The sequence below is a fragment of the Phasianus colchicus genome, unplaced genomic scaffold, assembly GCF_987193195.1.
Source record: "Phasianus colchicus unplaced genomic scaffold, bPhaCol1.hap1.1 HAP1_SCAFFOLD_53, whole genome shotgun sequence".
Classification (NCBI taxonomy): Eukaryota; Metazoa; Chordata; class Aves; order Galliformes; family Phasianidae; genus Phasianus; species Phasianus colchicus.
Window position 1 is genome coordinate 190,558 of NW_028325230.1, and position 139,748 is coordinate 330,305.

At 48.6% G+C, this 139,748-nt stretch overlaps 6 protein-coding genes, 3 long non-coding RNA genes and 3 pseudogenes across 30 annotated transcripts; 5 read left to right on the forward strand and 7 right to left on the reverse strand.

Moving 5' to 3' along the window:
* Positions 1-8,272: 8,272 nt before the first annotated feature.
* On the forward strand, positions 8,273-25,904 carry LOC149911885 (uncharacterized). 2 transcript variants are annotated; one of them, XR_016462741.1, is made up of 5 exons: positions 8,273-9,149; positions 11,218-11,512; positions 14,467-16,457; positions 17,103-17,226; positions 25,391-25,904. It is a non-coding gene; the product is annotated as an uncharacterized LOC149911885 (long non-coding RNA). The 2 variants fall into 2 exon arrangements; XR_016462740.1 differs by lacking the exon at positions 25,391-25,904 and adding an exon at positions 23,963-25,094.
* On the reverse strand, positions 17,339-20,582 carry LOC149911886 (olfactory receptor 4M1-like; annotated as a pseudogene).
* Positions 25,905-25,992: 88 nt separating the features above from the next.
* Positions 25,993-32,084, reverse strand: LOC149911887 (uncharacterized). Of its 3 annotated transcripts, none has more exons than XR_016462737.1 (3): positions 31,802-32,084; positions 26,378-26,467; positions 25,993-26,124 (listed from the first exon to the last, which is right to left on the reverse strand). It is a non-coding gene; the product is annotated as an uncharacterized LOC149911887 (long non-coding RNA). The 3 variants fall into 3 exon arrangements; XR_016462738.1 differs by lacking the exon at positions 31,802-32,084 and adding an exon at positions 29,599-30,098; XR_016462739.1 differs by lacking the exon at positions 31,802-32,084 and adding an exon at positions 26,582-26,897.
* On the forward strand, positions 31,969-39,838 carry LOC149911888 (uncharacterized; annotated as a pseudogene).
* On the forward strand, positions 33,221-43,150 carry LOC149911889 (zinc finger CCCH domain-containing protein 11A-like). Of its 7 annotated transcripts, none has more exons than XM_090133126.1 (10): positions 33,221-34,377; positions 34,846-35,154; positions 37,422-39,137; positions 39,715-39,905; positions 40,194-40,317; positions 40,740-40,802; positions 41,049-41,135; positions 41,427-41,741; positions 42,072-42,145; positions 42,603-43,148. In XM_090133126.1, exons 4-10 carry the CDS (start codon positions 39,852-39,854, stop codon positions 42,657-42,659), a joined length of 774 nt encoding a protein of 257 aa, XP_089989252.1. In that variant the 5' UTR covers positions 33,221-34,377; positions 34,846-35,154; positions 37,422-39,137; positions 39,715-39,851; the 3' UTR covers positions 42,660-43,148. The 7 variants fall into 7 exon arrangements, with proteins under 7 accessions (XP_089989252.1, XP_089989253.1, XP_089989256.1 ...); XM_090133127.1 differs by having other exon boundaries at positions 33,221-33,747; XM_090133130.1 differs by lacking the exons at positions 33,221-34,377; positions 34,846-35,154 and having other exon boundaries at positions 35,164-39,137; positions 42,072-42,156; positions 42,603-43,150.
* A 17,006-nt stretch (positions 43,151-60,156) lies between these two features.
* On the reverse strand, positions 60,157-69,479 carry LOC149911890 (zinc finger CCCH domain-containing protein 11A-like). 6 transcript variants are annotated; one of them, XM_090133120.1, is made up of 10 exons: positions 68,934-69,479; positions 68,157-68,465; positions 64,174-65,889; positions 63,406-63,596; positions 62,994-63,117; positions 62,509-62,571; positions 62,176-62,262; positions 61,570-61,884; positions 61,166-61,239; positions 60,160-60,708 (listed from the first exon to the last, which is right to left on the reverse strand). In XM_090133120.1, exons 4-10 carry the CDS (start codon positions 63,457-63,459, stop codon positions 60,652-60,654), a joined length of 774 nt encoding a protein of 257 aa, XP_089989246.1. In that variant the 5' UTR covers positions 63,460-63,596; positions 64,174-65,889; positions 68,157-68,465; positions 68,934-69,479; the 3' UTR covers positions 60,160-60,651. The 6 variants fall into 6 exon arrangements, 5 of the variants coding, with proteins under 5 accessions (XP_089989249.1, XP_089989246.1, XP_089989247.1 ...); XR_016462736.1 differs by lacking the exons at positions 68,157-68,465; positions 68,934-69,479 and adding an exon at positions 61,420-61,469 and having other exon boundaries at positions 60,669-60,708; positions 64,174-68,147; XM_090133123.1 differs by lacking the exons at positions 68,157-68,465; positions 68,934-69,479 and having other exon boundaries at positions 60,157-60,708; positions 61,155-61,239; positions 64,174-68,147.
* Positions 69,480-75,864: 6,385 nt separating this feature from the next.
* LOC149911891 (olfactory receptor 14J1-like) lies at positions 75,865-78,053 on the forward strand. The gene has a single exon (XM_090133134.1). It carries the CDS (start codon positions 76,986-76,988, stop codon positions 78,051-78,053), a length of 1,068 nt encoding a protein of 355 aa, XP_089989260.1. The 5' UTR covers positions 75,865-76,985.
* Positions 78,054-88,037: 9,984 nt separating this feature from the next.
* LOC149911892 (olfactory receptor 14J1-like) lies at positions 88,038-88,652 on the reverse strand. The gene has a single exon (XM_090133135.1). The coding sequence runs from the start codon at positions 88,650-88,652 to the stop codon at positions 88,038-88,040; it is 615 nt and encodes a 204-aa protein (XP_089989261.1).
* Positions 88,653-96,809: 8,157 nt separating this feature from the next.
* On the forward strand, positions 96,810-97,769 carry LOC149911893 (olfactory receptor 14J1-like). Its single transcript, XM_090133136.1, has one exon. It carries the CDS (start codon positions 96,810-96,812, stop codon positions 97,767-97,769), a length of 960 nt encoding a protein of 319 aa, XP_089989262.1.
* Positions 97,770-105,187: 7,418 nt separating this feature from the next.
* LOC149911894 (olfactory receptor 14J1-like) lies at positions 105,188-107,756 on the reverse strand (annotated as a pseudogene).
* Positions 107,757-107,820: 64 nt separating this feature from the next.
* Positions 107,821-110,028, reverse strand: LOC149911895 (uncharacterized). Its single transcript, XM_090133118.1, has 2 exons — positions 109,636-110,028; positions 107,821-108,963 (listed from the first exon to the last, which is right to left on the reverse strand). The coding sequence occupies exon 2, from the start codon at positions 108,956-108,958 to the stop codon at positions 108,152-108,154; it is 807 nt and encodes a 268-aa protein (XP_089989244.1). The 5' UTR covers positions 108,959-108,963; positions 109,636-110,028; the 3' UTR covers positions 107,821-108,151.
* A 3,703-nt stretch (positions 110,029-113,731) lies between these two features.
* Positions 113,732-131,806, reverse strand: LOC149911896 (uncharacterized). Of its 8 annotated transcripts, none has more exons than XR_016462748.1 (9): positions 131,556-131,806; positions 130,873-131,455; positions 129,936-130,081; positions 128,219-129,431; positions 124,085-125,202; positions 123,855-123,990; positions 123,691-123,782; positions 115,895-115,989; positions 113,732-115,323 (listed from the first exon to the last, which is right to left on the reverse strand). It is a non-coding gene; the product is annotated as an uncharacterized LOC149911896 (long non-coding RNA). The 8 variants fall into 8 exon arrangements; XR_016462743.1 differs by having other exon boundaries at positions 113,732-115,152; positions 115,253-115,323; positions 123,855-125,202; XR_016462747.1 differs by having other exon boundaries at positions 113,732-114,261; positions 123,855-125,202.
* Between the last annotated feature and the right edge of the window lie 7,942 nt (positions 131,807-139,748).

Sequence of the window (139,748 nt, forward strand, 5' to 3'; positions counted from 1 at the left end):
CTCCTGGGTGTCCTTGCCTCATGCCTCGACATGGACTGGAGGCTTTCATCAGATGGCCGGCACATCCGTGCCCGGTAGCTACCCTTACCTCCTCCTCGGCATGACCACGAGCGCCTTCCCTTCCTCCAGAGAGATGGTTTGTCCTCATTAGCAGCCGCGGACTCCTGCACGGGCGCTAGCTGAGAAAGTGCATCTCTGGTGGAGGTCGCAGCATGCCCAGTAGCTACCCTTTCCTCCTCCCAGGCACGGATGGTTTGCTTCTGGCTGCACCACAGTCTCTTGTCATCTTTGCCCTGCCATCCAATTGAGGAGCAGATTTCTTTGCTCTTCTGTTGGTTGCTGTGGGTTCTTTTTGTTTCCGTTTCTTGTCTCTTTTTCCGCTGGGTCGCATTGGTTTGCTCTCGTTTGTTCACTTGATTTCGTTTTCTTTACTGCTTCTTTGCTTAGGTTTCCAAAGTTTATTTCATTTTTATTTTTATTTTTATTTTTATTTTTACTTTTATTTTTATTTTATTTTTATTTTTTCCTTTGGTTTGCTTTCCGTTTTGTTGTTCTTTCTTTTCCTTGGCTTTTTGGTTTTCTTGTTTTGCTTTGCTTTTCCTACTTTCTACTTTGCTTCTTCCCTTTTATTCTCTTTGCTCCCCTTTTTAATGTATTTGGCTTTTTTTTTTTTTTTTTTGCGTTCTCATTTAGCTGTTGTTTGCTGGCATTTTTTTTTCCCCGTCTTTGTCTGTATAAATCCTTTCATTCGCCATTGTATATTGTTGTCTTTGCTTTTTTTTTGTTTTTCCCTTTTTGGGTTTGCTTTGGATATTTTTGTTTCTTTTTTTGTTGTTGGATTTTTCTTTTTTATTATTGTTTTTCCTTTTTATCTTTTTTTCTCTTTACTGTGTCATTTTTGCCCATTTCTTTTTGCATTTCTTTTTTTTATGCTTAGTTCTTTTTTTTCCTGTTTGTTTTTTCATTTTGGTTTTTTTTTCTTCATTTTGTGTGTGTGTTCTATGGTAATTTTTGCATTGTGTGTTTTATTGTAACTTTTGTATTTGTGGTGTGCATTGTTGGTATTTGTATTCTGTTTTTTTTTGGTTTTGGTTTTTGATTTGTGATTTGTGCTCATTCTGGTTTCTTATTTTCTGTATTTGTGGTTTTTGTTTCGTTCCTTTTTGCTTTTTTGTTTCTATTTTATGCTTGTTTATTTTTTGCTTTTTTCTTTTTTCGTTTTTACATCTTTTTGGTTTTTTGTGCTTGTGTGTTTTTTGTGCTTTTGCTTTTTGCTTTTCTGTTTTTTATGATTAATTTTTGCTTTTCTTTTTAATTTTTTTCTGTTTATTTGTGGTTTTTGTTTTATGCTTGTGTGTTTTTGTTGCAATTTTTGTATGTTTGGTGTTTAGTTTGGGGTTTTTTTAATTTATGTTGGTTTTGCTTTTTATTTTCTTGGGTTTTTTTGTTTTTGTGTGTGTTTTTCTTTTCGTGCTTTTTTTGTTGTTGTTGTTGTTGTTTTTTTTTAATATATCATTGTGTGTGTGTGTGTGTGTTTTCATTTTTTGTCCTTTTGTTCTTTTACATGTTTTGCCTGTTTTGTCTCTTTTTGTATTCTGGGTTTTTTTTTTTGAACCGTTGTTTGTTCTTTTTTTTTTTAGGTTTTCTGTTTTCTTCCCTTTTTCTTTTTTCTTTGCCTTTTTATTTAGTTTTTACTTTTCTGTTTTGGTTTGCTTTCTTTTGTTGTTGCTTAGTTTTCTTACCTGTTGTTTTTTTTCCTTTGCTTTCCACTGTTCTCTTCACTTGGGTTGGATTTTCATGGCAGTTTCTTCCTTTCCATTTCTTTTCTCTTTTTCCTGAATATTCCTTTTCATTTTATTCTTTTTTCCATTGCTTTGCTCTCCTTTGCTCTTGGTTTTCCTTCCTACCTTTCCTTTGCATGGCCTTTCATTCTGCTTGCTTTACTTAGTTCTCTTTTATTCCCTTTCTTTTTCTTTTCTGTTTCTTTTTCCGTTTACTTCCTCTTGCATTAGTTTGCTTATTTTTTTTTGTTTGAATCCTTTGCTTTGCCATGATACAGCATTGTATGTCTTTGCCTTTTCTTTCCATTCCCTTTCGTAGTTTTGCTTTGATTTTTCTTAGTCTTTTTTTTCTCCTGCCTGTTTTTCTTTCGTTTTGTTAGTTATTATTTATTTTCTGTTGGGTATTTTGTTCCCTTGGATGTCATAGGCTTTGTTTGCTTTTTTTTCCCTCAGTTTTTCCTACTGCTTTCCAATGTTTTCTCTACTTTTGTTGATTTCTTCCTTGCAGTTTCTTTCTTTCCATCGTTTTTTTTCCTATGAATATTGCTACGAATTTCTGTGGATCTGGTAACTCTTATACATGCCAGAAATGTGTCACCCTTAACACTTATCACTAACACAAAATGGCAACCACTAGCCACATCCAAAAAAGGTAGATCTTGTGCCTAATGCAAAAGGGTATCCCTGAATCCTAAACCCCAATCCAAACCTCGAAGGGCAACCATTAAACCAAACCAAAAATGGGTACCCATCACTCTTACCGCTTCTCCAACACGGTAACCCTTTACCCTTCCGTAACGGCACAACCCCGAACCCAAACTGATAACAAGCCTAACCCCAGAGAGAAACCGGTAACACAAACCCCAAACTGTTTGCCTTAACGCTTCGCCCTCAGCCAAAAGGGTGACCTTTAAAGCTGACCCGAATGCAGAACGCTTGACACGTAACCCTGAAGCAGAACCCCATCTGGGAAGCCCTAAGCCGAAAGCCGAACCCAAGAGGGTAACTCAGCACTCACCAATCACACAAACGGTAACACTTCGCCACAACCCAGAGCGGGATGAGGCTGAGCTTCTCTGCTGCCGGGGCTGCTCTGAGGCACAGGGCACGGCGAGCGGCTGCGGGCAGCGCAGCTCACAGAGGAGGTGCCTGCACCCAGCTGCCTTGGGCAGGGCCCTCCGTCCTCATGGAAACGCACTGTGACAGCATAAAGGCTCCAGGGGCCCGGCTGATGTCATCTGTGCTGTGACGTGCTCTGTGCTGGTGCTCTGCCTGGCCTGGAGCCAATGCCTCCAGCTTGTAGTTTCATGGTGTCTTAGTGTTTCTTGTGTGTTATTTTCTGTTTGCTTTTTGTTTTTTCTTTTTTTTTTTCTTTTTTTTTTTTTTTTTTTTGTCAGTTGTCATCTCTGCTTTGCCATGACATTAAATCCTGTTTCTTTGCTGTTCTGTTGGTTGTTTCTTTATATTTTGGGATATGGATATGGGATCAATTTGGGATAGGATACGGGGGTATGGACTTGGGATTAGATGTGCACATGGAATGAATATGGTCTGGGATATGGATAGAGGATGAGATACGGGATGGGAAAAGGGGAGATGGTTATGGGATGGGCTGTAGATATGGGATGGATTTGGGATATGGGTATGGGATGGAGATGAGGGTCTGTATATGTGTTATACATATGTATATGTATAAAACATATATATATTGCCCCCACCCCATGGGAACAGTGTGGTCTGTGGTGGGGGACACACAGAAGGGCCCCCCCAGCTTTGGAATGTGACACCATGGGGGGATGTGGGGGCGCCCCCAGCTGTGGGACTGTCCCCAACTCTGGGGTGTGACACTGTCAAGGTGACATAAAAGTGTCCCCAACTTTGGGGTTCAACACTGTGGCAGTGTCCCCAATGCTGGGGTGTGACACCATTGGAGTGACAGAGAGGTGTCCCCAGCTACATGGTGTGACACTGTGGGGGTGTCCTCAACTTTGGGGTGTGACACCATTGGGGTGACACAGATTTGTTCGCAGCTTTGGGGTGTGACACTGTGGGGATGACATAGGGGAGTCCCCAACTTCAGGGCGTCACACTCTGGAGGCATCCCCAACTTTGGGGATGTGACACCGTGATGCGGTGTCCCCACTTCCCCTGGAAAGTCTTCAAGCTGCTCATGCTGTCCCCGACTTCGACAGAATGTCCCCAGGGGGGTCCTTTTGTCCCCTCTTCATGAGGATGACACCCAATGACAATGACACCCCGTCAGAGCTGTTCCACACTGATGTCACCCCTGGTCCCCTCTGGTGGTGGCACAGAGTTCACCACTGTGTGCATCCCTGTCCTCGTGACAGACGATGGTGACAGCACCAGAGGGCGCCGGTGTCACTGGGTCCGGCTGTAGGCAGGCCTGGAGGGGTGACAAAGGACAGTGTGAGGCTCAGTGACAGCACGGTGACTGTGTGGGGCCACCTGTGCCTGCCCCCATGTGGTGGTCAGAGCACAGGGAATGCTGTCACCCGAGAGATGGTGACACACAAGTGATGGTGATACAAAAGTGATGGTGACAAAAGTGACAGCCAGTGATGGGGACACTGTGCCACAGCTGTTCCACACTGAGGTCACATGCAGTCACCTTTTTAACAGTGTCACCAGAGTGATGGTAACACCCAATGACAGAGACAACAGTGACACCCAATGATGGTGACACCCCAAGGACAGTGACACTCAGTGGTACCCAGCGATGGTGACAACAGAGACACCCAAAAGCAGTGACACCCAATGATAGCGACACCTGAAGACAGTCACAATGGTGACACCCAGTGATGGTGACAGCTGTTGACGGTGAGACCCAATGACACCTGGAGGCACCCAATGACGGTGACATTCAAAGATGGTGGTAACGGTGACACCCAAGTGATGCCCACACCCAATGACACCCAATGACGGTGACAGCAGTCACCCTGTGCCCCTCTGGGTCATCTCCAGACCCTTCCAGTAGACAACAGGTCCCTTGGAACCCACCTAAGGACCCCCCAGACCCTACAAGTCCTCTCAGGGACATCCTCAGACCCTTCTGAATCCCTCTGAGGATGTCCTGGACACACCTGGGACTCCCTGGACCCCACAGGATCCTTCTGGGACATCTCCAGACCCTTCTGGATGAACCCACAGACCCCATGGATCAACATGAGGACCCCCCGGACCCGCCAAGTCCTCTCTGGAACATCCCCAAACCATTCTGGATGACTCCAGGACCATTCAGACCCTCATGAGGACTCCCTGCACCGTACCAGACTCTACTGGGACATCTTCAGATCAGACCAGTGTCTCACTCCGATTTATAGGAGGGAGAGGAGGTTCTTTTAATATCTGTATACCCGGCGTGAGATTAAGAAACAACGGTTCAAATGTTGGTCCGAACAGTTTATTACAGATCTTAATTAGGGAGATGGGGAAGGGGAGGACGGACGCTATTATGAATTATGGTAATGGGGAAGGAAAGGAGGGCGATAGAAAAGGTAGGAAAGAAGAAGCAAGGAGTCTTTATAGGAAGAAAGAGGGACATAGTCACCACCATGGATCCAGCGTGGTTCGTAGTTCAGCCTTTGATCTTCAGTAGTGGTGGGTCATCGGGCATTGTTGTTGATGGCGACGACGATGACGGTGACCATGGTGATGATGGCCCTTTTCCAATGCTTTCAAAGTGGTCGAGTCAGCTGTCTTTGGAGTGACAGCTCAAATCCAAAGTGGTTGAGTCAGCTCTCCTTGGAGTGGCAGTTTCTGGCTCTGGGATCTTAGCAGAAATTCCTTTGTTCCCACCTTCCGGGCCTTGCCAGCAGATAAGAGGGAGCAGAGATGCCCATCTGCATCCTGTTTTTCACAGGACACGATGGTATCGTTCCCCATTTTTCCCATACAAGGCTGGAGCTATTTAGTCACAGGCCAGATCTTCCGCCAGTAAGCACTTCTGAGCACTCTCTTCCAGAGGTAAGCAACTCTGGAGGAAGGGGCTTTCAAATGTTCCCAGAGGGATATCAATTGTCACACGGTAGCACCCATCTCTTGCCTCCTCAACAAATCAATCAGAGTCTTATCACAAGAAATACCTCAGGAAGCAAGCTTTGAGCCAAAAAACAAAGAAAGATTCTCACAACCAGAGACTTCTCAGTGCTCCTGGACTCCTAGTGGGAGCTTACAGATCTTTCCAGGGGCCCACGGGATCAACCTGGGGACTCTCTGGATGCCCCAGTACCACTCTGGGATAACTCCAGACCCTTCTGGATGAGTCTGGAACCCCCTGGATGCCCCCAGACCTCTCCAGGACTTCTCCTGCAGATCCTTTTGCATGATTCCAACGGGGGATAAGGGGGGTTCAGAAGGGGGTGGGAGGGGGAGAAATGAGCTAGTGAGGCTTCTGTGGGGTGGAAAGGAGGTCTGGGGATGGAGGGAGGGGTGGAGGAGGGAAACTGGAGAGTTGTGTGGAGCTTCTGTGGGGTGTAAAGGGAGTCTGGGAGGAGAGAGTGCCAGTTGGGGAGGGGGGGTAAAGAGGAGAGGCAGACCACATGAGTGGAAAGGGGTTCTGGGGGTGGAGGGAGGGGTGGGAGGGGAGAACTGGAGGTCGTGGGGGGGCTTCTATGGGACATGAAGGGGGTCCAGTTGGGGGAAATTGGGGGCCAACATAGGGGAATGCACTCCAGAGGGCAGGGAGGAGGGCATGGGGGTACAGGGGACTGTAGGGGTCAGAAAATGGGGTCAGAAGCAGGGGGAGGAAGGGAAGACAGGGGACCCTGGGGGTGCAAACAGAGGGGACTGGGGAATGGTAGGAGATTCTATGATGTGAATGGGGGAATTGGAGCAGGGGAACTTGAGGGGACAGGGAATTCTGGGGGTCAGACAGAACGGACGGGGGAGGGGGATGAATCTAGGGGAGAAAATGCGAAGACTTGGGGGGGTCGGGGGAGAGAATGGGGACACAACGGATCAGTGAGAGACAGACACGGAAGCCTGGGGGTCAGAATGGGGAACAGGGACAGACAGTGACGGAGGAACTGAGGGGACGGGTGGAAGAGGACTCCAGCGATGAGAATGGGGGAAGTGGAGGCGGGGAACGGGGGGGGAGAGCGTAAGCCCAGCGGTCAGACTGAGGGACTCGGGAGGTTGTGGGCGACCCGCGGCGGGGGGGTGGGGGGAAGGCAGTGAAACACCGTGGGTGGGGGGGAAGGGCGGGGGGCACAGGGCACCTCCCGCCGCCGAGCAGAGACCCTGAGCAGCAGAGGACCCACGAGGCCAAGACAGGACGGCCCCAGCCCCGGTGCCCCCGGTGCCCCCGCCGCCCCCGAACACCCACTCGTAGAAGCTGAGGTGGCGCTCGGAGTCCCGGGGCTGCGCCGCGGCGCTGGAGCAGCGCGGGGCCCGCTCCGCTTCCGCGTGGCCGCGTCCTCGCGTCGCCGCGTGATGACGTCACTCCGCGGGGAGCGGGGACGGCGCGTCGCTCGAGCAACGGCCGCGCCGGGGCGCTGTCGCTATGGAGACGCCGCCGCGCATGCGCTGTCGCCGCGGGGACGGCTTCCCGCGCCGCAAGGAGGGAGGGCGCGCTGTCGCCGTGGCAGCGCGGCCTGCACGCACGGCCTGAAGCCCGAGTGGGGCTCGAGGGGCAGCGGGGGGCGAAGAAGGGTGGGGGGGGAACGGAGAGCCCTCAGGGATCTCCTGGGGAGGTGGGGGAGCGACTGGGGGAGGGCAGAGCTCCGGGGATGGCGGCTGTGAGTGGGGCTGTGGGGTGGGACATCCGCAGGGAGATGCAGCCAAACAGGGGGATGTGGGCAGAGCATGGAGGTGTGGGAAAAGGAAGACGGGCATCTGGACAACAGCGTGAGAGCCAGGCTGATAGGGAGGGAGGGAGGAATGGGAAGAAAGGGAGGGAGGGAGGGAGGAATGGGAAGAAAGGGAGGGAGGGAGGGAGGAATGGGAAGAGAGGGAGGGAGGGAGGGAGGGAGGGAGGGAGGGAGGGAGGAATGGGAAGAGAGGGAGGGAGGGAGGGAGGGAGGGAGGGAGGGAGGGAGGAATGGGAAGAGAGGGAGGGAGGGAGGGAGGGAGGGAGGAATGGGAAGAGAGGGAGGGAGGGAGGGAGGGAGGGAAATGGAAAAAGGGGAAAAAAAGGGGACAAGGGAAAAGAAGGAAAGGAAAGGAAGAAGGAGAGAGGGGAAGAGGGGCAGAAAGGAAGAAGAAAAGGGAAAAAGTCCAGAGCTTGGCCTGGGTGGTATTGCAATGTAGAAGGGCTTCAGGTATCTTGTTAGGTGCACAAGAAGGAGTTCATGCAGCAATAAATGATATTGTGTTCATGTAGGTCAGAGTGGTAGAATTGAAGCAGATGGAGAGAAGATATGGCACCAAAGTGAAATACTGCACAACATAAGACGATGTGAGCTGAAACCAACGTGACTTCCTGGCTTCCCAAATTGCACTGGTTAAAGAAGTTATCTGTGGGGATGGTGTGTGTAATCGCTGTATGTATGCATCCTTCCTTGTAGTGTGATTGGACTGTGGAGATGTATCTCTAAGTATGAAAGGTCAAAGGTGGTGAGGATTAGGATGTGAACATCGTAATCCTCAAAGGAAAAGGGGGGATTGATGTGGGGTGCTCTGTTCAGCAGTAGGGATTAGCACATCAGTTTAAGAACCAGCGCATGAGTTTAGCAAAAGGAATCCATGAGTGATCGTTCTGAAACTTTCAGCTTTAGTGGGAGAACAGCCTTGTTCCTCCTCAATAACTTTGCATGGGGACACAAATGAATACTTCTACCTTCTGCCTCCATGACTGTGCCTCACGAGAAGCACCAGAGTCCCAGTAGAATACTTTTATCTTTTGCCTCAACACGCGCGAGGACATTTTCCTCAGGTCCCACATACACTGCTAGGAAAAAGTGGCTCACTATGGCCTTATCAGCCGCTCCGCTCGGCAGCCAGTAACGTCTGAGTGCGAAAACACAATGCGCTGATGGAACTGCATGTTAAGCTCTGCAAATTGCCACAGCGCTGCGTTCCTGCCAGGGCTGCTGTCTGTGTGCAGGGATAGGATTAGGAAAGCCAAGGCACAGGTGGAGCTGAACTTGGTGTGGGATGTGAAAAATAACAAGAAGGGGTTCTACAGGTACGCAGGCAGAAGACAGGCCAAGGAGAGCGTTCCCCCTCTGATAAATGAGGACAGAGAACTGGCTTCCTCAGACATGGAAAAAGCTGAGCTGAGGTGCTCAATAAGTGTCTTGCTTCGGTCTTCATTGGTGGTCAGGCTCCTCCCCATGCCTGCCAGGACCTGAAGAGAGGAAAGTGGGACTAAAGAAGGCTTCTCTGAGAGCTGCCGCTGCACGTGCAGAGGTGAGTCCTTGGTGAACACAGACACGGCTCTTGTTCTTCTCAGCGCCTCCGTCTGTCAGAAGTGAAAGAGATTGCAGAGTCCCAAGGGAAATGGTGTCCTGTTACTACGCTCACTTTGTTTCTTTCCAGTCCTCACACCTTCTTCTACTGTCCTCTTCTGCAGTTCCTTCTTCACTGTCCTCTCTCCTCTTTCTTCATGTGCTCTTCTTTTACTGTTCTCTTCATATCACGATCTGCTCTTCTTTACTGCTCTTTTCGTTTTCTGCTCTTCTGTACTCACTTCTCTTCTGCTCTTCTCATTTGCCACTTTCCTCTCTTACCGTCTCTTGTACTTCTGCCAGACTTCCTTTCTCGCTTTTCCTCTTCAGCTTCTCTCCAACTTCTGCTTTTGTCTTCTCTGTATACGCTCTGTATACGCTAATACCTCTTTTGCTTTTCTCCTTGTCTGCTTGTTTTTCTTACCTACATCCTTTTTCTTCTTCTCTGCTCTTCTTTCTTTCTTGTCTGTTCTCCTTCTGCTCTTATCTTTCTCAGCGTCTCTTCCCTTTATTCTCTCCGCTACTGCTCATCTCTTTTGCTGTCTTGCCTGTATCCTATTGTGCTTTTCATCTTCTGCGCTTCTTCCTTACCGGTATCCTTAATTTTATCCTCTCTTCTGTTCTTTTTCTCTTCTTCTCCGTGTCCAATGCCTGCATCGCAACTCTGTCAGAATTAGTTTTGGGGTGGAAAAAGGTACCCAGATACATAGGTTTGTACAGTGGAACCTCTTACACTTTGCCTGAAAGGTGATCCAAAGGAGCCCTCAGGAACCAAGACCACAAAGGAGCTGCTTTTGAATGGAGAATTTTCCAGAGTTCCTTCCAGTCGTTGCTCAGAGGAACTGAGGTTTTTATCCTTGTATCTCTGCAGAAAAGCAGGGTGGAGGGAACACATATGGTGAGGTGCTCGGGTGAAATTGCCCTCCTTGCACAAACAGCCTGTTTGTGTCCATGTGATGCACGGTGAAGAGAAGCCTGCTGTTCTGTGAGTAAGCCTGCCAAAAGGGAGTTCTGGCCTTTTTGGCAAGTCTCTGAGGTGAGGTCTTTAGACAGGCTGGTTGTTTTGCAGGGGAAATGCCATTTCAGCTGTTTGTTGCCACGCTTGGTTGGTGCTTGTATGAAAAACATTCATCATCTAGACAAGCAGTGCTCTAGCACCAGGGAAGGGAAAAACCTCATGTACATCCAGTCTTCTCCATGAGCCTTATGTTGCCTTTCCACAGAGTCTCTAAATGCCTGTGGAAATCACGGGGGGGTGGGGGGGGCAAGGGGATGGGGAAGAGATGAGGGGCAGTTTGTGCGCATCCTGTGCCCACGGAGCAGGTATTACCTACAAAGAGCTAGGAACCCTTCACGGCATCCTGGACTTGTTTACTTTCCTTGTTTGAGCGTGATGGTTTTGTAGGTACTTTGTGCATTTTAAGTAACTGTCAACTCTGCTGAGACAACAGGCGTCCTAGAGAGAGCCTCGCCGTTCCCTTTTTGTTCGGGCTGTTTTATTCCCTCCTGAGATTAAAAGGGACTGTGGTCTTGCTTAGCAAAGGGAAGCGTGTGCATGCTTCCAAAGCAAAGGCAGGTAGGTGCGTGCTTGCTTAGCAAAGGCAGGTAGAGGCATGTGATGCGAAGGCAGATGGTTGCTTGTGAAGCCATGTCAGGTGGTGTGTGCGCTTCAGTGCTGGTGGGTCAGAGTTGAAGATGCACGAGCTGTGTGACAGCTCTGAGAGTGGGATGGCCAAGGAAGAAGCCTATGGTCCTAGCCCCCTGGGGAGAGAGTGAGATCACTAAAGGGAGGGAGGATTCTTAGACTCTGAGGGGTCTAGAAAGGGAGCTGAAAGGTTTGGGGCTCCCTTGCTGTGCTCTGCGCAGGCTGTGGCAGTGCTGGGGTTTATTTTGGAGTCAGTCTGAAAACAAAATGAGACAAGGGGGTTTTCTGTGCAGTTTGAAGCCCTGCAACTCTGCTGCCGGGGCTGCAGCCCAGGGTAGGCACCCTGTCCCCACAACTGCTGACCACGTTCTTTCCTTCTCTGCAGTGACCACGTCCAGCCCTACGAAGACACTTTACATCATGTCGGACACCAAAGTGTCTGCGCTGACCACGTCTGTGATGGGTGAGGCTACCTCAGTCCCTCTCAAACTGCCAGGCATCCAACCTTCCTCCTCCGCCAGCTCTCCTCCTAGCCCTGTCACCTTTGCCACCTCCCCATGTTGTGTCGTGTCATGGAGATCTGTGGTGCTGGGGCAGGCCTGAACTCCCCTCCCTGACAGCAGACGCGTTTCTGAAATCTGCTCATTTCCTCATCCTGCTGGCTCATTCTGTATTTACAGGTTTGTGTCCTTTACTTTTCTTGGATAATTTAGGACTGGTTTAAAGCAGCTGTATTTGCTATTGCCTTTGTCTGCAGTTACCCTTGTGGATGATGGTGATGGGATATACCCTTTTGGGTTAGGTTTTTATGGAAGGGGAAATGGTGGAATCACCATCCCCAGAGGTGTTCAAGGAGTGTTTAGGTGTTGTACCGAGGGATGTGATTTAGTGGGAAATGTTGGACTAGATGATCTTAGATGCTGTTTCCAACCGTGGTGATCCTATGATCCTAAGGTTTACACTTGTGGATTGTGATGAAGTGTTAGTGTTTAGTGCTAGAGCTAAGTGCTGAGGGTAACCCTTTGGGGTTAGGGTTTCATGTTACTGTTTTCTGTTAGGTTTAAAGGTTAAGGCTTAACACTTGATGTTAGTGATGGTGGGGGTGTGCCCACCTGGTTGGGGGTTTATGGCTTGTCCTTTTTGTTAGGGACAACAGCAGCACTTTTGAGATGGGAATGAGGGTTAAGCGTTAGCATTTTGGATTAGGGCTGAGGAGTATCTTTTGGGGTGAGTGTTAAGGATTAGCCTTTTAGGTTAAGGTAAAGGGTTAAGGGTTGTCCTGTGGAGTTAATGCTAAGGGATGCTGTAGTGTAAATGCTGAGACATGGCTTGAAACCTGATTTTTCACCTGGTAGAAAGGCAGGGCCAACCCAGAGCATGCAATGTTCCAGAATGACAGAAGGGGTGGAGCCAGGATCCACCCCTTCCCAGCCCTCATTGAAGGGTTGGCAGTGTAGGCAAAGGAGATCCCTGCCTACCTGAATCCTTCTGAAGATAAGCAGCTTCTTGCCTTGATTTCTGTGCCCACGGCTGTTGCCTTTGAGCAAATTCTCCCTTGCTGCAGCCTTGGACCTTGCTCCTCTGCTGTCATGGCATGAGGCCTGGCCTCATGGGGCGCAACCCTGCTGACTGATAGATGTGTTGGTTTGGTTGGGGGTGGATGCCGTAGCTAATGGCAAAACCATTTCCTTAGTGCAACTAAGGAGGTAAGTGAGAAAACAAGAGAGTCTTGAGAGGAAAGAGTGACTGATGGCAGCGCTGTACTGGAAGCAATAGAGAGGCTGACAGTGGCTGTCGGTGGCAGTAGAGCAATCCGAGTCTGTGTCTAAATGGTTCTTAGAGCTGTGTCTGTTCCTTGGAGAGGCCAAACAGTGTGGAGGTACTTGTACTCACAGTTGTTTGACTTAGGAATGAAGTGTTTCTCAGCTCATGCACCTGACAGCGTTGTGTTTACTTGTGCAGCTTTGCTTTGTGCATTGTAGAGCTGTCAGACAGATGTGGATTCATTTGCCACTCACTCAGCAGGAATGAGACTAGTAATACTTTCTGTAAATGCATTTCAGTTGAAAAAATGAGTTTGTTTTGGCTGTAGAAATGGTGTATTGGAGGGATTTTGGTGGATGTGGGCTAACAGGATAAGGATTCTATTGGCAACTGCTTTCTGTGACATGGAAAGGCTGTACTTTATTTTAGGGATGGAGCATGGGATTCTATTGACTCTTATTGAGAAAGGGGGAAATGGAAAGCCTCTGTGGGTAAGAATGTTTTGTGAGCTGTATTTTGGGTACTTTCATCTAAATAGGACTGTGTGAAAGGGTGTGTGTGATGGAGGAGAGAGAAAAGTGCCTCGTGTTGACTGTAAGGAAGGCATAACGTTAGAGCAGTGGAAAGGCAAATTTAAGAAACTGTGCTTGAAAACTTGAAGTTAGTGGCTGGCTGTGCTAAAATCTTCTTCCAAAGAGTTGCTCTTCAAGTATTTCCTGCTTTCTCTCTGTGAGAAACTGACGCCAGTGGCCTTCCACTGCAGCATGGCCATGCGGAAAGGCTGGGGAAGAAGACAGAGCTGGAGAAAGCACCAAAGAGAGGTACAGATACATAACAGGCATCTGGACTTGATGCACTGTCTTTCTGCCCAGGCTTTCTGTTTCTTCATTGCTGGGACAGTTCTCTGCAGTTTGCATCCCAGCTTTCTCCCAAGTCCTGGCTGCACAAAAATGCAAGCATTCAGAGGAAAAGGAAAAAGCAGAGGAGTGGGCTTCTGAGAAAAGAGTTGAGGGGGAGCGTGAGGAGCTTGAGGCAGAGTTTCAGAAAAGTGGTGCTTTCACTTAGGATTGCTCTGAGATTTCCTTGCCCTGGGTTATGATTGAGTGTAGCTATTGGTTTCTTGGTTCCTGTGTATGCATTGTTGGTAGACAGATTAGTGTGTGGAAAACACAGCTGAGAATCCGGGACATGGTAATGTACCAAATGGACTGAACTACTGGAAGGATTGTGGGAATGAGAAGAGAACCTGGATTTCTCTTGCACAACAAGCCTGTATCAGTTGTGTCTCCTTTCACTGAGCTGAACGCACGGTGTGTGTGAAGTCTTCTGATGGGAAACCCACAGTCCCACAAAGTGGGCGTGGAAATGAAATGGAGCTGAGGTGCATCTGTGTGCTGAGTCATACTGCTGAGGACAGAGAGGAGCCCCAGCTGAAAAAGCAGCTTTGGTAAGAATAGTGGTGAAAGTAGGAGTGGGTATGGAAGGTTTAGACTGCTCTTGGAGGAAAGGTGAAAGTTTCAAATGTTCTGCAGATTCAGTATGCCTTGGTGTGCCACATCTGCCTGCCCTGTCAGCACTATGTCAGGCTTTTTTTCCTTTCCTTTTTAAGGTAGGAAAAACAGTTTCTGGCTAGGAGAAGAAGAAATGCAAGTCTTCCCTGCATTGCTCCTTGGGCAGTGGGTGCTGATGAGCAGTCCTTGTATGAGAATAATGTATTGTCATTTGATCTGTCTTTCCATTCCTTCAGCAACTGGGGTGTTGATGCAGCTGCACGTATCTCCTGTTTTGTCCTGCTTTGTGTAAAAGAATAGTATAGTATGCAATCTCTGTGTGAAATTTTCTTAAAGTATTTTACTTTATTTGCCCCTAGGAAGCAATGGCTTGGAAATGATGGCAGTGTCACCCAGCAGCCCACACAGTGACCTGATGTCTCATTGCTTGCATCTGTTAAAAACCACCACGATGAGAAAAGAACGTTTGCATGGATTCTGTGCTGACTGTGTCAGTACAGCCCTTAGGAGTGGTGTGGACATGGCATGGCAGGGAGAAGGGAATTCCCTTCTGATGGGAAAGTGCCCGAGGAGTGTTGACATCCTGTGTGTTGGTGCCCCATGCCCACCCCATGCCCCACGCACTTCTGAATGAGCAGCACAGCTTTTGTGTCATTCAGCCACCTGTGGCAGAGCAGATCAGGCTTTCTGCAGGCGTCAGCAATCATCCCATCGCTTTCTGCCTTATAAGGAGTTGAAAACCTTTTCATTTTGGAATCCTACTTCCAAGCTTAACCACCTCCAGTGAAGCAGATGTCATTTTTCTTGTATCCTTCAATTCTGAGTCCATATTCTCCCAAAAGCAAAAGAGTTTGGAGGTAACCACCAATAGTTAAGTGAGTGATTTCAGTATGTATTTCTGATCGTGACAATTACTTCAGTTTAGAGGTCACAGTTAATGTACTGTGCCTGTTTTAATTCTGACCAAGGTTGTAGTTGTAGCTGACTTCCCAAGGCTGCAGTACGTGGTGGTGACACAGCCGTGGGCTTCTGCATTTGCATTAATCCCACATTTCCTTGCAGGTCAGCTTGTGCTGGAAGTGGACGGTATCAGAGTGTGAGTGAAGGTCAGTGCAGGAGCAGCTGTTGATGGGAGTCCAGGCTAATGAACTCTGGAGCATCTCCCAGTACGGTACCGGAGGAGGCAGGAATGATGTTAAGGAGCTCCTCAGCAGGAAGGTGGCTCATCCAAATGCTTGCTGACAGTTTGAAAGCCCAGACCCTTCCAGCCTCCACCTCAGAGGCAACATCTCCTTTGTCCGATCATGCAGCACCTGAGCAAGAGGGGGACCTGAGCTGGCTACACAAGAGTCATCTTAACTTCTTTGTTATTTTACTTCAGATAACTCCATTGGGTGACCCTGCTGTTGGTTTCTTAAAATTTGGATTACGTCTGATGGAGGCCCAGAAGTGATGTGGGCACTCACAGAGGTCACAACTGTTGCTGGGGTGGGAGCGTTTGTCCCACAGCTGGTGAGCAGAGCTGGTGCTGCACGCAGAGACTGGGCTCTGGGCCTTCCTTGAGAGAGATCGCCCTGTGAGAACCCGTCAGAAGCACTGCTGCAGCATGTGCATGAGCTGGGCACAGCTCAGGCTGAGCAGGCCGAGTGGGTGAACTGGGTTTGGTGCTGGGTGGTTGCTGGGAGGTGTCTCAGAAGAAAAGCTGGGCTGGGGTGGGCCCGCTGTGTCAGCCCTTGTCCCAGCTGGTGGTGAGAGCAGGGTGGAGGCTGATGGGTGCTGCCCACTGTCACTGCTGCTCTTACCATGTGGCACAGCAGTGCTCTGGTGTGTGAGCTGGGAGGGAGAAGGACAGCCACTGTGCCTGGCTAAGGCAGAGCTGAGGTCTGTTGAACACGTGGATCGTACCAGTGCAGCTATTGTGGCTGCAGTAGGGGTGGAAGACAAAGGGAGTTTTCTTCATGACAGCAACACCAGCCACTTGCTTCAAGGTGTGTAAATGTTGAGGAGATGGAGAACACTTGCTGTCAGAAATCATGGCAGCTGTACAGAATCTAGTTGTATTTTGGGGATGGTTCTTGTAACCAGTTGATTTTAAGACACTGTGCTACTCAAGAGTCTAAAGTGCATGATAGAAGAAAGCTGGGAAAATGCTTCTCCTTACTATTTTTCACTTGCAGATTCTTTCTTTAGGGATTCTTTCCAAAAGGAGATTTTGGGGATTGAGGCAGTTGAAGAAAGAGTGAAGCCAGGGGGCAGTCCCTGTGGAGAGGACCCCAGGAACTGAGCTTCCCCACCACTGTCTCAACGAGAAGACAGACGCAGTTCCCATTCCTGCTCTGCATATGGAAAAGTATGGCTGGATTTATTTGTTTGGGTTTTCTTCCCTTCTCTCATTTTGAAGGGGAAAAGCTGGAGCAGGGGGAGCACTACTGGTCCTTTGTTACCTCCATAACCGGTTGGATTCTGCATGTGCTGCAACAGGACAGCATTGCCAGGCTCCTTAACCTGCTGGGGCAGGGTGGGAGCAAAGAGCGTGAACTGCCCTCCTGCCAGCTGCACCTAGTTATAGTTTGCCAGGTCCCTGCTGCCCTGAATTTCACCTGAAAGGTTTGTTCTAGCTGCTTGCAGTAGTAAAATTTAGGGAAGAAATGGAAGTCAAGAGCTAAGGCTCTGCACAATAACTTTGCGTGGATTGAACTGTGGCACCTGAAGACTGTTTCCTGAATAATGCTGGCATTTTGCAGGTGTGTTGGTTTAACCCACTGAACTGATGTCTGTGAGCGCCAGTCTTCTCCACCTGAACAGTAAGAAAGCTGGGATATGCCCAGAAATTGCAGCAGTTGCTGTGAATACTCTCCCAAATGTTTGTTTCCTTTAGTGGTAGCTAATGACTCAGCACTGTGATATCCTGTCTCTGGCACGATCTGGAACGCTGCATCTCTTTGCAGATGTTGGGTGCCCATTTCCATGGACCCTCCTTTCTTTCTCTCCTCAGAAGCAGCACAGTGCGGTTCCCTGCGTTAGGGAGCAGCAGCCAGCAGGCTGCCAGAATGCCAGCTGGGCCTTGCAGCGCGCAAAGGGACGTGTTGGGGATGGACCATCCTTAGCACCACGCAAAAGTGAGTCTCTTCAGTCCTCTGTCATGAAGTATGGAAGAATGCATTTTAAGTATTACTTCTGAGCGGGTGCAGGACTGTAGGGATGTCAGGTAACCATGGTGGAAGCACTGGGGAGGCCGACAGCAGCAGCTGATGGCAGCAGTGTGACAGAAGGCCGTGTATAAGTGGTGGTGCTCAGAGCTGAGTGCATTCCTGAGAAAGGCACTCTTGACTTTATGGCGTTTTCTTTCACCTAGTGATATGTAGAAAGTTAGTGAAGAAAGGAACAACAAGAACAAAAATACCCTACTGCAAGGGCAACTGCATTTGGATATTTACAGCATGCTAGAGCGTTATGTGAGAACCAAGAACTCCGTGACCTGTAGGATGCAATGTCTTCTGAGAGATTATTGGAGGACTTTGTGGACGGAGACGTGTTTAGCTCACTCTGCATCATCTACACTGCCTAAGGAAGTTACACTGCAGTAAGAAAACCATGCTCTCTGAAAGCACAGTTTCCCATTGAGAAGAATTATTTGGCTGACCACCTTGGGGTCAAACTATAAAGCGGATTACAGGGCAAGTACAAGGGGCGAGACAAAAACGCCTAAGGCATGGTTTATTACTTCTCAAAGTAGAAATTAAGAAAGGGTTAGCTGAACTTCTCCCTAGAAATGCCTGTTAGTTTTGCTGGAATCCTTAGTGACTAATTCAGACAGACATCTGTGCTGCAAATGTCTGTAACTGTATGGATAAAGTTTATGATCTGCACGTCCTGTAAAGCTATAGCTACATTGTCTTTGATTTTTACTTAACAGATTGCAATGTCTTGCCTATGCTATATGAATTGCAAAGCTTGCCTGCAAGCTGGATCATCCAGCAGCTTTCACACTCTCCCTTTGTGGAAATGTAATCAACTCATTCAATGGTGGGATCATGAATGAGTCCAACGAGAAGGCAGCATCAACAGTGAAAGTTTGACTATAAACTGAAATAATGAATTACCATGGTTGAAGCTGAACCAGTAGTCCAGTAATAGTTCTATGAAGTCTCAACACCTACCAGATACTTTCTAATGAATTTAAAAGATTCTTAATGATAACTTCATAGTGCATGAGTTGGTTCCTTTACACAGGTTGGTTCTTCCTTAACTTATTCCATACAGGTTTTAGTATCACTCTAGGGATTTTTTTGATAGAAAAGGACTTCTTGAAGGTTATCACTTGTACATTATGCTTTTACATAACGTACAGTGTGGATTTGTTCCTAAGAAAATTGCATGAACAAAACGAGGAACAAATAAACTTTCATTTATTTCTTTCAAAAATTTTTTTTTAAATATGTATTTGCTGACCAACTTCCACACGGAGCTTTTGATCTCCTTGTTACAGCATGTAGATCATGGGATTAGTCAAGGGAAGACAACCGTATGGAAAAGAAAGGTTTCCCAATGGAAACCTTTTCCATTGGGACAGCCTCAGAGGGTAGGACATATATGTAGACAGCTGGGCCAAGCATGACAAAAACTACGATGATGTGGGAAGTGCAGGTGGAGGTTATTTTGTTCTTTGTTTTGGTGTGTCTGGAGCTTCAGCAAGAGGATTATGTAGGAGATGAGGAGAAGTGCAAAGCACATGACAATGACAACTCCATTGTTGAGGAACATCAGAAGTTCCGCCGTGTAAGGTCAGCACAGGCCAAGTTCGCCAACTGACGCACATCACAGACAAAGTCGTCCAGGACGTTGGGGCCACAGAAGGGGAGCTTGATGGTGAGAGCAAATAGAATGATGCCATGAATGAAGCCACCGCCCCACGAAGCTCCAGCCAGGGCACAGCATACAGTCCTGTTCACAAGCATGGTGTAGTGGAGAGGCTTGCAAATAGCAACGTAATGGTCACAGGCTATGGCCAACAGCAGGAAAGCTGCTGCTGCTCCCAGGAAGTGAAGAAACAAAGGCTGGGTCAATCAGGCCTTGTAGGAGTTGATCTTAGGATTTGAGAAAAAGTCAGCCAGCATTTTGGGTGGGGTCACAGAACAGTAGCAGATATCCAAGAATGCCAGATTAGCCAGGAAAAAATGCATGGGTGATCCCAGCTGGGAATCCCCCTGAATTGTGAGAATGATAAGGATGTTGCTTGGGAGAATTATGATGTAGAACAGGAGGAAGAAGAAGAAGGGAATTGACTGGACTTTGTGGGATTGAGACAATCCTAGCAGAATAAACTCTCTAACTACAGTTTTCATGCTCCATTTTGACTCTTGCAAGCCCTGAAAAACAGACAGCAATAAACACACAATGCCAATATGTTGCAATATTTAAGCAACTTGGGCTACGCTTAGGCTACTGAAAATGCACATCCTGTGACCGTTACCTGGTTTTATGGAGGACCACATCCCTGTATGTAAAGGAACATCAGATTTATTGGGCCATACCATACGGCAGGCCGCCATTAACCATTCTATTATTGAATGGTTTTCATCATTATATTGATTACCTGCATATAATCTCTGTCTAAGAGCAGGATGGACGGTCATTGTGGCCAATTTGGCTATTTCCAGGCCATTCACCAGAACACTTTCTGCCCCAGAATCCCATAGTCTTAATAACCAAGCCGGCACACTTTCTCTAGGTTTCTGCCTGAATCGTTGGACTAAGTCCATCAGTTCTGTTGCCGTGTACGGTTGGGCTGTTACGTGCAAGTGGGTTTGAGTGGGGGGCCACTGATCAGGCGGCACCCCTGCTGGTCTGTCCTGTACCTTTTTTGTTTTTTGAGATATAACAGGACGGACTTCTAGTGCGTCCGTCAAAATTGGGGATTCAAGATCCGATTTAGATGGTTTATTTTCCTGATCAACACAGTCCGTTGATTCAGGAGCCTGGTCATTGTTTGTTGAAATACTACGAACTTGACCTATTGGAAGACGTAGAATTGGGTTTTTTTCCTGTTAATAGGCCAAGTTCCTGTTCTAACTTTTCAATACGATCTTTTAAAAGTTCATTTTCATTCACTGAAGTATTATTCCTTATTTTGGCATTGTTTAAAGCATTTAATAGCAGCCATGCCACTGTAGAAGCAGCTAATTGTCTTTCTCTAGTGACTAATATATCTTTGCCTAGTCCCTGAAAGTAATCCGCTAGGCGATATGGGGAAACGTTTCCCACAACACTTAGGGGACCCCATTTTTCAATGATAGTTGCCAATTCATAATAAGGGGATCCCGCAAATCCTGGGATCTGCCCTGGAATTATCTTATCTAGGGGGGTAGTGTTCTCCCCCTTGAACCATTTACAGAAATTCCAAAGAAAGGACATAGTGTAAGTTTCAGTATATTCGGCTTGCCTGCCTGGCTCGCCAAGTGTATAATCAATGAAAATTATATAAAGGAATATTATAGGAATATATATATATATATATATATATATATATATATATATTAAGGAATATTAATAATATTAAGATGTTATAGTAATGAAATAAGCAAGAGAGTTAGGCACAGTGAGACAAAGAGAATAAATAGAAGGCTCACCCGTGTCGTGGGCTCGCTCAGGAAAGACCAGTGGAGTGGATCTTCCGAAGAGAGAGAGAGAGATCCTTCCCCACTGGTAGTCAGCTCTTAAATGGGTCTAGGAGAGGTGCAGCCAGGCTCCACCCCTTCCTGCAGCACAGGCGAATTGCTTTCACCTGTGTTCCCAGGGCTGCCTCATTACTCGCCTCAGGTGACTAATCAGAGGTTCAGGCCGTGACTCAGCAGTTCCCATACACTGAAGTAATCTACCTGGACTTGTGCAAGGCTTTGATATGGTCTCACTCCACATCCTTATCTCTGATTTGGAGATACGTGGATTTGAAAAGTGGATTAGTAGCTGGCTGTATGATTGCAGCCTGAGGGTTGTGGTCAGCAGCTCTGTGTCCAGGTGGAGGCTAACAATAAGTGGTTATATTAAGGAATCCCTCAGGGTTCCATCTTGGGACTGCTGTTTTTAATATCTTTGTTGGTGATCAAATAAATTCTTCACTGTGGGGGCTGTCAGGCACAGGAAGAGGTCCCCCAGAAAGGTTTTGGATTGCCCCATCCTATGAGGCATTCAGGGCCAGGGTGGATGTGGCTCTGGGCAACCTGATCTACTGCATGACAACCCTTCCCATGGCAGAGGGGTTGGAACTGTATGATCTTTAATATCGCTCCAACCTAAACCAGTCTATGATTCTCTGAATCTAACTCGGTTCAGTTGGTCAATCTGGGACCCAAATAAATATCTGTATAAACATGCCAAGGCACCCTAACAGCCTAACACAAGTGCACGTGGCTGGCACAGGATGGATCCCCTTCCACCCCAGTGCAAGGAGAAAGGATGAGGAAAAGCAGACAGGTTCTCAATGCCTTTTTTACATCTGTCTTTAATAGTCAGGCCCGTTATTCTCAGGGTACTCAGCCCCCTGAACTGGAAGACAGGGTGGGGAGCAGAATAAACTCTCCACAATTCAGAATAAAACAGCACGTGACCTGCTGCTCCACCCGGGCTGTCACACATCCGTGGGATTGGACTGGATCCACCTGAGGGTACTGAGGCAGTTGGTGGACGTGGCATCCTAGCAGCCCTAATCAATCAGGGAGTTCCCAGGTGACCAAATACTTGCTAATGTGGTGCCCATCTACAATAAGGATCATCCTGATGTCCTCCTATGACTACATGCCCACCTGGTGGATGAGATGCTGTGGGTGGAAGCTACCTGGACTGGAGCAAAGCCTCTGACACCGCCTCCTGTAGCATTCTCCTGGAGAAGCTGGCAGTCCATGGCTGGGATGGGTACACTCTTTGCTGAGTAAAAAACTGCTAGGAGGGCCAGGCCCAGAGAGATCCAGATGGAGTCCAGTTCTGAGAGGCGTTCCTCAGGGGTCGGCGCTGCAGCCTGTCCTGTTCAGTGTACTCACTGACGAGTCGGATGAGGGAATTGGGTGCACCCTCAGTAAGTTTGCAGATGACACCAAGTTAGGAGGAAGCGTCCCACAGACGGACTGAGATAGGCTGAATGACTGCGCTGACTGCAACTGCATGAGCTTTAAGAACGTCAAGAGCTGAGTGCTGCTTTTCGGCTACAGAAACCCCAGGCACCGTCACTACAGGCTTGGGGCAGAGCGGCTGTAAGGCTGCACGGACGAAAAGGGTCTGGGGTGCTGGTGACAGCCGGCAGTGCCCTCCAGTGGCCAAGGAGCCCAATGGCAGCCTGAAATGGGGCAGTCAGGAGCGGGGATGCGATCGTCGCTGTGATTTGCCAGTGGCCCCAGGGGATCTAAATTGCTAGCGGTTGTCCTTGTCCCATCAACTGCAGCCCAGCCCAGCCCAGCCGCTCCCTACAAGAAGACATGGCGGCCCTGGAGTGTATCCACAGAGGGGCACCAAAGCTGGGAGGGGTCTGGAGCGCAAGACTTAACGGGGAGTGGGAGAGGGAGCTGGGATGGTTCCGTGTGGAGAAGAGGAGGCTCAGGGCAGACCTTATCGCTCCGTCCAGCTACCTGGAGGGAGGTTACAGTGAGATGGGACCTCTTCTCCCAGGTAAATAGCAATAGGACTACGGGGAATGGCCTCACATTGCACCATGGGAGGTTCAGATTGGATAGTAAGAAAAGTTTCTCCCAGAAGGGGTGGCGAGGCATTGGCACAGGCTGCCCAGGGAAGCGGTGGAGTCTCTGGAGGTGTGTAAGGAAAGGGTAGCTGTGGTACTTCAGGACAGGGTTTGTTGGGCAGTGTTGGTGGCAGGTGGATGGTTAGACTGGATGAGCTTTCCAACCTTAATGATTCCGTGATTCTCCTCTCAGTACCTTACGTTCGCAGAAGTAGCACTAAATATACCATGGATCTTTCTAAAGTGCAGAAGGTTACAGTGAGCTGTGTCTGTTCCATAATGTTCTTTCATTGGCTCTGGAGCATCGTTCTCCAATTGATGTGGATCCAGGGTGGATCCAGGGTGTCCCTTAAGGAGACCTGCATAGGCAGGAAGAGCAGTTGCTTAATCTGACACTGCATGGACAACGTGACTGCCCATCTCCCCAGCCCTGTCTGCTTAATGCCACCTGGCACTTGCCTTGCTTTTCCTTACATCAGACTTCTCTTCTAAAGTCTGCACTGAATGTTTCAGATCCTTTGTAGCAGCTGCCACCTGCTCTCCTCAGAGGACACGGGTGCAGAAGGGTTTCTCTTACCTTTAAACAAAGAACAGTAAGCGTAACAAAGCGTAACACAGGTTACCAAGAAATAGAACGTACTCCTCAGCTGTATGCCTCCACTGAAGTTCTCTTTCCCAAAAGATGACTGTACAAGAAATACATAGATAGGAAATGATAAATATTAATATGAAAGGCATATTAATTAAACAGTAAGCTGGCTAAGGACACAGTGAGACAAACTGCTAAGGAGGGACAAACATTAGCTCCCTGAAACTCAAAGAACTGCACTCATTAAAAGGGCTATAAATGATCAGAGATTAAGGGGAGAGGAAATTGGGATAACAATAGAAACTGCAAAGGTTGAGACAGGCAGCTGGAAAGGTGGCTTCCAACGTGGTCAGCCTAATCAGGGCAGGTGGAAATACCTGTAAAATGAGGGCAGTTACATGCACAGAATGAGAGAGAGTTGTCAGTGCAAGAACAGCGGAAGATTGGTATTTCTTTCCATACAGTGAATATCCATCCTGAAAGGTCATGTTTTCTCATGATAGAAATTCCACTTATTGTGTGCGTGTTTCACTGACAGGATTGAACCAGGGCAGCTCATGAGGAGGTGCTGAGTGTTTGAAAAACACTGAAGATGACTTCAGGTTTTCAAGCAGAGCTCCACCGTGTGACCACAAGCAGCCGGTGCCATCTCGAGAGGCCCTGGTGTTCCTGAGGTACCTGCCTGGGACTAACAGTTGTCAGAGAGAACCTGCAGGAGACCAGAGCCCTTTGGGACTGCAGATGGAGCCTGGAAGGAGAGCCCCAAGGGATCTGATTGCTAGCAGTTGTCTTTGTCCCTGTACTGCAGCCCAGCCCGGCACTAAATCCTCCCCCCCACAATAAGACAGTGGATCGTTGGGGATGATCCACAGTTGAAGTGGCCACTGGAATCCAAGAAACTCTTCCTGGTTCTTAGTAGATATCCAGATATCCACGAAACATGCTGGATTATCTGTGGCAAACTCAGACTGAAAGAGTCGAGTGCAGGTCACGCCAAGTAACTGTGGTAGAATCCATTATTTGGGGAGAACATCTCCTTCCAGCTAGGGAAGTTAAGTGGAACAGTGTGAAAAGATCCATCCGGCCAATCCTCTGAGTAAGGGAAAATCAAATGTATTGTGCTATAGTGGCAGAAGGCAAACATTATTGGACTGTGCCTCAATTTACTAAAAGCTGTCTAATCCACTTAACCCATGAGCAAAAACAAATGGTCTAAGCGGAGTGAAGGACACTGATTTGTGACGTAACATGAGGAAGACAGTAGATTGCTGATGTAAGAACTGTCATGCTTGTGCCCTGACCAGTGCTGATTATGCTGGAGTAAAAGCCTCAGGCCAGCACCAGTGTACCGAAGGCCCAGGGGAATGACTGCAGATTGACTTTGCAGGACTCCAGCCCACGACAGCTCAGAGCAACAAATGCATCTTGGTATTAGTAGTTCCTTTTTGCAACGGGGCAGTAGCCATTTATCCCTTCACAAATGCCAGTGCTGAGAAACCAAAGGCTCTACAATATCGTTCATATAACTCTATGTGTAGAGAAAATGGCTTTGATCCAAAAAGCTAATAGTATAGACAGATAACAGAGAAGGCAGAATACCAGAAGGCATGCCACAACAGCAAAACGACACATCAGTGACAATGAGCTTGTCTTTCTCTGTTTATTTCAAATGTGTTTTTTTCTCTCTTCTGCATTGATTGCCATATTGTAGAAAGGATTGAAGGGAATAAAAAGCTAAATATATTAGAATATATAGAATATATAGATAGATAGATAATATATAGATATAGATAGATAATATAGATAATATAGATAGATAATATAGATAGATAATATAGATAGATAATATAGATAATATATAGAATATATATATTAGTCGGGAAGAAAATGAATGTAAGCAACCTCAAAAACACTTCTTTATTTTTTGCATAAGCTTGACTTAGTAAAAGGTGCTCCTTTTCTGTAGGTATGAAACAACTGATACACCAGGAAATTTTGGCTGACCTCCCCAGATCACAGCCTTTAAAGGGATCATTAATTGCAATGGAGAAAGATTTTGGTGGGCTACGTCAAGGGGAAAATGAAAAAGCTTTGTTAGGATTATAAAGCACCAGGACTACAGCACCCTCTTATGGCTTCAATTCAAATGCACTGGGTGCCCTGCCACTGGCTGGGAGAGCGGGTAGAAGGCAAGGCCAAGTGAGGAGGAATTGAAGGAAGAATGGAGGGAGGGATGGAGGGAAGAAGAGATGGAGGGAGAGGGAAGCAGAGGGCAGGGGCTGCAGCTGCCCCACAGGGAGAGTGCAGGAGGGACAGAATGCATCCAAACGGCACCAAAAGGAGTCAGAAATTGTGCTGAGGGCTCCAGAGGACACTGGGTGCTACCTCTGGTGGGCTGTCCCCCCCAGCGTCACTCAGTGCCATCTCCTCGACTTCAGTACTGTGTTCAACCCACTGGATATCACAGAATCGTGGAATAATGGAGTTACTGCAGGGATAATGGGTACACATGGACAAAAGGACAAAGGGACTGATGGATGCAAGAATAGAGGGACACACAGACGCAGGAGCTTTGCTGGCGGTGTTTATTGGTGTTTCTTTATGGGAAAACAGACTGTGTTCTTTCAAAGATCTGGTGGCGATATGCAGGGATGATCAAGTCCTTATGGAACATGGTGGGGACAGCACCAGTGTTTCATCCTGAAAGTCAAAGTGCAGGCGGTGACCTTATGGTCACTTTATTTGGTCTGTATGGCACCAGAACCCTTTGTGTTCTTTGGGTGACCTTATGGGGTCCTTATGGTACCACGACGATCACCTGCACCTTACAGGGATGACACTGTTCTTCTTGGATCCTTTTTGATCTCCTCCACACCTCCCAGTCCAGAGGGATTTGGGGTCCCCCCACAGCCCAGGACCCTGCAGGATACAGGGGTCCCCCAGTGTCACTCACCTTGATAGGAAGATTCACAACCACGGGATCTGGGAGCACCAGCAGAGGGGGAAGGGAATGGGAGTTCCGTTTTCCTCGTAGCAACTTAAGCTGCAGTGGGAGAAATGAGGAGATCCCAGTGGGCACCAGAACCTCCTCAAAAACCACTGAGGACCTGGGGCTCCCCAAATGGGAGGCACCTCCTGAGGGCACCGTAGTACTCACTCCTAAATCAAAAGCTCCGCTTGCTCCCACCAGGAGCTGAGGAAGGAGGATGAGAGACAGTTTGGGTTGGAGTTAATAGGAAAGCATATGGCAGCGGGTGATGCCTTCGCAACAACCCCATATGGCCTCCCCTTGGTCTTAAAGGGAAAATCCCTACTGGTTCCCACAGACCCAATTGCTTCCACATGTCATCTGGAGTCCCTGGAATGTGGGGATCGGCTGGGGGTGGAGACCAGAAGGTGGAGATCCAAAGAAGGAAACAAGGGGACCCAAGAAGGGGGGCCGAGAGGATCCAAGGAGAGGGGACAGAGGGGACCTAAAGAGGAAACCCAAAGAGAAGAAACCAAGAAGACCCAAAGAAAGGGAATCAATAGGACTCACAAAGAGGAAACCAAGTGAACCCAGGGACCCAAAGAGAAGGAACCAAAGGAACCCAAAGCGAGGAAACCAAGGGGACAGAGGGGACCCAAAGAGCAGGAAGCAAGGGAACCCAAGGAGAAAGTGGTTGCGAGCCAGCCCGTTACCAAGAACCCGTCTGCACACCCTAGCCTGTGCCTGGAGGCACATGGAGGCGAGGAGCAGGAGCACGATGACAGCAACTGCTTTCATCTTCCACTGTACGCTGGGAGCTGGGTGAGGCTGCAAGAAGCCAGGGCTGCATTTATTCTCTTGGGACCCCCCTCATGTTCCCAAATGCCCCTGGGCTTGGCAGAGTCCCCTGGCACAGGCTGAGCCTGGCATGCAGCCAGCCCCTACCTTGGCTCCAGGGCATGGGAAGGAGCCAGGGATCAGGGGAAGGGCACTAAGTGCTGGGAACCCAATGGCACCGAGCCCCAAAGGGGGGAATCCTAATATCATGCCCGAATCCCAGAGTCCTATTGTCCTAGAATCCCGGAAGAACTAAGTTGGAGAAGACCTCTAAGAACATCAAGCCCAACCAAGGATGTGCCATGCCATTGTCCCCGCACCTACTCCCCAGCACCACAAGCCCGGGGCCCAGCAGGGTGACATGATGCAGATATGGTGACATGTCACAGGCTGTGGGTTTAGCGGTGGAATTGGCAGCACTGAGTTAATGGTTGGATGACCTGAGAGGTCTTTTCCAAGTTAAAAGAAGCCATGATTCCATGCTCAGCTGCTGGCTGAGCAGCCTGAGAACCTCGGACCCCATCACACTTTACGTTTCAGCATTGTACAGTCACAAAGAACTTAGGATTCCTTTTTAGATATCATCAAACCAGCAAAGAGGGTTTTCCTGAGTGGAACCTTTAATGTGAAGTTACTACCAAGTATCACCCACCTGCTTTGCCTTTATCTTAAAAACAGTCTTCACCTCACCTAAGTGTGATGTCAGTCTGTATTTAAATACAGCAAATAACACAGCACTGATAAGCTCCCTGACAAACGCTGCAGAGCAGAAGCAGCCCAAAGGAAACTCTTCCAGCTGACTGCTCTCTGGGCAATTTCCAAAGCAGACATTCAAGTGATCTTTTCAGAGCACAGCAGCTCTCTTATCTATGGGAAACGTCCCACAAGGCCGTGACCAGCTATCCATTCTGCCAGACATAACACTTAAAATTAGCACACCGCTTTTCCTTGAGGAACCGTTGAGCCATTTACAGTTCTGAGCCATTTATCAGTATTTTATTATTTCTTTTCATCTGGATAAAACAAGAGTCACTTTCTTTGAAGCCATGACAGGAGGCTGGACCATCACGGGAACAAAACCAGTAGGACACCTTTTGTTCTGCTGAAACTCAGGCACACAGCCCAGTGACTCCAAACCCCAACACAAATTTTTGATTGCCTGACTGCGTGTCCTAAGGACAAATTGTCCTCATGGACAGAGGCAGCACTACTGCCGTTTCAGATTCACGATGCAGATTTCTGGATGTAACATGGTGACTCCTGATGTTGGTTATGAGCAGAAAATACATGACGTGTCTCCTGATGAGACTGTAGGGGTCTTGTCACACCCAAGTGACTCCTTGACTTTATAGTTCTACGATACTGTGATTCTGTGGTTCCATGATTTGTTCATTCTATGAGTCTAAGACCCCACGATTCTGAGATTTCAAAGATCTAAAAGTCATGGTCTTTGGGTTTTGCAGCAGTAAATGACAAGGAAACCCAGCTGCCACTGCCAGATTTTTATTCACTCCCGATCTCCTGCTTGGCAACAAGGGCGCTGAGTGGACACTGCCAGGGACGCGTGTCTTTGTTGTCCTGTATTCTGATGTCCCTGTCACCCACCTGCTTCTATGTGTCCCCCTGTCCTCATGTCACCACGATGTCCCCGTATCACCATGATGTCCCCACTGTCCATGTCCCCATTGGCCTCTCACTTCTCAGTGTCCCCAGATGTCATGTTCCTAGGGCCCCAAGGGATCGGTCTCTCACCTTGGTGCCTCACAGGACTTAAGAGGACTCTGGCATACCTACTTGGACAAATCCTTGATATAGGGACCATCTCCAGGTGGTCCTGGAAGACAGAAGGCAAGTACCAGATGCTTGATTTGGTGGCTTGGGGCTCGGTGCCATTGGGTTCCCAGCACTCAGTGCCTGTCCCCTGATCCACGGCTCCTTCCCATGCCCTGGGGCCGAAGTACGAGCTGGCTGCAAACCAGGCTCAGCCTGTGCCAGGGGACTCTGCCAAGCCCAGGGGCATTTGGGAAGTTATTCAAGAGTTAAATAACTACGGCTGAAAAAAGGACCTGGGCTCATGGTCCTTTTTTCAAGCTGAGCCTTGCTGCCAACTCCTCGTCTCGAGTCCCCTCATCTCGCCTCACCTCCTGTCTTGTCTTGCCTTTTGTTTCGCCCCTTCTGGTGCCCCCTTCTGTCCTCCCCTCATCACATCTCACCTTTCATCTTGCCCTATCTGGTGTCCCCTTCTGGAATCCCTATCTGGTGTCATCTCATCTCACTTCTTATTGACCCCCTTCTGGTGTCCCATTCTGGCATCCCCTTCTCCCATCCCCTTCTCATCCCCCTTTGTCTCCTCTAGCCTTTTGTCTTACCTCTTTTGGATTCTCCTTCTGGCATCCCCTCATCTCACCTCACCTCTTTTGCCATCCTCTTCTGGCCTCCCCTTACCTCGTCTCGCTTCTTGTCTTGCCCCTTCTGGCTTTTTTTGTATTCCAGCAATACCAGAAGACATTCATTTTGTATTTTTTGTCACTGATGACACACTCCCTGGTGGTTCTCTCAGTCAGAAGGCAGCATCCAGAGATGCTGGAGGAATACGCTCTGAGGCACGTGATTTGATGTCCAGGAGCTGACCTCGATGCCCCTTGTCTCGTCTGAAGCTTCTCTCCTCCTACCCTGTGGGTTCTGTGATCCAGCAGGGATCATGCAGGGACACACACACAGCAGCAGTGGGAACCCAGAGTCCTTTCAGAGGAGATCCAATTCTGTCATGGCCTACTAACGGGGCAAAAAAGGTGACTCTCACATCCAGCGTGTTCTGATGGTAATAATGAAACTTAATGGTGCACGATTCCATGACTTGCACAAGGGGCAACGGGAAGGGAAGGGAAGAGAAAGAAACTGGTGGGAGATGCCACAAGGTAATGGAAGAGAAAGGAGACCAGGAGGAGACACCCCATGGGAAGGGAAAGGATGGAAATGGGAGAGATGACATAAGGGAAGGGAAGGCATGGGAAGGCAACTGTGGGGAAATGCCGTATAGGAAGGGAGGGCGACAGGGGAAATTGTGTAAGGGAAGAGAAGGGAATGGGATTGGGACTGGGAGAATTTGCCACATGGGAAGGGAAGAGAAAGAAACCAGGATGAGACATTACAAGGGAAGGGGACCAGGGGGAAAGGCTGGAACGAAAGGGAAGGGGACCGGTATGAGATGCTGTAAGGGAAGAGAAGGGAAGGAAACCGGGGTGATGATGCAAGGGAAGGGAAGGAGACCAGAGGGAGATGCGGGAAGGGAAGGGGACTGGGGGGAAACGCCGCAAGGGAGGGGAAGGGAAGGAAACTGGTGGGAGATGCTGCAAGGTAACGGCAGGGGACGGGAACGGGGCAGGGGAGAGACGCCGCAAGGGAGCTGAAGGGAAGGGGAGCGAGAAGAGAGCCGGCGGCGCCGGTGCTGACCAATGAGAGGGAGGCCGGTGGTGGGGCGGCGCCGGCGCTGACCAATGAGAGGCCGGGCCTTCGCCGTCGCCCCGCGCCGATGGCGGCCGGCTCAGCCTGCGTGCCGCCGTTCCCCACGGCTGAAGCGGCGGCCGGGCGAGGCTCAGAGCTGGCGGGCCTCTGCCCGGAGGGACCGCGTGCAGCATGGCAGGTTCGGCTGCTCAGTGTGCGAGGCCGGGAAAGCTCGCGGGCTGCGGCTCCAGGGCGGGCAGAGGAAGTCACAGCGCCGGTGCTGCTGGAACCCGCGTGCTGTCACGCTGCGTTTCCACGAGGACGGCGGGCCCTCCCCGAGGAGCCGAGGGCGGCTTTGCTGCTGTGTTCGTTACCCGATGAAGCCCGACGCAGAGGGGCTGGGCAGACAGTCTTGCTAAAGAGGCCCGTGCTAGAGCAGGATTGACAGCACGACTCCTTTCGTTCCCCTTGAGCCCTGGCCAGGCTGCGGGGAGAAAGCCACGAGGAGAAAGAGGGCAGCGGCTGTCCCCCCACACCGCTCCGTACGTTGGTTTATTCCGTGCGAGAAAGGCTGGAGCTGCTTGCAGCGGCTCTGGACGCCTCACCGTGGGATGGATGCATTGCTGTGCAACTTCCCCATGGCTGGGAGAGGTTCTCCAGATCCTCATTGCAAACGGGGCTCCGCAGTGACTGCGGGTCTGGGTGATGGTAAAGTACTGGGGCAGTTGGTGATGCACCTGAGCTCACGTGGCAATGAGGGATCGGGAGGGGGAGGGGGCAGACAGGTGGACCCCGGGGGTCAGAACGGGGGAGGCACAGACAGGAGGGGTGGAAGAGGACTACAGTGATCAGAATGGAGGAACTGAAAGGGGGAAAAAGGGGAGGGGAGGCGCAACCCCGGGGGTCACACAGAGCGACGGGGGAGGTTGTGGGCGACCAGTGGCGGGGGGAGGGCAGGAGGGCAGTGAAATACACGGGGCGGGGGAGGCGGGGAGACACAGGGCAGCTGCCCCCGCCGAGCGGAAGCCCCGAGCGCCACAGAGACCCCGCGGGGCCAACGCAGAGCGGCACGTGGCCCCCAGCCCCCTTAACCCCGGCCCCGCCCCGGTGCCCCCCCCGAACACCCACCTGTAGAAGCTGAGGCGGCGCTCGGAGCCCCGGGGTGCGCCGCCCCACTTCCGCCTCCTCCTCAGTCGCGGGGCTGGTGACGTCACTCAGCGGGGACGGCGCGGCGCCACAGCGACGGAGCGGCGCAGGCGCGCTGAGGCGCTGTCGCCATGGGGACGCCATCACGCATGCGCTGTCGTCACGAGGATGGCTTCACGCGCTGCAATGAGGGAGGGCGCACAGTCGCCACGGCACCAGATGGAAAACGGCGCTTGGAGACTGCAGCTGCGGGGCAGCAGCTCAGCACAGCGCTGCCGATGACTGGAGCCGAGCGAGAAGCGAAGGCGCTGGTCGGACTCCGTGCCGGGCTCGAACGCGCCTCGATCCGCGCGATCGCTCCCTCTCTTCCGGGGCTGCCCGGCTCAGCCAGGAGCCGCTCCCGGACACCGGGCGGGTCCCGCCTCTCGCGGTCAGCCGCCGCTTCTCGCAGCCCGGCAGCGCCTCGCCGCAACGACGGAGGACGGCTCGGTTCCTCCTCCGAGGGCAGCCGGATTCTGACGGGGGACGGACGGGACGGTGCCCCCGCGCCGCCTTCCCCTGACCGCCCGGCGTCCCTGAGGCACGGGGAGGGCGGCGGCGGGGACGCGGGGCGGCGGACCGCCGCTTTCCCCGCGCGGAGCCCCGTGGCTCCGCCATCCCGCCGTCGCCATCAGCATCTCCATGGCGGCGGCCCCGCGTCCGCAGCCGCCATTGGCGGAGAGCCCGCGCTCGGCCCCGCCTCCTCCGCTCTGTCATTGGTCGGTTCGCCGAGTGGGGCGGGCGCTCCGCGCGGGGTCCTTTCTGTCCGCGGGCGCGCCGTCATTGCGACATCACCGCGCGCGTCCCCGTGGCCCCGGCCCCGCTGCCCTCGCGATGCCTGCCATCGTGCGCCCGCTCCGCTTCCGGGGCCCCGGCTGCGGCTGCGGGAGGAGAAGGGCGGGGATGTGGGGGACCTCAGCGGGGCCGGGCCCGCGCCGCTCCGCCCCGCTCCGTGCGGGCCTTGCTGGAGAGCGGCGAGCGCGGGCTGGCGGCCGCCGGCAGGTGGGGGAGCGGGGCGTCCGGGCGGGCGGCGCGGCCCGGCGGTGGCGCTGGGGAACTCGCTGGAGACGAGCGGCTCCGCGGGCACCTTGGCGTTCCGCTCCAGGCGGTCGCGGTGCCGGCCCGAGGCCGGCGCTGTGCGGGGCGGGGCTGAGCGCGGGGCGATCGCCTCCTGCTCCTGCTGCCTTCGCTGCTGCCGGTAAAGCGGGCTTCTCGGCCGCCTGCACAAGGCGCGCTGCTGGCTCGCGTTCAGCCGAGCGTCGGCCCGCAGCTCCAGAGCCTTTTCCTCCACGCGGCCTTCCGGCCGCTCTGCCCCAAGCCTGCAGCGGTGCCTGGGCTTGTTGTGAACAAAGTGCGGGACCCGGCATTGAGTGATGTTGAACCTCGTGCCGCTGGCATCAGCCATCGATCGGCCTGTCTGTAGCCCTCTGCAGGGTCCTTAGGCAGATTATAGGAGGATGCCGTAGCTGAGGGGCGATGGGAGACAGGGAGGGGAGCATCCTGCCTTGCCACCGGCAGCCCGGGGACCACGTGCTGTGGGTGCCAGCACGGAGCTCCTCCATCCGTCAGCACGGGAGCTGCGGTTCTGGCTGCAGCGGCAGGAACTCAGCGCAGCCCTGCAGAGAGCGGTCCGGCAGCACGAGAAGAAGATGACGGCCGTGGAGTGCGAGAGCCTCAGCAGCGTCTGCAGCCCGCGAGGAGCTGAGCGGGGCTGGGAAGAGGAAGCTGTGGGAGTCCTGGGGGGGGACGCGCAATGACAGCATCAGTGGCAGAATCATCTGCTTCCTCCTCCGCTCCTGATACCGTGCGCTGGTTTTCTTTGAGAAGCCAGTGCAGAACCAGACTCCACTGTCACATCTGTGGGGTTCCACAGAACACACAGACATGGGGTAAGTTTAGGTTGGATATCAGGACAAACTTCTCTACAGGAAGGTTCTTAAGCACTGGAATGGGCTGCCCAGGGAGGTGGTTGAGTCACCATCCCCAAACGTGTTTAAAAACCATTTGGATGTGGTGCTCCAGGACATGATTTAGAGGAGGGTTGTTAGAGTTGGGGTACTTCAGGTTGTGGTTGGACTCGATGCTCTTGAAGGTCTTTTCCAACGTGAACGATTCTGTGATTCTACAGGGACACAGTGTGTTGGATTGCTGTTTGTTGCAGAACACCAGCACAGGGCAGGACTGGGGACTGGGAAGATCACAGAAGATCACAGAAAAACCAAGGTTAGAGAAGACCTACAAGATCATCCAGTCCAATCATCCACCTATCACCAATAGTTCTCACTAAACCATATCCCTCAACACAAAATCCGAATGTTCCTTGAACAACTCCAGGGTTGGTGACTCTACCACCTCCCTGGGCAGCCCATTCCACTGCCTGACCACTCTTTGAGAGAAGTAGTATTTCCTAACGTCCAGCCTAAATCTCCCCTGGTGCAGCTTGAAGCATTCCCTCTAGTTCTGTCACCAGTTACACGAGAGAAGAGGCCGAAGCCCAGCTCACTACAGCCTCCCTTCAGGTAGTTATAGAGAGCAATATGGTCTGCCCTGAGCCTCCTCTTCTCCACAATGAACACTCCCAGCTCCTTCAGCCCCCACCCATCAGGCCTGTGCTCCAGACCCCTCACCAGCTGTGTTGCCCTTCTTGGAACACGCTTTGGGGGCATCCTCCGGTGGGTTCAGATGGTCCTGTAGTCTTCTGGAAGGGTCTGGAAATGTTCCTGAAGTGTCTTGGGGTGTCTAGTGGATCCTGGACTCATCCAGAAGGGTCTAGAGATGTCCCAGAGGGTTTGTTGGGGTGACCAGAGGGTGCCCAGGGTTTCCTGGAGTGTTCCAGAGTTCTCGAATGGGGATTTTGAGGACAACCTCACATAGTGACACGTTCTTATGCTGCTTTGTCCCCATGGGATCGTCCCCAAAAATATCTGTTTCCATTAAAATAAATACTATGTCAATTTTGTTGTATTTTTTTCGCCACTTCCTTTCAGAAATGGATGGTTCTCGCTAAATCTCCGTGCAAAGCTCCACAGAAACAACTCCCCACAGGCCACCAGGTGACACCAGGACAACCGTCAGCAGTGTCGGCACCGGGACAACCACCTGTCCCCGAAGTTCTCACTGTCACTGTAACCGTGGAACCTGGGGCCATACCAACCCGTCTACCTCGAGAGCCCCATCAGCGTCCTACAGCTCCTGGAGCCTGGTGACGCTGTCACCCTGGCTGTCCATGACTGTCCCAAGCTGTCCCCCCTGCCTTGGTGGCACAACTGCAGCATGGTGACATCCTCATTGAAGAGGTGACGAGGAGGATTACAGGGAGGGAGCTGGGGACAGTGGGGGGACACATGGGGTGTGACATGGGGTTGGTGGTATCATCGTTGGTGGTACTATCATTGGGTGTCACCTTCACTGGATGCCATTGGGTGTCACTGAGTGTCACTGTCTTCAGGTGACACCATGACACAAGGTGACCTCGATGTGGAACAGCCATGACGCAGTGTCCCCATCCCTGGCTGTCACTGTTGTTATCGTCATCTGGTGTCACCATCACTTGTGTGTCACCATGTCTTGGATGACACTATTCCCTGTACACTGAGCACCACACAGAGGGTGGGACTCGACTGTCATCCGGCCCCGCAAGCCCTGCGTTGTCACCATGCTGTCACTGAGCCTCTTGCTGTCCTTTGTCACCCCTCCAGGTCTGCCTACAGTCGGCCTCTTGTGAGGTTCAGATATGCTATGTGGATCAGGCTTTGTTTTTAAAGTCCTCGGTGGCTGCTTGCTTTGTACTGCTGGCTGTTGTTTTGATAGGAGCAAGAGAAGTCTTGTGTGCTAAGAAGAACCTGGTGGTGGAGGGGAAAAAAATCCTCAGGGTTTGGATGCTTCCGTGTGTTACGAGTGATGGTGATACCGCTGCTCGATCAGTTTGAGTGCATGAAACAAGTCTGCAATCTTTTATTAATGGAGTAATGTGAAAGGAGTCCTATGGATTTGAGAGTTGACTTTAAGTCTGTGGGCATTTTCCAGGAGCTGGGGTAAGGGATGAGGCAAGGAAAGTTGTGGTAAGAGGATGAGGTGTAGGAATAAGAACAGCTTCCATTGATATCAACTCCCGCGGTTACTTTTTGACTTGGAATGCATGCTTTTTTTAATAAAGAACAAACTCATTGTGCAGCTTTTGAATGAATTCATTCACACCTGTTACTGTTTGGTGTTCTTCTCTACATGGAACTGCAATTGAAATGGAGACTCCTGGTCTGATTGCCAGCCCCCTCCCGCATGCTCAGATCAGCCAAGTTTGCAAGGCCTGGCTCTTGGTGCCCAGTTGTGCCCAAGGTCAGAGAGTTGGCTCTTCTCGGCTTTGAGATGTGTTTTCCAGTTGCATGTTGTGTTATTTCTGTTGCGTTGACCTCTTGAGCTACAGCCCCAACTGGGGATCCAAGTAAACTAACACAGCAGGAATGGTTGAGGTATATGTGAACTTGGATTGGAAATGCAATACCAAGGACTGCACAAATGTGGGACAGTTCTGTCAGTGTAAGGAAAGGCATCTGCTGGCTGAGTGCTTTGCTGGGTGGGCATCACCCTGCTGAAGAGTAGGCAGCTGTTGTCTTTGCAGAAGCCACATCCATGGGGATTGGAAAGCTTTTTCTGCCTTCCAGCTCTTGGCTGTTGATCTGAGAGCGGAGGTTCTTGCCTGGAAAGAACCACCAGCAGAAAGGATCCCATGCATGGCTTCTGAGCCCTTTCAGATAAACCAGCTGGATTAACGTGGCCTGTGACCTTGGTTTGGAGTTAAGCCAGCAGGCTTTGCCCAAAGCAGAATGACCTGTGGGCACAGCGTCCAGCAGGTAGAAGTGACCAACAGCTGGAGACAGCAGCAGCTTGAGCAGCGCTCTTGAGGGAAATCCTCACTGGGAACAAAGGCCCAGAAGAAGAGAGTAGCTTGTCCCTGTGTTCACATAGTAAGGTTTTCCTTTCTCACCTGACTGTTACCTCTCAGGTGGTGCCTACAGCTGTGTGATGTGCTCTGCAGGAATTGCTAATGTTTTGCATTTAACCTTGTCTTTCATCTTCTTTTAAAGCTTAGAGGCAACCTTAATTTCTACAGTCCTGAGCTCTGTGCCACAAGAGCTCTCCAGTTTCTACCTGTGATGTGAGACTGTATTGTGTCTACTCTATGTCAGGCTCTTCTTCTCTTTTCATTTTAAGCTAGGAAAATTCATTTCTGGGCCAGGAGAAGAAGAAATGCAACAATCTTCCCTGCACTGCTCAGTTTGCCTGAGTTGCCAAGTGCTCCTCATTTTTCTTGTATCCTTCAATTCCAAGTTCATATTTTCCCAAAAACAAAAGAATTCAAAAGTAACCACCTACAGTTAAGTAAGCGATTTCAGTATTTATTTCTGATTGTGGCAATTACTTCAGTTCAGAAGTCATACTTAATTTACGGTGCCTGTTTTAATTTTAACAAAGTTTGCAGTTGTAGCTGACTTCCCAAGGCTGCAGCACATGGTGGTGGCACAGCCTTGGGCTTCTGCATTTGTGCTAATCCTCTGTCTTGCAGGTCAGCTGGTGCTAGAAGTGGACGGCATCCCAGTGTGAATGAAGGTTTGTGTAGGAGCAGCTGCTGATGGGAGGAAGGAAGTGCAGGCTAATGGACTCTGAAGCATCTCCCAGTACGGTACCAGGGGAGGCAGTAGTGATGTTGGGGGGCAGTTGCAGAAGAACACGAGGAGCTCCTCAGCAGGAAGCTACAAACCCTGCAGAAAGCTGCAGGAGACTCAGAGCACGTGTGGATGCCCAGGAGGAAATGGAGGCCCAGTATTTGAGCAGCGCCTGGCCATGGAGTGCTTTCCAGTCCAAATGCTTAAAGCCACAGTCCAGTTAGAGAGGCTGACACACGTCCTGGGGCCTAAAGATGCTGCTAGAGAAGCCAGGACTGGCCCTGAGGCCTAAAAACAGAGCCAGAGAGACTGGCAGTGGCCACAGGACCTGAAGCCACAGCCAGAGTGGCCAGCAACAACTCTGGGGCATAAAGCCACAGCCCCAGCCAGAGAGGCTGGCACAAGTCCTGGGGTATAAAGCCACAGCCAGAGAGGTCTGCGCTGGCCCTGAAGTCTGAAGCTCCAGCCAGAGAGCCCAGCACCAGCCCTGGGCCATAATGCCACAGTTATAGCCACAGAGGCCAGCACCAGACCAGATGGGGCTTAAAGCCACATCTACAGCCGAACAGGCTGGCACCAGCTGTGGAGCCTAAAGCCAAATCCTGAAAGGTCGGCACCAGCCCCTGAGCCTGAAGCACAGCCAGAGAAGCCGGAACCAGGCCAAGGGCCTAAAGACAAAGCCACAGCTGGAGAGGCCTGCACTGGCCCCAGGTCCTAAAGCCACAACCACAGCCAGAGAGGCTGGCACCACTGCTGTGGCCTAAAGCCGAAGCTGGAGAAGCCGGCACTGTCCCCAGGACTTCAATCCACAGCCTGAAAGGCTGACACCGGCTCCAGGGCCTAAAGCCAGGCACAAGAGGCCAGCACCAGCTTCGGGTCTAAACCACAGCCACAAAGGCCTACGCCGGCCCCGGGGCCTGAAGGTGCAGCCACAGCCCGAGAGGCCGGAACCAGGCCAAGGGCCTAAAGCCACATCTGCAGCCCGAGAGGCCGGCACCAGCCCTGGGGCCCAAAGCCAGAGGCACAGGCCAGCTCCGGCCCCAGGGCACACAGATGTGCCTTCCTATTGGTTTCTACTGATTCCTATAGGACTCCATTGACCACTCTGAGGCCATACTGGTCCTTACTGGTTTTTACTTAGCCATACTGGACTTTTCTGGTCTATACTGGTGTGCACTCCTCCCAGTTCCTACTAGTTCCTCTGGGACTCTACTGACCACAACGAGGCCATATTGAGTTTTTATTGGGCTGCATAAGAGTCATGTTCACTTCTCTGTTGCTTTACTTCAATTAACCCCCATTCAGTTAACCCCATTCACCCCACTGGGTGACCCTGGTGTTGATTTCCTAAAATTTGGATCTAGGAGGTGACCACTCCCTTTGCTTATGATGAAAGCACAGAAGTGATGCAGGCACTCTCTGAGGTCACAATGGTTGCTGGGGTGGGAGCGTTTGTGCCACAGCTGGTGAGCAGAGCTGGTGCTCTCGTGAGCGTGCTGCACACGGAGACTGAGCTCTGTGCTTTTCTTGAGAGAGATCACCCTGTGAGAGCCCATTGGAAGCACCACTGCGGTGTGTGTGAGCTGGGCACAGCACAGACTGAGCAGGCTGACCAGGTGAGCTGGGTTTGGTGCTGGGTGGTTGCCAGTGATGTCTCAGCAGAAAAGCTGGGCTGGGGAGGAGTTCTCAGCTCCAGCGCTGCCCTTCTGAATGGCTGTTTCCAGAGGAAACATGTTCTTCTTGAGATTCCATCCCATGTTTCGGTGAGGATGACGAAATGTCATTCCTCCCCTGGAAAATTGCTGCCAGGCCCCCACCTTCATGTCAGACCTAAAAAAGGAAGCAGAGTGCAGACTTCATAGAGTGCAACTTGTGTCTCACTGCTCCATGGATTGCTTGGTGTGCCATACCCAGCAGGTGTTTCAGCAAACCGCGCTGAAGTCACGGCAGAGAGCCGGGTGCTCAGCTGGGCACATGGACGGTCAGCACACCTGTGGGGGAAAAGGGGACCTGGGGGCACTTGCTGACAGAAGCCATGGCAGTCAGACACAAGCTGCAGCTAGTGATGGGCAATTCTTGCAGACAGCTGAGATCCATGCATTGCCCTCCTCAAGAGACTACATTGCGTAGCAGAAGAAAGCTGGGAAAATGCTTCTTCCTCATGATTTTTCACTTGCTGATACTTTCTGTAAGGGTTCCTGTCCAAAAGGAGAACTCGGAGATCAAGGCAGTTGAAGAACGAGTGAAGCCAGCTCCTTCTAAGAGCGAAGGAGGTTCCTGTGGAGAGAACCCTCAGACCTTGCAAGTCTTCCTCTGACACTTCAGCCATCATGGCTCAGCAAGGAGATGACCGTGGTTCTAATTCCTGCTCTGTGAGAGGAAAGGTATGGCTGGGTTTCCTTTGCTTGATGTTTCTTTCTTTTTCCCATGTTTAAGGGAAGGGGTGGAGCAGGAGGAGCCCTACTGGTCCTTTGTCACCTCAAAAACCACTTGGATTTTGCGCTCCCTGCTGACAGTCTGGGCTAATGACGTGGACATGGCTTAGGCTGTATTTTCCCTTAGTGATAATTAATCTCTCAGCACTCTGATAATCTATCTCTGGCACAATCTGGAACCTCTCTGCAAACCTTGGCTGCCCGTTCCCACTGACGTTTCTTCCTTTCTCTCCCCAGAAGCAGCGCAGCGCGCTTCCCCGTGTTTGGGAGCAGCAGCCAGCAGGCTGCCGGAGATCCAACCGCATCTTGCAGCGCGCAGAGGGACGCGATGGGAACAGAGCGTCCTTACTGCCACGCAAAAGTGAGTTTCTTGAGGCCTCTGTTATGAAGGATGGAGGAATGAATTTTGAGTATTACTTCTGAGTGGGTGCAGTGCTGCAGGGGATGTCAAATAAGCCACTGTGGAAGTGTTGGAGAGACCGACAGCGGCAGTTGGTGGCAGCAGTGAGGCAGAAGTCTGCATATAAATGCTTAGAGTCGAGTGAATTCCTTTTAGAGCCACAAAATGTGTCTCAACTTTTGCACCTGATAGTGTTTTGTTTGGTGATGCACCTCTGCTCTGTCAAATGGAGCTGTCAGGGAGGCTGGGGTTCTTCTGCTGTCATCTGAGCAAGAATGAGACTTTTGGTTTTTTGTTGTTTTGGGGATGGATTTGGTCTGACAGGACAATACTTCTACAGGCTACTGGTTTCTGTTAAATCAGCAAATTGTATTTTGTTGTAGGGACGGAGCCTGCGCGTCTGTGGAATGGTGCTGGGCAAGGGGGGAAGCGGAAAGCCTCCGCAGGTAAGCAGCTCTTGTGAGCTGTGGTGTGGGTACCTGCCTCTAAATAGGGCTGCATGCAGGGCTGTGTGTGATGGAGAGGAAAGGACACTGCAGATCTGTGTTGACTGCAGAAATGGCACAGTGTTGAATCAGCAGAAAGGCAAATGGAAGAAACTATGCTTGAAGACCAGAAATTTGTGTCTGACTGTGCTAAAGTCTTCCTCCAAAGAGATGTTCTTCATGTCTTTCTTGTTTCCTTTCTGTCAGAAGCTGATGCCAGTGGCCTTCCTCTGAAGCGCAGCCTTGCAGAAAGGCAGGGGGAAGCTACAGACCATGACATGGCACCCAAGAGAGGTACAGACGCACAACAGGCATCTGGGTTTGGTGCACTGTCTTTCTAACTAGGCTTTCTGTCTGTTCTTCCTGGGACTGTTCTCACTGCGTGTTGCTTGGGGTCTTAATCCCCGGGACTTATAGTTACCTTTCCTGTGCTGATTTGAAATACAAACCCACAGTTCATCCACGATCCTAAGATCCGTGACTGTGAACACTGCAGATGAGATGTGCTAGCATTGTGACCCATTTTGCAGACCGAAAGTAGTATTGGACTCTTGTTATATCTTCTTGCTTCTTCTTTCTTGCCAGAGATAGGTGCTGAGCCCAATGGAAAGATCTACACGAAAGCGGTGCAGGAAGTCCTTTCTGAGAGAGCTCATCTCCAGGCTGGAGGGCTTCCTACAACAGCAGGTCCCAGCTCAGGGAGAAGACCTTCCCCTGCAGCGTGCCCCCGCTCTGTCTCCAAGTCCCTGGCTGGATGTAAACGCAAGGGCTTGGAAGAAGAGCAGCAAACAGCAGCGCAGTTGCCTGCTACCAAAAGAGCGAGGGGTCAGAGCGGAGACAGCGTGCCGGCTCCAGCAGCACAGCCTGGGCCTGCTGCAGCACGGAGCTCCAAGCTAAGAGGTAAGAAGGTGCTGTGGTACCCACCCTGTAGGGTAGGTGCTGCCCTTATCAAGCACACTGAAGTTGCATAGGGTTTGCTTTGCTTTTTCCTTCTCTGCAGAGGGGAAAAGAGTTGAAGCCTACAAAGTCCAAAGGCAGTGAGGTGCCACAGTATGTAACCCCGACTCCATTAACTCCATGGTAGTCTTCTGCACCTTTCCACTGGAAATGTCATTCACTGAGAGGCTTCCAATTTCCTTTGTCTTTTTTCTGCCATCTGTTTTTATGGTACCCATGTTTCTGCAGTTTTGCTGCTGACAGAACGAATTCAGTTTTATTCTTGCTTTATAGCAAGAAGACAACGAAAAGAGAGAAGAGTGGAATTGAAGAAGGCTTCTCTGAGAGCTGCCGCTGCACGTGCAGAGGTGAGTCCTTGGTGAGCACAGACACGGCTCTTGTTGTTCTCAGTGCCTCTGCCTGTCAGACATGAAAGATATTGCAGAATCCCAAGGCAAGCAATGTAATAGAAAAACACCCAGCTGTATGTTTAAGGAAATCACACTGTCAGTGACAGCTGCCTAGGGGAGCTTGGATGCCTTCCTCTGGCTTGAGAAGGACACTGTTGGTAACGGCTGGAGGGTTTTTCTGTGATAAAGAGCCTTGCCATGTCAGGCACTGCGACCTTTGGGACCTCGTTCCCCCAGCAGAGCATGAATCTTACCATAGGCAGCGTGTTATGAGAAGGAATGTCAGTGACCTGAATGGCAGGAACGTGCTGTGCTGCATGGGGCCGTTCTGGAAGGTTTACTGATCAGACTTTCTTAATGAGATCGCCCTAGATTGTTTCTGTCCTATCTCTATACTTGCCTTATTTCTTTCCAGTCATCCGCAATGAACACCCTTGTGGAGATGATGCAGAAGCTGCAGCTGAAGGACTGAGAGGAAGATCATCAGAAGGCAGCGGCTGCAGCACGCAGAGTTACAGGGCAGCGTTCTGAGTGCCACCCAACTTGGCACTCCATGTTTGGTTGTAGTCAATAAAAAATAGTCACAATTAGAGATTGACAAAGAGCGCACGGCCTGATTTGTCCAGTGGCATTCCATGAGCTGCTGCACTACTGCTGGTCCAGAGTAGAAACTATGCAGCTTCGGACCACCAAGCTGCCATCCTGGCATTGTTCTTCTTGGAGGCAGTGGAACTTGGAGGTTCTCCTGCTGTTGCTGACACCTGACGTTGCCTAGGGAGGACTTGGCCACTGCACTCTGCTCCACCCCCTGTGCCACACACACACGAGTGCAGCCCACCACCCTTCCACCTGCCATGCAAACGCACCATCCCATCTTGCACACTTCAGCCACATGGCTTTCCTCCTCCTCCCCCCACCAGATCCCATTCCTGCTTCCCCTTCCCCACCCCGCCCCCCCATTGCTTTGGCCCCAGTAGCGTGCCAGCCCCCGCAGCCCTCCAGTTCGCATGAGGCTTTGCTTCCTTCGTGCACAACCCCTCCATTGCTGTGCCCCTTGTTGCAGCCTTCTTTTGCAGCACCATTTAGCGATTTCACAGAATCACAGAATTGCCAGGGTTGGAAGGGACCTCAAGGATCATGAATCTCCAACCCCCCTGCCACACGCAGGGCCACCAACCATTCCACCTAATGCTAGACCAGACTGCCCAGGGCCCCATCCAATCTGGCTTTGAACACCTCCAGGGACGGGGCATCCACAACCTCTCTGGGCAGCCTGTTCCAGTACCTCACCACTCTCTCCGTAAAGAATTTCCCCCTGACGTCCAACCTAAATCTCCTTTCCCTCAGCTTAAAACCATTTCCCCTTGTCCTGCTGTCACTCACCCTTTCAAAGAGTTGATTCCCCTCCTCTTTGTAGGCTCCCTTTAGGTACTGAAAGGCTGCAATGAGGTCACCCCGCAGCCTTCTTTTCTCCAGGCTGAACAAGCCCAGCTCTTTCAGCCTGTCCTCGTAGGGGAGGTGCTCCAGTCCCCTGATCATCTTCGTGGCCCTCCTCTGGACCCTCTCCAACAGCTCCCTGTCTTTCTTGTACTGGGGGCTCCAGACCTGGACGCAGTATTCCAGATGGGGCCTCACAAGAGCAGAGTAGAGGGGAGCAATCACCTCTCTGTCCCTGCTGGCCACCCCTCTTCTGATGGAGCCCAAGATCCCATTTGCCTTCCGAGCCGCAAGGGCACACTGCTGGCTCATGTTAAGTTTGTCATCTATCAAGACCCCCAGGTCCTTCTCCACGGGGCTGCTCTCAAGGACCTCTCCTTCCAGTCTGTAGGGATGCTTGGGATTCCTCCGGCCCAAGTGCAAAACTCTGCACTTTGCCGAGTTGAACCTCATCAGGTTCACCCGGGCCCACCTTTCTAGCCTCTCGAGGTCCCTCTGAATGGCATCCCGTCCTTCAACCGTGTCAACCACACCACTCAGCTTGGTGTCGTCAGCAAACTTGCTGAGGGTGCACTCGATTCCGTCATCGATGTCATTGATAAAGATGTTAAAGAGCACCGGTCCCAAGACAGATACCTGGGGGACGCCGCTCGTTACTGGCCTCCACCTGGACATGGAGCCATTGATGACCACCCTCTGTCTGCGGCCTTTCAACCAGTTTCTTATCCATCGAGTGGTCCACCCATCAAATCCACATCCCTCCAGTTTGGAGAGAAGGATGTGGTGGGGGACCATGTCAAAGGCCTTGCTCAAGTCCAGGTAAATGACATTGGTCGCCTTTCCCTTGTCCACCGATGCCGTCACTCCATCATAAAAGGCCACCAGGTTGGTCAAGCATGACCTTCCTCTGGTGAAGCCGTGCTGGCTGTCACGGATCACACGCCCTTTCCTCATGTGATCAAGCATGTCATCCAGGATGATCTGTTCCATCATCTTCCCAGGCACAGAGGTGAGACTCACTGGCCTGTAGTTCCTGGGGTCCTCCTTGCTCCCTTTCTTGTAAATGGGAGTGACGTGACCCTTCCTCCAGTCATCCGGGACCACACCAGACAGCCACGACTTCTCAAATATGATGGAGAGCGGCTCGGCAACCACCTCAGCCAGCTCCTTCAGAACCCTGGGATGCACGCCATCCGGCCCCATAGACTTGTACACATTCAGTCTCATGAGGCGGTCTCGGACCTGCTCTGCCCTCACAGCAGGGGGGGATTTACCACCCCAGTCCCCACCCAGAGGTGTAGGGATGCAGGGCTCAGGGACGGAAGGAGTACTGGAGTCCTGGCTGCAAGTGAAGACCGAGGCAAAGAACTCATTCAGTACCTCGGCCTTCTCTTCGCCCGTTGAAACCAGTTCTCCTTTTACATTTACCAAAGGAGGTACACTCGCTTTGGCCTGTCTCTTCTGGTTAATGTACCTATAGAAAGTCTTCCTGTTGTTTTTCATGTCCCTCGCCAAGTTCAGTTCCACCTGCGCCTTGGCTTTCCTGATCCCACATCTGCAAGTCCGGACAACATCCCTGTATTCTTCCCAGGTGGCACGCCCTTGTTTCCAGAGTTTGTACACACCTTTCTTCGCCCTCAGCTCCCTCAGCAGGTCCTTACTGAGCCACGCCGGCATCCTCCCTCCTCTGCCCGCTTTCTTGTTCAGTGGGACAGAGAGTTCTTGCGCTCTTAGGAAGGCGTCCTTGAAGAGTAACCAGCTCTCTTCAGCATTTTTGTTTTTAAAGAGAGCATCCCAGGGGATCTCGGCCAACAGTCTATTGAACAGCTTAAAGTTTGCTCTCCCAAAGTTCAGGGTCCTGATGCCACTCTTCACCAGGCCCACAGTTCTCGAGATCACAAACTCAACCAGAGCGTGGTCATTGCAACCCAGGCTGCCTCCAACCTTAACACCATTAATTATTTCCTCCACATTGGTGAGCAGCAGGTCCAGCAGCGCTTCACCTCTGGTCGGTCTGTCCAACACCTGGACCAGAAAGTTATCATCAACACATTCCAGGAGCCTCCTGACCTCTTGCAACTCGCCATGTGATCTATCCAGGAGATATCCGGATGGTTGAAGTCCCCCATCAGGACAAGAGCCCGTGAGCACGAAGCCTCCCGCATCTGAAGAAAGAAAGCCTCGTCAACAGTCTCCCCTTGATCAGGTGGCCTGTAGTATACTCCTATCACCAGCTGGCCTTTGTTAGACCCATTCCTAATTCTAACCCACAGGCTCTCAACCTGATCATGACTGTTTCTCAGAGGAAGCTCCTCACAGTCTATCCACTCTTTGACATAGAGGGCTACTCCCCCACCCTTCCTACCTAGCCTCTCTCTTCTAAAGAGCTGATAGCCCTCAATGGTGGTATTCCAGTTATGGGAACCATCCCACCACGTTTCCGTGATAGCAACAAGGTCGTAATTTTCTAAGCACATCACGGTTTCCAACTCATCCTGCTTGTTTCCCAGGCTGCGTGCATTAGTATAAAGGCACTTCAGCTCGGCTTTCCATCGCACCGCCTTTATAGATGGTCTAGGTTCCCCTAGAACAGCAGCATCCCCAACACCCCCCTGCCCCAGTCCATCCCTTCGTACTTGACTGTCGTCGCCCAGCAGGTTTGGTACGAGCCCTGGAATGACCCGCTCAAGCTCGACATCCCTGATTTTGCTCCCTTCCCCCTTCATACCTAGTTTAAAGACCTGTCAATGAGTCCTGCTAGTTCCTCAGCTAAGATCCTCCTCCCCCTCAGAGACAGACTACTTTCATTTGCTGCCATCATGCCAGGTGCTGAGTAAGTTTCCCCATGGTCGAAAAACCCAAAATCCCTGGATTTGCACCAACTTTTGAGCCATTTATTTATGAGGTGTGTTTTTTGGTATCTCTCGGTATCCCGCCCTGCCACTGAAGGTATGGAAGAAAACACGACCTGCACACTCGCTCCCTCGACTACCCACCCCAGTCCCCTGAAGTCTTTCTTGATAGCTCTGAGACTTCTCTCTGCAACTTTGTCACTGCCAGCCTGGATTATCAATAACGGGTAATAATCAGAAGGGCGAATCAGACCAGGAAGTCTCCTAGAAATGTCTCTGACCCGTGCCCCAGGGAGGCAGCACACCTCCCTGCGGGTAGGGTCAGGCCGACATATAGGACCTTCCGTTCCTCTCAGCAGGGAGTCTCCTACAACAACCACCCTTCTGTCCTTCCGGGCAGAGGCAGTCTTGAGGCGTGGGGCCAAGTGCTTTTCCCAAGGCAACCTCACAGGTTGACCTCCCCCTACATCCCCACTCACCTCTCCCTCGAGTTCCAGGGCCTCAAACCTATTACTCAGAGGCACCTGGGGAGCCGAGGATGGTCGGGATGGGGGACGCCTACTTTGTCGAGCCGGTATATGTTTCCACTCCTCCCCCTTTCTTGAATTGTTCATAGGAGGAGGAGAGGACAGGAGGCTCACTGCAGCACTTTCAGCCCGCCGGCTCCCCGCACCCACGTGCCGCTTCCCCTCTCCCACCTGTTTACGAGGCAGGGGGGAGTGACGTGCTCTACATGATGCCTCAGTTATGCGCCCAGATCTCGGGGCCGATAGGGACTGGCACCACCAGTCAATCTCCTTCTCACACTCTTTTATGGTCCTCAGCCTCTCTACCTCCTCTTTCAGGTCAACCACAAGGCTGAGTAAGTCATGCAGTTGGTCACATCTTATACATCTACCACTGTCATCACCCAGCACTGCAAAGGCCGGGCTCTGGCACTCATGACAGCCAGCGACCTGTGTACTAGCATCTCGCGTTGGGGCCTCAGTCTGAGTCTCCACACTCTTTTTGGCCGCAGTGTTTTTTCTGTGGGAGCATGGGACTTCCGCCTGGGACTCCACAATTCTTGTGCTATTAGCCTTCCTCCGGGGTGCAGGCATTGCCAACCAGCAGGCACACCAACACTATTAGATAGCCTTAACGGGGTGTGCCTGATCAGGCCCGCCCTGCTGCCCGTAGTGCTGGCACTGCCCCGCACCGCTGCCGGGTCGTTAACAGGAGCCCCGCACTTATCACTCACCCTGGCAATGACAACCGTCCCTGCTGGGGAGTTCCGTGCAGGAGTGGCTTACTGAATCTCCTCGACAGATAAGCCCAGGTGTTTCCCACACACCTTCTCTGGTGGGCAGCGACGCGTCGCTCCCCGAGGCTTTTTAAAGCAAGAAGGGGTGGGTGCGGAACCGTTGCCCTGGCAACGCCCCCGCCGCGACGTCCGCTCTCGCGAGAACTGCCCGGCCGAGAGCTGCCCGGCTACTCTGCTCTCTCCGGGATCCCTGAGTGAGGGAAGCGACCGAAACCCCCTTGTACCTCGCCATCAGTCGCTGCGCTTCTGGCTGGACCAGCTCCGAAGCGGCGATCCTCGGCAATCAAGGCAAGGGCAAGATGTGGTCTTTTGAGTGCTGCTCTCTTTCCACTTCCATGCTTTCCTTTTGTACCTCTACACTCCTGGTAGCCCTGGGGTCTCACATGAATTGAGAGCAGTCCTGTTGTCTCCACAGTGGCATCCAGTGGCACCCAGTAGCAATGAGGTAGCAGGCAGGAACAGGCAATATGTACCAGTGTGTCAGTGTTTGTCTCGCTGCTGCCAGCACCATAAGACAAGGGGCTGCTTGTCACAGACTAGGAACACGACACAGGGTTCTTGTGCAAAAATTCCCCTTTATTTTCCCATGCAAGGCTTTTATAGTCTAACACGTGTATTCAGGACATTTCCACTAAAAATCCATTGGCTAGAAGGCAAGCAAGTTTCAAAACAGATCTTCATAACAGCAGCAAGTGTATCTTACGCTTAGATACTGTAAGAAACATGCTCAAGGTCAACAATTTCTAATCAGGCAAAGATCTCTGTGAAGAGCAGTTTGTTCATTATTGCAATAATGGGCGCACAGCTCCTATTGACCAGGGAGAAATTGTACAACTAGTCAGCAAAATCCATCCCGTTATGTACCCTGGGTCTGACACAAGTAAAGCCTCTCCTGGCACTCATTGGTTGAACATCTCAGGCTCACAATCTTCTAACACTATGGCTACATTACACTTCCATAGCTACATTACACTTCCATAGCTACGTTTACACTTCCACACAATGTCTGCTATCAATCCATTGTCTATGGGAATATTCTGGACTTTTTATTGTGATAGAAGGACAATATTTTCACTTGTTCTGTCTCTTCTTTACCTTAGTGAGTGTACCAATTCTTCCTAGGTTGAAACGCCCCAGTCTCAACTTGACTCTGTTCAGGAGTTTTCTTTGTAAAAGGTTTCTTATCCTATGCTATATACAGAAAATACTGAAACTTCCACCGCAAAAAAAACCAATCTGCCTCTCACAGGCCCATGGCCATTCTGGGCCCTTCTGGACACAAATGAAAGAGGATTGTATTTGCACCATGGTAAAACATAGTATCATTATTATGATTATTAATATCATTATTCAACCTGCTGGGTCATCCTGAAATCTAGGTCCGTCTGTCCACATGTGGGTCATTCAAGTCTCCTGTAGACACAAAAGGAAAGAAAATGCACTCAGTCACATTTGATTGCAAGCATTAAAAAGGTGACATCTATCAGGTGCTTATTCAGGATAACTTTACCAAACACTTTCTTGCTTCTCACACTTAGCGATTTTTGGGTATAGATAGTACCACTGATATTGCTCCAATCTGAGGCATTTTCAGCAGTACAGGTTGTTGCAAAATCCCATAGGATCTTTTCCTGGCTTGGTATGAACTTCTAGGATGGTTGTATTCACAGATAGACAAATGGCTTTCATGTTGAGGCAGCCACCCCTACTTTATCTATTAGTTAATTGGTTGGCAGCATTATACAATTGCAAACACCACCCAGATTCAAGTATTTCTGAAAGAAACTTAACCAACTAGTTGGTGTGTTCAGCGATGCCCTTAGCCTGAGAATAGCAGGGAGTGTGGCATACCCAACAAACCCCTTCCTACATGGCCCAGTCTTAGAATCGTAGAATCATAGAGTCCTTAGAGTTGGAAGGGACCTCTGAAGGTCATCTAGCCCAACTCCCCTGCAGTGCACAAGGTCACCACAGCTCCATCAGGCTGCCCAGGGCCTGATCCAGCCTCACTTGGAAAATCTCCAGGGGCAGGGCATCAACCACATCAGTGGTCCATGTCTGCCTGTGCCTCACCACCCTCACTGTAAAATACTTCTTCCTTATATCTAACCTAAATCTACCCTCTTTGAGTTTGAAGCCATTTCCCTTTGCCCTTGCCACAGAAGCTACTAAGGATTCTGTCCCCTTCTTTCCTGTAGCTCCCCTTTAGATACTGACAGGCTGCTCTCAGGTTGCCTTGCAGCCTTCTCTTCTACAGGCTGCACAGCCTCACCTCTCTGCCTGTCCTCGTAAGAGAGGTGTTCCATTCTGTGGATCAGTTTTGTGGCCCTTCTTTGTATGTGCTGCAACAGCTCCATGTCTCCCCTGTACTGAGGACTCCACATCTGGATGCAGTACTCCAGGTAAATTCTCAGCAGCACACAGTAGAGGTGCAGGATCACCTATCTTACCCTGCTGGCCACGCTTCTTCTGAAGCAACCCAGAGTACGGCTGGCTTTCTGGGCTGTGAGGGCACATTGCTGGCTCACGTCCAGCTTCCCATCCATGGTCGTGTCAACCACACCTCACAGCTTGGGATTTCATGATTGACAAAAAAAAAAAAAAAAAGGATAGCACAAATGGCGTTGGAACTGTGCAGAGTGTCACTCGCCCCACGCTTCAAGGTAACAGCTATGTACCATCCTGTGGTTTTACCTGCGTGACCATGGAGAGGGTATGAGGATGTGGGATGGCAAAACCCACCTCAGCCCTACAGGCATGGGTATGTGAAGTGCAAAGGAAAACAATCACAAGAAAGGCTCCTTCCAGGAAAATGGCAGCTCCACTTTCCAGTGAGCCTGATGGACTGATCTTATCTCTGAGGTTGTCAGTGCGCCTTCTGGTTTCTACACACAAAAGATGAGTTATGAATACATAAATCAGAACTCGAGGAGCCCTGCCTGCGGCTAGGTAGAGGAAAGGGGCAATTGGGTTTATTGGACTGCATGGATTCAATGGCCTGGCACATCAGGGCCACGGAAATAGGAGGCTCCAGCTGACACTGGTGCACAGTGTACTCTAATGCCATCAAGTTATAAAGGAACAAAACCGATTTGTATTTCAGGAGTGACAGGGGAACACAAGAGTTAACTCTGCTAGAGGCCAAAGTGAGCCTAACTAAATGAGTGGCAAAAGAATGTTTATGATTACCATTGTGACTGGCCCAGAGGCTCTGTGCATCCCTGCTCCAGATTGCTTTGGGAGATAGCACTTCAAGGACCCAAAAAGAGTATTGGTGGGCTTTCAGTACAGCTGCCTTGGAGATGGAGGGCATTAAACAGCTGTATAGCTCAGCTGGTCTCTCAGAGGACCCTTCTGTTGCAGGATTGCTAAGAGCAGAAAAACAGCAGGTGCCGATCGCTGCTGAAATGGCATGTTGACATCAATATTGCATCAGCAGGGACTCCCTGTTTCTCATTCATCATCTGATTCACCACCTGCAGAATCAAGGAGTAATCAGCAAGATTCACTCACCCATTTGGTCGTCTAGACTCACTAATGTCCTATTTGGCCCAATAGTCTAGTGGGGAATAGAGGATGAGAGGACTATCATGGCCGGAATGAAGTCACGCCCTTGCTAAGCACTGCTGTGCCAGGCATGCTAGAATTCCAGTATGAACTGGAGTCAAAGGCAGCCAAGTGATATGTCACAATGACAATGGCAGTGCATTTTTCTCCACCCGTCTGGCAGTAGAGTGCAGGCCATATTTGGCTTTTAGTCAGAGGGGCAATATGGAACAGTATTTAGGCATGTGTGTTATACTCAGCCACCCTGAATATGGCTAGGCAATGAAGGATGTACATGAGACAGAGACCATTTTACCCCCAGGGCAGCTGGGGAATACAGCTTGGGCTGAAGAGAGAGAGAGACGTAGTTCTCCTTATGGCACATGAATCCATTTTCTCAGCTCTGTATTTCTGGGTGCTGTTTTGCACAAAATGAGTAGAGAAGAGGTTCAATTGACTCCACATAGGTATCTTTCACTTAACTTATAGAGATTTCCCACCAAAAGAATATCTCCAGATTCAGAACGAGGTACCTCAGTCAACTCATCTGAGTAATTTTCTTCTGCTTGGGCACCTGTGATCCCTGCCTGTCACTGCCCAGGTGTCCTGTCTGTGTTGGGACAAGGGAAGGTGGCTTTTCCACTTAACTCTGTCTCTGACAGGAGCAGTGACACTGCTGGGAAGGAAAGTGTTCTCCCACACAGAGGAAAGGAACATCAAGGACTCCTTCAGTATTTTTCCACATATCATCCTGTGGAGCCCTAGGGACATCTGCAGGGAGCCCACAGGGATGGAGAAAGGGATCCCTTATGCCTCTGCTGCTGAGCTGGGCTGGGCTTCTGGGACACAGGGAGCTCATACAGCTGCTGGTACAGGAGCAGCTTCTCTGCACAGTGCAGGACTTTGAAGACATGACCTGTAGGTGACAATGAGGAGACAGAAGGGAGAGAAATGCAACACGCTGTGTAGAAGGGAGAAGGCTGAGTTCACGGAAGGATCAATGCTCGCAGACCTTAACACAGTAAGTCTACATTGGCAGGGCAAAGTACACAAGACCATGCAATCTCTCCTGGTCCTGTTAGACCAGCATATCAGTCAGGAGGCACTCCATGCTTCTTTATTGCAGAGCAGGACCTGCCCAGCTGAGGGCTTCGGTGCTGCAGCATCAGAGCACAGCCCTGAGGGCTGCGTGTCCCAGGACGGCTGCAGGCTGTGCAGCCGGGGCTGCAGCCGGGTGCCCAGGGCTGTCCTGCAGAGCAGGTCCCTGCTGTGCCCCAGGGGCTGTGTGCCGGGGCAGGGACTCTGCCGCCTGCCAGGCTCAGCACTCCACACTCAGCACTCAGCACTCAGCCTGCCCGGGGAGCTGCCCAGGGCGCTGTGGGGAGACGTGGGGGGGAAGGAGCCCCCGGCAGGGCAGGGCAGGGCAGGAGCCTTCTGCTGCCACAGCTGCTGCCTGAGGTAGGGGCTCTTGACACTTCTGTGGAGACTTTCCATGTATCCATCTTTCACATAAGGACCTTGCGGAGTATGAGTTTTATTTTTCACCTAAATGAAAGCACAAATGTGTTTGAATTAATCACTGAGGCTCTTGCATCAAGAAGGAGATATTTGAAGCAGCTCCTGTAAGGAACAGCTTCAGAATGTAAATATGGGCACGGACAGATAGGGAACTTTTGAAGTAAGGCTCTGCAATGCGGTTTTGGACTGTGCTGCTTGGGAGGTGTGTGTGCAGCTGGGTAAGGAGCAGGCTTCCTGGAGTGCCCCCTGTAACCGCACTGCTGATGGGGGATGTTAAGCTCCAGTTCTGCTACAGATCCTGTCCTAGGGGAGTTGTCTTAAGACCATGTTGCCCCTCCCCTTAACACTTCTGACGATTGGTGCAGTGAGATTTTTTCTGATTAAGGAATGAGCTTGTTCTCCGCAGGAGACATCAGCTCGAGGCTACCACTGTGGCGGTGCCCTGGAAAGCTGCCGCAAGCCCCAAGATGGGCACAGCTCCTGTGTTCCCATCCTCCAGTCTGAGAGCCTTTGCTCCTATGATGTGAATCAGAAGCCTCACCATCTCCCTTTCCTCCTCCCCCACAGAGCTGAGCTGAGAGACAGCAGTTTGGCACTGGCCCTCTGCACAGCCCGGGCTCTTCTCCAGAGCAACCTGTGTGTGCAGCCATCCTCCAGCTGAGCAAGGGGCAGCACGGGGCAGGTAGGAACAAGCCTGATGGACAGAGCAGCTTGACTCTTCTCTTAGTGACAGTGAGGGGGTTTTACATCTGTGCACTGACTTATGCTTACACCTGGAAAGCAAACTGATTTAACAATTTCACAATTTATTTTGTGGGGAATCCTAATCCAAAAACAGGTGTGAAGTTTAATCATTTGGAGACTGCACACAACAAAGGTTTTTCATCCTATTACTCATATAGAATTTGAAGAATCTGCATTCTGCAAATTGATTTGAAGTCAGGTTTTTCCCGTATCAAAATCGCAAAATGTGAAGAGGTTTCGTTCAGTGCTGATCTCATGAGCATCTCTCTCTCCCTTTCCCAGCATATCAGCATGAGCTCTGTGATTCTAACTCTATGGACCCATCTCTGAAGGATAGAAAAGTAGGATAAGAAGAATCCCATCTCATTTTCTTACGCAGACTGATGGACAATGTGCCAATTTCATGACTCGTGATAAACAGAGCCACTGGAGAGAAACTGAATAATTCAAAGCAGGGATCCAGGTGCAGAAAACATCCCCTTCAAATCTAGAAGACTCTGGTGGAAACCTCCAGGTCCCGAGAGATTTAGAAAAGAGTGACTCTTCTGAAGACTTTTTCCACAATCCTCATGTCTTATCCTTGCACAGAACTACATCCCAAGAGGCAGCAGATGCCGAACAGCAGCTCCATCAGTGAGTTCCTCCTGCTGGCGTTGGCAGACACGCAGCAGCTGCAGCTCCTGCACTTCTGACTCTTGCTGGGCATCTACCTGGCTGCCCTCCTGGGCAACGGCCTCATCAGCACAGCCGTAGCCTGCCACCACCACCTGCACACCCCCATGTACTTCTTCCTCCTCAACCTCGCCCTCCTCGACCTGGGCTGCATCTCCACCACTCTCCCCAAAGCCATGGCCAATGCCCTCTGGGACACCAGACACATCTCCTATGCTGGATGTGCTACACAGACCTTTATGTTTGTCTTTCTGATATCGGCAGAATACTGCATTCTCACCATCATGTCCTATGACCGCTACGTTGCCATCTGCAAGCCCCTGCACTACGGGACCTTGATGGACAGCAGAGCTTGTGCCACCTTGACAGCAGCTACCTGGGTCACTGGGGTTCTCTATTCCCTGCTGCACACTGCCAATACATTTTCCCTGCCTCTTTGCCAAGGCAGTGCCATCAATCAGTTCTTCTGTGAAATCCCCCAGATTCTCAAGCTCTCCTGCTCAGAATCAGACATCCTCAGGGAAACTGGGATTCTTGCTTTTATTTTTTCTGTAGACCTTGAATGTTTTGTTTTTATTGTTGTGTCATATGCACAGATCTTCAGAGTTGTGCTGAGGATGCCCTCTGAGCAGGGACGGCACAAAGCCTTCTCCCTGTGCCTCCCTCACCTGGCTGTTGTCACCTTGTTTGTCAGCACTGTGATTTTTGCCTACCTAAAGCCCTCTTCTATTTCCTCCCAATCCCTTGACCTGATGGTTTCATTTCTGTACTCAGTGTTACCTCCCACTGTGAATCCCTTCATCTACAGCATGAGGAACCAGGAGTTCAAGGACGCTTTGCGGACTCTTAGAAGAATCCCACAGTAGCTCAGAAACTATTATAACAATATTTTGTTATTTTTCTTTGTTGCTATTTCTTAAAACTTGGATTTTGAATTTAAGCCTCCCACTTGTTAGTTGTTTATTTTGACCCAGTCATCTCATGTACCTACAGAGGTAGGGTTCCTCTGTAGATAAACACTATAACTGAGCCAGAAGAAGTTCATTTCTTCCAGCAGCCATTTCTCTCCTTCTGCTCTGGACCTGGTGGAACAAAGTTGTTATGCAGGAGGATTTCAGGGACCAGAAGCCCAGCTGCCAAATGGAACAGCAGCCCTGGTGTCCCTGGGTGATGCTCCTCACTGCCTGGTTGTCTCCCGCTATCTGTGCCCACTGAGCTGGGGCTGCTTCTTTGCTGGGGCCATGGCGATGGGCAGGGGCAGGAGGTGGTCTTTTGAGTGCTGGTCTTTCCACTCCCATGCTTTCCTACACTCCTGTACCCATGCTGTACCTCTACACTCCTGGTAGCCCTCGGGTCTCATGTCATTTCACAACAGTCCTGTTGCATCTCACAGTGGCAGTCCTGTGGTTGCAGAGTTGCTCTTTTCTTTTTTATTTGCTGGCGTTCTCCACAGACTGAAGGACACAGGCTGAGAGGCCCAGGTGATCTGGAAGTGATTGAGTGCTGAACCAAGAGCTCCTTTCTTGGTGGCATTTATTCTGGTATTATAAAACCATAGAATGTCTTGGGTTGAAAGGGGCCTTAACAATTCCTTCCTAACTACCCGTCAAGAGAAGGGTTGCCTCCCACTAGATCAGGTTGCCCAGGGCTGAATCCAGCCGGGCCTTGAGGACCTCCAGATTGCCCTCTTTCTCTGTACCAGTGCCTTCCCACTCCCTGAGTAACTACGTTCCTGCTATTGTATAATCCAAATGTCTTGTCTCTTGGTTTAAAATGTTGCCCCATTTTGTATCACGTTCTTCCTAAGCAAAAAGTTGGTCTCTCTCCTGTTTATAAGCTCTCTTTAATTATTTAAATGCTGCAGTGAGGCTTCTCTAGAACTCTCTCCAGACTGACCTCAACCTATCTTCACATGAGAGGTGCTCCAGCACTCTGGTGGTGCTGCTCTGGACCCACTCCAACAGTTTCACATCCTTCTTGTGCTGGCAACCTCAGAGCTGGATGCACTACTCCAGCTGGGGCATTACAAGGGCAGAGTAGAGGGGGACAATTCCTTCCCTCCACTGCTGGGCACTCCTATCTGATGCAGCCTGGAACACAGTTGACCTTCTGGGCTGCGAGAGCACATTGCTGACTCACGTCCAGCTTTTCACTCATCAGGATTCCCAAGTCCTTCTCTGCAGGGCTGCTCTCTACGAGATCTTCTCCCACTCTGTACAAATATCTGAGATTGCCCTGACCCATGTGCAGTGCATTGTGCTTGACGTTGTTGAATCTTATTAGGTTCATGTGGGCCACCTTCTCAAATCCAACCAGGTCTCTCTGAATGGTGTCCCTTCCTTCTGCTGTGTCAATTGCACCCTTCAGCTTGGTGTGATCACCAAACTTGCTAAGGGAACACTTGATCCCATTGTCTATGCCATTCATAAAGATGTTACAGATCACCTGTCCAAAGGACAACATTCGTCACAGGCCTCCATCTGGACATAGGGCTGTAGATTTGACTTGAATATCCAGGAGTGTGTCTACACATCTTTTGGTTACATCTTTTGATTTTGATTTTCATTGCAGGGAAAGAAATTCTCTGGGCAGCCAGTTCCAGTGATCAGCAGCCTCCAGTAAATAAATTCTTCCCTGGACTTGGACGAAATGTTATGTGTTTCATCTGGATCCATTTGCCCCTTGTCCTTTTGCTAGGCATCACTGAGAAGAGCCTGGCTCCCACTTCTTCTGGCCTCCCCTCAGATGTTTATATACACTGTCAAGGTACGTCTCCTTGGAGCTTCTCATCTCCAGGCTGGACATGCCCTGCTCTCATAGCCTCACCTGTTAGGAAGGTGAACCCAGTCCACTTTTTGAAGCTCTTTGTTGGTCCTGTTTCATTAAGCCAGTGCTCCGTGTGTACTGGTGAGTGAGTGATGTTAGCAGTGCTGAACAGAGAGGAACAATCCCCTGCCTTGATCTGCTGGCTATGTTAGCCCTACTGCTGCCCAGCAGCTTTCAACCTCCTTTGCAGAAACAGCACATTGCTAGCTCATGGTGAGCTCGTTGTCCACAAGGAGCCCAAGTTCCTTCTGACAAAGCTGCAGGGAAGATCACAGTCAATCAATCCCCCTCCTGCACTGATGCAGGGTGTTTGTTCTCCCTGTGTACTGAGTCTCCTGTTCCCATAAAATAAAGCCCTGTTGCTGATAACCGCTGCACAAACAATAGCTGACATGCAGGACCTGTCCAGTGCCCAAGCCACTCCTCCTTACCAGCAGGACTGAGAAGAATATGACACTGGTCACTGTGATGTTTGGAATCAAACTCTGTAACCCAAGTAAGATTACAAAGCAGGTCTGGTTTATTCAGCGGTGTGTGTACACTGGGTGCAAGGGGGATAGATCCACATAACTTGCACACCATCTGGAAAAATTGTGCTACAGATATAGGTCAAACTAATACATAATCAATTGTTTTCCCGGAATTTGCATGCGTACTCGTTACACCCTCAAGAGTTCATTAGCATGCAGACCCACCCCTGTTGTGCGCATGCGGTGGGTTGTGGGATGAAGATTTGTTGTCTTCCTCATGAAGGCTTCTGACCTTTCTTGCTGTAAACTTCTGACCTTTCGGGGGGAATCCCTCCAAAGTGGTTTCTTCTAGCTCTGTGGACATCTCATCACCTCCCTGACAAATGTCTCTGTGTTGTACTCAAACCTTATTGGTGTGGCTTCATCCCCCTCACTATCCCAGACCCAGTGTCTGCCATCCCTTATTTTTCTAACAAGCTCTACATTCTTACTTCTATAAACTATCTCTAACTATTGTCCCTTCATCCCCCCTTGTTCTCAGTCACTGTGAAGCTTTCTTACATTTTTATGTTCACTTATGGGGCCCTTCTCACCTTTCAGGACCTGCCCAGGAAATTCCATTCCTAGATGGATATTGTCACATCCCGACAGATGTGATCAACAAAATCTCCATGTTTCTGTCCATGTCTAAGAAAGAGACACAGTCTTTTCTGGGTGTAGTGGTTTTTTGGAGAATGCATGTTCCAGACTGTAGCCTCACTGTAAGCCCCCTGTAGCAGGTGACTCCGAAGAAGAATAATTTTGCATGGGGTCCTGAGCAGCAGCAGGCTTTTGAACAGATAAAAGAGAAGATTGTGGTAAATCCCCCCCCGCTGTGAGGACAGAGCAGGTCCGAGACCGCCTCATGAGACTGAATGTGTACAAGTCTATGGGGCCGGATGGCGTGCATCCCAGGGTTCTGAAGGAGCTGGCTGAGGTGGTTGCCGAGCCGCTCTCCATCATATTTGAGAAGTCGTGGCTGTCAGGTGAGGTCCCGGATGACTGGAGGAAGGGTCACGTCACTCCCATTTACAAGAAAGGGAGCAAGGAGGACCCCGGGAACTACAGGCCGGTGAGTCTCACCTCTGTGCCTGGGAAGATGATGGAACAGATCATCCTGGATGACATGCTTGATCACATGAGGAAAGGGCGTGTGATCCGTGACAGCCAGCACGGCTTCACCAGAGGAAGGTCATGCTTGACCAACCTGGTGGCCTTTTATGATGGAGTGACGGCATCGGTGGACAAGGGAAAGGCGACCAATGTCATTTACCTGGACTTGAGCAAGGCCTTTGACATGGTCCCCCACCACATCCTTCTCTCCAAACTGGAGGGATGTGGATTTGATGGGTGGACCACTCGATGGATAAGAAACTGGTTGAAAGGCCGCAGACAGAGGGTGGTCATCAATGGCTCCATGTCCAGGTGGAGGCCAGTAACGAGCGGCGTCCCCCAGGTATCTGTCTTGGGACCGGTGCTCTTTAACATCTTTATCAATGACATCGATGACGGAATCGAGTGCACCCTCAGCAAGTTTGCTGACGACACCAAGCTGAGTGGTGTGGTTGACACGGTTGAAGGACGGGATGCCATTCAGAGGGACCTCGAGAGGCTAGAAAGGTGGGCCCGGGTGAACCTGATGAGGTTCAACTCGGCAAAGTGCAGAGTTTTGCACTTGGGCCGGAGGAATCCCAAGCATCCCTACAGACTGGAAGGAGAGGTCCTTGAGAGCAGCCCCGTGGAGAAGGACCTGGGGGTCTTGATAGATGACAAACTTAACATGAGCCAGCAGTGTGCCCTTGCGGCTCGGAAGGCAAATGGGATCTTGGGCTCCATCAGAAGAGGGGTGGCCAGCAGGGACAGAGAGGTGATTGCTCCCCTCTACTCTGCTCTTGTGAGGCCCCATCTGGAATACTGCGTCCAGGTCTGGAGCCCCCAGTACAAGAAAGACAGGGAGCTGTTGGAGAGGGTCCAGAGGAGGGCCACGAAGATGATCAGGGGACTGGAGCACCTCCCCTACGAGGACAGGCTGAAAGAGCTGGGCTTGTTCAGCCTGGAGAAAAGAAGGCTGCGGGGTGACCTCATTGCAGCCTTTCAGTACCTAAAGGGAGCCTACAAAGAGGAGGGGAATCAACTCTTTGAAAGGGTGAGTGACAGCAGGACAAGGGGAAATGGTTTTAAGCTGAGGGAAGGGAGATTTAGGTTGGACGTCAGGGGGAAATTCTTTACGGAGAGAGTGGTGAGGTACTGGAACAGGCTGCCCAGAGAGGTTGTGGATGCCCCGTCCCTGGAGGTGTTCAAAGCCAGATTGGATGGGGCCCTGGGCAGTCTGGTCTAGCATTAGGTGGAATGGTTGGTGGCCCTGCGTGTGGCAGGGGGGTTGGAGATTCATGATCCTTGAGGTCCCTTCCAACCCTGGCAATTCTGTGATTCTGTGAAATCGCTAAATGGTGCTGCAAAAGAAGGCTGCAACAAGGGGCACAGCAATGGAGGGGTTGTGCACGAAGGAAGCAAAGCCTCATGCGAACTGGAGGGCTGCGAGGGCTGGCACGCTACTGGGGCCAAAGCAATGGGGGGGCGGGGTGGGGAAGGGGAAGCAGGAATGGGATCTGGTGGGGGGAGGAGGAGGAAAGCCATGTGGCTGAAGTGTGCAAGATGGGATGGTGCGTTTGCATGGCAGGTGGAAGGGTGGTGGGCTGCACTCGTGTGTGTGTGGCACAGGGGGTGGAGCAGAGTGCAGTGGCCAAGTCCTCCCTAGGCAACGTCAGGTGTCAGCAACAGCAGGAGAACCTCCAAGTTCCACTGCCTCCAAGAAGAACAATGCCAGGATGGCAGCTTGGTGGTCCGAAGCTGCATAGTTTCTACTCTGGACCAGCAGTAGTGCAGCAGCTCATGGAATGCCACTGGACAAATCAGGCCGTGCGCTCTTTGTCAATCTCTAATTGTGACTATTTTTTATTGACTACAACCAAACATGGAGTGCCAAGTTGGGTGGCACTCAGAACGCTGCCCTGTAACTCTGCGTGCTGCAGCCGCTGCCTTCTGATGCTCTTCCTCTCAGTCCTTCAGCTGCAGCTTCTGCATCATCTCCACAAGGGTGTTCATTGCGGATGACTGGAAAGAAATAAGGCAAGTATAGAGATAGGACAGAAACAATCTAGGGCGATCTCATTAAGAAAGTCTGATCAGTAAACCTTCCAGAACGGCCCCATGCAGCACAGCACGTTCCTGCCATTCAGGTCACTGACATTCCTTCCCATAACACGCTGCCTATGGTAAGATTCATGCTCTGCTGGGGGAACGAGGTCCCAAAGGTCGCAGTGCCCGACATGGCAAGGCTCTTTATCACAGAAAAACCCTCCAGCCGTTACCAACAGTGTCCTTCTCAAGCCAGAGGAAGGCATCCAAGCTCCCCTAGGCAGCTGTCACTGACAGTGTGATTTCCTTAAACATACAGCTGGGTGTTTTTCTATTACATTGCTTGCCTTGGGATTCTGCAATATCTTTCATGTCTGACAGGCAGAGGCACTGAGAACAACAAGAGCCGTGTCTGTGCTCACCAAGGACTCACCTCTGCACGTGCAGCGGCAGCTCTCAGAGAAGCCTTCTTCAATTCCACTCTTCTCTCTTTTCGTTGTCTTCTTGCTATAAAGCAAGAATAAAACTGAATTCGTTCTGTCAGCAGCAAAACTGCAGAAACATGGGTACCATAAAAACAGATGGCAGAAAAAAGACAAAGGAAATTGGAAGCCTCTCAGTGAATGACATTTCCAGTGGAAAGGTGCAGAAGACTACCATGGAGTTAATGGAGTCGGGGTTACATACTGTGGCACCTCACTGCCTTTGGACTTTGTAGGCTTCAACTCTTTTCCCCTCTGCAGAGAAGGAAAAAGCAAAGCAAACCCTATGCAACTTCAGTGTGCTTGATAAGGGCAGCACCTACCCTACAGGGTGGGTACCACAGCACCTTCTTACCTCTTAGCTTGGAGCTCCGTGCTGCAGCAGGCCCAGGCTGTGCTGCTGGAGCCGGCACGCTGTCTCCGCTCTGACCCCTCGCTCTTTTGGTAGCAGGCAACTGCGCTGCTGTTTGCTGCTCTTCTTCCAAGCCCTTGCGTTTACATCCAGCCAGGGACTTGGAGACAGAGCGGGGGCACGCTGCAGGGGAAGGTCTTCTCCCTGAGCTGGGACCTGCTGTTGTAGGAAGCCCTCCAGCCTGGAGATGAGCTCTCTCAGAAAGGACTTCCTGCACCGCTTTCGTGTAGATCTTTCCATTGGGCTCAGCACCTATCTCTGGCAAGAAAGAAGAAGCAAGAAGATATAACAAGAGTCCAATACTACTTTCGGTCTGCAAAATGGGTCACAATGCTAGCACATCTCATCTGCAGTGTTCACAGTCACGGATCTTAGGATCGTGGATGAACTGTGGGTTTGTATTTCAAATCAGCACAGGAAAGGTAACTATAAGTCCCGGGGATTAAGACCCCAAGCAACACGCAGTGAGAACAGTCCCAGGAAGAACAGACAGAAAGCCTAGTTAGAAAGACAGTGCACCAAACCCAGATGCCTGTTGTGCGTCTGTACCTCTCTTGGGTGCCATGTCATGGTCTGTAGCTTCCCCCTGCCTTTCTGCAAGGCTGCGCTTCAGAGGAAGGCCACTGGCATCAGCTTCTGACAGAAAGGAAACAAGAAAGACATGAAGAACATCTCTTTGGAGGAAGACTTTAGCACAGTCAGACACAAATTTCTGGTCTTCAAGCATAGTTTCTTCCATTTGCCTTTCTGCTGATTCAACACTGTGCCATTTCTGCAGTCAACACAGATCTGCAGTGTCCTTTCCTCTCCATCACACACAGCCCTGCATGCAGCCCTATTTAGAGGCAGGTACCCACACCACAGCTCACAAGAGCTGCTTACCTGCGGAGGCTTTCCGCTTCCCCCCTTGCCCAGCACCATTCCACAGACGCGCAGGCTCCGTCCCTACAACAAAATACAATTTGCTGATTTAACAGAAACCAGTAGCCTGTAGAAGTATTGTCCTGTCAGACCAAATCCATCCCCAAAACAACAAAAAACCAAAAGTCTCATTCTTGCTCAGATGACAGCAGAAGAACCCCAGCCTCCCTGACAGCTCCATTTGACAGAGCAGAGGTGCATCACCAAACAAAACACTATCAGGTGCAAAAGTTGAGACACATTTTGTGGCTCTAAAAGGAATTCACTCGACTCTAAGCATTTATATGCAGACTTCTGCCTCACTGCTGCCACCAACTGCCGCTGTCGGTCTCTCCAACACTTCCACAGTGGCTTATTTGACATCCCCTGCAGCACTGCACCCACTCAGAAGTAATACTCAAAATTCATTCCTCCATCCTTCATAACAGAGGCCTCAAGAAACTCACTTTTGCGTGGCAGTAAGGACGCTCTGTTCCCATCGCGTCCCTCTGCGCGCTGCAAGATGCGGTTGGATCTCCGGCAGCCTGCTGGCTGCTGCTCCCAAACACGGGGAAGCGCGCTGCGCTGCTTCTGGGGAGAGAAAGGAAGAAACGTCAGTGGGAACGGGCAGCCAAGGTTTGCAGAGAGGTTCCAGATTGTGCCAGAGATAGATTATCAGAGTGCTGAGAGATTAATTATCACTAAGGGAAAATACAGCCTAAGCCATGTCCACGTCATTAGCCCAGACTGTCAGCAGGGAGCGCAAAATCCAAGTGGTTTTTGAGGTGACAAAGGACCAGTAGGGCTCCTCCTGCTCCACCCCTTCCCTTAAACATGGGAAAAAGAAAGAAACATCAAGCAAAGGAAACCCAGCCATACCTTTCCTCTCACAGAGCAGGAATTAGAACCACGGTCATCTCCTTGCTGAGCCATGATGGCTGAAGTGTCAGAGGAAGACTTGCAAGGTCTGAGGGTTCTCTCCACAGGAACCTCCTTCGCTCTTAGAAGGAGCTGGCTTCACTCGTTCTTCAACTGCCTTGATCTCCGAGTTCTCCTTTTGGACAGGAACCCTTACAGAAAGTATCAGCAAGTGAAAAATCATGAGGAAGAAGCATTTTCCCAGCTTTCTTCTGCTACGCAATGTAGTCTCTTGAGGAGGGCAATGCATGGATCTCAGCTGTCTGCAAGAATTGCCCATCACTAGCTGCAGCTTGTGTCTGACTGCCATGGCTTCTGTCAGCAAGTGCCCCCAGGTCCCCTTTTCCCCCACAGGTGTGCTGACCGTCCATGTGCCCAGCTGAGCACCCGGCTCTCTGCCGTGACTTCAGCGCGGTTTGCTGAAACACCTGCTGGGTATGGCACACCAAGCAATCCATGGAGCAGTGAGACACAAGTTGCACTCTATGAAGTCTGCACTCTGCTTCCTTTTTTAGGTCTGACATGAAGGTGGGGGCCTGGCAGCAATTTTCCAGGGGAGGAATGACATTTCGTCATCCTCACCGAAACATGGGATGGAATCTCAAGAAGAACATGTTTCCTCTGGAAACAGCCATTCAGAAGGGCAGCGCTGGAGCTGAGAACTCCTCCCCAGCCCAGCTTTTCTGCTGAGACATCACTGGCAACCACCCAGCACCAAACCCAGCTCACCTGGTCAGCCTGCTCAGTCTGTGCTGTGCCCAGCTCACACACACCGCAGTGGTGCTTCCAATGGGCTCTCACAGGGTGATCTCTCTCAAGAAAAGCACAGAGCTCAGTCTCCGTGTGCAGCACGCTCACGAGAGCACCAGCTCTGCTCACCAGCTGTGGCACAAACGCTCCCACCCCAGCAACCATTGTGACCTCAGAGAGTGCCTGCATCACTTCTGTGCTTTCATCATAAGCAAAGGGAGTGGTCACCTCCTAGATCCAAATTTTAGGAAATCAACACCAGGGTCACCCAGTGGGGTGAATGGGGTTAACTGAATGGGGGTTAATTGAAGTAAAGCAACAGAGAAGTGAACATGACTCTTATGCAGCCCAATAAAAACTCAATATGGCCTCGTTGTGGTCAGTAGAGTCCCAGAGGAACTAGTAGGAACTGGGAGGAGTGCACACCAGTATAGACCAGAAAAGTCCAGTATGGCTAAGTAAAAACCAGTAAGGACCAGTATGGCCTCAGAGTGGTCAATGGAGTCCTATAGGAATCAGTAGAAACCAATAGGAAGGCACATCTGTGTGCCCTGGGGCCGGAGCTGGCCTGTGCCTCTGGCTTTGGGCCCCAGGGCTGGTGCCGGCCTCTCGGGCTGCAGATGTGGCTTTAGGCCCTTGGCCTGGTTCCGGCCTCTCGGGCTGTGGCTGCACCTTCAGGCCCCGGGGCCGGCGTAGGCCTTTGTGGCTGTGGTTTAGACCCGAAGCTGGTGCTGGCCTCTTGTGCCTGGCTTTAGGCCCTGGAGCCGGTGTCAGCCTTTCAGGCTGTGGATTGAAGTCCTGGGGACAGTGCCGGCTTCTCCAGCTTCGGCTTTAGGCCACAGCAGTGGTGCCAGCCTCTCTGGCTGTGGTTGTGGCTTTAGGACCTGGGGCCAGTGCAGGCCTCTCCAGCTGTGGCTTTGTCTTTAGGCCCTTGGCCTGGTTCCGGCTTCTCTGGCTGTGCTTCAGGCTCAGGGGCTGGTGCCGACCTTTCAGGATTTGGCTTTAGGCTCCACAGCTGGTGCCAGCCTGTTCGGCTGTAGATGTGGCTTTAAGCCCCATCTGGTCTGGTGCTGGCCTCTGTGGCTATAACTGTGGCATTATGGCCCAGGGCTGGTGCTGGGCTCTCTGGCTGGAGCTTCAGACTTCAGGGCCAGCGCAGACCTCTCTGGCTGTGGCTTTATACCCCAGGACTTGTGCCAGCCTCTCTGGCTGGGGCTGTGGCTTTATGCCCCAGAGTTGTTGCTGGCCACTCTGGCTGTGGCTTCAGGTCCTGTGGCCACTGCCAGTCTCTCTGGCTCTGTTTTTAGGCCTCAGGGCCAGTCCTGGCTTCTCTAGCAGCATCTTTAGGCCCCAGGACGTGTGTCAGCCTCTCTAACTGGACTGTGGCTTTAAGCATTTGGACTGGAAAGCACTCCATGGCCAGGCGCTGCTCAAATACTGGGCCTCCATTTCCTCCTGGGCATCCACACGTGCTCTGAGTCTCCTGCAGCTTTCTGCAGGGTTTGTAGCTTCCTGCTGAGGAGCTCCTCGTGTTCTTCTGCAACTGCCCCCCAACATCACTACTGCCTCCCCTGGTACCGTACTGGGAGATGCTTCAGAGTCCATTAGCCTGCACTTCCTTCCTCCCATCAGCAGCTGCTCCTACACAAACCTTCATTCACACTGGGATGCCGTCCACTTCTAGCACCAGCTGACCTGCAAGACAGAGGATTAGCACAAATGCAGAAGCCCAAGGCTGTGCCACCACCATGTGCTGCAGCCTTGGGAAGTCAGCTACAACTGCAAACTTTGTTAAAATTAAAACAGGCACCGTAAATTAAGTATGACTTCTGAACTGAAGTAATTGCCACAATCAGAAATAAATACTGAAATCGCTTACTTAACTGTAGGTGGTTACTTTTGAATTCTTTTGTTTTTGGGAAAATATGAACTTGGAATTGAAGGATACAAGAAAAATGAGGAGCACTTGGCAACTCAGGCAAACTGAGCAGTGCAGGGAAGATTGTTGCATTTCTTCTTCTCCTGGCCCAGAAATGAATTTTCCTAGCTTAAAATGAAAAGAGAAGAAGAGCCTGACATAAAGTAGACACAATACAGTCTCACATCACAGGTAGAAACTGGAGAGCTCTTGTGGCACAAAGCTCAGGACTGTAGAAATTAAGGTTGCCTCTAAGCTTTAAAAGAAGATGAAAGACAAGGTTAAATGCAAAACATTAGCAATTCCTGCAGAGCACATCACACAGCTGTAGGCACCACCTGAGAGGTAACAGTCAGGTGAGAAAGGAAAACCTTACTATGTGAACACAGGGACAAGCTACTCTCTTCTTCTGGGCCTTTGTTCCCAGTGAGGATTTCCCTCAAGAGCGCTGCTCAAGCTGCTGCTGTCTCCAGCTGTTGGTCACTTCTACCTGCTGGACGCTGTGCCCACAGGTCATTCTGCTTTGGGCAAAGCCTGCTGGCTTAACTCCAAACCAAGGTCACAGGCCACGTTAATCCAGCTGGTTTATCTGAAAGGGCTCAGAAGCCATGCATGGGATCCTTTCTGCTGGTGGTTCTTTCCAGGCAAGAACCTCCGCTCTCAGATCAACAGCCAAGAGCTGGAAGGCAGAAAAAGCTTTCCAATCCCCATGGATGTGGCTTCTGCAAAGACAACAGCTGCCTACTCTTCAGCAGGGTGATGCCCACCCAGCAAAGCACTCAGCCAGCAGATGCCTTTCCTTACACTGACAGAACTGTCCCACATTTGTGCAGTCCTTGGTATTGCATTTCCAATCCAAGTTCACATATACCTCAACCATTCCTGCTGTGTTAGTTTACTTGGATCCCCAGTTGGGGCTGTAGCTCAAGAGGTCAACGCAACAGAAATAACACAACATGCAACTGGAAAACACATCTCAAAGCCGAGAAGAGCCAACTCTCTGACCTTGGGCACAACTGGGCACCAAGAGCCAGGCCTTGCAAACTTGGCTGATCTGAGCATGCGGGAGGGGGCTGGCAATCAGACCAGGAGTCTCCATTTCAATTGCAGTTCCATGTAGAGAAGAACACCAAACAGTAACAGGTGTGAATGAATTCATTCAAAAGCTGCACAATGAGTTTGTTCTTTATTAAAAAAAGCATGCATTCCAAGTCAAAAAGTAACCGCGGGAGTTGATATCAATGGAAGCTGTTCTTATTCCTACACCTCATCCTCTTACCACAACTTTCCTTGCCTCATCCCTTACCCCAGCTCCTGGAAAATGCCCACAGACTTAAAGTCAACTCTCAAATCCATAGGACTCCTTTCACATTACTCCATTAATAAAAGATTGCAGACTTGTTTCATGCACTCAAACTGATCGAGCAGCGGTATCACCATCACTCGTAACACACGGAAGCATCCAAACCCTGAGGATTTTTTTCCCCTCCACCACCAGGTTCTTCTTAGCACACAAGACTTCTCTTGCTCCTATCAAAACAACAGCCAGCAGTACAAAGCAAGCAGCCACCGAGGACTTTAAAAACAAAGCCTGATCCACATAGCATATCTGAACCTCACAAGAGGCCGACTGTAGGCAGACCTGGAGGGGTGACAAAGGACAGCAAGAGGCTCAGTGACAGCATGGTGACAACGCAGGGCTTGCGGGGCCGGATGACAGTCGAGTCCCACCCTCTGTGTGGTGCTCAGTGTACAGGGAATAGTGTCATCCAAGACATGGTGACACACAAGTGATGGTGACACCAGATGACGATAACAACAGTGACAGCCAGGGATGGGGACACTGCGTCATGGCTGTTCCACATCGAGGTCACCTTGTGTCATGGTGTCACCTGAAGACAGTGACACTCAGTGACACCCAATGGCATCCAGTGAAGGTGACACCCAATGATAGTACCACCAACGATGATACCACCAACCCCATGTCACACCCCATGTGTCCCCCCACTGTCCCCAGCTCCCTCCCTGTAATCCTCCTCGTCACCTCTTCAATGAGGATGTCACCATGCTGCAGTTGTGCCACCAAGGCAGGGGGGACAGCTTGGGACAGTCATGGACAGCCAGGGTGACAGCGTCACCAGGCTCCAGGAGCTGTAGGACGCTGATGGGGCTCTCGAGGTAGACGGGTTGGTATGGCCCCAGGTTCCACGGTTACAGTGACAGTGAGAACTTCGGGGACAGGTGGTTGTCCCGGTGCCGACACTGCTGACGGTTGTCCTGGTGTCACCTGGTGGCCTGTGGGGAGTTGTTTCTGTGGAGCTTTGCACGGAGATTTAGCGAGAACCATCCATTTCTGAAAGGAAGTGGCGAAAAAAATACAACAAAATTGACATAGTATTTATTTTAATGGAAACAGATATTTTTGGGGACGATCCCATGGGGACAAAGCAGCATAAGAACGTGTCACTATGTGAGGTTGTCCTCAAAATCCCCATTCGAGAACTCTGGAACACTCCAGGAAACCCTGGGCACCCTCTGGTCACCCCAACAAACCCTCTGGGACATCTCTAGACCCTTCTGGATGAGTCCAGGATCCACTAGACACCCCAAGACACTTCAGGAACATTTCCAGACCCTTCCAGAAGACTACAGGACCATCTGAACCCACCGGAGGATGCCCCCAAAGCGTGTTCCAAGAAGGGCAACACAGCTGGTGAGGGGTCTGGAGCACAGGCCTGATGGGTGGGGGCTGAAGGAGCTGGGAGTGTTCATTGTGGAGAAGAGGAGGCTCAGGGCAGACCATATTGCTCTCTATAACTACCTGAAGGGAGGCTGTAGTGAGCTGGGCTTCGGCCTCTTCTCTCGTGTAACTGGTGACAGAACTAGAGGGAATGCTTCAAGCTGCACCAGGGGAGATTTAGGCTGGACGTTAGGAAATACTACTTCTCTCAAAGAGTGGTCAGGCAGTGGAATGGGCTGCCCAGGGAGGTGGTAGAGTCACCAACCCTGGAGTTGTTCAAGGAACATTCGGATTTTGTGTTGAGGGATATGGTTTAGTGAGAACTATTGGTGATAGGTGGATGATTGGACTGGATGATCTTGTAGGTCTTCTCTAACCTTGGTTTTTCTGTGATCTTCTGTGATCTTCCCAGTCCCCAGTCCTGCCCTGTGCTGGTGTTCTGCAACAAACAGCAATCCAACACACTGTGTCCCTGTAGAATCACAGAATCGTTCACGTTGGAAAAGACCTTCAAGAGCATTGAGTCCAACCACAACCTGAAGTACCCCAACTCTAACAACCCTCCTCTAAATCATGTCCCGGAGCACCACATCCAAACGGTTTTTAAACACGTTTGGGGATGGTGACTCAACCACCTCCCTGGGCAGCCCACTTGGAGTCTGCAGCGAAGAGCCTCAGGAGAGACCCGAAGCTGACTCCTGGGATTCTGGAGTCGAGTGTACAGGGGGTCCGAAAAGTGCTACACTCCAACTGAGAAGGAGATCTTAGCTGCGTATGAGGGAGTTCAGGCTGCTTCTGAAGTAATCAGTACTGAACCATAGCTCCTTTGGCACCTTGACTGCCAGTGTTGAACTGGATGTTCAAGGGAAAGCTTCCCTCCATCCATCATGATATTGATGCCACTTGGAGTAAGCTGACTGCGCTGATTACACAATGAGCGCAGATGGGGAACCACAGCCATCCAGGAATCCTGGAGGTGATCATGGACTGGTCTGAACATAAAAATGTTTGGAACGTCATGAGCAGAAGAAGTATTGTGTGCTAAAGAGGCATCACCATACAATGAAATACCAGAAAATGAAAAGAAATATGCCCTGTTCACTGATGGATCGTGTCATATTGTGGGGAAGCATCACAGATGCTGTGTGGAGCCCCACACGATGAGTTGCAGAGGCCACTGAAGGGAAAGGAGTATCAAGCCAATTTGCAGACGTAAAGGTTGTCCAGCTGGCCATAGATGTTGCTGAACAGGAGAGGTGGCCAATGCCTTATCTTTACACTGACTCATGGATGGTGGCAAATGCTCTATGGGGGTGGTTACAGCAGTGGGAGCACAATAACTGGCAGTGGAGGGGTAAACCCATTTGGGCTGCTGAAATGTGGAAAGATATTGCTGCCCAAATAAAGACTATGGTTGTAAAGGTGCACCATGTAGATGCTCATGTGCCCAAGAGTCGGGCTACTGAAGAACAGCAAAATAACCATTAGGTAGACCAAGCTGCCAAAATTGAGGTGGCTCAAATAGACGTGGACTGGCAGAAAACAAGGGTGAATTATTTCTAGCTCGGTGGGCCCTTGAGACCTCGGGCCATCAAGGGAGAGATGTAACACATAAGTGGACTAGAGACCGAGGGGTGGACTTAACAATGGATGCTATTGCACGGGCTATTAATGACTGTGACACATGCGCCACTATTAAACAAGCCAAGAGGATAAAACCTCTCTGGGAGGAAGGGCGATAGCAAAAGTATAAATATGGGGAGCTGTGGCAGCTTGATTCTATCACCTTGCCACGATCTCACAGTGGTAAGTGTTATGTGCTCACCATGGTGGAGGCAACCACTGGGTGGCTTGAAACATATGCAGTACCCCATGCTACTGCCCAAAACACCATATTTGGTGTGGAGAAACAAGTCCTTTGGCGACATGGCACCCCAGAAAGAATTGAGTCAGATAATGGGACTCATTTCAAAAATTCTTTTGGAAATACTTGGGCCAAAGATCATGGCATTGAATGGATTTACCATATTCCCTACCATGCACCAGCCTCTGGTAAAATTGAACGATACAATGGGTTGTTAAAAACTGTGCTGAAAGCAATGGGTGGCGGAACATTTAAGCACTGGGAGAAGCATTTGGCAGAAGCCACCTGATTGGTCAAATACCAGAGGATCTATCAGTCGTGATGGTCCTACCCAATCCAGCTCCCTACATTCCGTAGAGGGAGATAAGGTCCCTGTTGTACATGTAAAGAGCATGTTGGGAAAAGCAGTTTGGGTTCTTCCAGCTTCTGGAAAGGGCAAACCTCTCTGCGGTACTGTTTTTGCCCAGGGACCTGAGTCCACTTGGTGGGTAATGCAGAAAAATTGGGATGTTCAATGTGTACCACAAGGAAACTTGATGCTGGGGGAGTGCAGACAGTAATTCTATGTATATGTATATAGACGTGTGCATGTGATGCATTTTTAATCATTTTGTTTGTGTATGTATGTGTATATATATATATATATATATTAAGCATGATGTAATGACGTAGAATAAGGGGTGGAATGTCATGGTTTTATGTTTTTTTTTATTTTCAATATTCCACATCAAAACATCACGTACTGCAATTAAAGTGTTAATGCTCTAATTCTATGTACCTATCCCTATACATTACGGAAGTCATGGGATCTGACCCTTCCGGGTGGGGCGGTCTCTTACTGCCTGGCAGTGGGTGCTGGAGGTGCTTTCCTAGCCGTTCCAAGCTTTTCAGGTTTGACTCGGTCTCAGGAACTCTCTCTCCTATCTTATTTGATTTATTAGTCTCAATTTCAATTAGATTGTATTATATTGTATTATTTTGTATTCCGATATCATAGTTAGTAAAATAAGTTTACCTCCATAGATTGTTGCCGATGTTTTTTTTCCCCCCTTCCTTCCTTCCCATTTTGTGGGGCCAGGCGGGGGGTGGGGAGGGCAGGGGCCTACTGTCCCCCTGTCACGGGCATAAACTGATCTAGTTAACTCTGTGACAGGGGTCTGGAGCACAGGCCTGATGAGGAGTGGCTGAGGGAGCTGGGATTGTTCAGGCTGGAGAAGAGGAGGCTCAGGGCAGACCTTATTGCTCTCTATAACTACCTGAAGGGAGGTTGTAGCGAGCTGGGGGTCGGCCTCTTCTCTCGTGTAACAGTGATAGGACTAGAGGGAATGGCTTCAAGCTGCGCCAGGGAAGATTCAGGCTGGACTTTAGGAAATACTACTTCTCTGAAAGGGTGGTCAGGCACTGGAATGGGCTGCCCAAGGAGGTGGTGGAGTCACCGACCCTGGAGGTGTTCAAGGAGCGTTTGGATGTTGTGTTGAGGGATATGGTTTAGCGAGAACCATTGGTGATAGGTGGATGGTTGGACTGGATGATCTTATATGTCTTTTCCAACCTTAGTGATTCTGTGATTCTGTGATTCTGTGATTATTGGAACTTGCAACATCTCTCCAATGTCTGATGGACTCTTTGATCAACTCCTTAACTGTGATTCTATCTATGCCTTCCTATCTCTGCCTAACATATTTCTTGCACAAATATTCCCAAGACAAACCTCATTAGGTGCGGCTTGGACAAGGCATGCAGTGGATTACATTGCTCTACAGTTTATTCAATTGCATCATGTTTAAAACTATTGGCAAAAAAAAGAAAAAAAAAAAAAGAGAAATCTTTCACTGTCTGAGGAAAGCCAGTAGGAGATGGTGCAAACGAGGTTTAGCACTGAGTGGGTGAATGCAGAGGAGAAAAGTGATGTGAGGAAAACTGATGCAAGTTCCATGGGGACAATGGGAATAGAAATGGGGCTGGGTACCTGCAGAGGACATTTGTCCACACAGTGGCGGGGCAAAGCTCGTTAGGGGACATCCTGGATCAATACCATTTACAAAGTGCTGCTTCATCTTCTTGTTTAAACCCAACTATAAATAAATAAATAAATAGTTTTCATAAATGCCCATCATTCTCTTCCTCTTTAAGGTCTTTTCAGATACCTCTCCAATTTGCTGTACAAGTTCTGAACACCTGAAGAAGATGACAGGAAGGCACAAGGCACAGGAAGGCTCTTCAGGTTGTAATGGGTCCCACGGGGCATTTGCTGCTGAGTCCATCAACCTCCAGTGCACAGAGAAGATTGCATGAAGTGCTCAAGAAGACAAAGTCAGAAGGAACAGTGAAGTTTCTTGGAGTATTAATGGGCCCCACTGAGGGCCATTGACAAGCAAGCTTCCCCAGGGACTTGTTAGAGCAGATAATTGGAAGCCATGATTGCAGGCAGACCAAGGCACTGGGATGGTGGCTGTGATGCTGAGCAAAGCCTCCTTTGTCTTGTGAAGCAGAAAGGCCAAGGCCTGATCCCCAGAGCCTTGGCAGGGAGATCGTGTCCCTCCTGCTGGCTCAGGGCCCTTCCTGGGGCAGTGGGATGGAGGTTTGTCTGATGTCAAATGAAAGACTGTGGGACAGCAGCTGCCAGACTCTGCATGGGGTGCAAGGATGCCGTGAGGCCCAAGTGCCATGTGGGCAGTGTGTCTCATCCCAGGATGTGGGATGTGAGAATGGCCCAGTCTGAACAAGCAGTCAATCTCAATGAAATTCTGAACATCAGCTCTCTCAGTTCTAGTGCCCTCCTTTGGACAGTCTCCTATAGTTTTAAGTCTTTTATGTTCTATGGTGCCCTGAAGTGCACCCAGTGCTCCAGGTGAGGTTGCAGCAGAGTAGAGCAGATGAGGACAATCCCTTCCCTCACCTAGCTGGCAATGCCATGCTCAATGAACCCCAGGGGACAGTTGGCCTTCCTGGCTGCCTGGGCACACTGCTGACTCACGTTCCATTTGATGTTGGCCAGGACCCCCAATCCCTTTCAGTGGCACTGCTCTCCAGTGTCCCATATCCAGTTAATGTGTACATCCAGGGTTGCCCACACCCAGGTGCAGAATTGGGGACTTGTGCTGGTTATACTTCATGTGCATTTTTTGTTTACCCAGTTCTCTTACTTGTCCACAATGCTTTCAAAGTGTTCTCTACCCTCAGTAGAGGAAACAGCTGTACCCAGCTTGATATCATCAACAAATGTACTCAAAACATCTTCTAGTCCTACATGCAAGTCCTTGATGCAAACATTATAGAGAAGTGGCCCTCAAATGGAGCCCTGGGAACCCTGCTAGTGAACATCCACCAGCCTGATAGAACCCCATTTAATGTAACCCTTTAGAGCCAGACCCATCGGCCAACTGCTCACACATTAGATTATATTTCTGTCTAGCCCAGTGCAGGAAAAATTGGTCCAGAAGAATTATCTAAGTAACAGTATCAGTAGCTCCAGTGAAATCCTCAATGATAACCTCAACTGGCTTCCCTTGGTCAACTAGAAGTGTGACCTTGTCATAAAAGGACATTAAGTTTAATAAGACCTACCCCTCATGGATGTGTGTTGGCTGTGACCAGTGACAGAATTGTCCTTCAGGTGTTTCTCGGTAACTCCCAGCATCATTTTTTTCCATAATTATGCCAGGTACTTAAGAGAGTCTGCCAGCTTTGTAATTGCCTATGTCCTTTTTCTTGCTCTTGTTTAAAACTGTCTCACAGATTTTCCACCACAGTTTACAAGCACGAGCACATAGCTAGGATCACCCCAGGCACCTTGGTCATCACTGTGTCTGTGTGTGAGCAGTGCAGTCCCTGTTGAATAAAGAGCAAGGATTCAGACGAGGGGCTCACACACAGACACCTCAGTGTGCACATCTGAACTCAGCTAAGGAGACTCCCAGCTCCCATGGTTCTGTGAAGGACAGAATCCCACTTCACCTCCAGGGTTTCCATCAGCTGATGAGTTGCCTAATTTTAGGCTAAGGATGTGATGGCCTGATAGTAATTGGACAAATTGAAATGGCTTTTAAATTGTGTTAGAAAGAAACTTCTTACACGCAGGCACTGGAAAATGTTGCCCAAAGAGACTGTGGATGATCCATCCCTGCATGCATTCAAGATCAGGATGGATTGGGTGCTGGACAGTCTGATCTGGTTGTTGGCAACCCGGTCCATGGCTGGGGGCTTGGAAGTAGGTGATCTTCAAAGTCCCCTCCAGCCAAAGCCTTTCTATGATTCTGTAATCTTATGACTGCATTTACAAGTCATGAATGGAGGATTTCCAGATTTGCCATTTGTTTCTCTCATGATCAAATTTCTTCTTGCAGGAACAACTGTGTTTCTGTAATCCAGTGGATGTGTTGGTTAGTTGAGCTGACTTTGAAGTACGTTCTATAGTGATGACCCTGTTGAGTTGGAGGAGCTCTCAGTTCAGGAGGGCCATGGATATCTCCATGGAGAGAAGGAAATCACATCATCTGCTGCTGAGCTGTGCTGGGCTCCTGGAACAAAGGGAGGTCCTACAAATGGGCAGCACCGCAGAGAGACAACTGTGCCCAGGAGCAGCTCCAGTGCAGCACGCAGCAGGGCTGGGGGCATGATCTGCAGGTGACAGGGACAGAAGAAGGAGACCTTACAGGCTGTGTGACACGTTAGGCTGCAAACTCACTAAAGGAGCATTGCTCACAGCCCTTGACAAGGTAAGACTCTCACTGAAGGTAATGCAGCTGCTTTTCCTGGAGGGATCACTAAATCTGGGACATCCCAGTACAGGTCAGGCTGCATAAACTGTTTCTTGATCATGGAAAAAGACCTGCTCCAGCTGAAAGCTTCTGTGCTGCAGCATCAGAGCACAGCCCTGAGGGCTGCGTGTCCCAGGACGGCTGCAGGCTGTGCAGCCGGGGCTGCAGCCGGGTGCCCAGGGCTGTCCTGCAGAGCAGGTCCCTGCTGTGCCCCAGGGGCTGTGTGCCAGAGCAGGGACTCTGCCGCCTGCCAGGCTCAGCACTCCGCACTCAGCACTCAGCCTGCCTGGGGAGCTGCCCAGGGCACTGTGGGGAGACGTGGGGGGGATGGAGCCCCCCGGCAGGGCAGGGCAGGGCAGGGCAGGGGCCTTCTGCTGCCACAGCTACTGCCTGGGGCAGGGGGATCACAGATAGAGTGCACCACAGGGCACTGCCAGGGACCTTTGTATAAGGATAACAAAAGCGGGAATTTTAGGCCAACTTTTCTCTCTCCTGCTTCTATGGAAGGGTAAATCATTTGTCAATTTTGAGCACATCAACTGATAATCCTGAAGTGCCAACACTTTCCTCATAGGAAACTCCCACCCAGAAACATCTCTGTCCTCATGATCATCATGTCCGATGCATGAATCACCTCCTGTGCAGACAGAGCTCCAGAGAGCAGAGCAGAGCATCTCCCTAGGCACATGTCCATCACCCTCTGCAGTCCACAGGGCCTGAAAGTGACTGCCTCGGACTGTGGGCAACGCAGTCTGTGAGGCTGGGAAGGAGTTAGCTTTGCCTTATTTGAGATGCCATCTCCCTGATGTGTCCTTCATAACTGTGAACTGGCCTTAAGGATGCAAATCTTTCCTATAGCCTGGAGAGCCAAGACCAGGGGTGAAGCAGAGAAGGGCTATGTGCAAGGAAATGCTGTGTTGTTGATGAAATGACTGGTAGGAATCCTTTGCAAGAGTGTGATGATGAAACCTTGCTCAGATCCCTGGAGAAACGGTGAATATTTGTTATGGGCAGTGCATTCTTGTTCTCTCAGCAGGATCTGGCTTCTTTATATGTAACACAGAAGTGCAATCATCTTCCATCTTCAAAATTTACAAACTCAAAGCAGTTGGAAGCAAGTCCAACCACCTCCCCTTACCCTGCAGTAAGCAGAGGTGAATCCCTTTGCCTCTCAACTTTCACTCACAGCCTTCTATGCTGAGTGCAGCAGAAGTGCTCAGGATTTCTTATTTAGGCAAAAACTCCTTGGGCATCATGAGTACGATGAGTATTTGTATGAAAAAAAAAAACAAAAAACCTAACATTAAAACTTCTATTTGCTTCCCACACATTTCTGGCATAAATTGTGCAGATGCTAAAAAGTACTTCTGCATTAGAAGTGATTTCATCTGACGCATTCTGGAAAGAAAATCTGTCCCCACAACACCACTACATTCCCATGTACCCACAGGGACAAAACTGCTTCCTTCAGAGACAAAGGGCAGAATAACTCCTGGCAAACTCAACCTCATGAAATGTATCTCAAATCACAGAGCTGAATGCACACTTTCCACACAGAAATTCATTGTCACTGAATTTTGTACTTCTTGGACAGATCTCCATGCCCAGAAGTTCCACATGCCCAACAGCAGCTCCATCAGTGAGTTCCTCCTGCTGGTGTTGGCAGACACGCGGCAGCTGCAGCTCCTGCACTTCGGGCTCTTGCTGGGCATCTACTTGGCTGCCCTCCTGGGCAACGGCCTCATCAGCACAGCTGTAGCCTTCGACTCCCATCTGCACACCCCCATGTACTTCTTCCTCCTCAACCTCGCCCTCCTCGACCTGGGCTGCATCTCCACCACTCTCCCCAAAGCCATGGCCAATGCCCTCTGGGGCACTAGGCACATCTCCTATGCTGGATGTGCTACACAGACCTTTCTGTTTGTCTTCCTGATATCGGCAGAGTATTGCATTCTCACCATCATGTCTTATGACCGCTATGTTGCCATCTGCAAGCCCCTGCACTACGGGACCTTGATGGACAGCAGAGCTTGTGCCAGCATGGCAGCAGCTGCCTGGGGCACTGGGGTTCTATACGCTGGGATGCAAACTACAAATACATTTTCACTGCCTCTCTGTCATAAGAATGTTTTGGACCAGTTCTTCTGTGAAATCCCTCAGATCCTCAAGCTTTCCTGCTCACGCTTCTTCCTGAGGAAACTAGGGCTTCTTGTGTTTGGTATTTTTGTGCTATTTTGGTGCTTTCTTTTCATTGTTGTGTCCTATGTGCAGATCTTCCGGGCCGTGCTGAGGATGCCCTCTGAGCAGGGACGGCACAAAGCCTTCTCCACATGCCTCCCTCACCTGGCTGTGGTCTCCCTCTTTGTCAGCACTGCCACATTTGCCTATCTGAAGCCCTCGACTCTATCATCCCCATCCCTGGACCTGGTGGTGTCATTTCTGTACTCAGTGGTGCCTCCAGCAGTGAATCCTCTCATTTACAGCATGAGGAACCAGGTGCTCAAGAATGCAGTGAGGAAAATGATGTCATGGTCACATTTCAGCAGGCATAAACTTCACATCTGTCTCAACAAATGACTACCAGTGTGTCCCATAACACACCTATATTAAGTTTCTTACAGATTATAATACATATTTATGTTAATAGCTTCATTTTTCTTTGCTGTTCATAAATATATGTGTGTGTGTAATTATCATTAATGGTTATCATGTTCCTATACATATGTTTGGCTTCCTTATACTTGTACTGAGGCATCACCCTGCTCTCTTTCTCCTGGAGCCCATAGGAACTCTGGGTCAGTGCTGACATTCTCACAGCCTCTGTGTTCCATCTCCATATCTGCAGGCAAATGAGATGCAAGGACCATGGGGCTGATATAGGTTTGATTAGCAAACGGGATCAAAGTATTAGTAAAAGGATCAATATATTACATTAGCAAATAGAATCAGTGTGTGCTCATATTAAATCTTCCCAGTTTAGTTTTGATTGGTGTGTGAACAGCCCTGTTTTTATCAACAATCCTGTTTCACAGAAGCACTGAAATCACTTTTTTTGCCTCCACCTGGTGCAAGGACTTGTTCTTGAGTTTGGTATGAACTGTTCGCAGTTATACTGCACCAAGACAGAAAGTTGCTGATTGTGGCAAATCTAGCAGTGGAAATTTGCCAAACTGGGGGAAAAGAGCTAAAAGGTGAGCCAAGGTATACTGTGATGAAGAGGAAGATGAGCTAAAGAGGAGGAAGTATGTGTTGTGAGAAGGAAGACATGATATGAGGGGCTGTGTTGGGGGCACATCTCTGTACCACTGCACGAATGCTGCCCCACAAAGTGCCTGCACTGAGCTGCCGGGGGCTACGTGTGGGGCGGTGGGGCCAGGCTGTCCTGCAGAGGGGTAGGCACACGGAGCCTCATGCTGCAGGGCTGGGATCCCAAAATCACCCTAGAACTCAGCACCCAGCTGTGCTGTGCTCACCTTGCCAGGCTCCCAGGTGCCCCCTGTGCTCCTCTGTCACTGTCCCTCCTCAAAAGGATGGGGGAGAAAACACATCTCAACAATTCCTGGTTTGAGGCATAAAAGTGCTTTATTTTTCCCTTGCTTAAAACCCAATGACAATAAGTTGTGAGTGTTAGTAGCTACATATCAAATGCAGGCTTTTTTTTTTTTTTTTTTTTTTCCCCTTTCTTTTTTTTCCTGCATACTTTGGAACAGGTATTGCATTCAGCGTCCCTTTCACCTTAATATATTATTGGCAACGACACCTAACCCACAACACATTTGACTGATATTCTATTTTATTTTATGGCTTATCTTCCTCTCTGACCGTGAAATACCCCGGGATATGCAGCTCTTCTTCTCTTCTGAGAACCAGGTATCTTCAAAGTTGCCGGTCCAGTGAACTGGAATATTAGCTCTTTAATTACCCGTGCTTTACACGACATTATGATGTATAATACCAATAACAGAAGCATAAAACCGTGAAATGGATGCAGCTAACAGGTTGTGATCAACGGTTCTGGGTCACGGTGGAGGTGGTCACAAGCAGTGTCCCTCAAGGATCCGTCTTGGCACTGCTGCTCTTCATCATCTTCATCAGCAACGTAGATGATGGCATCAAGTGCACCCCCTTCAGGTTTGCCGATGACACCAAGCTGAGCAGTGCAGTTGATCCATTGGAGGGAAGGAAAGCCATCCAGAGGGACCTGGACAGGCTGGAGAAGTGGCCCCATGTGAAACTAATGAGGTTCATCAAGGCCAAGCACAAGGTGATGAACTCGGCCCAGGACAATCCCAGGTGTTTATACAAACTGGGGGAGGATCTCCTTGAGAGCAGCCCTGTGGAGAAGGACTTGGGAGTCCTGGTGGATGAGAAGCTGGACATGAGCCAGCAGTGTGCACTTGCAGCCCGGAAGGCCAACTGTGTGCTGGGCTGCATGAAAAAAGGGGTGGCCAGCAGGGAGAAGGAGGTGATTGTCCCCCTCTACTCGGCTCTTGTGAGGCCCCATCTGCAGTACTGCGTCCAGCCTGGGGCCCCCAGTACAGAAAGGACGTGGAGCTCCAGAGGAGTGGGTCCAGAGGAGGGCCACTAAGGTAATCAGAGTGCTGGGGCATCTCTCCTACGCGGAAAGGTTGAGGGAGCTGGGCTTGTTTAGCTTGGAGAAGAGAAGGCTGCAGGCAGACCTCATTGTGGCCTTTTTCAGTCAGAGGGTGAAGCACAGGGATTGGTTGTCCAAGGAGGCTGTGGATGCCCCATCCCTGGAGGCATTCAAGGCTGGGATGGATGTGACTCTGGACAGCCTGGTCTGGTGGTTGGTGACCCTGCCCGTGGCAGTGGGGTTGAAACTGGATGATCACTGTGGTCCTTTTCAAGCCAGGCCAATCTATGAATCTATGATTCAGTGATAAACTGTGTGTAAACCCGGAGTAAAGTGTGAGTACACTCAGAGTAGTGAGTCAGCAAACCTCAAGTAAGGTCTGAGTAAATCTGAAGTAAAGTGCAAGTAAGCCCAGAGAAAATTTTGTGTAAAGCTGAAGTCAAGTGTGAAGAAACCTGACTAAACTGTTTGTAAACCTGGATACAAGAGTGAGCGATGTCGGAATAGTGTGTGAGTAAACCTGGAGTCATGTGTGAGTAAACCCTGAGTAAAGCATGTGTAAACATGGAGTACAGAGAGAACACCTGGAGTAGAGTGTGAGTAAAAGCAAGAGAAAAGACTGAGTAAACCAGGAGAAGCGTGTGAGCAAACCCAAAGTAAATTGAGAGTAAACCCAGAGTAAAGAGTGAGTAAACCTGGAATAAAGTGTGAGTAAAATCCAGTGTAAGGTGTGGGAACACAGTATGAAGTGTGAGTATAGCCGAAGTTCAGTGTGAGTAAACGTGGAGTAAAGTTAGAATAAGATCCAGTGTAAGGTGTGAGAACACTCTGAGTAGTGTGTGAATACACCTGGAGTATCGTATGAGGAAATCCAAAGAAAAGTGTGAATAAACCTGTAGGAAAAAAAAAAAAAAAAAAAACCCTAAAATAAAAACCAGAGAAAAGTAAGAGTAAACCCAGAGTAAAGTGTGAGTTTACACAGAGTAAATTCAAAATAAACCTGGAATAATGTTTGAGTAAACACAGATAAAAGTGTGAGTAAGCCTGAAGAAAAGTTGGAGTAAACCTGAAGTGTGTGTACACTGGGAGTGGAGTGTGTGTGATCCTGAAGTAACTGAGTAAACATGAAATCAAGTGTGAGAAAAACCATATTGTGAATGCACCCAGTGCAGAGTGTGAGAAAACCAGAACTAAAGTGTGAGTAATCACAAAGAAGAATGTGAGTAAATCCAAAGAAAAGCATGAGAAAACTTGGATGAAAGTTTTGGATGAAAACTGGAGTAAATTGTGAGTAAACCCAGAAAAAATAGTGTGAGTCAAACCAGAAAAACGGTGAGTAAAACCCGAACTAAAATGTAAATATATACTGTGAATGGTTTGAGTAAACCCAGAGTAAAGTTTGAACTTTGCAACACTTGAAGAAAAGTTTGAGTAAGCCTGGAGTAGAGTGTGAGAAAAATGCAATAAAGTGTGAGTAAACCTGCATGAAAGTGTGAGTAGACCAGGAGTGAAGTGCAAGTAAAGCCCGGAGTAAAGAGTCAGTAAAAGTTGTAAATTTGGGGTAAACACTGAGTAAAGTGTGAATAAACCTTAAGTAAAGTGTCAGAAAAAAAAACAGAGTAAAGCGTAAAACCTAGAGTCAAGTCTGCGTAAACCTGAAATAAAGTGTGAGAAAACATAGAGTGTGAGCAAACCCAGTTTAAAGTGTGAGTAAAACCCAAAGTCAGAGAAAACATAGAGTAAAGAGTGAGTAAAATCCAGAGTAGAGAGTGAGTAAAATCTGCAGAAAGGTAAGAGAAAACCCTTTACAAATTGAGAGTAAACCTGAGGTAGTGTGCACAAAAGCCAGAGTGGAAGGTAAGACCCATGTAGAAGTGTCAGTAACCTGCAGTAAAGTGTAAGTAAACTCAGAATAAAGTGTGAGAAAGACCTGGTGTAAAGTGTGATAAAGACCTGTTGGTAAAATCTGGAGAAATTTTGAGTAAATCCAGAGTAAAGTATGAGTAAAATTGAAGAAAAGTTCAAGTAAGCCTTGAGTAAAATGTGAATAAAAGATAAAAATGTGTGAATAAAACCGGAGTAAAGTGTGAGTAAACTCGGTGTAAAGTGTGCGGTAACACAAAGTAAGGTGTGAGTAAACATGGTGTAAACTGTGAGTAAAAACCAGAGTAGATATGAGTAAACCTGAGTAGGCTGTGAGTACACCCAGAGTAGAATGTGAATAAAATTCGGTGTAGCGTGTGTGTAGAACCTGGATTAAATTGAGGGAAAACCTAGAGTAAAACGTGAGTAAATCTTGGAGTAAAGTCTAAAAAAAGCCTAGATGTAACTGTATAAAACTGGGAGTAATGAGTGAGGCAAACACAGCAAATTAAGAGAAAACTCGATGTGAATTGAGAATGTGAGAAACACGCTCAGGATAAAAAGTTCTCATCAGGCAAAGATGTTTGGGAAGGGCATTTTATTCATTAATGCAGTGATGGGTGCACACCCCCTATTGACAAGGGAGAAATTGCACAACTACCAGTGTAATTCTTTCTGTTATGTACCAAGGATCTGACACAGGTATAGCCTCTCCTGGCACTCCAGGTATACTCAAACTTTAATTCAAGTTTTCTCACACTTTCACTCCTTTTTTACTCCTTTTTTAGTCCTTTTTTTCTCACTCCTTGTTTATTCTTACTTTTCTCCAGGTTTTACTCACACCATACTCCAGGTGTACTCTCACCTTCGTGTTTTACTTACAATTCACTCCAGGTTTACTCTTACTCACTTACTAGATGTGCCCAGACTTTATTCAGGGTTTTACTTGCAACTTCCTCTGGTTTTTACTCACTTTTTATTCAAGTCTTACTCACACATTACTCTGGCTTTACTCTTACTTTTCTCCCAGCTTACACTGGGATCACTCACACTTTAACCTGGGATCACTCACTGTTCACTCCAAATTTACTCACACTTTATTTCGGGTTTATTCAGATCTTACTCAGGTTTTACTCACTCTCTATTCCAGTTGTGCTCACAATCTAATCCAGGATTACTCACACTTTTCTTCTGCTAATTTCAGACCTTACTCAGGGTTTACTCACTCTCTACTTTGTGTCTACTCTGGGTTTTACTCATACTTTACTACAGGTAATCTCAAACATTACTCCGGGTTTAACCTTAGTTTTCTCCTGGTTTTACTCACGTTTTACACCGGCTTTACAAACACTTAACACCTGGTTTAACTCTCACTTTACTCCGGGTTTACTCTTACTCTACTCCATGTGGACTCCCCTCTTACTACTGGTTTACTGCAACTGTGCTCAAGGTTTACTCTCACTTTACTCGTGGTTCACTCTTTTCTCTGGTTTTTACTCACACCACTCCTGTTTCACTAACACTTTACAATGGTTTACTCACACTTTTCATCAGGTTTACGCAAACCTTACTCAGAGCTTATTCATTCTCTACATCAGGTGAACTCACAATTTACTCTGTATCTTCACACAGTTTACCCCACATTTACTATCACCTTACTCTGGGTTTACTTATACTTTACTTTGGGTTGTCTCACACATTTCTCCATCTTTACCCTTACTTTTTCTCCTGGTTTTACTCACACTTTGAACCAGGTTAATGGACACTTTATCTTAGGTTTACCTTCCCTTTACTCCGGGTTTACTCTTACTCTACTCAGGTTGTACTGACACCTTTCTGTTGGTTTTGCTCACCCCTTACTTCTGGTTTTACTTACACTTTACTCTGGATTTTACTCACACTTTACTCAAGTTTTTCTCTCGCTTAACTCGTGGTTTACTATGTCTTTTCTTCAGGTTTCACTTACACTTGACTCCAGGTTCACTCACAAGTAACTCTGGGTTTAATCACACTTTACTTTGGGTTTATTCAGACCTTACTCAGGGTTTACTCTCTCTCTACTCCAGGTCTACTCACATTTTACTTTGGGTTTACATACAGTTTACTCCAAGTTTACTTACACTTTACTCCAGGTTTACTCACAATTTTCCCCAGGTTACCACATTCTCTTGCTTTACCCTGTCTTTTCTGTGGCTTTTACTCACACTTTACCCTGGGATCAGGGTACTTGACTCCAGGTTCACTCACAATTGAAATCAGTCCTACTCAAACCTTACTCAAGGTTCACTCACTCTACTCCTGGTGCATTCAAACTTCAGGTTTACTCACACTTTACTCTTGCTGGACTTACATTTTACTTTGTGTCTTCCCACACTTTACTCAGGATTGTAGTTCCAACTTATTATGGGTTCTACTCACACTTTACTCTGGGTTTACTCTTTCTCTGGGTTTACTCACACTTTTCTCCAGGTTTGCTCACATTTTATTCCAGGTTTATTCACACTTTGTTTTTACTGACACTTGCACTGGTATTACTCACACTGGCTTTTTATCTGGCTTTTACTCACATTTTACTCCAGGTTTACTCATTCTTCAAGCTTACTCAAAATTTACTCTAGGTTTACTCACACTTTACTCCTGCTTTTTCTCACCCTGTACCAAAGTTTTACTCACACTCGTTTTACTCAGGGTTTACTCACATTTTAGACAACATTTACTCACACTTTTCTCTGGGTTTACACATACTTTAGTCTGGTTTTTGTCTCAGTTAACTCCATGTCTTCCCACATTTTACTCCGGTTCCACCCACACTTCACTCCTTGTTTACACACACTTCACTACACATTTACTCCTACTCTACACTGGGTGTACTCATGCCTTACTCCAGGGTTTACCCACACTTCCCTCCAGGTTTAATCTGTACTATGGGTTTTACTATCACTTTACTCTGAGTTTACTCACACTTTTCTCCTGCCGTTACTCACCCTTTACCCCAGGTTTAATTAATTGTAGAAAATAATTTAAGTCAAAAGTTTTTTGCCTTCATAGTGTTGAATTGGCAGCTGCAGATTTGACTTTGCTTAGCCAAGTTTTCGCTGCCAGTAACATGCTTTTCTACAGCATCATTTTCTACAGGCAATTAGCACTGACAGTCATTCTCTCATTTTTCGCAATAACGATGCTAACTATCCTATCTCTGGAATGCAAGGTTGCAGGCTCAGACAGTAAAACCACAAATTAATGAAGAAGTAGCAGATTGGTGAATGGAGTTGTGGTCGATGAGATGACCAACCAGAAGCAGCCAAGCGTCCTCCATCCTAACCCAAGCTTAAGAAAGTAACACAATGACTTTCATCGCAAAGACGGTATGTGTAAAATAACTGAGACTCAGGGTTGAGGGGGGGTATCAATCATTTTTGGGAGTCAGTGTAATAAACCAGCCTATTTGTGGACATCTAATGCATATGTAAGCAGCCTGCTCTTTAAGTATGTGCATTTCTTGCCCTCCAGTATGCAGGCTAGGTGGCAATATCCCCTCTGCATCTGGCGTGCATGCAGCCCTGATTAAACACACCTGCTTTAGAACTACTCAGTGGTTATAGAGTTTGATTTCCTCACATCAGTTCCATTCCCCAGTTCAGCCCTTGTCAGCCTTCCTCAAGTGCATCTGGTCCCACCGCCTTCCCGTCAAACTGAAGAGATCACCGCTCTGCCAGTCCCAAAATGGGACCCCGGGAGAAGAACCCTTCTGCACGGCGGGGGGAGGCTGCGGCCCTGAGTCCCAGGCCCTGGACTCAGGTCACTTCCCCACTGCTCTCCAATCTCGGCCCAGCGCGGCTCCTCGGGGCAGAGAGGGAAGCAACCCTTCAAATCCATCTCACATATCTCTCCACAGAGATAAGGATGTGATGTGGGATCATGCCAAAGGACTTTCAACAGTCCAGCTAGATTTTTGTACCGGTCTGTGTAACTGATGTACTGTCAAAGCATCCACATTATCATTCTGACCGTAAAGAACCACAGCATTTAATGAAGCTTTGGGAAAGCACTCATTTCTCATTTATATCCTTAAAATATTGAGCTAAACAAAGCATTGTGAATCTCAGGACAGTGGTTGTGTTATAGTAAAACACATCTTTTTACAGCACACACAAAGAAATTGTTCGTAAGATTGATTCTTTGCTTACAAGTGGCACCTGATAGATGCGTGTGTTTCTGTAACGTAGCAACCTTTACTTTGGGATCCAGAGAGCTGTTATTGGAATGGTCCAGAGTTCTGCAAATGACCAAAGCATTCAGAAGTGAATCATTACCTGAACTGCACTGACACAACAGACTGGGTCTGACAGCAAGAACAGAAATAACTAAGGGGTACACGGGGTTACTTTAGGGAATTATTGGTAAATATTAGGGGAAAAGAAAGAAAGAAAGAAAGAAAGAAAGAAAGAAAGAAAGAAAGAAAGAAAGAAAGAAAGAAAGAAAGAAAGAAAGAAAGAAAGAAAGAAAGAAAGAAAGAAAGAAAGAAAGAAAGAAAGAAAGAAAGAAAGAAAGAAAGAAAGAAAGAAAGAAAGAAAGAAAGAAAGAAAGAAAGAAAGAAAGAAAGAGAAGAGAAAAGAAAAGAAAAGAAAAGAAAAGAAAAGAAAAGAAAAGAAAAGAAAAGAAAAGAAAAGAAAAGAAAAGAAAAGAAAAGAAAAGAAAAGAAAAGAAAAGAAAAGAAAAGAAAAGAAAAGAAAAGAAAAGAAAAGAAAAGAAAAGAAAAGAAAAGAAAAGAAAAGAAAAGAAAAGAAAAGAAAAAGAAAGCTCAGGATGTGAGAGGACAGAGAAATACAAAAGTGGCATATCATTTTAATTAGAGTAAGTAGGTAAAGGAACAAGAGGGATGTGAAATCCTAACTGACTGTGAGCAGATTTCTGTGTTGGAAATCATTTAAATTATATAAACAATTAGTCATGTGTTGTGGGTTACGTATGGTTTCAAATAATATATTAAGGTGGAAAGGACGCTAAATGCAATAGCTGTTCCAAAGTGTGCAGAAAACATTGCATTTGATATGTAGCCATTAATACACACAATTTGTTCTCATGGGTTTTAAGCAAGGAAAGAATAAAGCACCTTTTCCCTCAAACCAGGAATTGTTGAATTCTGTTTTCTCTCCCATCCTGTAGGGGAGGGGCAGTGACAGAGCAGCATAGGAGGCACCTGGGAGCCAGGCAAGGTGAGCACAGCACAGCTGGGCGCTGAGTTCCAGGCTGATTTTGGGGTCCCAGCCCTGCAGCAGGAGGCTCCGTGTGCCTTCCCCTCTGCAGGACAGCCCGGCCCCATCACCCCACAGGCAGCCCGTGGCAGCTCAGTGCAGGCACTGTGTGGCAGCATGCGTGCAGTGGTACATAGATGTGCCCCCAGCACAGCCCCTGATACCGCACGTCCTCCTTCTCACAGCACCTACTTCCTCCCCTTTAGTTCATCTTCCTCTTCATCATGGTGCACCCTGGCTCACCTTTTAGCTCCTTTCCCCCAGTTTGGCAAATTTCCATTGCTTGTTTTGCACAATCAGCAGCTTTCTGTCTTGGTGCACTATAACTGCCAACAGTTCATACCAAACTCAAGAACAAGTCCTTGCACCTGGCGGAGGCAAACAAATGTGATTGCAGTGCTTCTGTGAAACAGAAGTGATAAAAACAGGGCTGTTCACACACGAAGCAAAGCTAAACTGGTAACATTTAAGATGAGTACACACTGATTCGTTCTGCTAATGTAATATATTGATCCTTATACTAATACATTGATCCTTTTGCTAATCCAGCCCATATCATGACCACTGAACCTGCTGGCCTCTCATTTGCCTGCAGATACAGAGATGGAACACAGAGGCTGTGAGAGAGTCAGCACTGACCCCGAGTTCCTGTGGGCTCCAGGAGAAAGAAAGCAGGATGATGCCTCAGAGAAGTGATTGGAATCCAAACACATGTTTAGGAACACAATAACCACTAATGATAATTACGCATATATATGAACAGCAAAGAAAAATGTATCTATTAATATAATTAAATATTTTAAACATTAAAAAAAAATAACATAGGTGTGTTAGGGGACAGACTGGGAATCATTTGTTATGACAGAGGATAAATTTATCCCCACTGAAATGTGACCGTGACATCATTTTCCTCACTGCATCCCTGAGCTCCTGGTTCTTCATGCTGTAGACGAGGGGGTTCACTGCTGGAGGCACCACCGAGTACAGAAATGACACTACCAGGTCCAGGGATGGGGAGGAGAGGGAGGCAGGCCTCAGATGGGCAAAAAAAGCAGTGCTGAGAAACAGGGAGACCACGGCCAGGTGAGGGAGGCACTTGGAGAAGCCTTTGTGCCGTCCCTGCTCAGAGGGCATCCTCAGCATGGCCCTGAAGATCTGCACATAGGACAAAACAATGAATACAAAGCACCCAGATGCTAAAGAGGCACTGATCACAAGAAGACAAATTTCTTTGAGGTAGGACTGTGAGCAGGAGAGCTTGAGAAACTGGGGGATTTCACAGAAGAACTGATCCACTGCACTGCCTTGGCAAAGAGGCAGTGAAAATGTATTGGCAGTGTGCAGCAGGGAATTAAGGACCCCAGTGCCCCAGGCAGCTGCTGCCATGGTGGCACAAGCTCTGCTGTCCATCAAGGTCCCATAGTGCAGGGGCTTGCAGATGGCAACGTAGCGGTCATACGACATGATGGTGAGAATGCAATATTCTGCTGAGATGAAGAAGAGAAAGAAAAAAAGACCTGAGCAGCGCATCCAGCATAGGAAATGTGCCTGATGTCCCAGAGGGCATTGGCCATGGCTTTGGGGAGAGTGGTGGAGATGCAGCCCAGGTCGAGGAGGGCGAGGTTGAGGAGGAAGAAGTCCATGGGGGTGTGCAGGCAGTGGTGGCAGGCTACGCCTGTGCTGATGAGGCCATTGCCCAGGAGGGCAGCCAGGTAGATGCCCAGCAAGAGCCAGAAGTGCAGGAGCTGCAGCTGCCGCGTGTCTGCCAACGCCAGCAGGAGGAACTCGCTGATGGAGCTGCTGTTGGGCATCTGCAGTTCCTGGGCCTGGAGTCCTGTTCACAGTGCAGAAAATAATGACAAGTCAAGACCATTCACACAGAAACTCTTCCCACCATTATATAGAAGTTTTTCTATGTGTATGGAAAATGTTCATTTATCTCCATAGCATGAGTTTATTTTAATGAGCTTTACTGCACCTTAAGAAGTAGAAGCTGAAAGAGCTCTTACTTTCCTCTCATTCCCTAATCATATCCAGGATATTTTACTCTTACAAGTGATTTCCATGTCTCATGTCTTTACCCCTTCTGCACTCAGAGTGCCCATCCCAAACTCTATGCACTTCACTTTCTGTTAGAGAAAGCTGCCTGTTTTCAGGATAAGTGCTTTATACATGTCTGCAGAGAATTACGATAATTTCAGCTGGTGCTGTCCTTTGGGAGAAAAGAGGCTGAAAGCACATGGGGAGGTTGTTCATATAACTGCAGACTGAGAAACAGATAGTTTAAGATTCTCAGAGATGTGTTCATATTTCACAACTCCTTTCAGAATTCTGTGTCCAACTCATTATCTTTCCCTAAGGACAGGTATGGGAAAATCCCTGTCTTGTCTCTCCTCTTGCAAAGTGCCCTTGGAAACTCTCTGGGATGCAAAGAAGCCGTGATCCCGTTGCCCCAGGCAGCAGCTGTGGCAGCAGAAGGCCCCTGCCCAGCCCTGCCCTTCTGGGGGGCTCCTTCCCCCACACATCACCCCGCAGCGCCCTGGGCAGCTCCCTTGGCAGGTTGAATGCTGAGTGCTCAGTGCTCAGTGCTGAGCCTGGCAGGCAGCAGAGTCCCTGCCCTGGCACACAGCCCCTGAGGCACAGCAGGGACCTGCTCTGCAGGACAGCCCTGGGCACCCGGCTGCAGCCCCTGGGCTGTGCTCTGATCCTGCAGCATGGAAACCCTCAGCTGGAGCAGTTCTTTATCCATAATAAAGAAACAGTTTATGCAGCCTGAGCTGCACTGGGATGTCCCAAATTTAGTGATCCCTGCAGGAAAAGCCTCTTCATTTGCTGCAGCCAGAGACTTACCTTGTCAAGGGCTGTGAGAAATGCTTCTTCCGTGAGCACACAGTCTGCTAATGTGCCACACAGCGTGTAAGCTCTCTTTCTTCTCTCCTCTCTCTGTTACCTGCAGATCATGCCCCTAACCTTGCTTGGCTGTGCTGTGCAGAGGAGTTGTTCCTCTGCAGTGCTGCCCACTTGTATGAGATCCCTGTGTCCCAGGAGCCTGGCCCAGCTCAGCAGCACAGGATGGGATTTCCTTCTCTCCATGGAGACCTCCATTGGTCTCCAGAGATGACATCTCCTCAGGGACAGCAGGGTCATCACTGCAGAACGTCCTACACAGTCAGCTCAGTTAATTACCACATGTCCACTGGATTCCACAAGCATGGTTGTTCCTAGAAAAAGATGTTTGACCATGAGAGAAGCAAATGCCAAATCTGGAAACAGCCGCTAAAAAGCTCTAAGTCATAACATTACAGAATCATAGAACGGCATAGTGTGGAGGAGACTTGAAAAATCACCTAGTTCTAGCCCCCCAGCCATGGAAAGGGTTGCCATCTACCAGAACAGGCTGCCCAGGATCCCAACCAACCTGACCTTGAATGCCTGCAGGTATGGGCCTCCACAACTACTCTTGGCAACATTTTCCAGTGCCTGTGTGTAAAAAATGCCTTTCCAATATCAAACCTTAGTCACCCCTTTTTATTTTAAAGCCATTTCCATATGTCCTGTTAATATCAGACCCTCTCATCCTAACCCTAGAGTTATTCATCTCATCCGCTGATGGAAAACCTGAGGCTGAAATGGGATCAGTTCCTCACAGAACCGTGAGAGCAGGGAGTCCTCTTAGCTGAGTTCAGATGTACACAGTGAGGTGTCTGTGTGTGAGCCCCTCATCTGAATCCTTGCTCTTTATTTAACAGGGACTGCACTGCTCACACATAGACACTCAGGGATGACCAAGGTGCCTGGAGTGATCCTAGCTGTGTGCTCGTGCTTGTAAACTGTGGTGGAAAATCTGTGAGACAGACAGCTCCTTCCTGAGCATCAGCTGAGGGCCAGAAGGGAGGTATTCTTGGCCATCCTAAATGCCACCACAGCCCTGTGCTTGGGGCACCCACTGTGCCTTTTGCACCTGTCCCCATGGAGCATGTTGTGTTATTTTGCTGACCAAATGGATGCTCACAAAAGAACAGACAGACCTTCCTCTCTGCTCCATCTGTGGCATAGTCTGGAGTTGAAGGCATTACAAAGCTATGAAACATCTACATTATTTCACTCATGACTCCTTATTAGTTTGCTCTGAGCTCTCATGTGGATGGCATCAGAAGTAGTTTAGGGTAATGTCAGATCCCATACAGAGAAAGATGGCAAACATTGTCCTTATTTTAAACATGAGGAAGTAAGAGGACATCAGTAATTACAGAACTGTCATTCTCACTTCAGTGCCTGGTAAATTTATGGAGAAAATGGTGCTAAGAGTTACTTAAAAACACCTGAAGGATAATTCTCTCGTTGGTCACACCCAACACAAGCTCATGAGGGGAAGGTCCTGTTTAACTTAATGTCCCTTTATGACAGCATCACCCACTGAGTTGACCAAGAGAAACCAGTTGAGGTTATCCTTTAAGATTTCAATAGAGTATAGAGAGAATAGTTTGACTATTTCTCACAGTATCCTTCTGGGCAAAATGTTCTGCACAGGGCTACACAGAAACATAATTTGATGGATAAGCCGCTGGAGAATGGGTCAGAACATAAAGAACATAAAGGACATACAACTATGGGATACTATCTAAAGGAGGGCACTAGAACTGAGTGATCTGAAGTTCAAAGTTTCATTGGGATTGACTGCTTGTTCAGACTGGGCCATTCCCACATCCCACATCCTGGCATGAGACACACTGCTCATATGGGATTTGGGCCTCACGGTATCCCTGCACCCCATGCAGAGTGGCAGCTGCTGTCCCACAGTCTTCCATGTGACATCAGACAAACCTCCATCCCACTGCCCCAGGAAGGGCCCTGAGCCAGCAGGAGGGACACGATCTCCCTGCCAAGGCTCTGGGGATCAGGCCTTGGCCTTTCTGCTTCAGAAGACAAAGGAGGCTTTGCTCAGCATCACAGCCGCCATCCCAGTGCCTTGGTCTGCCTGCAATCATGGCTTCCAATTATCTGCTCTAACAAGTCCCTGGGGAAGCTGGCTTGTGAATGGTCCTCAGTGGGGCCCATTAATACTCCAGGAAACTTCACTGTTCCTTCAGACTTTGTCTTCTTGAGCACTTCATGCAATCTTCTCTGTGCACTGGAGGTTGATGGACTCAGCAGCAAATGCTCCCTGGGACCCATTACAACCTGAAGAGCCTTCCTGTGCCTTGTGCCTTCCTGTCATCTTCTTCAGGTGTTCAGAACTTGTGCAGCAAACTGGACAGGTATCGGGAGAGAGTTAAAATTTGAAGAGAATGATGGGTATTTATGAAGACTATTTATTTATTTATTTATAGTTGGGTTTAAACAAGAAGATGAAGCAGCACTTTGTAAATGATATTGATCCAGGATGTCCCCTAACGACCTTTGCCTCGTCACTGTGTGGACAAATGTCCTCTGCAGCTACCCCACCCCATTTCTACTCCCATTGGCCCCATGGGACTTGCATCAGTTTTCCTCACATCACTTTTCTCCTCTGCAGTCACCTGCTCAGTGCTAAACCTTGTTTGCACCATCTCCCACTGGCTTTCCTCAGAGAACCAGCTGCACATGGGTAATGAAAGATTTCTCTCTCTCTTTTTTTTTTTTTTTTCCCAATAATTGTAAACATGATGCAATTGAACGAACTGTAGAGCAATGTAATCAACTGCATGCCTTGTCCAAGCCACACCTAATGAGGTTTGTCTTGGGAATATTTGTGCAAGAAATATGTTAGGCAGAGATAGGAAGGCATAGATAGAATCACAGTTAAGGAGTTGATCAAGGAGTCCATCAGACTTTGCAGAAATGTTGCAAGTTCCAATAATCTCCCTGAAGTTCACAGATCAGCCAGATAGTTGGGAGGTATCTGAGTGAACAAAGAGCAAGGGAAGGAAAAGATTGTAGAGCAGTGGGAAGAGCATGTGTCCAGATGGCCTGCTGAAAACTTGTCCTGAATCATGGTCATTGATTTAGGAGAGCTGGAGACAGCTGGAGGATGAGGGACATCAAATACACAGCAGGGTAGAGCAGCGGTGGACGCTGGGCATTGGTCACAGGGCATTGGCACTGGCACCAATTCCTCAGAGAACCAGCTGCACATGGGCAATGAAAGATTTCTCTTTTTTCCAACAAACAGAATTCCTTCATGATGAACAATGAAACACAGTCTGTGTCCCCGTATCTGAAGGCATGTGTTTCCTGCTAACACAGTTCTGCAAAATGTTGTTCTTTTTTGAATAAAATAGAAAGGACACAAAATCCCCTAGAACTCTTGAATTTTCAACTTAAAAAAAAAAACAGATCTCATGAGTATTTCAGAACTTGAGAGGTGTGTTAACTCATTTTCACTGATTTCCATCTTGGTCTTCAATCCATCCAATTCAATTCAATTCAATTCAATTTAGTTCAATTGCTTCAGTTTTATTGACAGGAACATCTTTCAGACTTACAGCTTCAAAAATAAGAGAAAATCCATCTCTGCTTTGAACAGAGCCTGGCACTCCCCAGAATTTCCCTGCTGAGAATTGTCCATGGCAGCTCTCAGTGTTTCCACTAATTGAGTCACACTGTGGTACTGAGATCTTCTCACGTTCTCAGACCTTGTTTTAGAAGGTCACATGCAGCACAGGAGGCTTCACGCCCTTCATGCCAGGTAGCATGCCCCATTTCACTGTGAGCTCACATTCACCCTAGATTTCCTTTTGTTGTGTATATATTTCTAAAAGCCCTTCTGTCTTTGATATGCCTGGGCAGGTTCAACTCTGTGTGAGCTTTAGACTTTCTAAACTAATCTCAGCAGGTACACTAGGACAAACACTCTGCATTGCTCCCAGCTGACCACTTCTTGTTTCCAATTCCTATATCTGCATTCTTTCTGTACTGGGCACCACAGACACTTGAAGAAGCCAAGGTGTGCTCTCCTGAAACCCAAGGTGTGAACTTGACTTTTGCCCTCCCTTCAGACTCCACAGCTCCACCATCCCATGGCCACTGCAGACCAGGTTCACTTGGACCTTCAAATTCTCCACCAGCCCTTCCTTGCCAGTGAGTATGAGATGCAGCAGAGCACCTCTCCTCTTTGGTTTCTCTAAGGCTTGGTGAACAAACTGTCAGCTGTGCTCTCCAGGGATATCCTGGATCTTGTATGCCCTGCTGTGCTGTCCCTGCAGCAGATACTGCAGTGGAAAAGGCCCCCAAAGGGGACAAGGGCCTGAAACATCAGGCTCCTATCTGTCTGCATTGGGCACCTTCCACTTCCTCCTCATGATCAGGAAGCCAGGAACAGACACTGTTGGTCTCCTCTATTTGCCATTGCCATTCACTCTCACCTGGCTGCTCTGCCATCCCAAGGAAGAGCTCAGGGCACACCCACAGAGGGCAGTTGCTCTTTTTTGTCTCCTCTCCCATCTATCATGAAGACTCATGCTACAGTCCAGTTGTGTTCCTGTGATCCAAACAAGAGCTCAGGCCTGCAAGTGTACAAAGCTATGTAGCCCAGCACATACTGGTGTTCTCATCAGTGTAAAATCACATAAGAAAACATCCTATTCAGGAGGCATTATTGGATTCAGTGCATCCATGGTATCTATGAAGGTGGCACATAATCATTGGACCCATTATGGGTAGCTAAGTTATCCAAGCAGCATGGATACTCCTGGACATGTCTTTCCTGAAGGCCCTGTGCTGCATTTGCAGCTGCATGTGAGTGTGCTGGACAGCCCAGGGAACTGGCATGACACTAGGCTGCTTCTGATGTCATTCACATGAGAGCACATAGAAAACTGAGGCTTCTTCAGACGAAGAACAAAGATGTGCGTCAGCTCTGTAGTGCCTTGAGCTCCAGAATAGGCAACAGATGGAGAACAGAGGAAGATCTGCCTCTTCTTTTGTGAGCTCATCCATTTAGTCAGCTGAATAACTCTGCCTGCTCCACGGAGATGAGTAAAAAAGACATACTCCAGTGCCCTAAACGCAGTGGTCTGTTGTCATTTAGGATGGCCAAGAATAGCTCTAACCCCTCTCTGGCCCTCAGCTGATGCTCAGGAAGGAGGTGTCTATCTCAGGGATTTCCCACACACTTCACAAGCACTAGCACACATCCAGGAGCATCGCAGGCACCTTGGTCATCACCCAGGGTCTGTGTGTGAGCAACTGACTCTCCACTGGAGGACCAAGGACTCAGAGCAGGAGCTCACATGCAGGCAACTCCTTGTGCACATCTGAACTGAACCAGAGAAATCCCAAACCCATTTCCACCATAGAGTTTCCATCTAGGGATGAGATGCCAGCACTACCTCAGCTGGATCACTGCCCTGCCCAGGGCAAGTCCACCCCTCCCTGTCCTTGCCTGTGTGCACTTTTTGATACAGCAACACTCACTGAAGGGCTAACCGTATGTCTGGAATTGGTCCTTGTCCAGTGGGCATTTGGTGGTTAATGCAGCAGATTTCAGAGTACAATCATGACACTGCTGTCTTTTAGGAGCTGTTGGCCACAGAGACCCAGGGACATCTCAGGAGAGATCATCGGGAGGATAGAAATCACATCCTCTGCTGCTGAGCTGGTCTGGGCTCCTGGGACACAGGGAGCTCCTACAAGTGGGCAGTGCTGCAGAGACACAGCTCTGACTAAGAGCAGCTCCCGTGTACTCTGCATCAGTACTAGCAGCATGTTCTGAGGTGACATGAAGATAGAAGAGAAAGGAGAGAGGGATTACAGGATGTGTGGGGTGTGAGCAGGCTGCGACCTCACTGCAGGAGCATTGCTTTCAGCCATTGACACAGTAAGTCTCTCACCATAGGTAATGCAAACACTTTTCCAAGAGGGATCACCAAATCTGGCACATCCCAGTGCAGATCAGGCTGCATACACTCTATGTTTCTTTATCATAGAATAAGAGCTGTTCCAGATGAGGTCTTCCCTGCTGCAGCAGGGAATGAATGTTAGGTTTCCTTTGCAATACATGTGCTGATGAGGCACTGCTGAAGTATGTTGAGAAATGATGAATATTCCGTGATGGGCAGTGGATTCCTCTGCTCTCAGCTGGGTCTGCCTTCTTTTCACAGTGTTCTGGGAGTGTAATCCATCTCCCTCTTCAAAACTGACAAGCTCAGAACAATTAGAAACAAGCCCAACCAGCTGCCCTTTCTCCACACTAAGCAGACATGAATCCTTTTGCCTCTCAGGTCTCATAGGCATTCATACTGAGTACAGCAGAAGTGCTCCGAATTTCTCAATTCAGCAAACCCTCCATGGACACACTGAGTGAGAGGATGGAGTGCAGAAAAAACTATCACTGCAACTTCCATTTGTAACCCACATATTTCTGGCTTTGAGTCCACAGATGCTGACAAGCACTTCTCTATTAGAATTTACTTCATGTGATACATTTTGGAAAGAAAACCTTTCCCTACACGACCACATTTCCCTGTCCCTATGGGGACAAGACTGCTTCCTGGAGAGAAAAAGTGCAGAAGCCCTCAAGACAAACTCAACGTCAAGAAATGTGGCTCACATAACTGGGGTTAACTGAAAATTTTCCACACTGAAATCTCTGTCTTTAACTTTTGTACTCCTTGGACAGGTTCTTGTGGCAAGAGGCAGCAGATGCCCAACAGCAGCTCCATCAGCGAGTTCCTCCTGCTGACGTTGGCAGACACGCGGCAGCTGCAGCTCCTGCACTTCTGGCTCTTGCTGGGCATCTACCTGGCTGCCCTCCTGGGCAACGGCCTCATCAGCACAGCCGTAGCCTGCCACCACCGCCTGCACACCCCCATGGACTTCTTCCTCCTCAACCTCGCCCTCCTCGACCTGGGCTGCATCTCCACCACTCTCCCCAAAGCCATGGCCAATGCCCTCTGGGGCACCAGGCACATCTCCTATGCTGGATGTGCTGCTCAGGTCTTTTTCTTTTTGTTTTTGTTTTCAGCAGGGTATTGCATTCTCACCATCATGTCCTATGACCGCTACGTTGCCATCTGCAAGCCCCTGCACTACGGGACCTTGATGGACAGCAGAGCTTGTGCCACCATGGCAGCAGCTGCCTGGGGCACTGGGGTTCTTTTTGCTCTGCTGCACACTGCCAATTCATTTTCACTGCCTCTCTGCCAAGGCAGTGTAGTGGATCAGTTCTTCTGTGAAATCCCCCAGATCCTCAAGCTCTCCTGCTCAGAATCAGACTACCTCAGGGAAATTGGACTTACTGTCCTTAGTGTTCTTGCCTTTTTTGGTTGTTTTATATGCATTGTTGTGTCCTATGTGCAGATCTTCAGGGCTTTGCTGAGGATGCCCTCTGAGCAGGGACGGCACAAAGCCTTCTCCACGTGCCTCCCTCACCTGGCCGTGGTCTCCCTCTTTCTCAGCACTGATTTTTTTGCCTACCTGAAGTCACCCTCTCTGTTGTCCCTTTCACTGAACCTGGTGGTGTCATTTCTATACTCAGTGGTGCCTCCAACACTGAACCCCCACATCTACAGCATGAGGAACCAGGAGCTCAAGGATGCAGTGAGGAAAATGATGTCATGGACAAATTCCATCTATGGCAAACAGGCTCAGACTCTAATGTGAATGATACAAATTGTTTTTTACAGGTTCTCACATCACTTATATACACTCACAAGTTTCCTTTTTTACCTTTCCTATCAGCCTTTACAACTTTCCCATTTGCCTTTTCATGTTGACAATGTATTCCACAAACATTCCTTTTCCGTGCAGACAGGCAGTAACCCAATCAGAGCTGTGCACCATTCCTTTTACTTTTCTTCTAGATATATCCTGTGTTCTCAGCCTTGCTTTCTCATGCTGCTTGTCTTGCTCCACCACTTCTGCTCTAAATAGTCTATCTTGTATTCCCACATCCACCAGGGATAAACTTCTCATCTGTCTCTACAAATAATTCTAAGTCTGTCCAGTAACAGGCCTACATTATGATTTTTAATGTTTATAATATTTATTTATATTAATAGATACGTTTTTCTCTGCTGTTCGTGTGTGTGTGTGTGAGTATCAGTAGTGGTTATCATGGTCCTATACAAGTGTTTGGCTTCCTTCCACTTGTACTGAGGCATCACCGTGCTCTCTTTCTCCTGGAGCCCATATGAACTCTGGGTCAGTGCTGACTCTACCACAGCCTCTGTGTTATCTTTCTGTATCTGTAGGCAAATAAGATGCCAGCAGGCACTGTGGAGGCAGTGGGGATGCAGCAGACCCAGGACAGGAGGCTGAAGGAAGATTCCTCAGGCATACCTGTGCACACACAGTGCCTTTGGAAATGTTCCATTGTCATTCCAAGCATTTTGCACACCCGCAGACTCTCAGGGAGAGGATTTATCAGCACTCATCCCTGTCGACCTGGGTCTGCTGCCCACTCTGATCAGCATGGCCAGCACAGTGTCATCATCAGATCAGATCAGAGGAGGGATGGAGTCTGATGGGAGTTGATGTGCTCATAAAATCTCCCTGAAGAATCAAGTACGACCAGGACCCCATGACCTTGCTGCTGTTGCTCAGTCTCTGTCCCAGGCAGAAGTCCTTGTGACAGTCTCCCAACCCTCAAGCTGGCCATTACCCCAAAGTCAACCGTGGTACAAGATGAGTGTGCTGGGGGACAGATGGAACATCAGAGTCTGGTTGTGACCATTCAAAGGGTAATCCCTCTGCTCAGTCCATGCAAGGACGTCAGCCTCTGAGAGCCCACAAGAGGAGGGAGCTGGCAGAGGTGATCCTGGAGCCCTGGAGACCACCCCATGCCTGTGGGGCCATGAAGCAGGGTGCCTCAGGGCACAGATCCAGCAAAGCTTCCTGTTGTGTGAACAGAAAGGAGACACTGCCCAAGGAAGCTAGCAGCAGATCCAGACCTCATGCCAGTGATTTCCAGCAGCACTTTTCACTGTAATCTGCTGAGGGCTGAGGGCTGAAATGGGACCATTCCACATTCTCCCTGGGTTCAGTGCCTTCACTGGGGAGTGGGCAGCCTGGCCGCACCCTCTCCCAGCCCAGAGCTCAACGGAGCTCAGAACAGGGATGGCTGTGAGCTGTATAGGATATGTTGGAGCTGGGCAGGGAACAGCCTGTGGGGGAGGCTGCTGGAGCAGAAGGTCAGTGCATGCTGACAGGGGCTATGCTGGGGGCACATCTCTGTACCACTGCACGCATGCTGCCCCACACAGTGCCTGCACTGAGCTCCCTGTGGGGCGGTGGGGGAGGGCTATTCTGCAGAGGGGAAGGCATATGGAGCCTCATGCTGCGGGGCTGGGACCCCAAAATCACCCTGGAACTCAGCACCCAGCTGCGCTGTGCTCACCTTGCCTGGCTCCCAGGTGCCCCTCCTCAACAGGACAGGGGAGAAAACACAACTCAACAATTCCTGGGTTGAGGGAAAAGGTGCTTTCTTCTTTCCTTGCTTAAAACCCAGTGACAATAAACTGTGAGTGTTTATGGCTACATATCAAATGCAGGCTTTTTCCTGCAAACTTTGGAACAGCTGATGAATTCAGCGTCCCTTTCACCTTAATATATTAATTGAAACAACGCCTAACCCACAACACATTTGACTAATAGTTTACATAATTTAAATCATTTCCAAGACAGAAATCTGCTCACAGTCAGTTAGGATTTCACATCCTTCATATTCCTTACCTATTTACTGTAATTAAAGTGATTTGCTGTGTTTGTATTTCAGTTTTGTTCTCTCACCTTGTTTGAAGGGTGAGAAAAGGGCCCCACAGTAAAAGAGTAGAAGGTGAGAAAAGGGCTTCACAGGGACTGAGGATAGGGGTAGTTAGAGATAGCTTATAGAAGCAAGAATGTAGAGATTGTTAAAGAAATAAGGGATGGCAGACACTGGGTCTGGGATAGTGAAGGGGATGAAGGCCATACTGATAAGGCTTGAGAACAACCCAAGAACATTTGGCAGGAAGGTGATGAGATGTCCACAGGGCAAGAAGAAACAGGTTTGGGGGGATGTCCTCCTGAAAGATCAGAAGTTTACAGCAAGAAAAGTCAAAAGCTTTTGTGAGGAAGACAACAAATCTTCATCCCATGACCCACAACGCACGTGCAAGAGGGGAGGGTCTGCATGCTAATGAACTCTCGGGGGTGTAATGAATATGTATCTGAATTCCAGGAAAACTATTGATTATGCATTTGTTTGGCCTATATCTGTAGCACCATTTTTCTGGATGGTGTGCAAGTTAGGTGGATCTACCCCTTTGCACCCAGTGTCTGCGCAGCACTGAATAAACCGTACCTGTTTTGCAACCTTACTTGGGTTACAGAGCTTGATTCCGCATGTCTGCACTTAACTCTGGTTTTATTCACACTTTTCTCTGGGTTTTACTGACACCATACTCTGGGTGTGTACACTCTCTCTTCTGGGCCTACACACACTTTACTCTAGGTGTTTCTCACACTGGACTCCGGGTTTGGTCACACTTTACTCCTGGTTTGCTCACAGCTTTCTACCGGTTTTACACACACTTTGCACAAGGCTTGCACACTTTTTACTCTGGGTTTGCACTTGCTCTACTCTGGGTGGACTCACACCTTACTCTGAGTTGTACTCACACTTTACTCCTCATTTACTAACACTTTACTCCGGGTTTTCTCACACTTGACTTGGGCTTACCTCACACTTTATGCCAAGTTTGCTCACTCTTCTTTCTGGGTTTACTCACACTTCTTTTTTTGTGTGTGTGTTTTACTCAAACTTTACTGAAGGTTTTGACGTGTGGAAATCAATCCCTATAGCCTGTAAGGATATAGAGAAGTTATTTTTTATTGGCAATTGCACAAAAGCCCTGGTGCAGGGGGTATCATTCCTCCAAGCTTGCACCACATCAGGAATACTTGTGGAACAGATATAGGCCAAACTAATACATCATCAACAGCTTTCCTGGAACTCGGATACATATTCATTACAATCCCGTGACTTCATTAGCATGCAGACCCTCTCATCTTGTGCATGGGTAGTGGGTCAAGGGATGAAGATTTCTTGACTTCCTCACAAAGGCTTCTGCCCTTTCTTGCTGTAAACTTCTGACCCAAAGTGAGGGCATCGCCCCAAACTGGTTTCTTCTTGCTCTGTGGACGTCTAATCATCTCTCTGTGAAATGTCCTCGGGCTGTTCTCAGACCTTATTGGTATGGCCTTCTACACCCCCTCACTATCCCAGACCCAGTGTCTGACATCCCTTATTTTCTAACAAGCTCTACATTCTTGCTTCTAGAAGCTATCTTTAATTATTTCCCTTCACTCCCCTTATTCTCATTCACTTTGAAGCCTTCTTGCCTTTTTACTTCCACTTATGGGACCCTTCTCACCTTTCACTCACACTTTTCTCAGGGTTTTACTGACACCCTACTCCGGGTGTGTACGCTCTCTTTTCTGGGCCTACCCACACTTTACTCCAAGTGTTTCTCACACTTTACTCGGAGTTTACACACACTTTATGCCTGGTCTTCTCACCGTTTTCTCTAGGTTTTACTCACACTTTGCACCAGGCTTGCAGACTCTTTCCTCAGGGATTACTCTTGCTCTATTCCGGGTTTCCTTTCTCTGTGTTTAACTCACACCTTACTCTGTCTTAACTTACACTTTACTCCGGGTTTTCTCACACTTCACTTGGGCTTACCTCTCACTTTAGTCCAAGCTTACTCGCACTTTACTCTGGGTTTACTCACACTTCTTTTTTGAGTGTTGTTGACTCATACTTTACTCAAGGTTTCTTCAAACTTTTCTTCAACTTTACTCACACTTTCCTCTGGCTTTACTCAGGCTATTCTCCGGGTTTTACTGATACCCTATTTTGGGTGTGTACACCCTCTCTTCTAGGCCTACCCACACTTTACTCTGGGTGTTTCTCACACTTGACTCCGAGTTTACTCAGTTTTCTCCAGGTTTTACTTACACTTTGCACCAGGCTTGCCCACCCTTTACTGTGTGTTTGAACTTACTCTACTCCGCGTGAACTCAATCCTTCCTCTGGGATTTACTCACACTTTACTCCACACTTTTAGTACTCTTTACTATAGGAAAGAAAGACTTTAAAGGGCACCCAATATAAATGTTTTCTGATTTAAATTAGTGCAACTTGTTGCTTTTGGGGAATCATTCACCATTTGATATTGATTCAGACTGTCTCTGAAGGAGATCTGCATAGACAGGAAAAGCAATTGCTTGAGGCCTGACACTGTACAGACAACCTGACTGCTCACCTCCCCAGGCCTGACGTGTCTGCTGTATGCCACCTGGCACTTGCATCACTTTTCCCGACAGCAGAATCCTCCACTGAAATCTACAGCTGGACATTACAGTTCCTTTACACCGTTCCTTCACCTGCTTTCCTTAGAGAACTGTCTGCACACAAACACAGGGCGTTGCTTCCTACTTTAAAACAAACAACAGTAAAGCATGATACAATTTCACTAAAACAAGACACACTCCTCAGCCGTATCCCACCAGCATGGTTCACTTCCCAAAAGAATAAGTACTTTACATAGGTAGACAGGAAACAATAAATATTAATAGGAAATGCATATTAATTGAAGGATAAATGACAAGGAGCAAAGCTCCACTGTGTGATCACAAGCATTCCATGCCATCTCCAGAGGCCCCAGAGGTCCTGTCTGGGACAGGCAGCTTTCCGAGAGGACCTGCAGGAGACCAGAGCCCTCTAGAAGCTGCAGATGGAACTTGGGAAGAGGGTCTCAGGGCAGTAACTGCCAACTGTTGTCTTTGTCCCTGTAGCTGCAGCCCAACCCAGCACACTCAATGCCCCCCAGACAACTTAGTGGAGCCCTGGGGGTGACCCAGCACTGAAATGGCCACTAGGATGCCAAGAAACTCTGATTTATTCTCAATAAACAGAAACATTCATGAACCATTGTGGGTCATTGGTGTCAAACTCAGCCTAAAAGACTCAAGTATAGGTCACAGTCACTGCGGTGAAACCCATCACATTGGGAAAAGTCCCACCAAACTATGGAAGTTGAAAAAGAACAGTGTGAAAAGAACTATCAGGTCAGTCCTCAGATGAAGGGTATGTAAAATTTATCTGCTACAGAGGCGGAGAGCAAAAGGCATTGGATTGTGACTCAAAGAACTAAAAGAGGTCTAATTCATTTAATCCATGAGCTGATACAAACACTGTCAGAGTGAAGGACACTGGTTTATGACATAACGTGAGGAAGAAAGGAGGTGGCTGGTCTATGAAACGTTGTTCCTGTGCCATGACCAATGCAGATAGCGCTGGAGTAGAAGCTCCGGGCCACAAGCACACTGAGCACAAGTCCTCACTTGCCAAATGAACATGGAGGCCTCCACTGAAAAAATGCTGCTTCACATCACCTTTTCTCTCTGGACTCTGCTCCACACCATCAAGCCTACTATCAGTACCCCCAGGAGCCCACCAGGCTGGCAGCTGGGAAGAGTCAACGTGGGGACAGGAAGCACATCCCTACAGCACTCATCCCAGCAGGGACAGGACAGGGCAGAGGAGCAAGGGAGAGGCAGGCTGAGGACAGGTGGCTGGAGTGGTGATGTGAGCTCACTGTCACTGCAGCACCTGAATGGCCCCTGGAAGATGTGCCGGCCGGCAGCACTGGGAGGTCATGGAGTGCATCAGCAGTGACAGCACTGGAGAGGGGGGAGGGCAAGGCGGGTGGCAGAGCTCCATCCAGGTGCTGGCTGCGAGTCCTCTCTGGTGCAGCCACCTGCAGCAGGAGGGCAAGCAGAGCATGTTCCTTCTCATCCATCCTCTAACTCACAGCAATTCTCCATAGCGCTTCTCCAGGACCAGCCCTACTCCCACAGATCCTTGTCCAGGGCAGTGTGTCCTTGCTGGCCTGGCAGAAGCTCCCTGTTCCCTCCTGCTTCCCTCCCCATGCTCTGTGCAGGGCCCTGAGCTGGTGGAGCTGCTCTGCAGAGTGAGGGAGCTGTGGTGCCCTGGGACACCGGGCTGACCCTGTGCTGCTCAGGGTGGAGGCAGTCCCAACTGGATGGGATCTCTATTGTTGAGTCTCTCTCCATCTGCCCAGTTGGCTCAGCAGCACCACTGCAGAGCCTTCATTTGCCTGTGGGCTCCTCAGACTCCCCTGTTCCTTTGAATCAGTGGTCTGTTATTGCATAAGGAACTATTCTTTGCCTTACACTGACACAGTCTCTTACACTGTCCCTGGAGATCCCCTGGCATCTCCAGGATGCTTCAGATTCCTGTCCAGGACAGCATCTGCCATTAGTCCCACCGCAGTAGGGACAGTCCCACAGAGACATGTTCAAGACCCGTTACCATTTGCTGGGCCATGTACAACCAAGAAGGGAGCTCTCATCCATCCTTTGGTCCTCATTGATCACCCTGGGACTTTGAACCATGCAGAACCCCTGGAAAGCAAGAGGACTTTCCCGAGGGCAACTCCTTGGCTGTATTCCTGGCACAGATTTGGAAGGGGTGTTCAGCCCTCTGACCCTGCCCTGAGCAGCCCCTTCTGTTATGATGGTCTCAGCAGGGTGGCCAGCTGTGGCACACTCCTGCACACTGCCTGCCTGCCTGCAGCCAAAGGGATGCCACCATAGAGACAACAGCACTGCCACCAATTGCACCAGAACTGAGAGCTGACACAAATGCATGGACACAAGATAGCAGTTGGGAACATAAAGAGAGCAGCACTGAAAAGGCCACATCCTGCTGCTGCCCATGGCCGTGGCTCCAGGGAAGCAGCAGCACAATTCAAAGGCAGCAGAAAGTCCCCTCCAGGCTGTGATGAACATCCCTCAGGGACACTGCTGCTCCTTGTGGCATTTGTGTCTTAGTTCATGACCTTCTGCTGATGATCCATACTGGATGGGAGGCAAAAAAAATGATCCTGTGTTGATTTCTTTATCTATTCATAGAACCTGGTTCCTTAAGTACAATAGGTTCAACACATGGAAGTAAAAATAAGTAAACAAAAAGACTGATGATGAATATTATTTAATTGGAATTAAATTTATTTTAAGTATGACAAAGAAATATGAAGAAAAAATGGAAACATCACATAAAATCGATCACACTTTGCTTAACTTCTTTGCAGTCTTGAGGGTATGATGAACATCGTTTTGATGGAGAAACAATGTATAATGGATAACTTTCCTGATGGCACCCTTGAGCTCCTGGTTCCTCATGCTGTAAATGAGGGGGTTCACTGCTGGAGGCACCACCGAGTACAGAAATGAAAACACCAGGTCCAGGGATGGGGAGGAGAGGGAGGCAGGCCTCAGATGGGCAAAAAAAGCAGTGCTGAGAAACAGGGAGACCACGGCCATGTGAGGGAGGCATGTGGAGAAGGCTTTGTGCTATCCCTGCTCAGAAGGCATCCTCAGCACGGCCCTGAAGATCTGCATGTAGGACAGCACTATGAATAAAAAACACCCAAATAAGACAAGGACAGCAGCCATGATAAGTCCAACTTCCCGGAGGTAGGATTCTGAGCAGGCGAGCTTGAGTATCTGGGGGATTTCACAGAAGAACTGATCCACAGCATTGCCTTGGCAGAGAGGCAGAGAAAATGTATTGGCAGTGTGCAGCAGAGCAAAGAGAGCCCCAGTGCCCCAGGCAGCTGCTGCCATGGTAGCACAAGCTCTGCAGTCCATCAAGGTCCCGTAGTGCAGGGGCTTGCAGATGGCAACGTAGCAGTCATAGGACATGATGGTGAGAAGGAAATATTCTGCTAATAACAAAAAGAAAAAGAAAAAGACTTGTGCAGCACATCCTGCGTAGGAGATGTGCCTGGTGCCCCAGAGGGCATTGGCCATTGTCGGAGCTCAGCGGGAGACAAACACACGACCACAGAATTGATCAGAAAGTCTCAACTTTAATCAGAAGGTTGCGTGCATTTATGTTGGCGCTAATGAAGCTCATACACATTGCAAAGCCCGAGCTCCTGCTAGGCTCTTCAGCTACTTGTTGCCCCAGCCCTTCTTTGTACTTTTTGTGATTAGACCATGCCATACATCTTTCTTATTTCTACATTCTCCTGCCTTCCTACACATCCTGTTACATTGCTCAAGGACTCTCGTCTCATTAGCCGAATACTGTCTGTGTGGCCTTTCTCAACCAGCCAGGTCTCAATCACACTCTCCACACTTCCCTTGTTTTCTTTTTGGACAACTAGGCTAACTCCTACTACCTTATCAATTGCTCAGTGTATTAAGTGATGTAGACAAGAGAACACACATGGCACCACCAACAGTAACACAATTAACACCCCCAGTATCATAAGCATGAATCAGATGATGTCTCGAAACCAGGGACCAATTCCTAGCCCACGGAGCCAGTCCTCTAACCCCAAACCCTCTTCCTGCAAATGGCTGGTGAGGGTCTGTAGCTTAGCTATTTGTTGGTGTATTGATGACGAGTGTTCCATGAGGTTCATGCAGCACATTCCATCAAAGTCCTCACATCCGTGCCCATGAGCCAGCAGTAAAAAGTCTATAGCGGCACGATTTTGCAGCGTGGCATGCCTGACTGAATCTGTATCTACCAACAATTCCTCTAATACCCTTGAAGTGGCATTTGTCTGCTTAGCCAATCAGAGCCGTGAGATGTTCTTTCTTCTTCTGAAGGTGTCCTTGGTTCTCATGCCACTTATCTTGCTGCACAGCTGCTGCTCCGTGCAGTTTTTCTTACGTTCCCATATTTCCCCTTTTTTTGTTTATTAGCAAACTTCTACCATGCTATAAAGTAATAACACTAATTATATTAATAATACAATCATTATAACTCAATCAAGGCCTCGATTGACAATGCTATAAGTGTGAGAAAGGAAACAAGGCAAACATAACATCATGACAAGAAATACTGTTAACCTACTAAAAAGAACAAACACGTGTTTGGTCTGCAGCCCAACTTTCTGCAACCTGGAAATAAATCCCCAAGGGCCCCATTCTGTGCTAATCTCTAACTGCTTTGAAAGAAGTCTTCAACTTTTATATATTCTGATATATTGATTTTGAAAAATCACTAAGATTTGTACAACAGATGCTTTTAGAGTGCTCATGATTGTGCCTTTGGGCTAATAGAAAATTAACAGTTGAGGAACTTTACATGCCAGATAGAACTAGGGGCATTATTACGTACTGACCCTTGAGAAACAACAACCTGCAGAAAAAGGGTGGTGAATGCGATAGGCAGTGCCAGCAGGGCGTCCCCTGCTTCAAGGCGCACTTTTCCTCTCTCACCCACCACAGATTCTCTCTTTCTTTTGTTCTTCTCAGGGTCCAAAGAGTATTTTCCATTTGTACACTGCATCCGCATGGCCAATGCGTGATACAGAGGCCAAATGGAACATCTGCTTGCAGAATGAACTATCAAGGTTAACTCTCTTAGCGTGTGCCTTTGTCTCAGGTGCTTCATGATCATATTTTAAATTCCCAAATAGTGGGATGAAAGAGAGTTAATCATTCTATAATATAAGGTCATCCTTTGCTTGGGATTCCTTTCCAGGTTTTGTCTTAGCGCTACTAATACATTAAAATAGCTATCTCCATAGATTTCAGCATTAGTAACATTAAATCCTGTTAATTCACATTCAATCTATTACTAAAAAAAAAAAAAAAAATTAAAAAATAAAAATAAAAACCACACAACAAAGGTTACTACTCTGCTATTTGCAATACAACAAGTTACAAAGCAAAACCAAATAATAAGAAGCACATAATCCCAATCACTATGAGTTCATGGTCGTTTCAAGCCTGGTTTCAGTCTTTCTCATCATTTCACATCCTGACACCGTTCTTTTTGTGGGTTCCGTGAGCTGCAATGGGAGTACGCACAACCATTTCCCCTTTTTCCTTTTGTGCAAGCAAGACAGTAGTGGTCAGTTTGTTAAGTAAGCATGGCGTGACGATTGTGTTGTTTAATATCAGTCCGAGATATTTCCAGGGGGGTGTATGCTGGATCTTTTCCGGTGCTATCACTAGTCCTTTGCTGCCAGTGTTTCATGCAGGAGTGTCATCTGTTGCTCAGTGTGTGTGGACTTCTGACGCTCGCAAAGGTGCAAGAGCTGCCATTCCTGTGGCTGACTAGCTTGTGCCTGGGCTTTTAATCCCTCACCCAGATCTGCGATTGCCTTCACTAATAATGCTTGTGGACCACTAGGTATATTTGATATTCGCTGTAGTGCTTCTTCTATTGTCCATCCACTACTCAATGTGTTTAAAACTCCACGAGTTGTAGAATTGCAATTTTGTAATGCACATTGTTTTAACATAGCTCCCTTCATGTATTCAGGTACCCCTGCAGCCTCTATAGCTGTCGCTACCCTAACAATAAAGCTCCCGAAATCCTCACTCCTTCCTTGCTGGATTCCCATGTATGAGGGGAGTCCACCTGGTGCCTTAATTCTGGACATGGCATGCCTAGCCAATCGCATAGATTCCCTCAATTTGTCTGGACCTAAGAGGGCTTGAGTCTCCATCCTCACGTATGGTCCCAGCCCTAATAGTTCATCAAGTGTTACCCCATGCAGCGGATCTCCTGGCTGCCTCTGAATCATCACACTCTGCTGGCACAGATCATGCCAGTGAGCATTAAACAGCAATAACTGATGCTGAGTAAATATCAACTTTGCTACTCCCCTTATGTCTGCTTGTAGCAATATTTGTGAACCCCAGATAAAATCCAACATTTGCTTCACCGGCTCACCCATGACTCCACACTGGCTAACTGTAGCCCTCAGCTGTGACAATAATTTCCAATCTAATGCTGATATGGTTGCCTGCATTCCTCCTGCAGCCAAAGGAGTATAGGTCACAGGGCACGCCAATTCCTGCACCGCCGCCGCGCCTTCACCATCCCCCTGCTCCATGCATGCTTTCGCTATGCTCGCCCACGCCTCTCTGCGCTCTCTTGCGATTGCCTCCGCCAGGGCACTTTCTGCCCCAGGGACCGGCTCATCGCCTTGCTTTTCTAGGGCAGTTGCTGAAGGGGTTAATGGTTCCACAAGTGGCGCAGTTGGAATAGTCATTGGCTCCGAGCCCGCGGCTGGAGCATTTACAGGCTCTGAGCCCGTAGCCCGTTCAGCTGGGATAACGATTGTGCTTACGGCAGGAGGAACTGCTGGCGGCCAATTCCAGTAACCCTCATTTCGCTGGTGTGCCCCCACAGCTTGTTGAGCTGCCCTTTTCTCTCCCTGACACTGAAGCAATTCATTATGAACTGCCTTCCATAATTTCCCCAGTTTCCTTGTCACTTTATCGTCCTCTATCATAGCCTCCCACAACACATCTCCAAACTTCCGCCACTCACTCAGCTCATGAACTGAATAAGGGTTAGCAAGCAAACCCCAGCTCTGACCATAGGCCAATAATCCAGGGAGCTCTTTATTAAGATCTATTCCTTTTATCCCGTGCTTTTCTAAAAAGCGAGTAAATAATTGATAAGCTGCTTGTCTTTCCATACCTAAGTTTCAGCGCTGTTGCAGCCTTGCAAGGTCCGGCAGCCCGTATCGGTCAGGTCTCACAGAGTGTCCTGAGGCATGGCACCTCTTCTTTCTTGGAGTGCTTTTGCCATCCCCGCTGCTTAGGGACCCGAACTTCCTACGCCGCTCGTCTGGTTCTATCCAACGGGTTATCACGTCAGGGTCACCATTTGGCGGAGCTCGGCGGGAGACAAACACACGACCACAGAATTGATCAGAAAGTCTCAACTTTAATCAGAAGGTTGCGTGCATTTATGTTGGCGCTAATGAAGCTCATACACATTGCAAAGCCCGAGCTCCTGATAGGCTCTTCAGCCTACGGCTGAACACATCAAAGGCAAGGCTAAGTCATGGAAAACAACAAAGAGAAGGCCGCGTCAGGGGCCGGGCCCAAAGAGAAGGCCGCGTCAGGGGCCGGGCCCAAAGAGAAGGCCGCGTCAGGGGCCGGGCCCAAAGAGAAGGCCGCGTCAGGGGCCGGGCCCAAAGAGAAGGCCGCGTCAGGGGCCGGGCCCAAAGAGAAGGCCGCGTCAGGGGCCGGGCCCAAAGAGAAGGCCGCGTCAGGGGCCGGGCCCAAAGAGAAGGCCGCGTCAGGGGCCGGGCCCAAAGAGAAGGCCGCGTCAGGGGCCGGGCCCAAAGAGAAGGCCGCGTCAGGGGCCGGGCCCAAAGAGAAGGCCGCGTCAGGGGCCGGGCCCAAAGAGAAGGCCGCGTCAGGGGCCGGGCCCAAAGAGAAGGCCGCGTCAGGGGCCGGGCCCAAAGAGAAGGCCGCGTCAGGGGCCGGGCCCAAAGAGAAGGCCGCGTCAGGGGCCGGGCCCAAAGAGAAGGCCGCGTCAGGGAATGCCAAAACAGCACAAGACTGATGAGACCATTACATAGAACACCAAAACGGAGGGCAAGGCCCAAGAAAACACCGCCAGGAACGCCAAAACGAAGGGCAAGGCCCAAGAAAACACCGCCAGGAACGCCAAAACGAAGGGCAAGGCCCAAGAAAACACCGCCAGGAACGCCAAAACGAAGGGCAAGGCCCAAGAGAAAAATGCAGGGAACGCCAAAACGGAGGGCAGGGCCCAAGAGAAAAATGCAGGGAACGCCAAAACGGAGGGCAGGGCCACCACAGACACCACGCCACCACAGACACCAAAACAGAGACCAAAGAGAATGCTGCAAGAAATAATCAGGCAAAGAGGAGAGGCAAGGGGAACGCAGAAAGAAGACAACAGACAGCCTGTAAGGCACGCTGAAATGCAGAAATGAACTCCAGGTACTCTACCTTGTGTCTTACTAAGTAATGGGTAAACATTGCCCTTACCTCTTGGGCAGATTATTACCGTCAGCAAAGTTGGCTTCCGGGGCATCACAGGAAATGTAGATTTCTGTTCCTGGCTGTTCTCATGAAGAGCCACAGATCGCTCTGTGCAGTTGTTATGGCGCTCAGGAGTGCCACAGCTCTCCGCTGCCACCTGTTGGACACAATACAGTAATTAAGGCACTGCTCCACATATGTGGGGGCTGCACCCTGTGCACACTGCTCTAATGATGTCACAAAGGAGCATTAGGGATATAATTAATGCTATTTGTTGGCTTGAATTGTTAAACTAACTATGACTTCTTTTCTGCACTACAATTAGGATGAAGGTTACTTTGACAGAAAAGAAGGGGTGTTATTTTTATTGCTGCATTTCGGGTTAGAGACATTTTTTACATCAGGCTAAGGGTTAGGGTGACAGACACATTGCAGGTAAATGTAATTATCGTTAGAGCTCTCAGTAAGCTAGGGGTTCAGGTCAAGATTACAATTAACACTGCCTCCCAGCCAATCCCAGAGAGCCAAAGGCAAAGGCGAGCCAAACTCCCAGGACAAGCAAAGGGAAATCCAAGGTAAAGGCAAAGCAAACAGCTAAGGCTAAGGGAAGGGCAAAAACAAGGAAAATAGACAACAAAAAGCTATGGTGAGGGCAATGAGAGTGCAGCAGGGAAGGCCAACAGCAAAGGGCAAGAGAACACAGCAAGAAACACCAAAACAGAAGGCCAAGAGAACATGGCAAGAAATGCCTATGCAAGAGCTAAGAGAACATGGCAAGAAATGCCAAAACAGGAGGCCGAGAGGACGTGGCAGGGAACGCCAGAACAAGCGGCCAAAGAGAACATGGCAAAGAAAGCCAATACAGAAGGTCAAGAGAAGGTGGCTGGGTAGGCCAAAACAGGAGGCCAAGGAGAATGCCACAGGGAAGGGAATGCCAAAACAGGGCGCCCAGGAGGACATCACAGGGAACGCCCGGGCAAGGGCTATGAGATGGCAGGAAATGCCGAGGACAACGGGCAAGAGAACATGGCAAGAAATACCAAAACAGAAGGCTAAGAGAACACAGCAGTAAATGCCTAGGCAAGGGCTAAGAGAACATGGCAGGAAGTGCCAAAACAGGAAGCCAAGAGGATGTAGCAGGGAACGCCAGAACAAGTGGCCAGAGAGAACATGGCAAAAAAAGCCCATGCACAAGGCCAAGAAAAGGTGGCTGGGTAGGCCAAAACAGGAGGCCAAGGAGAATGCCACAGGGAATGCCAAAACAGGACACTGAGGAGGATGTCACAGGGAACGCCCAGGCAATGGCTGTGAGATGGCAGGAAATGCTGAGGACAACAGCCAAGATAACATGGCAAGAAATGCCAAAACACGAGGCCAAGAGAACATGGCAAGAAACACCAAAACCAAACACTGAAGAGAATGCAGCAAAGAAAGCCAAGTACAATGGCCAAGACAATGGGGCACAGAACACCAAAACAAGAGAGCAAGAAAATGCAGTAGAGAATGTCTAGGGTAAAGAGAAGGAGAACACTGCAGTGAAAGGCCAGAGACAAATAGAATGTGGGAAGGACAGGCAGCCTTTGGGGTACCCTAAAATGCAATAAAGAGCTCTGGGAGTGCTACGTTGTGCCACGCTACATAATGGGTAAACATTGGTGTGCGTACACTGCCCTTACCTGCTGGGCAGACAATTACCAGTCAGCAAAGTGGGATTCTGGGGCATTCCCGGAAATCCAGCTTTCCATTCCTAGCTCTTCTCATGAAGATCCACACATCACTCCATGCAGTCGTTACAGCACCTGGGAGAACCACAGCTCCCAGTAATGCTGCACAGTAATGAAAGCACTACCCTGCATACATTGGGGGGCTGCATTCTGTGCATGATGCTGCTCACCAGCAGCACTGTAGCTGAGAACAACGCACAAGGAAAAGGCTCAAATACCCAACAACACTTTTGCTTCCATCTTCTCTGATAACTGCTCATTATACCCAGCCCTCACCTTTGGCTGTGCAGGTGGAGATTGAGAAAGCAATGCCACCCCCACCAACAACCTCCCTGCCCCACACTGTGAGTCAAGATAGGGTTTGGGATCACCTGAGGAACCTGAACATCCAGGAGTCTATGGGTCCCAATGAGATGCATCCCAGAGTCACGAGGGTATTCGCTGATGCAGTCAACAAGCCATTCTCAATGGTATTTGAGAAGTTGTGGCAGTCAGGTGAAATCCCTGGTGAGTAGAAAAAAGGCAACAGCACACCTGTTATTACGGATAAAAAGGATGACCCTAGGAACTACCAACATGTCAGTCTCACCTCTGTGCTGTGAATGATCGCAGAACAGATCCTCCTGGAAGTGACTCTAAAGCACATGTTCCAGTGCATCACCACCCTGAGTGAAAAACTTCCTCCTAATATCCAACCTAACCTTCTCCTGTCTTAGTTTAAAACCACTCCCCCTTGTCCTATCATGATCCACCCTCATAAACAGCTGTTTCCCCTCCTGTTTATCCACTCCCTCAAGTACTGGAAGGCCACAATGAGGTCTCTCCAGAGCCTTCTCTTCTCCAGTCTAAACAAGCCCAGTTCCCTCAACCTTTCCTAATAGGAGAGGTGCTCCAGGCCTCTGATCATCTTAGTGCCCTCCTCTGGACCCGCTCTGAGAGTTCCAAGTCCTTCCTGTGCTGGGGGCTCCAGGCCCAGACGCAGTTAAGCAGATGGTGCCTCACGAGAGCCGAGTAGAGGAGGAAAAAAAAAATACAAACAACCTCCCTCTCTGCTGGCCGTTCTTCTTTTAATGCAGCCCAGGATATAGTTGTCTTTCCAGGATGCAAGTGCACACTGCTAGCTCACATCCAGCTTCTTATCCACTGGGATCCACAAGTCCTTCTCTGCAGGGCTGCTCTCAAGGGGTTCTTTGCCAAGTTTGTATAAACATCCAGGATTGCCTCTTCATCAGTGACATTGACAGTGAGGGTCAAGTGCACCCTAATGACACCAAGCTGTGGGGTGCAGTGACACACCAGAGGGACAGGACACCATCCAGAGGGACCTCAACAGGCTGAGTAGTGGGCATTCAGCAATGTACCTTCCCAGCCCAGAAAGCCAACTGTATGCTGGGTTCCATCCAAAGATGCGTTGTCAGTAGGTGAAGGGAGATGATCCTGCCCCTCTGCTCTACGCTGGTGAGGCCTCACCTGGAGTGCTGTGTCTGGATTTGGATGGCTGCAGTGTAGGACACAGGCATAGAGCTGTTGGAGTACATCCAGAGAATGGCCACAAATATGAACTGAGGGGTGGAATGCCTTTCCTATAAAGAGAGAAAATTGGGGCTGTTCAGCCTGGAGAATTGAAGGCTCTGAGGTGACCTGGTAACAGCCTTTCAATACCTAAAGGGAAGAATGAGAAAAAATTTAAGTTAGATATCAAGAAAATCTTGTGAGGGTGGTGACACAGTGGAACAGGTTACCCAGACACATGATGGATGCCCTGTCCCTTCCAAGGTGAGGCTGGGACAGGCTCTGGGCAACCTGATCTAGCTGTGAATGTTCCTGTTTATTGTGTGGCAGTTGGACTAGATCATTACAGATGGTACCAAGTACTCCAGCTGGGATAATCTGCATGCGTCACAGAGCCTCTCTGGACCAGTCCCAGTATTCAGCAGACCAGGGACCTCACTTCATCACACTGTTGGGAACCAGAGCTGTAGAGCTATTGAATGGGGGACAGGGGATGGAAGGAAGAGGGATGGGGGTTTGGGTGTCATAGAGATTAGGAAACTAATAGGATCTCCAGACAATTAGGATGAAGATATCTGGGGTGATGCTGAGTACATTGGTCCAGAAGAGGATAATCCTTGGCCTTCTATAAAGATGAAGTCAGATCTGCTGTTCAAACAGAAAGGACTGTAGGATCCCAAGGTGATCAGTCACGATGTGCTCTGAGAACAATGCCTTGGGATCCATTACCATTGACAAATTTGTAAGGGAGATATGGGAGAGAACTAGACAAAATAGGAACAGAATACTTGTTACCACTATGCTCAAGTGGTGCAGACCATATTACGCTCAGTGAGGATGAAGCAGATGGCCACTATGTTCTGGGAGTGTTCTTCATGTCCTGGTCGAAGCACCTCACTCTATCATCAGCCGTGTAGCGCAGCAGGCTGGGAGAATAGACCCCATGGAGAAAAGTGAGCCACCTGCAACCCATTTGATCCCTAAGTGAGCTTCCCACAGCTATCAGAAACCTGCCTGCATACAAGCTAGTGCACAAACACGGGGCTTGGAATGCTCTGTTACCTGCCCAGTAGATCTCAGAGTGCTTACACCCCTGATGAGACAAACTCCAGCAATCCCTAAACCCCATCAAGCTAAAAAAAAAAAAGAGATCAGCTGATTTATTACATGTAAGGGCGCACAGAATGCCCTTAAACAACTCTGTAGGTTTCGAACAGTGCATGACACTCTTAACTACAGTCATGAAATGGGATGATGGAGGTGCACACAAACCATGTTTGGAGCCCCAGGTTGGAGATCATGCTGTAAGAACCATGAAATGGTGAACAGAGGTGGAACCAGAAGATAACGAGCTCAAAGATTTGCTTAGAAGACCTGGAGAATGAAGAACCTCTTTATGGAAAAGGATGTTAGCTCTGGGCATTCCCACAACAGCAATGCTCAGTCAGCTAACCAGCATTATCCTGAGGCTGATAGAAGCATTCCAGAAATGAGGGAGCAATGAAAAAAAGAAACATGTTAGTCCTTCAATCACCATATCAGAGAAAGGGAGATAACACCTTCATCTCCCTTAGAGAAGAAAAAAGGGCATCATGATGACAAACATGCAAATACAGCTGCTCTAATCCAGTTTGGAATCCCCCCAAAAAGGTGGAGCTCACAGCCCTGAAATAAAGAATTACATGCCCCGTTCCAAATACTCACCCCACTCTCCAAGGGAAGCTGCCACCAGGATGCTGCATCTATGGCCACCAGCCCTTAAATGTAGTCAGGATACCCCAGAAGGGGATATCACAGCCCTGAAATAAAAAAAAGAATAAAAGTTATCCCATTCCAAGGATGAACACTCAGCCCACACTGCCAAGGAAGCAGTCTCCAGGTAGAGATGCTGCCCTTGTGGCTTCCACCCCTTAAATGTGGTCAGGATACTAAAAAAAAAAAAAAAAAAAAAAAAAGAGAGAGAGAGAGATTACAGCCCTGAAATAAAGAAACCACTTACCCCCTTCCCAAGGACCAACACTTGCCCATGCTCCACAGGAGACAGCCTACAGAGATAAACGCTGCCCTTACAGGTGCCAGCACTTAAATGTGGTCAGGATGCCCCAAAAACAGGAAAAATCACAGCCCTAAAATAAGAAGGAATCACTCACCCTTTCTCAAGGACCAGACCTCGCCCCATACTCCCAAGGAGGCAGTCTCTGAAGACAGATACCACCTTTAAGGCTGCTACAGCCCTTAAGTGGGGTCAAGATCTACCAAAAAAGGAGAGATTGCAACCCTGAAATAAAGAATGAATCATTCTGTTCTAAGGGTTCACTCTATGCTCTAAAGGAAACATTCTCCAGGTACAGTAGCTGCTCATTCTGATGCCAGACTTTAAATGTGATCAGGAGCCCCCCAGAAAGGGAGATTACAATCTAGCAATAAAGAAGGAACCAATTACCCCATTCCAAACACACTCACCCCACACCCCAAAGGAAGAAGTCTCCATAGAGAAGTACTGCCCTTATGGTCTCCAGCCCTTGAAAGTGGTCAGGAACCCCAAAAAAGGGAAAGATTGAAGCAAGAGCCAACGTAACAACAACAAGCAGCAAGAGCCAACGTAACAACAACAAGCAGCAAGAGCCAACGTAACAACAACAAGCAGCAAGAGCCAACGTAACAACAACAAGCAGCAAGAGCCAACGTAACAACAACAAGCAGCAAGAGCCAACGTAACAACAACAAGCAGCAAGAGCCAACGTAACAACAACAAGCAGCAAGAGCCAACGTAACAACAACAAGCAGCAAGAGCCAACGTAACAACAACAAGCAGCAAGAGCCAACGTAACAACAACAAGCAGCAAGAGCCAACGTAACAACAACAAGCAGCAAGAGCCAACGTAACAACAACAAGCAGCAAGAGCCAACGTAACAACAACAAGCAGCAAGAGCCAACGTAACAACAACAAGCAGCAAGAGCCAACGTAACAACAACAAGCAGCAAGAGCCAACGTAACAACAACAAGCAGCAAGAGCCAACGTAACAACAACAAGCAGCAAGAGCCAACGTAACAACAACAAGCAGCAAGAGCCAACGTAACAACAACAAGCAGCAAGAGCCAACGTAACAACAACAAGCAGCAAGAGCCAACGTAACAACAACAAGCAGCAAGAGCCAACAATCACCATTTTCCAAAGGTCTGCACTCACTCCCAAGGAGGCAACCCCCAGGTAGGGATGCTGCCCTTACTGTTCCCAGCCCTTAAATGTGGTCAGGGAGGGGGTGGAGCCAAGGTCAGCCCTATCCGCTCCCATAGGTGAATTGCTTCCACCTGTGCTCACAGGGCTGGCTACACCCCTCACCACGTGCTCAATCACTGCTTCTGACTGTAACCTAACAGTTCCTATAAGGCCTGAAGCAAAAAAAAAAAGACAAATAACAAGCAGGCGATTGGATCTGCCTGTCCGGCAAGGGGAGTGTTATCAGTGGATGAGCAACAATGGCACACATATTTTGATTCAAGTCTGTCCTCAAAGGCAATTGGTAAAATTGCCTGACTTTCTAAAATTGGTGACTCTGCGGGTGACACTGGGGTGACATAGGGCTGACATTGGGCTGGGATGATGTGGGGGGGTGATGCTGGGGGGTGATGTTGGACTATCACAGGGGGGGACATCAGGGAGTGATGTTGGAGTGATATTGTTGGGGGGAATGTAGTGGAAACCCTAAGTTGTGGCTTGAAACAATGATTGAGAAGGGACAAACCAGAGGAGCTCAGGTTCATGAAACGCACCTGAGTGATGGAAGGGGTGGATCCTGGCTCCACCCTCCTCCCAGGCCTTATTTAAGTGTTGGCAGTGGGAATGGGAGGCTTTTGCTAGAGGTCCCTGCTTGCTTGAGATCTTCTAAAGTTAAGCAGATTTTGTTCCTTGTTTTTGTGTTCACAGCTGCTGTGTTTGAGCAAGTCCTCACTTATTGCAACCTATTAATGCTATTGTTGTTGCATTTTCCACCACATTGCAGTATTACAGGCGGTAATTACTGGTGGGGGTGATGTTGGGGTTTTTTTTTGAGTAGCATTGTTGGAGTGAAGCTGGGAGGTTACACTGAGATAAGACTAGGATGCTGCTGGAGTTTCACTAGGGGGTAACATCAGGGAGTGATATTGGGGTTACATTGTTGGGGTGACACTGATGGGGGCACACTGGTGTGATACTGGGGTGAAACTGGGTCGAGGTTGTGCAGTGATGCTGTAGGGTGATGTTGGAGTTTCTCTGGGGGATGAGATGAAGGAGTGATGTTGTTGGGGGGGTGATATTATTGAGGTGATGCTGGAAGGGAAGTGATGTTGGGGTATCACTGAGGGAGGAATCAGGAAATGACGTTGGGGTGACAAGGAAGAGACATTGGGTGGTGACGTTGGGCTATCGCTTGGGGTAACATCAAGGAATGATATTGTTGGGGTGATGTTACTAGGAAGGATATTGGGCTATCCCTATCTTAAGGGGGTTTCAACAGGGAGTGACGCTGCGGTGATGTTTGGAAATGACTCTGGGGAGTCCTGGTGGGGTGTGGCTGGGATTGACATCAGGAAGTGAAGCTGGGGGGTGACACTGGAGTGAAATTGGGGTGATACAGGGGTGATATTAGGGGGTGACACTGGGGGCGATGTTGGGTTATCACTGGAGGAAGTGATGTTGGGTTGATGTCGGGGAATGAAGTTGTGGGTTGATGTTGGGGTATTACTAGGGTTTAACATCAAGGAGTGATGTTTTGGGGGGAACGTGGGGGTGACACTGGGGTGATGTTAAGTGTGACATTGGGGGAGACATTACTGGGGTGAAATTGTTGGGGTGACACTGGGTTTATTTTGGGGAGTGACACTGAGAGGTAATGAGTATGACTGGGGGTGACATCAGGGGGTGATGCTGGGGGAACATTGTTGGGGTGATACAAGGAATGACACTGGGGTGGCACTGCTGTGACAGTGGGGTGATATTAGGGAGTAATGTTGGGGGGATGAGGTTGGGTTATTGCTGGGGGGGTTCAACAGGGGGGTGACACTGGGGTGATGTTGTAGTATTACTGGGGGCTGACATTGGGGATACTGGAGAATGATTCTGGTGTGTCATTCTAGTGACAAGGGTGATGTTGGGGCTTTTCTGGAGGGAGTGACATCAGGGAGTGAATGCTGGGTGGTGATACTGTTGGGGATCTAAAGGCCCCTGACTGAAGAATGATCCTGGAATTGAATAAGGTATTTTGGCAGTTTTAACAGAGTTGATATTTGTGGCTGTGGCTGCAAATGTTTTGTGGAGAGAGCTGTCCTTGGTATTTGGTCTTGTTCTTGCAAAGACTTGTTTTGCAAGTTGATGTTCCACTTGGGCTCTGTATCACACGCTGACCGCATGAGTACAGCATGCAAGTAGAACAAACCCTACAGACCCTGGGGAGAATGAAAGCGGGAGAAAGCACGGAAGTGCACTTTGAAGTGGGGGATGCTGTGTTGGTGCTGCCAATCGAATCTACCTCTGGCATGTTCCTTCTCTCTCCTCTTCGGTGGCTTGCCATCTCTCAAGGGTCAGATAGTAATAGCACACTTGCTTAGGGAGATTCTGCTTCCCACTTAATGGAATTATCTAACATTTCAGAGAGCGACACTGGAGGAAGTGACACTGTGGTTGTGGTGAAGTGATGTTGGGATATCAATAGGGTTGACATCAGCAAGTAGCACTGGGGTGACACCATTGGGGTGATGTTGGAGTACCACTGGGATTTAACATGAATGACTGATGCTGGGGTGAGAGCGTTGGGGTATGACAATGTTGGAGTGACACTGAGGGTTGATACTGTGGTGATGTTGGGGGGTGACACTGTTGGGTTGATGCTGGTGGGTGACGTTGGGATGATAGGGGGATGATATTAAGGAATAACGCTGGGGGAGTTATTCTGGAGCATCCTTGGGGGGTGACATCAGGGGGTGTTGGGGGCTGATGTTTGGGGTGAAATAGGTAGGGCTTGGGAGTAGAGTTTGGGGGAAAATAGTAAGGATTTGGGGCTGATACTTGGGATGAAATAATGAGGTTTTGGGAGCTCAATTTGGGGTGAATTAGCAAGGACTTGAACCTGGAGTTTGGTCTGAAATACTGATGGTTTGGGGCTGGAGTATGAGGTGAAATAGGCTTTGGAGCCTATTTGGATGGCAGTTTTCAATGTAAAAAACATGTTCTTTACAGTTTCCTTGCAGGAAGAGGATAAAGAAACTCTGCTTTTACACAGGAGGGGATACGATATACCTTCAGCAGACTCCCACTGTTGTTCAAGCCACCTCACTGAACTTTGACAGAAAGTTTCACTGCCTTAGAATGTGAAATTGTATCCGTGTGTAGATATTTTAATTGCAGGCACATACCCTGGAAAGGTGGGGGAAGTGGCAGCAGCACTAGATGACTCAGAAATTGAGATTCCACCTGCAAACTGTCAGGGACTAAGAAAAGAAGTAAAATTTTAAGGCAGCAAAGACCAGCAAAATTGTGCAGACTTGACTGAACCAAAGTGAAGATATGTGAACTAGTGTGAACAGAAGTGAAGCCATGCAAAATTTTACAAAACCACGTGAACTTCATGGAACCTCAGTGAAGACCAGTGATCCTGAAAAGTCTTCAGTGAACCAGGGCGGACTTCTGCAAAGCCCAGTGAAGACCCACAAACCTGTACAAAAATACCATGAATCCGCACAGACAATACAAGTACACCAAGTGAAAACCCACAAAATTGGGCATCCTTTGGTTTATTTGGGTTTGGAATTCTGGCAATGCAACCCAACTGGATAAGTCCCTTGTAGACTGGTAGTATTTTCTTCACAAATAATGAAATCTGAATCAGTAGGACATTGTTCATGCCCTATTACCTGACTCTTACCTTCTCCTCCCCTGGTTTCTCATTGCCTGAGTACTTCAGGTTCACAAAAGACGAAAATGAAACAACAAAAAAAAGAAAATAGGGGGAAAAAAAAAGAAAAAAGGGAAAAGGAAAGAGTAAAAGAAAGATGTAGAAAAAGAAATAGAAAAAGAATAATAAGAGGAAATAGAAAATGAAATAATTAGAATTATAAAAAGAAAAATTATTAGAAAAAGAAAAAAGAAGAATTAAATTAGAACGGGAATAGGAAAAAGACAAAATAATTGGAATTAGGAAAATAAATAGAAAACGAATTGGAAATAAACTAGAAGAAGAATTGGGAAAGGCTGTGGAAAAAGAACTGGAATTAGGAAAAAAAGAACTGGAATTAGAATTACAAAAAGAAAAAGGAAAAGAAAACTAATTAGGGAAAAAAGCATTAGAAAAGGATAACAATTAAGAATTAGAAAAAGATAAAAAGTAAAAGAATGAAAAAGAATTAGAGTAAGAAATAGAAAAAAAAAACAAGAAAAGGGGAAAGAATGAATTCTAATTATAAAAATTATTAGAATTAGAAACAGAAAAAGAAAATAATTAGAATTAGAAAACGAAAGAGAAAAATAATTAGAAAAAGAAAAATGAAGAAGAATTAGGATTAGAATTGGAAAAAGAAAAAACTGGAAAAAGAATTGGGAAATGAGAAAAAATTAGAAAAAAAATATTAGAAAAAGAATTGGAAAAAGAACTAGAATTAGAAAATGAAAAAAGAGTGAAAAAATAAAAAACCATTAGAAAATGAGTGAGAAAAAGTCTAGAAAAAGATAAAAATAGAACATGAAAAATAAAAGAGTAAGAAAAAAGAAAAGAATTAGAAAAAATAGAATTAGAAAAACAAGAATATGGAAAAGAAAATGAAAAGAAAAGGAATTGGACAAAATGAACTGAGAAAATAAGTGGAAAACAAAATAGATGAAGAATTGGAAACAGAACTGGAAATGGAATCAAAACTGAAAAAAGAATTGGAAAATGAAAAAGAAGAGAAAGGAAACAAAAGCACTAGAGCAAGAGAAAGAATATGAAAAGAAAAGGAATTAGAAAAAGAAAAACCAATGGATAAAGAAAAAGAATTAGAATGATAATTGGAAAAGGAAAAAACTGCAAAAACTAAAAATGCAAAAAGAAAAACCTGGAAACAAAAATAATTAGAAAAAGATTGAGAAAAAATAAAATGAATTAGAAAAAGGAAAAATATAAAGAAAAAAAATAGAAAAGTATCAAGAATTACAATGAGAAGTAGAAAAAGATTTAGAATCAGAAAAAGAAAAGAAACTGATTCAGAAAAAGGACAGAAAAAAATCGAAAACGAATTAAAAAGAAGAATCAGAAAAGAATTAGAAAATGTAAAAGAAAAAAACTGAAATAGAAAAAATGAAAAGGATGTGGATTGGGGAAAAGATTTGGAATGGGGAAAAGAAAAAGAACTACAATTAGAAAAAGAGTTGGAGTTAGAAAAAAAAACGAAATAGAAAAAAAGAAAAAAAGACTTGGAAAAAGAATTAGAAAAAGAAAAAAACAAGAGTAGAATAAGAATTAGAAAAAGAATTAGAGAAATCATTAGAAAAGGAAAAAAGAAAATGAAACAAGTATTAGAAAAAACAGAAAGTATTATAAAAAGAAAACGAAGAATTAAAGTTAGAATGAGAAGTGGAAAAAGGAAACGAAAAGGAATTGGAAAAACAATGAAAAAAAATGAAAATTAAAAAAAAAATTAGACAAATAATTAGAATTAGACAAAGAAATAGGAAAAAAAAAAAATGGAAAATTATCCAGAAAAAGAGAACACAAGAACTACAATTAGAAAAAGAACTGGGATTCAAAAAAGAAAAAAAAGGAAATAGAAAAAGGAAAAAGACTTGCAACAGGAAAAAGAAATAGGAAAAGAATTAGAAAAAAAATAGAAAAACAAAATAGATTAGAAACAGGAAAGAAAAAACAGATTTAGAAAGAGAAAAAGAGAGATTTAGAAAAAGGAATGGAAAAATAATTGGTAAAGGAAAAAGAAATTGAATGAGAATTGGAATGGGAATTGTAATATGATGAAGAAAAAAATATGGAAAGGAATATGACAAAGAAAAGGAACATAATGAAGAAAAAGAGAAAGAAACAATTGGAAACGGAAACAGAATTGGAAACAGAATTAGCAAAAGAAAGAATTAGAGGAGTAGAAAAAGAATTCAAAACAAAAAAGAATTGGAAAAAGACTTTTAAAATAAATTAGAAAGAAAAATAAAAGGAAGTAGAAAAGGATGTAAAAGAATTAGAAAATGAAAAGGAGAAAAAAGAAAAAGGTAAAAAGGAAAAGAAAGGGAAAAAACAGATTAGAAAATTATTCAGAAACAGCAATGAAAAAAATAAAAGGAACTGGAAAAGGAATCGGAGAAAAGGAAAGCATTACAATTAGAAAGTGAATTAGAAAATGAAAATAAATTAGAAAAAGGGGGGGAAATAAAAAAAAAGAAACAAAAGAGAACTGGAAAGGGAACTGAAAAAGAAGAAGTTAACTCTAGAAACCCCAAGTCATACATGGCCCTCACTGGAAGCCTGTTTTGGAGCCTACCTCTTCTTTTTGCATCTCACTTGGTCAAAGCAGAGCAGTCAGCATTTGGGTCGCTGTAGCTCCAATGAGGCACAGATTGACAACATGAAACACTAGGAAAGAGAAACAAGAAACATTGCATAATGGCAAGAAATGATATTGAACCCAAAAAGAAAAGAACAAACCTGTGTTTGGTAGGAGTGACAGAAGCCGCAGACATCCCATTGGTAATTGGGAGCCTAAGCCAGCTACTGTGGACGTGGTGAGTGTTGGTCAAGCTAGAGTTGAACTCCATCAGGGTACATTTGAACTTTGTGAGCCCTAGAAGACAAGAGAGAGAAGGAACGTGCAGGCGGCGGATGTGAGAGGCAGTGCCAGTGGAGCATCCCTTCAAGGGACACTTCTCCTGTCTCACCCAGGACAGCTTCTCTCCTGTTTTTTTTTCTTCTCAGGGTCTGCATGCTTTGTTTTGTTGGCACACCGCATCTGCCTGGCCAGAGCGAGATATGGAGACCAAGAGGAACACTTGCTTGTAAGTATATGGTGGGGAAGATGGTGTAAAATAAGAACATCTGGTGAACACAAAGTGAGCACGAGGGACAACCAATGCCATGAATATAGGACCTCTACAAGCATGGGAGTGGCCTCAGGGGTCAACATAGCTTGTCGGACAAAATAAGGAGTGCATCTTGGCACCCATCTATGGCTCTGGTTTCCTGCTGTAACCACCAAGAGCCTCAGTACCGTCCTCGCACGGCTCAGAGGGCCACAGTTCTCCAATGCCACCTGTTGAACACAAGACAAGATTTTCTAATAAGGATGAAGGAATCACCCCTTTCCAAGCATGTGGGCATGTCTAACACTGCAACCCAAAGAGATCAGGAAGGGCAATAGCATCTGGAGTCTCCAGTCCTGGAAGGAGAAAAGAAACCTCCACACGAGATACTAAACAACACGGGTTAGTAAGACTTAGGTGTCATTCTAGAAACCACAAGTCATACACAGCACTCACCCGAAGCCTGTTTTGGAGCCTACCTCTTCTTTTTGCATCTCACTTGGTCAGTGCATAGTAGTCTGTGTTTGGGTCATTGTAGCTCCAATGAGGCGTCAATTAACAGCATGGAAAACAAAGGAAAGGAAGAGAAACACTCCATAATGGCAAGAAATGATACTGAACCCAAAAAGAAAAGAACAAACCCATGCTATTTGGGAGAGACAGAAGAGCTATTAGTACTGACAAACAACACAAGATGGGAGCAGAAACAACGACATAAAATACTCACGTTATTAGTTCTAATGCAGAAACAACATTCCATTCCTACATAAGTACACAAACACTGTGTAATTGCACAAAATGACCATGACCACTTTTGAGGAGCATGCTGCTCCATGAGAGCTCATGCAGTGGGAGAATGAGGAATGCCTGAATCCAGGTCCATGATCTCTTTTGGTACCATGTGGGGTAGCTTCTGGAGACTGCAGGACTCTGGCATGACAAGCAGCCCACAGGCAGGAACAGGAGAGCGTCAAGATCTGCTAGCGAGAAAGAAAAGGAAATCCCTGAATCTTCTTTCTCCACAAGCATTTGGGATTCTTTCTTCTTTGCAGGAAAAAAAACCCAACCCCATTGTGATTCAGTCCCAGCACAATTATTAGGTATATGATATGTACCAAAGCATTGCATATTGTTAGGACAAAAGCTGTGGCATAGTTAGTGAGAGGATCACAAGTAAAATTAACTAGATGTCACCAAGATTAAAATTCTCTTTGAAATTTGTATGCATTGTCCCAAATCACCTTTCAAAATTCAGTGGGTAAAGCATTTCTTTTACCTTCCACAACTTAGAGCTAGGGAGACATTATTTGAATTATGGCAAGTGCATCTACAATTAACTGGTGGACTTTTTATATTAGTTCTTTCCCACTGAGATAATACACTACATAATAACTGCTGATTTGTTCCCAGTGCTGATAGGGAAAACTGCAGGGGTGTAGCAATGCACAAGATCACTTGTTAATCTGACACCCTAGTTTTATTCTTTATCCTGCATCTCTCCGGAGTTGGGGGCAATCGGCCAGTGCTATCCTGGCCCTATTCATTTCCTGAATGCATTTAATCACTGTGTTTAACCATGGTTGAAAGGGTTAAGCCTCTGTTAGAATTAGAATTCAGTCCCATATGCCCAGTACGGCCAATATGGGCATGGCTCCATGAGCAGCCAGTGACTGTGGTAAGGTCATCATAAGCAATTACAAAAATTAATCTGAAGAAGATTCCTGTCCAAAACAGTGACTAATGATACCATGGGGATCCCAGAGAAAGGAACAGAGCGAGAAGGGAACATGTGAGGCACAGAAATAGGATCAGCATTCATTAGCATTTGGAAAACAAGAGAGAACTTCCCGGTTCCAAAGGAACCAAGGTTAGAGGAAGCATAACTGGAAAAGAAAACAAAACAAACATAAAACTTCCTGGTCCCAAGTGAACCAAAGTTAGAAGGTAGGTGAAATCCAGATAGCTAATTTTGTACATTTCCTCCTGATCATCTTGAGCCTTTCAGATGTATTTGTTAAGAGTCTCCCTGAGGGTTAAAGGGACAGGACCAGGGTGGGGCAAATCAATCAACACTAGTTGTCCTGGGGAGTAATCATCCCAATAATCAGCTCTTTGAGTAAGGGACCACGGGGCACAGTGGTTGCCAGTGGTGGTCCCCAGTAACCCTCTGATTCCTTTTCAATCAACAGGATCTCATCTCCCGCTGTTAGTGGCACTTTCCACACATACTGATTTCCTAGGTGTGTAACCAAAAACATTCCTTTATTTGGCTAGTTCTGTAGCAGAATAGGGAGACCTCCTCGATATGAACATCAGAATACCCACTTTCAGTCTCTTCATATGCATGCCCAGTTTCTATCGGAAGGCAGAGAAGGATCACCAGGTTTTCTGATTTGTCTTTGTAACCAATTCCTGCAAGGACTGAATAATTTGGGTTTCTGCCGTGTGCTGTTCATTGTGGATCTCTACGGCAGCAGTAAGAGCAGCTCCTGAAACTGCACAAGTGATTGATTTTCCCTTTTCCTCCACCATACGAGTTTGCTTGTGGAGGGAATCTATATGATCCACAACTCCCTCTAAGTTGGGCCAATTATTCTGTGCCCAATTCATCTCCGTGGGGGAGAATTTGGCACCGTGCTTTTCTAAGAGGTCAAGGAGTGGATTCCTGCCCTCATTCCTTTTTTTTTTTTTTAATTTGCTTTTTTTTTTTTTTTTTTTTTTTTTGTTAATGATCATGCCTCAAAATGAGGAGCAATCTCTTTGGGGGGGACAAACACATACTATCAAAGTCCCAACAATTTACTCCTTACACCCCCAAAGTGTACACACATACTCTCTTCTACCAATAGGGCACTTGCTGCTACCACCTGGACACATTCAGGCCAACCTCGAGATACAGGGTCTAGTACCTTGGACAAGTATGCAATAGGCTTTCTCTAAGATATTTATAAGCATTGTTGGAAATAGCCAAATAATTTTCCAGGACAGTATCTCTGATCGTTATATCTATCTTTATTCCCAACTGCAATGGCGGGCCTCCTGCAAGCAGGAGAGCGCAGAGAAAACAGTGTTACGTCTTTTATCCCCTACTGCCCGACCCTTATCTCTTTCTCCCCGGCTCCTCACTGGCTGAGTACTGCAGGTTCACACTCTTTCGCGACACTTCACTAATTGTACGAATACCAAGAAAGCACAAATCCTTACCACCCAACCACAAATATCTTAGTTGATCAATTGCCTTCTAACAACTGCTTTCTTAACAAACATCTGGTCGTAAGTTTTGGATGTCTACTTTACAACATAAACATAACCTCTTAACTGCTTCATTACCCCCTAGCATTTGTGCCGTTTACACTGGGTCATTGTTCAGGTCATCCGTCTGTCCTTGCTTAGAGATAAGCTTGGAAAGAGGACAGAGGGCAGTATCTTGGAGCCTGCCTACGGCATCCTAACGTTCCCACAGAGTGGGACAGTTCTGCTTTGTGTAAAGGCCCCGACTCCTTGAGAGTCTGTTCAATGGACTTCACTTCTGCTGGCCTAATGAACAACGTTACAGTACGTTTCCCAGGTCAGAATACTATACCCACATTGTTTAGAACATTTGAAGTCTGTTGCAGCTTTGGGAGAAAGAATTTGTCACGTAATTCGGTAACTATGTCTCTAAAATATGTCACTAATACGTATATGGTAATCTTACTTTTCACATCAGCTATTTCTAAGGACATGCTACAGCTTCATTCTTTAGATCAACTGCCCCTTTCAATATCCAATGCAGAAACACCACTTTCACTTTCCACAGCATTTACCAGAACCACAGAACGGCAGGGGGGCAGAAAAGGACCACAACGATCATCCAGCTCCCCAGAACCCCCACACCCCCTCGCAGCCGCCTACAGCCTCGGATCTCGCTAGAGCCCCCCCCGTCGCCTCCCTGCAGCTTCCTGGAGCCCCGCACGGCCCCCCTCCCCGTCCCGGGACCGTTCTCCCGCACACCTCCGGCACAGCTGTCCTCAGCACTCGCTCCCGTCGCGCCGCGGCTTCCCTCTCGGTGCTGCCCGGACAGCTCCGGCTGCCGCCGCGCTGTCCTGCGGGGCGGCCCAGGCGGCAGGAGCGGCGCACTGCGAGGAGAGCCGCGCCTCCGACAGCCGGCTCCCAACGCTCGCTCCCGCGCACGGCGGCTCGGCCAACGGCAGCCGGCGGAGCTACCGCGGACCAAGGAGACCCCGGGGGCGGGGCGGCGCCGCCGCTGCCCAATCAGAGGCAGGGGGCGGGGCAAGGGAGATGCTGCTCAAGGTGAGCTCCTCCTGCCGCAGCGTGATGACGACAGGTCTGCACGGCCAGCTCCTAGGTCGGGAGCCAGGAATGGACACGGCAGGAGGAGAGAGGCGTTAGGGAGCAGCCGAGGCTTCGAAATGCATCAAAAAGCCCTGAAAAGCATCACAAAGCCACAGCCAGGAAGCTCGGGATTATCACGAGCAGCATCCAGGATGCTAAACATCATTTGCTACCATACCAGATGGTAGCTGAGCTCTCGCTGCAGACGTCCCAAAGCCAGACAGAACGGGAACAAACCCAAAGCTCTGCTGCGCGCACCCCACAGCCATCGCGTTGCAAGCTGGAGTGCCTTGCTCTTCGTTGCATTCGTCCCAGTCTCTGTGAATGAAGACTCGGAAGGCAGTCAAGGCGTTGATTGAGCACGAGCGTGCTTTTATTATTATGTAAAAGACAGGAGGGCATGAGAGGTCCAGGGTAAAGATGGGACTCATCCTCTCTTGTCACAGAGAGAGTGGCTCAGAGCTCTCAGTGCTGCTGCCTGGTGCCTGGAGCTGGAGGCGTGATTCTAAGTCCCCCTCCAAGAGGCTCGGCTTCTCCTCAGCGATGCTGACCTGCTCCTGCATGGAGGTGCTGCTGCTGGGGCACTCGGACTGTGCTTGGGCTGGGCTGCTCTGCAAAGGCACTGGGTCACAGTCCAGGCTGGTGACCAGGCTGGTGTCTGGCAGGCTCAGGTCAGCATCTTCAGCACAGCCGGGAAAAATGAGGGCATGAACTCAGATGAGCTCCTTCTCTCCATCGCTGTTGTTATGTGGAAGGCTGTCATCTGAACAGCAGCAGTTTGTGCTTCCTAAGAGCTCTCCATTGATGGAAGCACACAGCGCATCATCGCTGCTTGCCCTGGCTCTTCTGGGTAGACAAGGGCTCGATTCACCTAGGAAGGATACACAAGGGTTAGTGTCAAACTTTCACTGTCCAATGTCTTGGTGTTGTCTGTCAGGTAGCTTTAAGCAGCATGCTAGATGCTCCCTGGCCAGCTCTAAACAACAACAACAAAGAATGGAGTTAGCAATAGCTGTTAATTAAGTCTGCGCTGTCAGCTGAGCAAAGAATCCCGTGGTCTCCTCGTCCCCCCTAGGGAAACAAAACCGAGACACTGACAGGCTGAATTATGAAAGCGGTCGTTGACATTTGGTTAGGTAGTGATGGCGGAAAGAAGCAAATAGGCTTCCAGCAACAGTGCCACTGTCTTGACAGCAATCCTTGTGCAGGTCCAGATCTTGACTTAACAAGAGACTCATTTGGGAAAGACAGGAGTTAACCGAAGTTGTTGTTAGGCACGGGCTTGAATGCTAGAAGGAGGTACAAGTCCACTTGTATTGCATGAATTCTATGTTGCTGAAAAGCAAGGCTTTGAAAGCTGGATTCGCACCCTTACCTGCCAGCACCACGACTTCTGTCTCTGAGGGCTCCCTGGGACTGCGCTGCAGTCGGCGTTTGGCCACAGAGGATGGTTTCCGCAGGCTGAAGCAGGAACGCCAACTGCCAGCTGGTGATTCCTTCGTCTTGCTGGGTGGACGTTGTCTGGAGAGAGAAAACAGTGACTGGTGTGAGTCGTGCGTGGTGCGGGGTGAGGGAAGAGCTGCACTGAGCTCTTGCCAACAGTTGCTTGTTCCTGGCACCGCCTGGTTTCTGCTGAAGCACAACTTAGAAACTCGCTCTCTTTCAAGCAGTTGAGGATGGTTCCGCTCCTATAGCTCAGCCCTGAAGTCTTGCTGGCTAAATTCCCCTAAACTGTGTCAAGCAAGATGCAGAGCACGTGAGCAAAGGCTCCGCGGCTGTACAGGACAGCATCTAAGGGATGGCTCTTCTGGAGCCAGCAGGCGTAACTGCTTTCTGAGGAACCGTGCAGCCATAAAGGAAATTCAAAAGCACCTCTGACTCTGACATCAACACCTCGTCGGCCCCATCTCACCGCCAAGTTTAGTTTCTAGTGCCAGCAGGTCTGACCAACAGCTCTGCTTAGAGGAGAACCGGAACTGGTTTCAGGCATGTGGCCCCGACAGCTGGAAAACCCCAACGTTTCAAGGTAGAGCCAGCTCAGGCCAGGGTAGACGTCAGCATGGCTTTATACATCTCGTGACTGCGTGCCCAGCAAGGAAGGAATGGCAGCCTCGTGTGGCTAAACCGAATATGTTAGTTGAATCTCAGAGTCCAAAGGGAGCGGAGATTCACTGCAACAATTCACTTCAGGCACCATTACTTTAATTTAGTTTCCGCATGTTTTGGCGCAAGAAATAATGGGGGAAAAAAAAACAACAACACAACCCACCCAAACAATGATGATGGTTGCTGGAAAACAAAGTCCTCTTTACCTTTCAGATGGAAAGTTGATGATTGTGTGGAATTTCCCCTGTACAGCTGTGGGGCCTTCTTCCACTTCTATGTCCCTGCTCTGTGTCACAACGGAAGAGCTGCTGTGGCCTCGCCTATGAGCCTGTGCCAGACCTTGCCAACTTGGCTGATCTGAGCATGCCAGAGGGGATCAGATCACAAAGTGTCCATTTCAATTGCAGCTTCATGTAGGAAAGAAAACCAGCTAACAGGTGTGAATGAATTAATTCATAAGCTGCACAACGAGGCTATTCTTCATAAAAAGACCCACATGGATTCCTAATCCAAAAAGAGAACAACAAGATTTAATACCGATGGAAGAGGTTCCTGGTCCGAAGCCTCATCCTCTTACCCAACTTTCCTTGCCTCGTACTCTTCCCCAACTCCTGGACGATGCCCACAGGCTTGAACTCAGATCTCAAATTCATAGGACCTGGCCTGGTCCCCAAGCCTCAGTCCTGCCAGACATACCCCGGTGCGTAGACTCATCCCCAGAATCTGACTGGACATTGTCATTCTGCAAACGCCCCATCCCAGCAGCAAGGGATCAAAGCATTGGGACAGCTGAAACAAAAATGTCATGAAAGTTTCCTATTAGCACTGATCAAGAACACATCTACCCCTGAGCAACAGGATGGGAGACAAACAGCAGAAGACAACCAACCTGCAGAACCCGCTCCGTTGGGGTTGGTCCAGATGTTTGTATGCTCCCTTCCATGGCCCAGGCCAAGCTTGCTGAGCTGCTCCTCCTTTGTGCAGGGGGAGAGCGGCGCAGATGCTACGTGGTGGCTATGCACAGCATGCCTTTGACTTGATTCTCCTCTCTCCATCTTCCATTAGCAAGCAGCATTTCAAATCTCTCCTTGCAAAAAATCACCTAGGTAAAAAAGAACTGGCAAACTTGCTTTTAAAGTTTCCTTATTTATACAACTTGATGCTTTAAAGCACAAGCTCACCTAGCAATCACCTACCTTAGACAAGCTCAACCTGCAAGGAAAAGTAATTCTTCTGTGTCTGCAGACTTTGCACACATTTCCAGGTGCAGTAGTCAGCCCAGTTCTCAGCACAGCTTTACCAACCACAGAAACCCAGTTTACGCCCGCCGTGCTTTTCTCTCTTCTGAAACGCTGCATTGCTGCAAGAAGCAATGAATAAAATCACAGAATCACAAAACTGGGGTTGCAAGGGAGCTCCAGAGATCACTGAGTCCAACCCCCCCTGCAAAATGGGTTCCCTACCACAGGCTGCACAGGTGGGCATCCAGGCGAAATATCTCCAGAGAAGGAAAATCTACAGCCTCCCTGCTCCAGTGCTCCATCATCCTTACTGTGAAGAAGTTCCTTTCGTTTTGGTGCGGAACTTCTTGTGTTCCAGTTTATGGCCATATCCCCTTCTTCTGTCCCCAGAGACCTCTAAAAAGTGGTTGGCCACGTCCTTTTGACTCCCACACTTAATATAATAAGCATTAATCCAGATCCCCTTTTAGTCTTCTTTCCTCAAGGCTGAACAGACCCAGGTCACTCAGCCTTTCCACATTGGGGAGATGCTCCAGGCCCTTTATCACCTTCGTGGCCTTCTGCTCGACTCTCTCAAGGAGAACCCTGTCATTTTTGTATCAGGGAACCCACAACTGGATGCAGTACTCCAGGTGAGGCCTGACCAGAGAGGAGCAAAAGGGGAGGATCAGCTCCCTTGCTCTTTTTAATGCACCCCAGGATTCCATTGGCCTTCTTGGCTGCCAAGGCACACTGCTGACTCATGGCCAACCTGTCATCCACCAGGACACCCAGATTCTTCTCTGCAGAGCTCCTCTCCAGCATGTCATATCCCAGCCTGTACTGATACTTGTGGATATTCCTTCCCAGGTGCAAGACTCACCACTTGCTTTCGTTACAGCTCATCTGGTTTGATACTACCCAGCTCTCCAGCCTGTCCAGGTCTAGCAGCACAGCCTTTTGGCGTGCCAACCACTTCACCCGCTTTGTCTCATCAGTGTACTTACTACGGGTGGACACTATCCCCCTCAGCAAGGGAGCTGACAAACATATTGAACAAGACCATGTGAGAAATACTCAAAAATTTCGGGTTAGGCAAGAAACTTAATGATAGCAGCAAAGTTTATTTGTTATTGCAATACTGGGCTCATATGCCCCATTAGCAAGGGAGAAACTGTGCACCAGTCAGCGAAATTCATTCCGTTCTATACTCTAAACTGAACGCAGGTAATGCTCTCCTGGCACTCGCTCACTGGTTGAGCATCTCAGGCTTGCAATCTCCCCGATGCTGTTGCTATGATACATTTCCAATGAGGTCCATTACCAACCTGTTGTTTTTCGGTATGTTTTGTACTTCTCCATGGAGATACGAGGGCCAGATTTCCAAGAGTTCTTAAGAAACTTATCCTTGGTCTTGAGAGTGAGCATCTCACCCCTCCCTCTCAAGTATGGCAACCCAAACAGCATGTTATATGGTGATACTCCTAAGTCTTTTCTGGGAGCGGTTCGTATTCTGAGAAGGGCTAAAGGTAAACGCTTTGTCCATGGTCATTTGGTCTCTAAAATGCATTTTGACAAGTGCTTTGTCAGCATCTGATTGATTCATTCTACTTTCCCTGAAGAAGGAGGGTGCCAGCAAGTATGGAACTCCCACTTGATTTCTAAAGTTCTCATTAGCTCTTGTAGGACTTGAAGTAAAGTGGTTTCCCTTATCTGAGACCATATTCTACATAATCCCATATCTAGGGATCGTGTCCAGATGTAGAGTCCTTAGTGCAGAAAAGACATGGACCTGTTGGAGCATCCAGAGGACCAAGGGTAAATCCTGCTTGACTAATCCATTGGCTGTCTGTGATGGTGTCCCTAGACATCAATAGACAAGCGAAGAGCCACTGATATCATCTACCAGGACTTCAGTAAGGCCTTTGACACAATACCCCGCAACATCCTTTTTTCCAAATTGGAAGGACACGGATTCGATGGGTGGACTGTTCAATGGACAAAGACCCGGCTGCAGGAGGGAGTGCAGGAGCCGATGGCTCCGTGTCCGGATGGCGATCGGTGATGAATGGCATCTCAAAGGGGTCCGTGCCGGGGCTGAGATTTTTCGATATCTTCGTCAGTGACATCACCAGCGGGATCGAGCGCACCCTCAGAAACCCTGCTGACAACACCAAGCTGTGGGGAGCAGCGACACGCCAGAGGGACAGGATGCCAGCCAGGGGGACCTAGACAGGCTTGAGAAGCGGGCACAGACAAACCTCATCAGCTTCAACAAATCCAGGCGCAGTGTCTTGTACCTGGGACAAGAGAACCCCCCACTACCAATACATGCTGGGGGATGAAAGGGCTGAGCCTAGGCCTGTCCCAAAAGAGCTGGTGGATGGCAAGCTGTACACGAGCCAGCAAAGTGCCCTCCCAGCCCAGAAAACCAGCCACATCCTGGGCTGCACCAAAAGATGTGCGGTCAGCAGGTGAAAAGAGGTGATCCTGCCCCTCTGCTCTGTGCTGAAGAGGCCTCACCTGGAGTACTGCGTCCATATGAAGAGCCCTCAGTGCAGAAGAGACATGGACCCGTTGGAGCACATGCAGAGGACGGCCACAAGGAAAAAAAAAAAAGAAGAACCAAAGGATCAAACACCTCACCTGTGAGGACAGGCTGAGAGAGCTGGGGCTGTTCAGCCCGGAGAAGTGAAGGCTCCGAGGTGACCTGGTAACAGCCTTTCGATACCCAAAGGGGAGCTAAAGGAAAGAAGGAGGGAAAATTTAGGTTAGATATAAGGAAAATATCCTTCATAGCAAGGGACAAGGGGAAACGTTTTAAGCTGGGGGAGGGAAGATTTAGGTTGGATGGCAGGGGGAAGTTCTCCACAGAGAGAGCGGTGAGGGGCTGGAACAGCTGCCCAGAGAGGCTGTGGATGCCCCGTCCATCCCTGGAGGTGTTCAAGGCCAGGTTGGATGGGGCCCTGGGCAGCCCGGTCTAGTATGAAATGGGGAGGTTGGTGGTCCTGCATGTGGCAGGGGGGGGGGTTGGAGATCCACGATCCTCGAGGTCCCTTCCGACCCGGGACCTTCTGTGACTCTGCGCAGTGGACCAGGTTGCCCAGAGATGCGGTGGATGCCCTGTCCCTTCCAAGGTGACACGCAGGGCAACCTGATCTAGCTGTGAATGTCCCTGTTCATTGTGGGTGAGTCGGACTAGATCATCATAAATGGTCGCTTCCGACTCTAAGGAGTCTCTGGTATGATACCTGAAGCCATGTCCACAAAGGACATCGATGGCATGGTGAGCAACCAGGGTAGGTGGGGAAGCCTGTGTGCTCAACAGCTCCGGGGAAACTCACCAAGTAGTCCAGTCGGGAAGATTCACATCAGCCATAGAGCCTCTCTGTGCCAGTCCCAGTATTCAGCACACCAGAGGTACTGCTTCATCACACTGGTGGGTCCCACAGCGGCAGAGCTAGCTATTGAATGGGGGCCAGGGGATGGAAGGAAGAGGGGTGGGGAGGTTGGGTATCATACAGACTAGGAAACTAACAGCATCCCCTGACAATTGGGATGGAGATATCTGGGGTGATCCAGACAAAGTGGTCCAGTAGAAGACAATCCTTTGTTTCCTAGAAAGACGAAGCCGGATCTGCCATAAAAACAGAAAGAACCCTAGGACCCTGGGGTGGTCGGCCACAACGTGCTCTGAGAACTGTGCCCTGACATCTGTTACTACTGACAAATCTGTAAGGGAGGTCTAGGAGAGAACCAGACAAAACAGGAACAGAATACTCGTGTTCAGTATGCTCAAGTAGTGGAGACTGCATTACACTAAGCGAGGATGAAGAAAACGGCCACTGGGGCTGGGGCTTTTCTTAAGCTCAGGTCCCAGCCTGATACACGCACCTCACTCTATCACCAGCCACGTAGCTTATTGGGCTGGAAGAATAAACCCCAGGGAGCAAGGCGAGCCCCTTGTGACCCCCATTCCATCTCTAAGTGAGCGTCCCACAGCCATCACCAAACCCACCTGCATACAAGGGATTCGTGGTGTTCTATTATCTGCTCCACAGATTTCACAGTGCTTAAACCACTAACTAGAAGAGCCCCAGGAACCCTTAAACCCCATCGAGCTGCAAAACAGAACGGGATCCAAAGAGACACGGAGCATAATTTAAATACGTGCCCTTAAACAATACTCAGCATGGGTGAAATTAATACGTGGCGCAGGAGACACAGGGAGGACTCCAAGACACAAACAGGACACAAGGACACAGAGGGAATGTGCCATAAAAAGAGTTGGGGCAACAAGGTAGCAGACAAACCAAGTTTGGAGTCCCAGGTTGGAGATCATGCAAGGAGAATCACGAAAGAGGGAACAGAGACTTCACGAGAAGATATTCAACTTAAAAAGAGCTGTAAAGAAGATCTGGAGAACACAGAATCCCTTTACGGAAAAGCTCCAGGCATTTCCAGAGTTGCAATACTCAGTCAGCCAACCAGCATTACCTTGGGGCGATTGAAGCATTCCAGAAATGAGACAAGAGCAAACAAACGGAATAAACATCAGTCCTTCCATTACCAGTGCTTGCAGGGCTACACCCCTCACCAGGTGCTCCGTTACTGCTTCAGGCTGTGATCTCAAAGTTCCCATAAAAGCATGAAGGAAAAAAAAGAAAAAAAAAAAGACGAGCTATGAAGGCCCACATATTTTGATTCCAGTCTGTCCTCAAAGGCTACTGGTGAAATTTCTAATGAGTAGGGGAGTACAGATATCTATACTAATGCAGCAAGGTGCTGAGAAGCTGTGTGTGCAGCCTGGACAGCAAAGGGCTGCGATTATGGTGTGAATGGAGCGAGCGCTGTCTGCCAAACTGCCGGGGTCAGCTTATGGCTTCCCAGTGAGAAACATGTGTCATCTACTCGCACAGCAATTAAAGACCATTGTGAACTTATTTTAGGATTTGGTGTCCTCAGCGGGTGAACCTGGCACCTGCCCGCATGGCAGCGTGAAGCCCTTTGGCTCAAACATCGATCCCAAACCCCAAAGAAGTCGGGAGGCTGTAGAGTGCGTACTTCGTGCAGCCCCTGCGCACCTCAAGTCAGAGATCACTGACGTACTGCAGGACCCCATTTCTGCTGCGGCACGACATGGGATTGCTGAAGTCACAGCATATTTGGAGAAAGGACAAAGCATCACCAGAATGCAGTCCCCATGCAAGTTGCCCACACGCGTGGGGCACAAGCCCCATTTTGGGGGCAATGACCCCCACTTGTGGGGCACTGCCCCCACCCCACTGTCACAGATGAGGACACCATCACCCCACTGCGCACGGCCATCAACTTCTCCCAGGACTCCACGCACCCCACAGGCATCCCTATCCCTGTCAACCCCATGGTGACATCGACCCGGAGCGAAGTTGGCCAGGGGGCACGGGGGGACTTGAGGGGACATGGGGTTGACGTGTGGGGTCAGAGCCGCAGAAATGAGAGGAGATAACACAGGGAGGTAGCAGGCGGTACCAGGAGGTGCCAGTGACATTCAAGCAGACATTCAGCCTCCTTACCGTGCAGCTGCGGGAAACAGTCCAGCAGCTCAAGGAGGCCTCTTCCACATCCAGAGAGGCAGATTTTATTTGTGATTGCAATGGCGGGCGTCCCGCAAGCAGGAGCGCACCTACGGACACAAGATGACAATCTTTATACCCTGTTTTTCCCTTTATCCATCCCCTGCCCAGTTTCCCCATTGGCTGGGTGCTCCAGGTTCACAATCTTATCAGTTTACATTTGTTGATTTGTGTGTTATCTGGTGTCAGTCAGCAGCCATCCTGTTGTTTCCAAGAAGTCTCAGTGCTCTTCTTGTCGTCGTATCGATACGGTGATTGTCTCCGAAGTTTTCGTTAAACAAAGAGCACCGGGGGGGATGATGGCAGGCCTTCAGATGTCTCTTCAGGCGCTTCCTCGGGCATACCATGACTTGTTCTCCGGTTTGATCTCGTGCAGGATATTCTTGCAATGTGTGTGACAAAATATACATATATACACCTATATACAGAGTGGGCATTCCTGGGAAGATTTGGCTAGAGGATAAGTGATGCAAACTATCCGAGATCTTCCCCGAGTTAAGTAGAAGGACTCCCAAAAAGAACTATGACAACAGAGTTCATGAAATAAAAAATATTATCCAATTCTAATGCAGAAACAACATTTGATTCCCACAATTCCCCCCCCCCCTTTTCTTTTTTCATACACTGTTGCTTTCTGCAATTTTTAAAGTTTCACTTTTATAGACATCTCCCTCTTCTCCACTTTCTTTATTTCCCATCTCCTCTAATACCATCATTTTATCCAAATGTGGTGACTCCATTGGTGTTTGCTTCAATAGTGCTGTCTCGATCAATCACTGTACCAGTCCCCTCACACAGGGAATAACACAGCAACCAGTGGCCATCGGGCTCCTGCTACTACTATGAAAGAAGTAAACGTGGATACAATCACCCCTTTCCATTCACCAAACCAGGACTCCAACCATCCAGTGATAGAAGTATCCCCGATTTTTCTGCCAGTTCATTGGCAAGGGTGGTAAGCCCTTGCAATGCCTTAGTTATTGTATCACCTGGAGCTGTGTTATTGGGATGAAGGTGCAACAACCGGTACCCAGCATTACACATACACCCTTTTTTTTTTTTTTTTCCAGCTTGTATCATATCTTAGGAGATTCTATTTTCCCAGGCCATCCTACTTATGGCATGTAACTGTTCTGCAGTTCCCTTTATTGCACTCTTTTGTATAATTTGTAAATCTCCACTGATTATAACAAATGTAGTTAATCCAATCTACATTCTTGTTGATCATCACCCACAAGGACAGTGACTCAAACCCTGCAACAATTTGATTTCTCGCCTTAAAATCATCAGGGACAACAAGAAGTGAAAAGTTTAAATCCTTAGCTTGCCCACATACCAAACAATTACTGATGTAAGTATACTTTGCAATGATGTTTTTCACAAGAGATACATAAACATTTACATCAAATGCTGCACTTAATCAAATGAACATTTCTAACAATTATTCCATTGTATTTGAGGGACCTTCTTAACCACTGCTGTGTGGGATGTTAGCAGCACCGGAACAGACTTACCCACCTTGATTTCAGGGGCAAATGTGAAAGACATCTTCTATATACATATAATCTCTTGTTAAAATATTATGTATCAAGCCGTCAAGGCCTTGGGCTCTAGTTCCTAGAACCAGTTTCTCTATTTCCTGAAGCTGTTCTTGTAGACTTACCACATGCTCAGTATTTCACTCCCTACCTGGGTAGAGATCCTGTTTGTACAACATAAGGCCTTTTGTACAGTATTTTGAAAGACTTAACCCCTCTTTGGCTCTAGGTTTCATTCTGCTCCTAAGGAGAGCCAAAGGCAACAACTTTGGCCAGGATAATCCAGCTTCCTGGCCCAGTTTTACAACCTGTGATTTAATTAGATAGTTCATCTTTTCCACCTGACCACGCGCCTGTGGTCTGTGTGATATGTGCAATTGCCAATTTATTCCCAATGCTTACTGACCTGTTGGACAATCTCTGCAATAAAGTGAGTTCCCTGGTTGAAGGGTATTGTTGCAGGACACCCAAACCTTGGTATAATCTCCTGCAGCAATACCTTTCATTTCTTTGGTTTTATTGGTCCTGCAAGGGAATGCTTCTGGCCACCCTGAAAAGGGTATTTGTTAGAACTAGCATATACCGAAACCCTCCTTTTTCCTGGCAGTTCTGAAAAAAATCAATTTGCAATTGTTGTCCTAAAAGATTCCCTTTCCCAACAAGCCCCTCTTGTACCCAGTCCTGGTACTAGGATTGTACAGTTACTTTC

Excerpts from the sequence above, each read along its gene's own strand:
- LOC149911889 (XM_090133126.1), top strand. The coding sequence starts at position 39,852 with ATGGCTCAGCAAGGAGATGACCGTGGTTCTAATTCCTGCTCTGTGAGA. Across the intron at positions 40,803-41,048 it reads GAAGCGGAAAGCCTCCGCAG|AAGCTGATGCCAGTGGCCTT; the intron begins GTAAGCAGCTCT and ends CCTTTCTGTCAG. Across the intron at positions 41,136-41,426 it reads TGACATGGCACCCAAGAGAG|AGATAGGTGCTGAGCCCAAT; the intron begins GTACAGACGCAC and ends CTTTCTTGCCAG.
- LOC149911890 (XM_090133120.1), bottom strand. The coding sequence starts at position 63,459 with ATGGCTCAGCAAGGAGATGACCGTGGTTCTAATTCCTGCTCTGTGAGA. Across the intron at positions 62,263-62,508 it reads GAAGCGGAAAGCCTCCGCAG|AAGCTGATGCCAGTGGCCTT; the intron begins GTAAGCAGCTCT and ends CCTTTCTGTCAG. Across the intron at positions 61,885-62,175 it reads TGACATGGCACCCAAGAGAG|AGATAGGTGCTGAGCCCAAT; the intron begins GTACAGACGCAC and ends CTTTCTTGCCAG.
- LOC149911891 (XM_090133134.1), top strand. The coding sequence starts at position 76,986 with ATGAAATGTATCTCAAATCACAGAGCTGAATGCACACTTTCCACACAG.
- LOC149911892 (XM_090133135.1), bottom strand. The coding sequence starts at position 88,652 with ATGTCGTATGACCGCTACGTTGCCATCTGCAAGCCCCTGCACTATGGG.
- LOC149911893 (XM_090133136.1), top strand. The coding sequence starts at position 96,810 with ATGCCCAACAGCAGCTCCATCAGCGAGTTCCTCCTGCTGACGTTGGCA.
- LOC149911895 (XM_090133118.1), bottom strand. The coding sequence starts at position 108,958 with ATGCAGGCAACCATATCAGCATTAGATTGGAAATTATTGTCACAGCTG.